The 144,179-nt window shown below is 34.7% G+C and overlaps 1 protein-coding gene across 11 annotated transcripts; it reads left to right on the top strand.

The window, feature by feature from the left end:
- Positions 1–46,679: 46,679 nt before the first annotated feature.
- CD36 (CD36 molecule (CD36 blood group)) lies at positions 46,680–123,424 on the top strand. Of its 11 annotated transcripts, none has more exons than XM_054564379.1 (16): positions 46,680–46,904; positions 85,819–85,899; positions 93,342–93,435; positions 93,922–94,115; positions 103,780–103,940; positions 107,771–107,918; positions 108,310–108,489; positions 109,753–109,844; positions 111,990–112,036; positions 114,696–114,765; positions 115,888–116,075; positions 117,093–117,211; positions 118,289–118,362; positions 118,912–118,966; positions 120,025–120,189; positions 122,564–123,424. In XM_054564379.1, exons 4-15 carry the CDS (start codon positions 93,996–93,998, stop codon positions 120,187–120,189), a joined length of 1,419 nt encoding a protein of 472 aa, XP_054420354.1. In that variant the 5' UTR covers positions 46,680–46,904; positions 85,819–85,899; positions 93,342–93,435; positions 93,922–93,995; the 3' UTR covers positions 122,564–123,424. The 11 variants fall into 11 exon arrangements, with proteins under 11 accessions (XP_054420354.1, XP_054420355.1, XP_054420360.1 ...); XM_054564378.1 differs by lacking the exon at positions 46,680–46,904 and adding an exon at positions 88,668–88,704 and having other exon boundaries at positions 85,758–85,899; XM_054564380.1 differs by lacking the exon at positions 85,819–85,899.
- Positions 123,425–144,179: the final 20,755 nt, after the last annotated feature.

Here is a 144,179-nt window from a genome sequence, read left to right as displayed (position 1 = left end):
GACATTTTGAGCTAAAGATGCTAATATCAGAATTGTTTAATTATTATAATAAATAAACATTACTACCAATATATGCATGAATATATTAAAAGACAGAAAACTTTCAATGAAATACAAATGTTTCTAGAATCAGTAATGAGTTTTATATGGTATATCTTCTTTGGTTATCAAATGACCGTGTTTGATTTCCAAGAAAACTGTGGAAACTTTAGGAACATATATGTCCCTCCAGTATGAGCTGTTAAGCATCTATCCCGTTCTTATGGGGCTTTCGCTTGTTCCAAGTTATTTCTCTGTATAATTAATAAATATATAATGTATGATTAATAACTGAAGAATATCTCTCTACGTAGTCTGGATGTTGGGGAGAATTTTGGTATTGGAGAGGAAGAATAAAGAGCAAAAGCAAAAAAAGAAATGGGTTATTAAGGAAGATACCTCAGTAGCAGGAATTATGGATTAGATCTACTTCTGTTATTTTGAGAGATGCAGTTAAAGATGTGCCTTGCTTTTAGTTATTTTGATTACCAGAGTGTGTTACTTTGAATGTGGCACTGAACACTTGGTGTACCAGATAGCAGCTGGCATTTTATTTAGGTTGCATGGCTGTTGTAACCTGGAAAAGTATCTAAAAAGGGGTGGGTTCTAACAATATGTAAAAAGATAAAAGAGATATTGAGGCTGTGGATTCTTTGGCTCAGATATCTGAAATAGTGTAAAACAGTTATGCAAGGTCACGTACACTGTTGGTGTAGTATGTAGGTGCAGGAACTCTGAAGTTAAGCGGAATATAATGATTAAATTATTGGTAACTAATCTCAAACTGCTGCATCTATATTTTTTATGTATTTCTAATATTCTTTGGGAGAGGAAAATAAAAGTATTTATGTTAAAAGTTGAAAATATGATGATGCAATAGATATAGGTATCATTCTTCCTTGCTTGGAAGTAGTATGTAGGCTCCTCTGGGTGGAAATCAGGTGCTATTTATTCTTAATTTTAGGACAAAATTTAGCATATAGAATACACTCTGCAACTATTTATTAAATGAATAAAAATGAAAATGGTAAATTTAAATGATAATCCCACATTATGCTAAAAGAATATCTCCTTTTCAGCTATTGATTCTGAGTAAGCGTTCATAGATCTGTGTATATGTGTATGTATATAATATTAAAATATAAAATCATATATAAACTATGTCTTGTGTGTATATATACATGCAAGATAATGATAAATATAATAGTTACCATAACTGTAGCTAACATAAACATTTCTTATGTTCTACAATAGTGCTAGTCACTGAAATTTTCTGTTTAACAGTGACATAATTACATAAATTATAAAATTTCTGTACACATTGTACCATTAGGAAAATGAATATGAATGAAATATCACATAATTAGTAGTAGTGCAAAATTTGGACCCAAGTATATTTGACTTCAGATACTACACTTAACCTGTGTATATATTTATAAGGATGTCTAAAGATCAAACTAACAACAATTATGTTTTTATTTCCTTTTAATAAACTAAGAATAATTCACTTTTAACAAAATGTTTAAATTTTTTTCACTTCTTTCTTTATGCAGCCACATACATGCAGAGAATAAAGAAAATATTGTGTCTTTTATCACTATTCCATTTATACCATTTCCTTGTTTTTAGTATATTGGTGTAAAGTTCTTTGGTTTTTAGTATGTTGGTATAGAGTACACTAATAAAGCTGGCTAACTATGACTGTGTTCAAGGTAAATTATACTCTTACTTGCTCTTTTTTTACTAAAGCAGGGAATCTGATTAGCACAAAACAGACTTTTATATAGAACCCAAACATATCATTATATAAAATATAAAATAAAAATTATTTTTTCTCTTCTTCTTGTATTGGTTTGGAAGCGTAGATTTGATCTCTGGATAAATCTTAATTCTGTGAAACTATTTGCAGGTTTCTCAGCTCTTAGTCTGAATATCCTCAAGAGTTCTTCCTTGTTCTGAACTCTACCCCAGACTGACAGGCAGCCTTCTAAGTCACCTGATAAACTAGTTGGAGCAGTATTCTCAAATATCATATATACTGCTTACAAAATTCAAATAGGCTAACCAAATTGTTTATCTCTTTCTCAGAGCTAGCAAGTGCAAGGTATAACCTACCCTTTACCTTAAAGGGAATATTCTAAAAATCAACATACTACTGAACTCTTAAGACCTTCTCTGATGATCTGGCTCATGAATCTTTGTAGGTCCATCTTACAGAGAGTTTGGATTCAACACTGATTTTTAAGTTATGGCTTTCCTTTCTGTGCACACTTTAATTTTATTTTATTTTACATTTTTATTTTTTAAATTTATAAATCATGTTTATGCTATTACTGTTGTCTCAGTTTTTACCCCTTTACCCCCCTCCACCCATCCTACCCCACCCCCTGCTCCCACAGTCAATTCCCACTCTGTTGTCCATATCCATGGGTCATTCATAATGTTCTTTGTCTAGTCCCCTCCCCTTCTTTCCACCATTGTCCTCTTGCCCCATCCCCTCTGGTCACTTTCAGTCTGCTCCGTGTTTCCATGACTGTGGTTTATTTTGTTCATTAGTTGATTTCACACTTTTAAAAATTACAGTGGGTAGTCATAGAACTATTTGAAGTTTGGAAATATAAGTACCTGTATATTTGAAGGACCATTGATGGTTTACTTAATTTTTTTATCTTTATTATTTTAGTGTGGAAACTAAAAAGAGAATACTCTGTGTGCTCTGGGTTAGGCCAATCTGATTATATTCCTATTACAGGCCTAACTCTTTTGATTGTGCTTTATTGCTCTACACAAGTGTTGCAAATTTTGCAAATGAAAGGCAAGACCCTCTGCCAGTAAAAAGATCATGACTTGCTTTATGGCAATACTTGCTTTACTGCAATACTTGCTTTACTGCACTGGTCTGAAACCAAAACTTGCAGTATCTGCAAGGTACTTAATATCATTAGATGAGTTTAGCCCCATTGTTATTTTTTTTAATTTTGTTAAATTTTAAGTAGTAATTACAAATGTTTTAAAAAATTAGAAAATATAGAATAATCTGTGTCCCAATTCTTCCTACCTTCAGTCCCATTTATCTGAAATGAACTCTTAACTTTCTAGTTTTCTTTCTTTCTTTTTTTTTTCCATTTTCACCAGTAACTTTATTGCTTTGGGTATTTTGAGTATGTCAGCTATTGCCTGCTATTGGCTTCTAGCGGGTTGAGGCCAGGGGTGCTGCTAAACACCTTCCAATGCATAAGACAGCCCCATAGCAAAAAATTATTTGGTCAAATGTCAATACTACCAAGAAACTTTGCAAACCACTTTTGACATGTTCACTCAGTCACAACACCTTCTTCATACTCTGCACAAATCCTTTTTTGAGTTGCACTTTTACCTTTTTTTTTAAGTATTTTTATTGATTATATTACAGTTGTCCCAATTTTTTCCCCCTTTGCACCCCTCTGCTCGGTTACCCCCTTCCCTCCAGCAATTTGCCCCTCCCCCTTATTTCATTTCCATGGGTTGTGCAAGTAAGTTCTTTGGTTTCTCCACAGTAGTTATATCCACAATTGTTTGTACAGTTAGCATAATGTGGTAGTTAAACTGTGGAGTTGGGAACTCGACTTTTGGATTCAAATCTTGGCTTCCCCACTTATTAACAGGATAACCTTGGGCTTAACCTTCTCTCTCCATTTTTTAAAAAATCTATAAAGTACAGATGAAAATATCAACTTTATAAGTTGTAACATATTAAAGTATTTTAGAACAGTGTTTGGCATATAGAATTTTAGCTATTCTTAATTCCTCCAAATGTCTAAATGCTACAGTTATATAACTATTTTTGAATCATCATTTTTAAGTATTTTGTGTTTTTGGGAGAAAGATTTAACTCACATAATCTGGGTCATCTAGCTGCTCCACTGCAGCCATTTCTGTGTGTACTTTAGGCCATGACTTCCTTGTTTTTATGTTATCTTTCAGTAATATTCTATCCTTTCTCCATAATTGTGTTGGATTCTCCTGTACACTGTACTTCTCCGCCCATTCATTTCATTAGGTTTGTATATATATTATGTTTTTATTATTATTTTGGTTAAGTTTTGGAGGAAAGAAGGAAAATAACAGGAGCTTAGTTTGTCATATTAAAAAATTAGCTTTTTTGTATTTTTTATTGAATTCATTGGGGTGGCATTGGTTAACAAAATGATATAGGTTAGACAACTTTTTGAGTTTAAAATATGTATGTATTTTCTTAGGAAATCAAGAGTAAGATTGAAAGCTAAATGATATGTATTTTTTGTGAATATGCAAGATAATTTCTGTAAAATTACTTTGGGATACCTAATATTTCTGATCTCTAATTTCCTGTTTGTAAAATGAAGTGGTTGAACAAGATGACTTCTAAATTCCACCCAAGCTGGACATTTTATAATTATATTAGTTTTATTTGCCTGAAAAATCTCTCCTTTTCACAAAACTTTGCTGGCCTAAGGAATTTCAATAAAACATCATCTGCACATACTGTCTTTTTCCTTAGTATCTTCACTATGTTCATGGCTGCACATAAAATCTGAAAGATAACACAGAAACATTCTGCCATGCTTGATTAATAAGCAATCTCTCAAAATTAGTAATTAAAAGGAAAGAATCTATAAGCTTTTATCTTAATTGCTATTGAAGACTTAACTCAGAAATGGCCATTTAAGTTATTGTATTTGGAGAACATTTAGTTATGTATTTGGGGAGCATATGCATTAGAAACTTAGACATATTTTGATCTGATAAAGCTGGAAGAATATTACTCTATTCAGGAAAGCTGGCTTGTCTCCAAGGCTAAGTAAGTTGGACCTTCAAAGGCAAACATTCAGGATTCATCATGATTTTTCCTGTTTCTTCACATCCAATATCCAATCAATTCATCAACTATACTTTATATATATTTATTTATTATTCAGCCTTCACTTTCACTATACATATTTATTTTTATTTTATTTTTAAAAATTATTTTATTGTATTCTTTCTATTACCATTTATATCCCCTATAATCTCTTCCCCCTCCACCTTCCACTCTCCCCCAGCAACCACCACACTGTTGCCTGTGTCTATGAGTTCTTTCTTTTTTTTCTTTTTTGTTTGACCCCTCCATCCCCCTACCTTCCCAGAGCTGTCAGCCTGCTCACTATCTATGAGTCTGTCTTTATTTTGCTTGTTAGTTCAGTTCATTGGGTTCCAAGTATGAGTAAAATCGTATGGTAATTGTCTTTCTCTGACTGGCTTATTTCACTTGGCATATTTATTATTTAGCTTTTTCTTAATGTCATCAATACCACTCTCTACCAGGTTACCCTAATACCTCACTAGCCTCCTACACTAGTTTCTTAACTGATCCTCTTGCTTTCAGTCTTTCCCCTATATTGTCCTGTTTAGAAATGGCTTTGTAGAACACACAGATTAAAATCAAAATTTCTACCATGGCCTGAAAAACTTCCCTAATCTGATGTGGCCTCTTCTCCATCTGATCTATCAATTTGTTTCTCTTTTAGTCCACTCCCACAATACTGGCCTTGGTGTTTCTCTAGTATGCCAGACCAGTTCTGTGATTTGGGCCTCAGCACTTGAGGTATCGTCTGCCTTAAAATGGTCTCCCAGATCTTTCTGTGGATAATCTACTTCACGTTCAGTTCATTGCTCCAATGTATCACCTTAAAGAGGCCTTCCAAAGGGGGCATGCTATTCTTTGCCTTCAGGCACTCTGTTCCATTTATGCTAATTTTTTTCCATACATTTATTTTGTGGTATCTCATAAAGTATTTATAAATATATATTTATATTTTCTTTCTCTTTATCTTTTTGACTCTCCCTGTCTCTCTGTTTTTTATTTCTGTCGTCCCCATAGAAGTATAGGGCAGAGATTTTGCCCCCTCCTTTACTGCTCTACTGCTGTTTCTTAGCACCTAGTATAGTACCTAAAAAAATGATAAACACTTAAAATATTTTTACATTGAATTCTAACTGCCAGTTTATTACTTCAAATCCTCAGTCCTTGATAAGCAATGACAGAGCGAGAACCATGTCCGTCTTACCATTTTCTCCCCAATACTGACCAAAGTGCTTGGTAAAAATAACTCTGTGTTTAAAAAAGAGAGATGAAAGGAATAAAATTTTCTAATTCAATAAGGATTCTTACTTGGAAACTACTCTCTATGACATTTTTATGAAAGGTTCTAAAAATTAAAATATTGGCTTCATGGAGTTTTTAAGCATGTAGGCACATTAATAATTTAAAAATTAGTCAATTTTTAAAATTCAAAATATATTTAAGTGTTATTTATAATGGTAACTTTGTATTGTTGTTTTCTATCTACTACAGATAAGCTTCTTGAGTCTATCAATGTCCTATGTAAACATTGGACACAGTGTATTAGAAACAAGGACACCTGCAAATCCTACTATATAACCTCATGAATTTAGATAAGTGATTGAATCCTAGAGTATCTATTTGCTTCGTTTGTAAGCTGAAAAGAATGGTGTACATGATTTGCAAAATGCTGTTGTTCTTGTCATACTGTATATTTGATGCCATAATAATAATATTGGCTTTCCATAAAAGAGTAGATGAGTCATTACTAACCCTGCAGTCATATTTTAGTATTACTTGGAGATGGGTTTAGTTCTGAATTACTGTTTCAGAAACATTGTTTTGACATGTGGGAATAATTATCTTGCAGATTGTCCAGATCTCATGACCAGAGTTCACTAGCACTTGCATTGCCTGAGATTTGGAAGCAGCCCAAATATCCATCAGTAAATGAGTGGATAAAAAAGCTGTGGTATATTTAACCAGTGGAATAATACTCAATTATTAAAAAAAAAAAGATGGAAATCTTGCCTTTTGCAACATGGATGGACCTGGAGAAAATTATGCAAAGTGAAATAAGCCAATCAGAGAAAAAAATATATAATGTGATTTCACTCATATGTGGAATCTAATGAACAAAATGAACTAACAAGCAAAACAGATACAGTTTCATAGATGGAAAGCAGGCTGACAGATGTTGGGAGAAGATGAGGGGCTTTGATGAGATATGGAGGAATTGAGCAAAAAAAAAAGGGAAAAAAAGAAAAAAACTTATAGAGAGGGACAGTGTGATTATTTCCAAGGAGGACAGAAGGTGGAGAGAGGTGGAAGAGAGAAAAGAGGGTATAAATGGATAAATGGTGATGGATGGAGACTTGACTTGGGGGGTATGAATACACAGCAGTGTAAAGATGATGTTTTGTGGAATTCTGCACCTGAAACCTATATAATTTTGTTATCCAGTGTCTCCCCAGTAAATTCAGTAAAAATAAAAATATATATAAGCAGAGCCTCCTCAGTTAGACAAGGTTTCTGACCCTTGAGTTTATTTGCTTGTTGAATTCTGTTGACTTATTAAAGGAGATGTTTTTGTTTTAATTAAAAAAAGAAGACACTCATCTAAAAAATTCTAAAAACCATGTCCAGAGCTTTATAGAATTATTTAGCAATGTTTATAGGTAAAACAAATCTATTTGTTATTTAGCTTAACAAACCATATGTCACTGATGGTTACCACTCAAATGTATCCTCTTATGTGTTATATACATATTAGTGTCTTATTCCAACATTTTTTTTTTTTACTTTTCTGAATACCACTATTCTGTTAGTGATTCTTAGTATCTTCTCCTGAACTAATCTAAGCTCTTCAAATTTAATCTAATGTAGAACCCAAACTACAAAGGCAGGAAAACAAGTTTGTTTAATAGAGATCACAGAAGAGTTTCTTTTGTTGTTGTTGTTGTTGTTTTTACAGAGCATTTTTTTTGCTCACTAACATCATATCATTCTAATTTTTTTTATAAATAACAAAACATCAATAATTAAATCAGTTTGAGCTCTACCAGGTACTTAGTAGTAGGCACAAATAGATGTGATAGGTTATACATAATGACTAGGGGCATGCACATTGCTTTAAAACAAATAAAACAAACAAACAAAAAGAAAAAATTAATGAAAATAAAACCTATGCCACTATTATTGTCCCCTCTATGTCTTTAAAGTGTTTTGGTTTTATATAGTCACCTATTAAGTTGAAAACATCCCCATGTCACATTGAGTAATAGGTACCCAAATGTTAGGAAGAGTGCATATTAACTTGTAGTTTTAAAGTTTGTTGTTATTATTTTAATTTATTTTTTAATTGAGGTAAGATTGGTTAATAATCATGTGTAGAACATTATAATTTGAGTTCCTAGTGAGAAAGACTCTAAGGAATCTGGTTTTCTTCTGTAAACCACATAGTCTATACATGTGCCCAGGACCTCGCGTCAATGGCAGACCCAGGGCCATATCTTTGGGTTTCAAATCAGGGCCCCCACACACACCTTGACCTCCTGCTCTTAGGGAACCTGAAGTAGGGTGTTCCCTTCTGACTTTACAGAAGTCTTCAGTGGCATTCAGAGATTTGAAATTAGGCAAGCAATTGGACCTGAGGATGTGATCATAAACTCAATCCCACCTGCGTCTAGTCCCACTACACATCAATGTGCACAACCACTACCTGCCCCTGTGTTGTCTTTCATCTTCCATTCTTTAGGCAGTGTGTCTTGCTTTCATAGTGGGAACCCTGGATTCCTGTTATCTTATAGTCTCTACTTCCCCTTCTTAGAATCTGGATGTCTTGCCCTGGATGGTGTGGCTCAGTGTATGGAGTGCCAGCCTGTGAACCAAAGGGTCACTGGTTCAATTCCCAGTCAGGGAACATGCCTGGGTTGCAGGCCAGGTTCCCAGTAAGAGGCACATGAGAGGGAACCACACATTGATGTTTCTCTCCCTCTCTTTCTCCCTCCCTTCCTCTCTCTAAAAAAATAGATAAATAAAACCTTAAAAAAAAAAAAAGAATCTGGATGTCTTCCCCATGATTATCACCCTTAAAATACTCCAACCGTTCCACATTTTCTCTAGAACATTATCCTTATTCTGTCAATGAACACTACCTTTCACAGAAGACAGTGAGAACATTTGGCTTCAAGCAGTTTTTGTTTTAGCCCATAAATAAAAATATTAGCAACAAAGAAATGCAAAGGCTTTAGTATCTATAATACCTGGAAGAAAGATGGGAAGAGATAGAGAACAAATAAAAATTAATATTGCAGCAAAATCTTTTGCCATAAAATTTGAAATGTCAGATGGGCAAGAAAAGGAGATAATATCTTTTTCCTTGATCTGCTGGGAGGTCAGGTCAGGCATGGGCCAAGTTCTCAGCACAGTGCAGAGTTATGAGTTATAGCACCATGTCTGATTCCAAAAGGCAACTATCCAAAAATCAGCCAAGATAATGTATTAGGCCAAGGTATTATTGTGTATCTTAGTCTAAAAATCAAAGCTAGTGCTCTTAAGAATTTAGAGTGGAGGAACCAAGTCAAACCAAGGTCAGAATATGGACAGTGTATAGTGGGGTGGATAAAAAAAATTCCAAAGATACAGGTTATGAGTGAAAAGGGGACACTGTAATAAATCTAAGTGAAAGTAAGTTCACAGGGTGATCTGATCATAAATTCCTAACTGGGTAGGTAAAGGTGGGCAGTCATGCCCCAGGTATATAACTTCTTTAGTATAAGTTTTATCTTTGCCTTGCTCTCTAAGCCTTGTCCATTGTTTTTGTGTATCTAGGTTAACACACCTTCAAAATGCCTCTTGTACAAGCCCCTCAGAAGAGTAACCACCCTCAGGAGCACATACAATCTTGTTAACTATCCTCTAATCCTATTCTTACCTGCTTTCTCCCACTTTCATGTAATCTTTCTAATGTTTCTTCCTTAATTCCAAATGTATCAAAGAAACTATAAAACTATTTTTGGAGTATTTGAGATCTTGCTTCCCAGGGTTGTCATCAATTTGGCTCAGGTAAATGCTTATAAAAATGATCTACATGTTTGGGGTTTCTTAAGTCAAAAAGGTTAATGGTAAAAGCTAGTTTATACATATTTCCCGACTTTCTCCCAGTAAGCCTGATGAAGGCAGAAGTTCTCATTTTTCATTTTTATTACTGAAAAAGCAAAAAGGAATCCCAAGAAGAGCCCACTAGGATGCATATAGGTTTTTGGCAGCAGGGGTAGAATGTGTTTTTCTCAAGGCTAGGCCTCCTGATAGGCCTCATGATAATCTGAGATCCATAACCAGGTTGGGGTGGGTATATCGATGGATTAGGAAATTATAGTAGATATATGATAATGATAAAATTCAGAAGTAAAATAGAGTAAAATCATTTAGATGTCAGTGGAAGAATGAGTTCCTAGATGGGACAGATGTATCAAAGAGTAAGAGAGATCTGACTGGTAGATATCAGTTTGTTGGCTTACTATCACATGTGTAGGTCTGACATAGGCCCCCACCTCCAAATGCCATGAGAAACACTCATTAAAACCTTGAATGGATTTCATTGGATTGAATCAAATATTCTAAATGAGTAAGCCTACATAAACCTGGCACAACTAATCAATATTCTTATATTAGGCACATGAATGTACTAGAGGTATGCACAGCAGCTGCCCAGGGCCCAATTAGAAAGTAAGCTCAGGGACAATAGTTCATCAAGTGTTTTTGTAGTAAAGAATGTAATCCTGGGAAGAATTTATGATGACAAAATTATGGACTCAATGGCTCAAGAACCAGGGTGCCATGGTAAGCAAAAGCAACACCAGCAGCAAGGCCTACTTCAGAGCCAGTGTCCTCCCTGATCTCAAACGTAAGACAGTCCTGGGACCTGGATGCATGAACCCAGTCCTGTCTTAAAAGAGCCTTGGTGAGATAAGTGGCCACACTCACAAATGCTAGAGGAAGATGGGATCTGAGGACCAAGGGGATCAGTCTTGTCACAGTTATTTCAAAGAGGATGGAGAATATTACTTGGAGCCTGAGTATGCTTAGATGCCAATTAAAAAATATATTTGTGTTACACAAAACATATCTGGTTTCCAGAAAGACTGTGATTTTACTTCTAATTGGAAAAATCAAACATGTCAGCAAAAGGAAACACACACACAGATACACAGTGGTAGTTATACTTTTGACAATACATTCCTTAAAAAGTTGTTTTTATCTTAAAAGGAAGTTGATTACATTACTCTTTATTTTTTCTTCTTCTTTATTGTGTTTTTTTCCATGACCACACTGTTATCCATATCCATGAGTCCTTTTCCTTTTTTGCTCCATCCCTCTACCCCCTAACTAACCCCTGTCCATAAAGCATTAGTCTTTAAAAACAGAAATATTTTGCTAGAACACACATTTTCAAAGAATTGACAAGCAAAACATTGCATGTCTTTCTTTCTGTAGGAATCTGGAATATTTAAATAAAAGTTCACATAATCCTGAGGGAAAGATAACATCATTCCTGTCATCATATTCAGGTAAGTTGTTCATTTATAAAATTTGTTATTGTTTTTAACATTATAGTGTTTGTATAACTATTTTTAGAATATAGCTTATATTGAGACTCTAAGAAGTATTTTTTTTTGCTTCTATTGATCTCTCTTACATGAGGAGTTATAGAGAGGAGTGACTCACATTTTAGCATAGTTTCCTATGACATATAAATAACAGTGAAAATTTTGAACAATGACTTCAAAATTAATAAATAGGAAGTTGGAGACTTTTTCCAGAATATAAAAAAAAACTAGTAATCCTGAAGCCTCAAAGAGGTTCATATTTTGACATATGAAAAGTTTAAAAAATAAGGATGTTTACATATGAAAAGTTTAAAAAATAAGGCAATACAAAAGGAATAGCTAAGATGAGATTTATTAAACGAAGAACTTGAAATTCAGAAGGTAAATTTAAGTTGGTTTGAATGTATTTCATTGCATCTTCTATTATGGTCTCAAAATGTCAAATATTCTATAACTCTGTTGACTGTTTTATGTAATTATGACTAACTTTATTTATTGAATTAAGCTCCCAGAATCTCTTTATTTTCTAAGGAGCAACTTATGTATTAACAGTTCAAGTTGGAACACTCAAAACACAGTCCAATACAGTTTATTTCTCATAATGACCACCAATGGATACATGTTGTATGAAGAGACTTGAGTTTAATAATATTCATATTGAAAAACAATGCAAATAATGCTAAATACTTTGCTTTCTCTGCCAATAATGCTTTAACATGTAAAAGAGTTTTGCTTTCCTGGATTTAGTGCTATTCACCCTTTTAGACTCAAGTATTACTTATTAATAGAAGCCCTTCTATGGTCCCAAAAACCGGGATATTCTGATCCACGGTGCTCCCTGTGCACAATCTGTGCCTGTACTTGTCATGCTACCTCATGTTAGTGCTGTTTTGTCTCTTCCTTATTAGACTGTGAACTTTTTTTAATTAATTAATTTATTTTTTCAACTACATTTGTCTCTGCCTTCCCCCCACCACTTTCCCTTGCCCCCTCCCTCCCTCAACTCTACCCCTTTGGTTTTGTCCATGAGTCCTTGCTATGTGTTCCTTGACTTTCCCCCTTCCCTTCCTTTTCCCCAGCCCCCCTCCCTCCTTCCCTCTTGTCTCTGTTGGTTTCTTTTCCTTTCAGTGTTGCTGGTCTTATTTTCCTTCCATCTTTGTATTGTTGGTTAGGTTCCGCTTATAGGTGAGATCATATGGTATTTGTCTTTCGCCCCCTGGCTTATTTTGCTTAGCATAATGCTCTCCAGTTCCATCCATGCTGTCGCGAAGTTTAGTAGTTGTTTTTTTCTTTCTGCTGTGTAGTATTCCATTGTGTAAATGTACCATAGTTTTTTGATCCAATCATCTACTGATAGGCATTTAGGTTGCTTCCAAGACTTGGCTATTGTAAATTATGCTGCCATGAATATTGGGGTGCATAGGTTCTTTTGAATTGGTGTCTGGAGATTCTTAGGGTATAGTCCCAGCAGGGGAATCACTGGATGAAACGGCAGTTCCATTTTCAGCTTTTTGAGGATATTCCACACTGCTTTCTACAATGGCTGCACCAGACTGCATTCTCACCAACAGTGTACTAGGGTTCCCTTTTCTCCACAGCCTCGCCAGCACCTGTTGTTTGTGGATCTGTTTATGATGGCCATTCTGACCAGTGTGAGATGGTACCTCAGGGTGGTTTTGATTTGCATTTCTCTGATGGGTAGTGTTGCTGAGCATCCTTTAAAATGGCTCTGGGCCCTCTGTATCTCCTCCTTGGAAAAGCTTCTGCCCAGGTTCTTTGCCCATTTTTTGATTGGATCGTTTGTCTTCTTGGAGTGGAGTCGAGTGAGTTCTTTATATATCTTGGAGATCAAACCTCTATCTGTTGTACCATTAGCAAATATATTTTCCCATAGAGTTGGCTCCCTTTTCATTTTGCTGATGTTTTCTTTAGCCATGCAGAAGCTTCTTATTTTGATGAGGTCCCACTTGTTTGTTCTTTCCTTTATGTCCCTTGCTTTAGGAGACATATCAGTGAAAAAATTGCTGCGTGGGATATCTGAGAGTTTCCTGTCAATATTCTCCTCTAGGACTTTTATGATGTTGCGACTTATATTTAAGTCTTTTATCCATCTTGAGTTTATTTTTGTGTATGGTGTCAGCTGATGATCCAATTTCAATTTTTTGCATGTAGCTGTCCAGCTCTCCCAACACCATTTGTTGAAGAGGCTTTTATTGCTCCATTTTATGCTTCTGCCCCCTTTGTCAAATATTAGATGCCCATAGAGACCTGGGCTTATTTCTGGGCTTTCTATTCTGTTCCACTGGTCTATGGGTCTGTTCTTGTGCAAGTATCAGACTGTTTTGAGTATAGTGGCTTTGTAGTAGAGTTTGATGTCAGGTATTGTGATCCCTCCTACTTTATTTTTCTTTCTCAAAATTGCTGCGGCTATTCGGGGTCGTTTATGGTTCCATATAAATATTTGAAATGTCTGTTCTATTTCTGTGAAATACGTCATGGGTATCTTAATAGGGATTGCATTGAATCTATAAGTTGCTTTGGGTAGTATGGACATTTTGATGATATTAATTCTTCCCATCCATGAGCACGGTATATGCTTCCATTTATTTGTGTCTTCCTTAATTTCTTTTTTCAATGTTGTATAGTTTTCTGCTTACAGGTCTTTTACCTCTTTGGTTAAATTTATTCCTAGGTACTTTATTTTTCTTGAAGCTATATCGAATGGTATTTTTTTTTCTGATTTCTTCTTCTTCTATTGCATTGCTGGTGTACAAAAACGCCTTTGATTTCTGAATGTTGACTTTGTATCCCGCTGTTTTGCCAAATTCACTTATTAGGTTGAGGAGTGTTTTGGTAGAGTCTACAGGGTTTTCTATATACACTATCATGTCATCTGCAAACAATGATAGCTTTACTTCCTCCTTTCCTATTTGGATGCCTTTTATTTATTTTTCTTGTCTGACCGCTGTGGCTAGGCCTTCCAATATGATGTTGAAAAGAATCGGTGAAAGTGGACATCTCTGTCATGCTCCCGATCTTAGTGGGAAAGCTTTCAGTTTTTGCCCATTGAGATTGATGTTGGCTATAGGTTTTCCTTATATGGCCTTTATTACTTTGAGGAATGCCCCATTTATTCCCATTTTGCTGAGTGTTTTGATCATAAATGGGTGCTGTACCTTATCGAATGCTTTTTCTGCGTCTATTGAGATGAACATGTGGTTTTTGTCTTTTCTTTTATTTATGTGCTGTATCACCTTTACTGATTTGCATATATTGAACCATCCCTGCATCCCTGGGATGAATCCCACTTGATCGTGGTGGATAATCTTTTGAATGTATTGCTGGATGCGGTTTGCCAATATTTTGTTGAGGATTTTAGCATCTCTGTTCATCAGCGAAATTGGCCTGTAGTTTTCTTTCTTTATAGAGTCTTTATCTGGTTTTGGGATTAAGGTGATGCTGGCCTCATAAAAAAGAGTCTGGGAGTCTTCCTTCCTCTTGGATTTTTTGGAACAGTCTGAGAAGGACAGGGGTTAGCTCTTCCTTAAATGTTTTGTTAAATTCTCCTGTGAAACCATCCTGCCCGGGGGTTTTGTGTGCTGGGAGTTTCTTGATTACTGCTTCAATTTCCCCAGCTGCTATCGGTCTGTTCAAGCTTTCTATTTCTTCCTCCTTCAGTGTTGGAAGATTATACTTTTCTAGAAATTTGTCTATTTCATCCAGGTTTTCAAATTTCTTGGCATATAATTGTTCATAGTAGTTTCTGACAATCCTTTGTATTTCTGTGGTATCAGTTGTTATATCTCCTCTTTCATTTCTGATATTATTAATCTGGATCCTCTCCCTTGAATGTGAACCTCTTAAGGGCTGGAAACATATATTATACCTCTTTATCCTCCATGACAAGAGTGTAGAATGGATTAAATAATTATTTCTAGAAAAAAATGAGTAAATGAAGATATTGTCTGTTTTGCTACATGATTATCTATGATTCCACATCTTCATGAAAGAACAAATGTTTTGCTGTAGAACTTAAAACATTGGAGATGGGATCATCACTTCTAAATTTTAGTGTAGTTTCACAGGCTCTAACATTTCTATCAAACAGCTTTTGTAGAAAATAAATTTATTCAAACTGGGGAGATAATTTGTAAGGATATGAAATTCTTACTTTTTTGGAGAATTAGCAGAGGTATTCACTTATCTCAATTAACCACCTTTACTTTTTCACTTTAAAAACTAAAAAGTAAGGTAATAACACAACATGATCTATAGACTTTGAAAGTGCCTCATCAAAAAAATGAAGTTAAAGTTATTTATGATGGATTTAGCCAAGCAAACCTACAGACAAAAATAGAATCGTTTTTCAAGTTCTTCCTAATTAATAACAGGACACTTCTGCCATCTGTGAAGAACACTAAATTTCTTGAAACAATTTGGTTTAATTAAAATAGAAAACATTCCAAAAACTGTGGGCCTTTAGATAGTATGGATTAAATTAATTAAAATATAAGTGATATCTTAAATTCAAATGGTGCCTGGGTCTCTTTGTTAAAAGAAATTAAGAAGAATTAAATTTAAACCACACATAATTAATTTTACTCCCTTCAAATCAAAGATATATAGTTTGGAATATGTCATTGAAAACCGTTGGGCAGACATATATAATTTTTACTTAAAGTAGCCTTCCTACCCTTGTTCTTGCCTTATCTATATTTCCCACTTGCACAAACTTTAAAGAAAGTTGGCTGAATTTTGGCCTGGATTGCCTCAGGTTGCAGATGTTAGGCAACCCAAGAAAACATGACTGCAGAGAGTGTAGAGTGGCATTTTGTCTTCTATGTGCTTATTAATCTCTAGGCTACAAATTCAGCTCTATAGACTCTTTTCTTTGGGAAGCTTATATGCCCATCTCCTCTCCACCCAGCCCTCTCTGACCACTTTTCTTTGCTGTTGATGCCTGTTCTGAGTTCACATTCTATCAGTCCCTCTTACCCTGTGTTGTACTGAGCAGCATAGTCCTAATTTAAAACATAGCTCTAGCTGTGAAACAAAAAGAGCTCATTCTGTAATAAATAACTAAGCCTTAAAATACTCATATCCTTAAGAAATATGTTGAGGTTTTGCCTATCTTAAATATTAAATAAGTGTATGTTTTCAAAAGAGAAGACAAATGAAAATGACACAGGGATTTCTGATCAAGAGAGAAGAGTCCATGTCTAAAATAGGGGGACTTCACAACAATGGAAGGCCAGAGAATCCAAATAAAACTTGCATTTACATCAGATTTTTGTCCAGGAGGAGCTCTGAGAGCTTTTTTTGTGCTCAGGTTCCTTTCTGGGTGTCCCTGACTTTACTAAGCCGCATGGCTTGGTGCCAGGATTTATTGGAGGCATTTGACCATTACACAGTAAAAATCAAGGCTACAAGATAGAAATGCAAATATTTTTTATTTCTGTTCAACAGACGATAAAACTGGGGCCCAGAGGGCTTGCTCATAGGACTTTCCTGAGGTTTCTGGGCATGGTCATGCCAGAAACACATCATGAATTTGAGTCTCCTCATTGTTCTCTTTAGGCCAAAAATTCAATCCAGACTTTAGGTATACAATTTTAATAAAACATGTCAGGTTTTCTTTTGTCCTGCACCTATTTATTTTTCACTTCACATATCAAAGTATTATCCTCCATTTTCCCCTGTCCTTTCCTCTACTTCCCAGACACCTTTTGCACCTTGGCCTTGATATCGTATATGTTGCTTCATTATCTTAAATAAACTCAGTCAGAGATTCCCAGGGTAATCTCTGCAATAAGCATGTTGGCCAAGGTGCCAGGGAGACAAGAGGTGTGCCAACATATTGTGTAAGTGCCTCAGTCATGTAAACAGATACTGTGACACAGGGCAAAGTGAGCAGTGAGCCAAAGGAGTAAGACAGAGTGAAAGGGAAAAGAAGAAAAAACGTATAATTACTACCACAATGCATTAGAAGCAGAACAGGCTGTTAGGCTCTGTAAGCATACTGTTTAGTGTTTATAACCATAGAGTTTACTGATTGAAAAAGGCTTGAATAAAATACAGAATCTAATTATGTGAAAATTTATTAGGCTACTTGATCCACGATCAAAGACAAGAAAAAGGCATTTCCTCTGCAGCTCAGAGCTCGTGCTTTCCCTTGGCGGAGCTGGGGTACTAAAGGCTGTAGTGGAGGCCGAGTTTGTTCACTAACGTTGTACCTCATTTTTCTCTGAAATTTGTCATAGGTTTTTTTCCAAACAATTATAGAAGAATGGGAAAAAGTTTTAAAATGCTCTGTCATGTAATCCTGTTTTAGACTCAATCTTCATTAACTTTTTAAAAGATTTCTTCAATTGTTTTAAAACATTTGAAAGAGAAGCGGTTTTACTTCACATTGCATTTTTTTCATTTTAGGTACCATCATTTTCTGCCCACCTCAAATAATTTCTTCATACTCTTTTTGGCATATTTGGCAAAAAATAGGTATTCAGTACACTCTAGTTTTACATGCAGCAAAGGTTAGATAATGAAAGCAGTAAGGGATACTTGAAGAAGGCACTAATGTCTGTCTTTACCTACCACTTGTAAAAGAGCCTCACGATGTTATTTTTTCAAATCATCTTATTCAACCTCTGCTGTTAGAGTCCTTACTGTCACCAGTTATCTGTACCCAAGATTTTAAAAATAGCTTTTATATCACAAAAATAAATATTCTAGGAGTGGGTGTATAAGGGTCCTCTGGGTGTGGGAGAATTTAGGACATGAGCTCATTCTGTTTATTTATAGCTTGATTTCTCCAGGGAGGAAATGTAATTCCTTTTCATTTATAAGATCCCTCAGGTGGAAGACAGTTGTTCTTAAGTCATTCAGCTCGCTCTTTCAATCAAAATTCCTGGGCTTGAACCAGATTTTCTTCCAAGCTGTATAGTTGGTAGAATGATTTGAAGAAGAAGGTACATGATGGAAAAAAGAAGCACAGGCTATGAAGGCAGTGATTTGACATGCTTTTTCTTGTAATTTTTTAAGGAATCAATTACATGATCAATTTCCCCCAAACTAAATGGATACTAATTTCAAACTGAATTAATACTCATAAAGTAGTTGTAAAAACAATAGAAAGAATATTTTTATGAGGCAATGTTGGTTCTATTTCTAATATAAGTAAATAAATATTTTTATTTTTGTTTTCTTATACTCCTACATAAACTAAGAATATAACTATAACTCTTGCAGGTAGTATAAAGTGATAGTTTCTTGAAAAATTTCAAATCATAGTTTTATATTGTTTTTCTTGTCATCATTTTTTATTTTTAAAAATTAATATTTTGAGTTTTATCTGTATAAAGATGAAGCTGCTTCTTAAATATAATTATATAATTATGTTATAATTATGTAATTAAATATAATTACATCATAATTGTATAATTAAATATAATTAAGGAAATAGTTAAAAATGAAAAACATATATATAACATTTATTCCACTAATTAAATATTACCACTCTAAATGTATTTTCTTTTAATGAAAAGACTATTTCATATTGCTTAAGAGTGACACTTATGGAGATCAACTATTGCATCAAAAGTTAAGATATTCAATGCTTTTACTTAGGATATGAAAGAGATGGTAGAAATAAAACAGTAATACTTAATAAATTCATTATAACAACTTAATCCTCATTCATTTAGTCTTTGCCTCTATTGGATTCATACATATTTTCTTTTTTGGTTGAAGGAATATTTTTCTGATATTTAAATACCTATTATTATAGTTCCTAGATATTATTATTCCTAGATATTATGACAGCAAATATCTAAAATACATAAAAAAGAAAAAACTCTGATTCTGATATTAGATATTTTGTTCATCTTAATTTCAAATTTATATGGTGCTAAGTCCACTGCCAAGTTTAGAATTCATGTAATTCACAAAGGGCCAGGATTCTGACACCTCTTGTTCATAGTTGAGAAAAGCAGATCCTTGATCTTAAAAAAAAAAAAAAATTAATTGAGGCATCTGAGTTATAGGAAATCATCCAGGGAACAATGTTGGGAAAATAAAGATTCATGTATTATCCTCAGTAATGAAATCCATTGGTTAGCCATTGTAGACTGTAGTTGCAAAGGCAAGAACAGCTGGCTCTCATAAGGAAGATATGGGGATAAAACTAAATGTTAACACTTAACGAGTAGCTACTCTAGCAGCAATGGTAACAAATAACACCTAGCTGACAAATATGATATCTTCCTCATTGCATGTATTATCTGCCCTATTGTGTCCTTTACATGACAACCTATTCTGTTCTTTACATGACATTAATGAGGCTTAAATGAGATGGTTAATTTGTTAGTTGTCTGACTACTAAAAAACTGTAAGGCAGGGTATGGTAGCAGGAGTAAGAGTAATTCAAGGGGAGGTATAAACCATGAGCTGGGGAAACACGAGCCCCAACTTACTCAGAGACAAACTCAGTGTAACACAAAGACCAGGGGTTTGAAATGGAGACTCCACTAATAGTTATGTAATCTTGAGGAAGGCATTTAACTTTTCTCATCTGCTGTATATGTGGCTTGAGTTAGCACTATTCATTTGCATTCACTTCAAATAAATTGTTTTATGTATACGTGTTAGCCAATCTGATTTTCACAGTCACAAGTCATCAGAAGAGTTTACTCAGAAGTCAGCTTACTCTATCGAGCACCAACATAAGAAATCACTAAGAATGATTTGACACTGGAAAGGATTCTGAGGTTCAAGATGAAAGGCAGTTTAGCTTGATTTTAAAGCTAAATTTTAAAAGTACTAGATTGTGAAATAGGAAATTCTTGAACATGATTGAGATTCATTATTCATGATTCTGGAGGACATCGAGGATCGGGTTTTAATAAAATTATTGATTGATAGTTGATTATTCCATTAAAGAATTGATAAATCCATGAACTGAAAAAAAACACAATTCTAGACACAGTGACGACTGCAAAGCTACAATCACTTCCCTCCAGGAATTCACCATTTAGTGGATAAGGATGATTAATAACACAAGGCAGCATTTGTTAATTTTCAAGTTAATGTCACTGAGAGTAAATTTCTCCAGGAGTTCATAAGCAAAAACAATCTCTCTGAATACAAAAGTTCATAAAGACTCTGTGCTCCTGACACTAATTTGTCTGCCTTTCATAGGAAACCGAATGCTCAACTAAATGTACATTCTTCTCTAAGGAGAATTAGCTGGTGTTGAATTAACTAGTTTTTACATAGAATTTTTGTCTTGATTATTGCCATAAGCAACTTATTTTTTTTATTTCTGTTTTATAAATGGCTGGGAGCAGCAGCAAACATAAATGGAGACATTATCAGTATTTTCTGAACATATTTCATTGTTGTCTTTTAAAAACAAATATATCATTTAGGCCATGATGCAAAATTACTAGAAGTTTTTATAACATGACTGTAAATGTGAAAAAAAATCTTAAAAAGGAAACTCCTAAGACTTATAAGAAAAATAGAAAAACATCCATCCTACGGATACACTAAGTCAGTGAAGATTTATCCAGGACCTAGGTTCTTGGTAAAGGAAAAAGATGTTGCTTTGATAATATGTCTTGATTCCACCTCTTACATTGCAGTTCTGTAAAAACATTTCAATGTTTATTAAGGCACCAAAATACTTAATTTAACTGCCCCTTCCTGAGTGAAACTGTGATTAAAAAAGCATACGTGGCATGCTGTTTGTCAAGTGGTTATTCCAAGGACTGCAAAAGAAAGGTTGTAAATACATAGAAGTATCAATGGAAAGTCAGATGATCGCAACAATTTTTACTAATTCCCTGAAACTACTCAAGGGCATACACTGAGATACCTCACATAATACAAGAGTATAAAAAACTTTTCCAGTTCTTATGTACACTATCTCAATGCTTCTTCTAGGTTCTAGAGGATATCTAAGTGCTGCTCAGAAATTTAAGATAGATGAGACTATCATTGAGACTGTCCCCAGAATATTTAAGCTTTTTACAGGTTCGAATGCTACACAAATTACTCGTTTTCTGCAGATTCTTCCTGTGAAGATGGGAGTGATTCTCAGCATGGACAAAAGTAGTAAGGGGATCTGGAAATCCCATTTAGTTGTTTAGTCTAAAAAGATCTCCAAAGATGGGGTAGAATTTGGGAAGGGAGGAAAGGATGATGGAGCATCACTGGGCACATACATCTTTTGTTGTTGGGGACTTTTGGAGCTCATAAAATTGTGAAAACTTTTGCTGATGTCATTGGAGAAGCTAGTTTTCTCATAGACACAGAACTGACATGGCTCAAAAATGTGCAGCGGGTGACTTTTGCTCTCAGATTAGTACCAGCCCTCCCTTTAATGACTCTTTGTCCACTGGATCGTTTATTCCAGTGCCCAGAAACAAGTTTCCTCACACAGTTCATTGAAATAATTTGTCCCATTAATTTCCACAGAAAGCATTCAATGTGACAGGCACTGTGCTAAATAAACAAGGATAAACTCATAGAATTGTGACTGGCAAGTAACAGCCAGACCTCCAAAGGAATTTGTATTGAAATGTGACAAAGCTCTTATTTGCCTTTAATGAGTCAAATGAGGATAGAGTTCTCATTTGAAATATCATCAAGAAAAGGAGAAGTGACAAGTTTAGACTCAGTGATTTCTATTATCTCTTTAATCCTGCAGATTTCTTAGCAATGGAACTAGCACATAATAGTAAAATAAATTTAATCAGTTTCTCCTGGCTTGTTATTTGGTATGCATGTAAAGCAAACATAAAATTTTATGACGTTTTTCCCTAATAACTCCCACCCTTGGCCTATTCTATTTTAGTAAAATCTCTGATTTAGCTCCAAACTTCCAATATTTACACATCCATTCATTTTTCAGGTGAGCTCCATGTTTCCCTTCCTAGTCATCAAGGCCTCTTGGACTGACTATCTAAATGTGACTTGCTGTCCAAATGACAAAACGTTAATAAACACTGAAGTTGGCGGATGGTCATATAATGTCATTGTATCTTTGCTTATACTTTTAAAGTCCAAAATACAAAGTCAAAAGTGATATTAAGATATTGTGTCTGTGAACAAGAGGAGTACAAAGTTGACTTTTACTTTTATAGGAAGAGAGAAGTTTATAGAAAGACTTACAGGTTTAACTGCTCCCTCTGTCCATTAAAAAACACAAATATTTTCTGTTTTATAATTTTGTGTGCAATTAAGTCTTCATATAAAAAACTGTCAGGCTCCTAGGGTTTCTAAGTTTCCTGAGAGGGACAATGTCATGTAAATCTAGAACAAGATTTAGGCCTTAACATCACAACTACTAAACTCACCCAGTCCTATGTTGCGGTCATTGTCATTAACTTAATTTTAAAATTCCATAGGTCTGTTTCTTTTTTAACACATCACTAACATTAGCGACCAGGTGTTTCCTTTAGATCAGGATAGAGCCTCTTAGCTGCTTCCCTTTTTTGCTCTTATAATACATATAAACTAAAATCTCCCATACAGTTGTTTGGGGGACATTACAGTGTGGAATCCTTGAACTGGAAGCTTGGAATAGTCTCAGGGTCAAGGCAGGAAGGAAGCTCTAACTGAAAATTGGAAAGTTAAAAAAAAAAAAAGTAAGAAAATACAGCATTATAGATATACCAGATGAGGCTAAGGAAAACAACAGCATTCTCCAATTTGTTTAACTATGTAATGTAGACCAAAAAAAAAAATGTCTTATAGGGAAATGTTCTAATTTGCATTGTTAGTTTACTTTAATATTCACACTTTTCATAACTGTCTTTTAGAATTTGGTTATTTCCATGGTTTAATATTCTCATTGTATCATTAAATATTCTATTATATACTATTTAATGGGAAAAACAAAAGTACTGACAATGTTTTTATTTATTTATTTATTTATTTATTTTTTTTATTTACTTTTTAAATACATTTGTCTCTGCCTCCCCCCCACCTCTTTCCCTTGCCCCCTCCCACCTTTCCTCCCTCAGCTCTTCCCCTTTGGTTTTGTCCATGAGTCCTTGCTATATGTTCCTTGACTTTCCCCTTCCCTTCCCTTTCCCTGCCCCCCCCTTCCCTCTTGTCTCTGTTGATTTCTTTTCCTTTCAGTGTTGCTGGTCATATTTTCCTTGCATCTTTGCATTGTTGGTTAGGTTCCGCTTATAGGTGAGATCATATGGTATTTGTCCTTCGCCCCCTGGCTTATTTCGCTTAGCATGATGCTCTCCAGTTCCAGCCATGCTGTCGCAAAGTTTAGTACTTCTTTTTTCCTTTCTGCTGCGTAGTATTCCATTGTGTATATGTACCATAACTTTTTGATCCAATCATCTAATGATAGGCATTTAGGTTGCTTCCAAGACTTGGCTATTGTAAATTGTGCTGCTATGAACATTGGGGTGCATAGGTTCTTTTGTATTGGCGTTTTGGTGTTCTTAGGGTATATTCCCAGCAGGGGAATCCCTGGATCAAAAGGCAGTTCCATTTTCAGCTTTCTGAGGAAATTCCACACTGTTTTCCACAATGGCTGCACCCGTCTGCATTCCCACCAACAGTGTACTTTGTTCCCTTTTCTCCACAGCCTCGCCAGCACCTGTTGTTTGTGGATCTGTTTATGATGGCCATTCTGACCGATGTGAGGTGGTACCTCATGGTGGTTTTGATCTGCATTTCCCTGATGGCTAGTGATGCTGAGCATCCTTTCAAATGCCTCTGGGCCCTCTGTATCTCCTCCTTAGAAAAGCATCTGCCCAGGTCCTTTGCCCATTTTTTGATTGGATCGTTTGTCTTCTTGGAGTGGAGTCAAGTGAGTTCTTTGTATATCTTGGAGATCAAACTTCTATCTGATGTATCATTAGCAAATATATTTTCCCAAATGGTTGGCTCCCTTTTCATTTTGCTGATGTTTTCTTTAGCCGTGCAGTAGCTTCTTATTTTGATGAGGTCCCACTTGTTTATTCTTTCCTTTATGTCCCTTGCTTTAGGAGACATATCAGTGAAAAAATTGCTGCGTGGGATATCTGAGAGTTTCCTGCCAATGTTCTACTCAAGGACTTTGATGGTGTTGCGACTTATATTTAAGTCTTTTATCCATCTTGAGTTTATTTTTGTGTATGGTGTCAGCTGATGATCCAATTTCAATTTTTTGCATGTAGCCGTCCAGCTCTCCCAACACCATTTGTTGAAGAGGCTTTTATTGCTCCATTTTATGCTTCTGCCCCCTTTGTCAAATATTAGATGTCCATAGAGACCTGGGCTTATTTCTGGGCTTTCTATTCTGTTCCACTGGTCTATGGGTCTGTTCTTGTGCCAGTACCAGATTGTTTTGAGTATGCTGGCTTTGTAGTAGAGTTTGATGTCTGGTAGTGTGATCCCTCCTACTTTGTGTTTCTCAAAATTGCTGCGGCTATTCGAGGTCGTTTATGGTTACATATAAATTTTTGAAATGTCTGTTCTATTTCTGTGAAATACGTCATTGGTATCTTTATAGGGATTGCGTTGAATCTACAAATTGCTTTGGGTAGTATGGACATTTTGAGGATATTAATTCTTCCAATCCATGAGCACGGTATATGCTTCCATTTATTTGTGTCTTCCTTAATTTCTTTTTTCAATGTTGTATAGTTTTCTGCTTACAGGTCTTTTGTGTCTTTGGTTAAATTTATCCCTAGGTACTTTATCTTTTTTCGTGCTATATCAAATGGTATATTTTTTCTGATTTCTTCTTCTATTGCATTGCTGGTGTACAAAAACGCCTTTGATTTCTGAATGTTGACTTTGTATCCTGCTGTTTTGCCAAATTCACTTATTAGGTTGAGGAGTGTTTTGGTAGAGTCTACAGGGTTCTCTATGTACACTATCATGTCATCTGCAAACAATGATAGCTTTACTTCCTCCTTTCCTATTTGGATGTCTTTTATCTCTTTCTCTTGTCTGACAGCTGTGGCTACGACTTCCAATACGATGTTGAAAAGAAGCGGTGAGAGCGGACATCCTTGTCGTGTTCCCGATCTTAGTGGGAAAGCTTTCAGTCTTTGCCCATTGAGTATGATAATAGCTGTAAGTTTTTCATATATGGCCTTTATTACGTTGAGGAATGCCCCATTTATTCCCATTTTGCTGAGTGTTTTGATCATAAATGGGTGCTGTACCTTGTCAAATGCTTTTTCTGCATCTATTGATTTGATCATGTGGTTTTTGTCTTGTCTTTTATTTATGTGATGTATCACGTTTACTGATTTGCGTATATTGAACCATCCCTGCATCCCTGGGATGAATCCCACTTGATCGTGGTGGATAATCTTTTTAATGTATTGCTGGATGCGGTTTGCCAATATTTTGTTGAGGATTTTAGCATCTCTGTTCATCAGCGAAATTGGCCTGTAGTTTTCTTTCTTTGTAGGGTCTTTATCTGGTTTTGGGATCAGGGTGATGCTGGCCTCATAGAAGGAGTCTGGGAGTCTTCCCTCCCCTTGGAATTTTTGGAATAGTCTGAGAAGGACAGGGGTTAGCTCTTCCTTAAATGTTTTGTAAAATTCTCCTGGGAAACCGTCTGGCCCTGGGCTTTTGTATGCCGGGAGTTTCTTGATTACTGCTTCAATTTCTCCAGCTGTTATCGGTCTGTTCAAGCTTTCTGTTTCTTCCTCCTTCAGTGTTGGAAGATTATATTTTTCTAAAAATTTGTCCATTTCATCAAGATTTTCAAATTTCTTGGCATATAATTGTTCATAATAGTTTCTGATGATCATTTGTATTTCTGTGGTATCAGTTGTTATTTCTCCTCTTTCATTTCTGATATTATTAATTTGGGTCCTCTCCCTTTTTGTCTTGATGAGTCTGCTTAATGGCTTGTCAATTTTATTAATCTTTTCTAAGAACCAGCTTCTGGATTGGTTGATCCTCTGAATTGTTCTTTTTGTCTCTATGTCATTCAGTTCTGCTCTAATCTTGACTATTTCCTTCCTTCTACTTGCTCTGGGATTTATTTGTTGTTGTTTCTCCAGTTCTTGAAGGTGTAGTGTTAGGTCTTTTATTTGAAATGATTCTATATTTTTTAGGTAAGCCTGTATTGCTATGAACTTCCCTCTCAGGACCGCCTGTGCTGTGTCCCATAGGTTTTGGACAGTTGTCTGTTCATTTTCATTTGATTCCAGAAATTTTTTTATTTCTTTTCTTATCTCAGTATTGACCGATTCATTGTTTAATAGTGTACTGTTCAGTCTCCATGAGTTTGCAAGTTTTTGAAGTTTCTCTTTGAGGTTGATTTCGAGTTTCAAGGCCTTGTGGTCTGAGAAAAAGTTTGGTATTATTTCAATTTTCCTGAATTTGCTGAGGCTTGCTTTGTGTCCTATCATGTGGTCTATCTTTGAAAAACTGCCATGAGCATTTGAAAAGAATGTGTATTTTTCTTCTTTGGGATGTAAGGTTCTATATATATCAGTTAAGTCTCTTTGATTCAGTGTTTCATTCAGCGCCACGATATGTTTATTAATGTTTTGTTTGGAAGATCTGTCCATTTTGGACAGTGGGGTGTTGAAATCCCCTACTATCAGTGTGTTGCTGTCTATATCTTTTTTGAAGTCATCCAACAATTTCCTTATAAACTGGGGCCTCCTATATTGGGAGCATATAAGTTTACAATGTTGATGTCTTCTTGATTGATTCTTCCTTTAAGTATGATAAAGTGCCCCTCTGGGTCTCTCTTTATGGCCTTTGCTTTGAAATCTACTTTGTCTGATACAAGTATGCAACGCCAGCCTTTTTCTCATGTCCATTTGCTTGGAATATTATTTTCCATCCCTTTACTTTCAATCTGTGTAGGTCTTTTGCTCTGAGGTGGGTCTCTTGTAGGCAGCATATGTGTGGGTCATGTTTTCTTATCCATTCAGCTACCCTGTGTCTTTTGATTGGGGCATTTAGTCCATTCACATTGAGAGATATTACTGATAGAAACTTACTCATCTTTTCTCTTTGTACCTGTGTTCCTCTCTGTCTCATTCTTTTCCTTCATCTGCTTAAACCAGTCCCCTTAGCATATCTTGGAGTGGTGGTTTGGTAGAGATGTATTCTTTTAGCTTTCTTTTGTCTGGGAAACTCCATATTTCTCCTTCTATTTTAATGGAGAACCTCGCTGGGTAGAGCAGCCTTGGCTGTAGGCCCTTGCTTTTCATGGCTTGGAATATTTGTTGCCATTCCCTTCTGGCTTGCAGTGTTTCTGTTGAGAAGTCAGCTCCTAGGCGTATTGGGGCCCCCTTGTATGTTACTTTCTCCTTCTCCCTTGCTGCCTTCAGGATTCTCTCTTTGTCTTTGACATTTGCCATTTTAATGATGATGTGTCTTGGAGTGGACCTCCTTGGGTCCCTCTTGAGTGGGGTCCTCTGTGCCTCCTGGATCCATGAGAGCCTTTCTCTCCTCCAATTAGGGAAATTTTCCATCATTACTTTTTCGAGGAGGTCCTCTATTCCTTGCTCCTCTTCTTCTCCTTCTGGTATCCCTATTATACGGATATTATTGCGTTTCACGTTGTCCTGCATTTCCCTAAATGCTTCTTCATTCTTTTTGAGCCATTTTTCCATTTCTTGTTCTTTCTGGGAGCTTCTTTCTACCTTGTCCTCCATCTCACTGATTCGATCCTCAGCTTCATCCAGCCTGCTTTGGATTCCTTCTACTGTGTTCTTCAATTCAGAAATGGTATTCTTCATAGCCTCTTGTGTCTTCTTGATAGTTTCTATGTCCTTTTCCAGGCTGATATAGTTTGCTGTAAGATCCTGATAGTTTCTCTGCAGTTTCTCATAGTTCTCTTTGAGCTGGCTGAGCTCATTGAGCTTCCTTAGAACCATTGTTTTGAATTCCATATCTGATAGTTCCCTTGCCTCTATTTCATTGAGCTCTCTCTGTGGGGAGTCCCCTTTTCCACTCATTTGGGGGGAACTTCTTTTTCTTCCCATTTTTGTGAGAGTCTGTTAAGTATTTTTGTCCTTTACTTTTCTTTCTGGGCTTGCCTCTGATGATGTCAGTTGTTTACCCTATAGGGCCTTGGGTTGGTTGTTTGAGTCTTTCAGGAGTCTAATGCCTGTGTCTGACTCCTGCTTGGAGCAGCTCTGTGAGCCCTTTGGTCAGGGCTGGGCTATTTTTTGGGATCTCTCTGCGCTCTCACGAGAGCTCCTTGAGCGCGTTCCCAGCGTGGCAGGGTCCCCCACCTGCCTGGGCTCGCATGTGTTTGCCCCAGACCAGGGGGCTTATTCGCGACCTCCCGTGCTCATCTGGTCTCCCTGGCATGCGAGCTTCGCGGCACTGGTCAGTTTAGCGTCTGCTATTGTGTGTTTTCCCCGCTTTTGGCTCTTTGGGTACGTTGCTTGCCCTCGCCAAATGGGGACTACGGAAATGGGAAGAAATCAGCCCTAGGACTCTCTGGTTAATCCTGTTTCTGGTCTCTCCTCCAGGGACTCTGGGCAGCTCTACTTATTTTGTGGGCCGCTCCGCAATCGCGGCGGGTAGGTCAATTTACGCCTGCCCTTGCCCCTCTGTGCAATCCCTCGCAGGCCGTATGGGTGCCAGTCTGTGGGAGGCCTTGCCGGCAGGTGCAAGCGTTCGCCAGCCCGCGTGGGTCACACCCACGCTCGCCAACCCTCGCCGGTCACTCGGTGCAAGTGTGTGCGCCTGCTCTGGGTGTTTTGGGGGTGTCTATGTTTGCTTTTCGGCTTTTGGCTCTTTGGGAGTGTGGCCTCTTCCCGCGCAATGGAGACTACGGCAAGGAGACGGAGTCGGGACTCCCCGGTTCCTCCTCCCGTTCTTTCCCCAATGCCTCCGTTTCTAGTCTCCCCTCAGGGGCCTCTGGGCAGTTCTGTGACCCCTTCGGCCAGGGATCCAACCCCTGTGCGGACTGCGTTTCAATCGCAGGCACTCTGGTTCATGCGCGCCCCGCTTCTGCCTCTTTGGGGTCGCGCCTTTCCAGCCCACAATGGAGACGAACGGGGAGGGCGTCGGGACTCCCCGTTTCCTCCTCCTGTTCTTTCCCCAGCGCCTCTGTCTCCAGTCTCTCAAGGCTCTCCCAGCCAGTCTGCACTCAGCCCTGTAGCTCACACGCGCACAAGCTGTGTGCGGAGCGCACAAAAGGCAGGTTAATGGATTCCCTTATGCCTGAGCGAGATGGTAGCTGCAGAGTGGGAAGTGCGTTATTACCCGGGCTCCACGGGCCGCCGAGTCAGTTCTCTTCACAAAGTTTTCCTCACCAGTCTTTTCCCAGGCACCAGCCCACCCTGCTGCCGCCTGTACCCAGCGATCAAGGAGGGTGGCTGCCGCTGCAACTTTTGCGTTTGCCCTTTAAATGTCTTTTTGCATCCCCAGCCACCTGTCTCTGGCAGAGAGCGCCCCTAAGCTTTTTGGGGTTGCGTTTTGTCTGTATTTTCTCAGCTTTAGCGGCTGTAGTTTAGGGGTTCCTGTTTATGATTCAGACCCCGTTCTTCTCGGGGGAAGCTAACTGGCCGTTTCAATGTCCCTCTGGTGCCAGTGCCCGTGCGTACCCAGCCCACCCTCTCGAGCCTCCACCGCAATTCTCACCCGTTGGGATGTGTGAGAGTCGAATCCGCTGTCCGCGGCACCAAGGCTCCTCTCCCACTATCGCTCCACTGCTTTCCAGGTGATTACTCCACTATTTAGTTGCAATTCCAGTTTGGTTTTGGGAGGAGGTCAGCGTGACTCCCTTTCACTCCTCCGCCATCTTTCTAATCTACTTCCTGACAATGTTATTCACTATGTTTCTTTTGATATAACTTTTGTTCCATATGACCAAATAGAAAATATGTACCGTCAAAAGGCATTCAGGATTGTACTGGGCTATTCTAAAAATCAAGTTAATTAGGTCCTATTAGTTTATCATCTTTCTGCTGCATTTTACAAATGATAAAACTAAAGTTTATAGAGATAAATGACCCATCATAGCACATCTTATAAGCAGAAAAATCAGCACTCTTGCTTCCAAGCACTTTGAGGGCTCCTGATTCAGAATTGTTGAATTGTTAATTATTCCTATTACATGAAAAACATATATTTTATTTGCAAATAAGAGAAAAAAATCATTTAAAGTATATTCTAGGTTTTCTTTCAGCTTTCTAGAAGCCTTCTACATAAGATTTAAATGACAACAAGGTTGTCATTTAATTTTCAAACACTGAATTATTATGTATTTCATCTAAATCTCATTGCAAGTGGTTAGATAATGTTTTTGCCTGAAAAAATATAATATTTCTCACAATCTGATTAGACTTAGAACCAGGGTATTTCCAGAGGGAAAAAATAACAAGGTTCTATTTATACATCGTTTATGGTTTTATGACTACCTTCAGCAATAACAAGAGACATAATGGTAAAGCAGTTTTCCCAACTACTGATAATCAAATATTCAGGGATTAACAATAATAAAGATTGTAAATGTGTGTTTTGATTTCTTTTAAAAAGCTATTCAATATAAAACTGCTTAAAAAAAACAACAGTTTGTGATATTAGTGGTTGTTAACTGAGAGTGCATTCAGTTTATTAAAACTGAGCACTGCCAGCTATAAAAAGAGCTTTTAAAATTCTATTCAATTTAAACTACCATTTTCTTACTGTAAAAACTATTTTATAAATCACTGATTAAATCTATCATATTGAGAAACCAAAGGAGCCCTGGCTGTTGTGGCTCAGTGGATCGAGTGCCAGCCTGTACCCAATCAGGGCACATGCCTGGGTTGCAGGCCAGGTCCCCGGTTAGGGGCATACAAGAGACAACTGATCCATGTTTCTTTCCTATATTGATGTTTCTCTCCCTCTCTCCTCCTCTCTCTAAAAATAAATAAATAAAACAAAAAATATTTAAAAAAATTTTAAAATATTGAAACCAAGGAATTAAAAACCAGAGGTGAAAGTAAAGGCAGAAAAAGTACATATATCTGCAAATTTGTGCCAATATCATTGTTATCAGATTTTAAAATTGCATTTACTTGATTCCCATTCCAATAAAGCAGAAACAATTGTCTCTAGGAATTCAAGATTAATAATCCAAGAGAATATATATTGTCACATATATTGAATTGAATTTAATTTTTTTTGTTAGGTATAAAAACAAGGCACATCAAGATGATAAAGGAGTGTTTTCATAAATTAGCTTGCAACCTTCTTTCTTATTTTGTAATTAAGAAATTAACAGTAGAGATGTAAAAAATGATACAAAAATTCAAAATCAGTTAAAGTTTTTGTCTATATTGAATGACAAAAAGGTAGTGAAATTTCAGCTTACATTTTGCTATATATTTGGCACTGAGACACAGCATATTAAAATTTTAATTTTTGCATTAACAAATAATGCTCTTTATTGTTTAATTATTTAAAAGTAAAATTTTAGCAGCATCTAGTCAAGATAGCAGAATAGGTAAATACTGTGCTTGCATTGTCCCACATCTATGTCAGAATTTCAACTAAACTATGGAAGGACCATCATTGAAAACCACCCAAAGTCTAGATGTACAAAAGTCCTACAAATAAGGATAAAAAGAAAGCACATCAAGACTAGTAGAATGCATGAGGTACAAAACAAGCTGGTCCCACACCTATGTGTGGTGGTTAGAAATCAGGAGGAATATCTTGGCTGCAGAGGTTCCCCTGAGGACCGAGGGTCACAGACCCACAAGTCCCCATAACTTCTGGCTGTGAAAACCAGAGGGGATTATAGTTGAATAAGACAGAGAATTGCCAGAGTCTTAGGTAATCCCCTTAAAGGGTCCATGCATGGACTTATATGCTGACATGCTCACTTGCTCTGAGCTCCAGCACTGAGGCAGCAGCTCAAAAAGCACAAGACACAAACAGAGAAGAACTGAATTGTCTGGCTTCAGAGTAATGGCTGGAGGGACAGCTTTCTCCAAGACAGAGTTCTGTAAAAAGCCATTGTTCCTTTGCCCCCTGAATGTGTAGACAAGTGCCTTATGTGAATTTCCCTCAAGGAAAGCTCACTATTCGTCCCACCCTGAAACCCCTTCCCACCCAACTTGTGAGCCTACTCAAGCCATTTCTAGTGGTATTTCCATACATACGGCCTGTACTGGTTCATGCCACAAACTTTCCTAAAATCTCTCAAAGTTTCACCAACCCCAAACAAGTAGCATGACCTATACCCCTTGCTAAACTGCCCCAAACCTGGCACTAGTGGCAATCAGTCTCAGTTCAGAAGTTTAACATCTCACAGTTATAGCCAAGCCCAGCATAAGCAGTAAACATCTGCAGATCATGCCAGGTTGCCCCAGGAAAAGCAGAAACTGACCTGGATCAGCACTAGAGGCCCCAGAACCAACACACCTGGTAGTTAGCTTCAGACCACACCATAGCACCAACCAACCATCTCCACTAATGACACATCCAAAGGGTGGACTTGGTAGGCACTAGAATCCTATCAAAATGCATCCTGCTCTGTGAGGTCAACCCTGACACAACAGCTCCTCTGTTATAGTCATGACCAATCCTCATAGCCAGTCAACCTGAGGGCCATTCTCTCCCACTGATGTACCACAGGCCCTCAAGGTTCAACTACAAGAGAACACACACAACTCACACAAGGCACACACTTGGAGTACCCAGCTCAGATAAACAGGAAGACTAAGCCACTGGGCCCCACAAGACATCTACTACATAAATCCACTGTACTAAGACTGGGAGCAGCTCGACCTAATACATAGAAATAAACACAGGGAGGAAGCCAAAATAAGGAAACAAATAAACAAAAAATGTCCCAAATAAAAAAGCAGGACAAAGCTCCAAAAAAAAAACTAAACCAAATGGAGATTAGCAATCTACCAGATGCAGAGTTCAAAACACTAGTTATAACGATGTTCTAGGATCTCAGTGAGAACTTCAACAAAGAATAGGAAACATGAAAAAGGACATGAAAATCATAAAATAACCAGTCATAAATAAAGAATACAATAACTGACATGAAGGATACATTAGAGGGAACCAACATTAAAATAGATGAAGTAGAAAATTGAATCAGCAGTTTGAAAAATAAGGTAACAAGAAAATCCAATCAGAATAGTAAAAAAAGAGAAAAAATGAGGATAGTTTAAGTGGTCTCTGGGACAACCCTAAACATAACAACATTTGCATCATAGGGATACTAGGAGGAGAAGAGAGAGAGCAGGGAATTGAAAACCTATTTTAAAAAATAGTGAAGATAAACTACCCTAACCTAGTGAAGAAAATAGACATACAAGTCAAGGAAAGGCAGTGAATCCCAAACAATATAAACCTGAAGAGGCCCACACCAAAATCCACAGCATGATTAAAATGCCGAAATTTAAAGATAAGGAGAGAATCTTAAAAGCAGCAAGAGAAAATTAGTTACCTGCAAGGGGCTCCTATAAGACTGTCAGCTGATTTCTTTAACAGACACTGCATGCCATAAGGGGTTGGCAAGAAATACTCAAAGTGATGAAAAACAAGGTCCTACAACCAAGATCACTTAACACAGCAAGGCTGCCACTTAGAATCAAAGGATAGATAAAGATCTTCCCTGACAAGAAAAAGCTAAAGTTCATCACCAATAAACCAGTATTATAAGAAATGTTAAAGGGACTTCTTTAATAAGAAATAAAATATAAATAATAACATGGCAAAAACTATATACCTATTAATAATTACTTTAAATGTAAATGAATTAAATATTCCAATCAAAAGACTTTGGGTTCCTGAATGGATAAGAAAACAAGACTCATACATATGTGACTTACAGATACCCACTTCTGATTGAAAGACATACCCTGTCTAAAACTAAAGAGAAATGAAAGAAAAAGATACCTTATGCACATGAAAACAAAAAAATAAACTGGGATACCAATACTTAGACAAAATAGATTTAAAGGCTATGTAACAAGAGACAAATAAGGACCTAGTAATTCCACTTCTGGATATTTATGCAAAGAAACCAAGAACACTAATTCAAGAGGACATAAGCATCATTATGCTCATTGCAGAATAATTTACAATAGCCAAGATATGAAAGCAACGTAAGTGTCCATGAATAGACTGATGGATAAAGGCGAGATGGCACATATGTACAAAAGAATAAAATGTTGTTATCTGTAATAAGGAAAAAAGAAATACCATATGATTTCACTTATATGTTGAATCTATAAAACAAAATCAATGATCAAACAAAACAGAAAGAAATTCATAGATACAGAGATTTTGATGATTGCCAGATGGAAAGGAGGTGAGGGTATAGGTGAAAATGGGAAAGGGATTAACATGTGCAAAATGTCAGTTATAAATACAGTCACAGGGATGTAAAGAATAGCATAATATAGTCAATAATATTGTAATAACTATGTATGGTGTTGGAGTACTGGACTTATCAGGGTGATCACTTTGTAAATTACATAAATGTCTAATCATTAGGTTATACACCTGAAACTAACATAATGTTGAAAGGCAACTGTAAATGAAAAATAAAAAAAATTTAAAGTCAAATTTTCCTCTTAGTAGGAAAAATTCAAAATAGTTTTCTATTATATATTAAATAACACAATTTTTAATAGTTTATTGATATAAATAAAATGTAAATATGTCATTTTATTAAACATAAGTACTATTTTTAAACACTAGAAGATTATATATAAGAATAGGCAACAGGTCAGAAAAGTTTTTAGGAATATTAGTTTATTAATAAAAATAATTAAAACTGAATATACTAAATTAATACTTTACATTCTCCTGATTTGAATTCTAATACTGCCAGTTATTTAAAAAGGCATTTATCCACAAAAGGCTGTCTTAGAGCATAAGATAATTACAAAAATATTGAATATAATGCTATTTCTGATATTATTAAATACTATTTAAATATTTCTAATATTTAAAATTATCAAATATTATTTCTAATATATGTAAGAGTAGTCCCTAGGCAAACTTTTTGGCCCCTCACATGTTCTACTTTGAATGTAACTTAAGTCTGCATGTGGTACATGTGGCTTCAACTCACGTTGAAGCGTTGGAGAGAAAGATACAAATCTTGGAAGTTTGTGTTTCTTCCCAGCTTTTCCGTATATAGTCTGTACTTATCCAAATTCAATTGCACATTTCCCCACTGTAGTTTATTTTATGCACTACCATCCTAGATGAGATAGAAAACAAGGGGATAAGATGGAAGCTAATCCTTCAGTCCTGTTGGGAAAGGCCCAGAGAAGAGCAAAAGGATTTTTCAAAGAAACACTGATAAACAAAACTTTTCTGGTTTGTTTTTGTCTAAAAAGTTTGTTTCAACATTTTAATACTACTTTGGTGAAGCTATTAAAACTGGAAAAATTTGGGAAAAAGAAAAAGACGTCACTGCCAGTTGACCTGCAAGCTGGACTGGAGCAATTGGAGGCTCCCACCCCTGCTCTCACCCACTCTCTCGAATCTTAGGAATGTATATTCTTGCTTGCCTTCTCCTCCCCCAACACCTCTTTATAAACCTTTAAGATTGGTGGGTGCGTGCAGAGAACTCCTCTTGCAGTCCCCCAAAACAAGCCTCACAGATGAGTTCCCTCGCTCATTAACACTGTGATCTACCCACCTGGAGTGGTTTGCTTCTTTCTTTGGTGTCTCCTTGTCCTCCACATAGCAGGTCTGGCTTCAGATGATAACCACAGCAAACTCCTCAGGAATTTCCAAAACAGCAGCCTCCCGGCACATCTATCTTTTACAATACATTGCACCAAATTTTTAAAAAGGAAAAATACACCTTTATAAAAGTCAATCTAATGAATAATTAATAAAAACGTAAGAATTATATAATTTTATTAGTGGAGAAAATTCAATATTATTACCTACGTATTTTTCACAAGCTCAGAAAATCTAATGTTCTCATCCCTAAATCCAAAGTAACAGGCACCATTCCAGTTTTGAGCATTATAATCAGATAGAAAGATCTATGGATTGGGCAAGTGATTGTAAAGGTCTCAATTCATCATGTGCTTTCCCACTATTTCCTATAAACATGCCTAAATGCTGTTATGAAAAGAAGAAATGTGCTGGGATTACTGTTAGATATTTATTGAATAATAAAATATATCTATAGTGACAATGGAATTTTAAGATCATAAGTTCCTTTAGAATGAGAACTTATGTCTTAAAATTATGCAGATTTCCTGACAAGGAACAGGGATTTGCATTGCATGATTACTGCTTTAGAAATCCTTGATATAAGAATGTATCTGTTTCAAATATAAAAAGAATAACTCTAAAATAAATTGTTTGTTCAATTAGTAACAGTTAATTTTCAATATCCATGGCTAGCAGTATTTATACTGTTGTTTCTAAATTCAAATCAAATAATCAGTTTAAGATGGAAAAACAAGCACAACAATTTTTAATACATAATAGATATTGGAATTTAAATAACATTAGTCTCCTAGACCAGGAAGCTAAGTAGCTATGCCAGTTCCATAGATGTAAGCAGCCATTCTTCTCTTCTGAATGTTAATAGCAACAACTTTTAAAAATATTTTACTTATTTTTTTTTTAGAGAGAGGAGGGAGAAAGAGAGAGAGAGAAACATCAATGTGTGGTTGCCTCTTGTGCGCCCCACACTGAGGACCTTGTCTGCAATCCAGGCTTATGCCCTGACTGGGAATCCAATCAGCAACCCTTTGGTTCACAGGTCAGCACTCAATCAATTGAGCCACACCAGTCAGGTCTGAATGTGAATGGCAACTTTGATTGGACTTGATTTGGAATAGTAGCATATGAAGAGTGGTGGACAGAATTCCATGATGGTCCACATACCTGCTTGTAGTGTACAATTGTATAATTCTCTGCTCTTAAGTGTAACTGGAACTATAAATCAGATAATTTTCACTCCAGTAATTAGGGTATGTTATATTGCAAAACTGGAGAAAGTCAGTTAGGTGGGAGGCCTTAAAAAGGAGCAGAGATTTCAAGTGTGAAAAATTTATTTGCTGGTTTTCGAGAAGTTGTGCTATGTTGTGAGAGGGACACATATACCTAGGACTTAAGGGTAGCCTGTGGGAGCTCACACAATCCCTGGCCTACAGTAATCAAGGAAGCAGGAAATTTAGATGTACAACCACAAGGGAATTTACTTTGTTCAACAAAAACATGAGCTTAGAAGAAGACTCTGTATTAGAATACAGAGTATAATGAGAGATTATCCTTTTAAATACTGTACATTGGCCCCTAAAGAGAGAACATTTCAGAAAATAAACTCAATAAAGTGAGGGAGCAGAACCAGCACACAAATAAGAAGGCTTGAAATAGAGGGAAGAGCCAGCAGAAGGTTCAGCAGTGGGAGGCAGTTTGGCACATTCCAGGAAGGCCAGTATAGTTTGAAGAGAGTTTATGAAGCAGAACATAATAAGAGTTAAGGATGGAAAAGTGGTCAATGTCCAAACCATATGGAAACTTTAAGATTCTGAGTCTTTGAAGATATTTTCTATTTCTAAAACTTTTGATAAAACTCTTTGAAGACACTCTCCACTTTAATATTTATCTCATAAAAATCTACATAATTTATCTCAGAGTTTGGTGTATGAAGACATTTAAGATTTTCTGAATAACTGCTAAGTTTTCTTTTTTGATAAGAGCTTTGAAAAACATCACAGTTCCCTGTGGTCCTTGCTGCCAGGAGACACCAAGCTTGGGCTTGAGTAAACTAACATTCCTCAGATAAGGTTTTGATGTAATCCATCTCTCCTCCTTCACCATTACTTTCCACTGATTTTATGTTTTTAAATACCTTGTGGAGATAGGTGCCTTTGGAGGCCAGCTGGTTCTTGACCTGGAGAATACATAAGCCAAAGGGAGTCCTGGGAGCATGCAGCACCAGGGCCACCTTGGCAGGTCATCTGAAGCTGGAGATGAAATAGATCTGTCTGTGGGAAGTCCCAGGAGAAAGCTGCACCAGGGCCCAGAGCTAAAGCTGGAGTAGGTGCAAGACATGCAGTGGCACAGGAGTGGACCTTCTGGGAGCCATCTTGATGGGTGACTGGGGCTGTATTTGAAGCTGGCTCAGGCCATGGGGTGTCCCAGGGTCAGTGTCACTGTGGTCACCTTGACAGGCTGGCTGGAACTGGAGTTGGAACAGGCTTGCCCTGCAGGGAGTCCTGGGGACAAGCTGTATTGAGGGCCAGACCTGGGAGTGGGCAAGGGCCATGGGTAATCCTGGAGGCAAGCTGCACCACTGCAGCCACCTTGACAGGCCAGTTGGACTTGAAGTCGAGGTGGGTGTGGTCTGCAGGAAGTCTCAGATATAAGCTGCATGGCGGGCTGGCGTCCTGGAAATGAAGCAGGAGTGGGCCTCAGGGAGTTCTGGGGGTAAGCTGTGCCTGGGCCGAGGCCTATAGTTTTCATGTGCCCCAGGGTGGGCAAGTCAGCTTCCAGGTCCTTCAGTGAATGTTCCCTACTTCAGGGCGGTGCACTGGGGGAAGGGGTCCTATGGCAGTTTTATCTCCATCAGTCCTCCCTGTTTCTATTTGATCTCCTTCTCATTTGTTGTGCAGATGCATTTCAATCAGCCCTCAGTTCTTCTTCAGGGAGGATTGCTGTCTATAGAAGAGGTGAGTTCAGGGTCTTCCTGCGCCAACATCCTGGACAGAAGCCCTGAAAATTATGAATAGAAGAAATATTTGAAGCAGTGGGAAATGCAAGATGAGAATACAGAGACTATTTCATTGAAAAATAGACTCTATGCAGGAGTAGAAATGATAGTTGAGGACCTTCAATAATGGTCTAAGATGCTTACAGTCCACATTCTAGGCAATGGGTGCTATTAATGTTTTATTTTAAATAAATAAATCATGAAATCTACTTTGCATTTTAAGAAGATTAATCTTAAAGCACTGCTCAGGACAAATGAGAGTGGAGTAGTTCTGCATGCAGGGAAATCAATTAGAAGACTCTGGCAATTGTCAAGGTAGATAGTAATCAAAACCTGACTTAGGTAGAGACAGTGAAAATGAAACACAGGAGACGAATGAAAAAGATATGGTGAATGGAGTTGTTAGGAATAGGAAGATAATTGGGTGTATGGGGAACAGTTTTAGGTTGGGCAAAGTATGGTGATGTAATTTTACAGAAATTGAGAACACAGACTTAGAGATAGGGAAGGGGAGATGTGTGTTTAAGGCAGCTGGGTAGAGATGTCCACAGAAGGCTGATAAGCAGTTGTAGCACAATGGAGTCAATCATAACACTGTGTAAGGGCTCAAGACCTAGAGCCATGAAGATCTGGGCCCAAATCTGACTACTTGGAGCAGTGGAACAGTGAGGTAAGTTACTTTACTAAACCTCCACTTAAGCTTGTAAAATTGTAAATATTAGTTTTATCTCCAGAGTTAAAAAAAAATTCAGTGGGGGTGATATAGACAGTAGTATACTTTTACTAGTGTATAAAGAATTCTCAAAAATGCCAACTCAATGCACTACTCAAGTCAATTTACTATTAGTATTAAATTTAGGGAGTAAAAAATTAATTTGGGGATTAACTGTGCAGAAGAGCTGAATTAGGCCAAAAGAAATACACATAGTCATAGAAGAGAAGATATAGGAAGAAAAGAGAAAGAATAAACCTAAACCTTAGTAGATACCTACATATAAAATGCAGTCAGTGCGAGGAGAACTCAAAACTAGGCAGGGAAAGGATAGTCAAGAAGGTCAGTGTCTGATCTTTACATGAAAAAGAAATATGTAGAAACAGAATTATATGTGAAATATAATCTAAGGACTGGAGATCTTAATTTTAGAGCTTCATTAGAATCTTTTAATTTACCCTAGATTTGTCCTACTCAATCTTGCCATTTCTTGAGGAAAACAGCACAGAGGTACAGTGCACTAGATATTGCTTTGTGCAATTGTTCACCAAGAATTGTCTGATTACTCTGTGATAACATTGAAACATCATTTCCTAAGCAGAAAGTGCTGCAGCATGGAAGTAATAATTACAGCAAACCAAGGCTCTGTCTGATTTAAAAACCAGTGGGACATCTGCTTGGCTGTTACCATAATTGGCTACTGGCCTGTTGTTTTGTTGTGCTGGAGAAGGACTTTATGTCCTGTGGATATTATTTGCTCTTGGTCCAGAGGGACCCAAGTTTCCATTAGATTACAAACTCTATCCACATAGCCAGATTTTTGCAAGACATTTCAAATTTTCTTTCATTTAGTATTGGATTTTTTTCAGTTTCCTGCGGTTCTTCCTATATGAGAATTAACTATCTCCCTGGACTTTTCCAGTCTCTAAGGTTATCACTTGGTATATTGTGACTCTCCCTGCCATGGCCTTGTGAAAACTTCCTATGATAACCCAAACAAAAAAGCTGTATTTGTGCTACAATATATCTGCTGACTCCTGTCCATATTGCACGCAATTTCACTCAATCACTCATTTCATTCAAGAAATGTTTTATCACCAGCTATGTGTCAATCAGTGAGCTAGATCAATTTTCACATGTTATCTGAAGAATAAATGTTCATGCTAGGGTGTAGAATGATTTCTATAAGAGTTTCAATTTAAAGACTTTCCTCATATACCATTAACCACCACCATCTGTTGATATTACCCTCTAACTATTTATTAAATCCATGCTCTTTTTCCCCCTTCACCCATTTTAGGCCAAGCTACAATTAAAGTCAGTAATAGTTGCCTTATTGGTTTTCCCACATCCATTCTTATCTCTCTTCAATTTATTAGTCATACTGCTGTCAGAGTGTGTGCTTTTGTAATGTAATTCAGATCCAGTCATATCCTTCTCTTGATTAAAATTCTTCAACATCTTTCCATTGTTCTTAAGATAAATCCCTACAAATCCCTATACCATCTGGCTCCTCCCTATCACTTCTCCCATCATTTCACATTACTCTACCCAGTCCTTTCTTATCCATTCACATTGGTCTTCTCTGTCTGTTTTCAGTTACTTGAATCTACTATGCTTCTTCCCACTTATGGCAGGCTCCTTACAGTTGTTGGTCTCTTAACTTTGAATGCTTTCCTACCTCTTTGCCACTTAAAACCTACTAATTTTTAGAATACACACACACACACACACACACACACACACACACACACGGTCTGTCTGGGAAAAGTCCAACCATTGTTAATATAACCAGGACGGTTTGTGCAACCTTGATGTAGGCAGCCAAGAAGAGTGGACTGGAATGCACTTGCATGAACAATGACCTCTTCACTGTACTAGCCGGCAGGGCAGTAGACAGCGTTGAGCATGTACACTGTGTGCCCATCACATTCAAAATGACTGAGCGAATAGAGCAACAAATCTGCATTACGTTTTGCATTAAGCTTGAATATTCCTCCACAAAGGCTATTCAGATGCTTCAGAAGTCCACAGCTATGGACCACTGGTGATTGGCAGCTTCATCACAACAACACACTGGCTCATGCATTATGTCTCGTGCAAAGATTTTTAGCAAAACATCAAATCACCAGGTGACTCAGCCTTGCTATAGCCCAGCTTTGGCGCCTTGTGCCTTCTGGCTTTTCCCGAAACTAAAATCACCTTTGAAAGGGAAGAAATTTCAGACCATCTATGAGATTAAGGAAAATACAATGGGACAGCTGACGGCAATTGGGAGAACTGTGTGAGGTCCTAAGGAGCCTACTCTGAAGGAGACAAAGGTGTCATTGTCCTGTGTATAATGTTTCTTGTATCTTCTTCAATAAATGTGTACTTTCCATAGTACATGGCTGGATACTTTCTGGACAATCCTTATATATTCATTTATATATATAAAATATCCTAATTGTACATATATACAATCATATATGTAAATAAAAATATACCATATATACACTCATATACATATATTCACACATATATGTCATATATGTACGTATATACAAGAAAACCTGACCATTCAGTTTAGCTTATCACAATGAAACTTTCTTTCATATTCTTCCCAGTTTATGATAATACATTTTAACTTGAAAACAGTAGAGTCTCTCTTCCTTAAACAAAAAGATACTTGAGAGCATAAACTTTGCCTCTTTATTTAGCATTTTTCCTAAAAGAGTAGCACAATGCCATACACACAAATAGAATTTCAATATATTTTGCTGTTGAATTAATAGATGGTTAAATGATTGTCCATCCCCCTTAAAAGGGAAGGATGCTGCTTTGGGAGTTATAATATTTTATGCAAATTCTCAAAAAGGCCTTTACAACTAATGAAGATAAAGGAAGGAAGTAAAAAATAAGGAAATAAAATTTAGCAATAACTTTAGGCTTCAGAGACTTAAGAACATTATTCCATTAGATTATTTTCAGTAGTAAAGATTTTTCCTCATTACCTTTGAATTACAAAAATAGATATATAATAAGTTCTTTCCCCTAAAATCAGTTTTGAGAGTAAAAGACAATAAAAGCTTTACCTTAAGTTGATGTTTAGAATAAAGACAATTCACACATGTATAGATCTGAGTTGAGCAAGTTAAGCAGAGAAAGTAAATAGGCCTTTGACACAGCAATCCAGCAGGGAAATTCTCCTTATGAAGATTTTTTTTGTGGAATTATTTATTCCATGCTAACATGGTACTATAAACAGACCCACAAACAAATAGAAAACCCTGGTAGAAGACTATGCTAATAAATTAGTTATAAACTAGCTCCAACGGTTCTTTCAGATCCTGAATATATCCTTTATGCAAACTGATTCAAGGGTGTTTTCTAAATGTGTTTTTCCTAGAAACAAATGAGCAGGTTAATATGTTTAAGTATCTTGGTGAATATTCTTATTGTTTTCAAATGTGTGTGGAGGCTTATGCCAAATTTTCTCACAAGGCCACAAACTAATTCTTTCCTTGTGATGTTATGCTATAGAGCAAGGAATTCAAGGACAATTTACTGTTAACTCTTACACAATGGGCAGAAATATAAAAGGAAAGGCAAAACCTTGATTTAAAATTCGAATGTCTCTCAAGGGAATATTTTTAAAAAGATTTCATTTACTTTCAGAGAGAGGGTAAAAGAGGGAGAAAGAGAGGGAGAGAAACATCAATGTGTAAAAGATACAGTGATTGGCTGCCTCTTACATGCCTCCAGCTGAGGACCTGACCTGCAACCCAGGCATGCGTCCTGACTGGGAATCAAACCAGTGATCTTTTGGTTTACAGGCTGTTGCTCAAGCCACTGAGCCACACCAGCCAGGGTCACCAAGAGGATGTTTTAAAGCGTCATATTATTAAAGTCCCAAACACATTCATCATGACATACTTAAGGATGAAGTCAATGCTGTTAATACTTGACAAAGTACACTAGATAACTCTGGCTGAATGGAGAAGAAACCTATCTGAAAAAGGAATAAATAGCACCCTGAAAGCATCAGAGAAACTGATTTGGGGAAGGAGAGCAGATATGAGCACTACTGCCACTCTATAAATGATGCTTTGTGTATGTACAGGTAAATTTAATTGCTTGTTATGAGAAAACATTTTCACAAAGTAGTGGGAAATTCCACAATGATATCTTGAGAAGAATATTCTATTAACAGCTGCTACAAGCAGCAGGATTGTTGATCCAGCTTTAATGCCTTAAAGTTATACCATTGGTTGTGCAACGAAAATCAGATGAGGTTTTGATTTTGTATAGTTGAAAATTTTAGGGTTGTAAATACTTGAAAGGCCAATACTTGAGAGAAAATGCTGAGTTTAATTGAAATTCTCTGATGAAATGTTTAATTTTGAAGTTAAATTCAGAAGAAAATTTCTGATTATTCTCTGGATGAAGAAGGTTAGGGTCTCGACCTGGTTATAACTTTACCATCTTAACTATTTTTAAGAGTCTCATACTGAAGTGCACTATTGAACTGATACCCATCCCCTGAAATTTTAATCTTGAGAAAAGTAGTTCCCCATTTCCTCTCCCCACCAGCCTCTTTAATTTGTTACACACACACACACACACACACACACGAATCAAGTGTAAAACGTTGGTGACACCAACTAAAACTTAATCACCTACTCAAATATGATGTTGACCTATTGCTGGCATAATGGAGGCCTTTCTGTTTCTTGTTTTTCTCAATTCAATGCTAAAATGTTCAGTTTAGTTGTTATCTCATGAAGTTTGAAAATATTCTCTTCGAAATACTTTGTATAATTTGCTGCATCTGCAGCATATAAACTAAAGTGGTTTTGAAGTTTTCTAGTTGAATTTATTGGAGTAACATTAGTTAACAGGATCATATAGGGTATATTCAAGAGTGCATTTCTATGATACAAGTTCTGTATATCACACTGTGTGCCCAGCACCCAAAGTCAAACCATCTTCTGTCACCCATATATTAAGTCTCCTTCCATCCCCGCTTCCCTCTGGCAATCCCCACACTTCTGCCATGAGTTTTCCATGAGTTTCAATTTTATATCCCAAATATGAGTAAAATCATATGGTTCTTAGCTTTTTCTGGCTGACTTATTTCACTTAGCATAATATTCTCAATATCTATCCATGTTGTCACAAATGGCAGTATTTCATCTTATGTCTGAGTAGTATTCCATAGTATGTATGTACCACATATTTTTATCCAATCATCTATCGAAGGACTCTGGTTGTTTCCATATCTTGGCCACCATGAATAATGTAGCGATGAAAACAGGGGTGAATATACCTTTCTGAATACATGTTTTTGAGCTTTTTCTGTGGGTGCTGAAGAAAGGGATTGCTGAGTCATATGGCAATTTTATTCTTAATTTTTTGAGGACCCACCGGACTGTTTTCTATCAGCCACAGTCTTTTTGTTTATTTGTTTGTTTTAGCTCAATCCATCCCTATTCTTTCCTTTCTCTCACCACATAATCTTCATAAGTTGATGCCCAGGAGGGAGTGAAGAGTTTAATGACAATGAATATATAATTCATGGAAAGAAAATTCAGGATGTCCTCTTCTTATTTGTAAGACATAATTCACATTTGAAAATGATGGTACTTACAATGCTAGATAAATGCTATGATACTAATTGTGATTCATAGAAAATATATGTGATCCTGTGGTCAATGAATTTTTAGTTTTTCTTCTCACTTCTTTGATAAGACATTTTGTTGAACAGTTCCTAGTTCAAGTAACAAAAAAGCTTTTATAAATACAAATAACATATTTTTTCATAGTGAAAATGGTCCTAATACTCTCCGTGTCCATCCATGCTGTCACAAAAGGTAAGATTTTCTTCTTTTTTACAGCTGGGTAGCACTCCACTATGTAAAAGTACCACAACTGTTTTATCTGCTCATCTACTGATGGGCAATTGGGTTGTTTCCAAAACTTGATTATGATAAATAAAGGCTGCAGTGAACACAGGGGTTCATATATTCTTTTGAATTAGCGTTTTGGGTTTCTTTGAATGTATTCCCAAAAGTAGAATTGCTGGGTTATAACAAAGTTCCATTTTTAGTTGTTTGAGGAACTCCATACTACATTCCACAGTGCTGCACCAGTATGCATTAAGACCATTTTCAATATGAAAAAAGTATTCAGCGGGGAGCAATGAGGGCTGGGTGGAAGTGGGCAAAGGGGGGAAATTTAAGGTCATCTGTAATAGTGTAAACAATAATAATAAAGTTATACAACACTATAATAAACAAACAAAAATGGAATTGGCATGCATGTTGATTTCTCAAATGTAAAAAATAAAAATTTTAATCAAAACACCCTGACAGTATGTAACACTTTCTGCCGCATGAATTGAGGTAAACAAAAAAAGTAACATTACTACTGAAGCCATATAAAAGAGAAAAAAATACTAGAAAGTTAACCAAAAGATATTCACACTTCAAGGGCTTACCCACAAAAATTACTAAATATAATTTGTCAAATAAGTAATAATTAATATTCACTATTATCTTACACATATCTAATCAAGAGAAGAAAATCTGAACCTGTCTTAACACTATCACAGCAAATGGTAAAGGAGAGAAACAAATTGATTATTAATGATTGATTATTTGAATTATGTACTATTTTTCATAAGCACTGCAGCTATCTGTTACAGGGCATAACAGATTTTAGCAGGAAAAGGATTAAGGGTTTTATTTTCCTCAACCGAGACACAAAATGAATGAGATTTTTCAAGTTAACTAATTTCATCTGGCTCAGGTGTCAGGAATCTATATTTATCTTGTGTTAGGCATGCGTCCGAAGTGCTGAAAGTCTCAGGATATCAATCGCTTTCAGAGGTCAGAGTAATCTTAAAGACAGATGAATGGTCAAGACCCCAGGCCCCCTGTCTGAGTTCTCAGCTGCTGTGCTGTAGAAATCATGTGTTTATTTTCTGCGTCTCCTCCTCCAACAGTCTCTCTGAAGCCACTCTTAAAATCCTACATCTGGGCAAGCAAGATCCTCTAGAAACTGGTGAGCAGATTTATTTTTGTACGGTGATGTGGCTAGAAATAATTAATGGGCTATCATCTAGTAAATGATTATTATTTTAACTCTTTATAAAGATAAAGATTCTCTGGTATAATAATTGTCTTTTAACAGATTTGTAGGTTTTTAACTAATTGGATGAAGAAATAAACAAATTTCACATTTCTACTAGTCTCTAAATTCATCCTATGAAATTTCCATTTGCACATTGTCATGCCTTTAATCTAGAAGTATCAGAAAGCTTAAATTTCTATTTCAAAAGTAAAACTTTACTGAAAATTTTTATTTCTTCAGGTTCTCTAAGTTAGTTTAGCATGTGCTAATCTAGATTGATTTTACATATATTTTTAAAATTTGTTTACCTTCTTATAGGCTTTAAAAAATATTACTTTGAAAATACACTCTAAATATCTGACCAATTTGATTTTTCTCTTCCAAATTTTAAAAATACTTTTTCAATGAGACTAGAAGTCGAATGACCTTTGTTCATAAGACTATGACACTATTTTTTGCAGTGTTGTCAGGACTGACAAGTACATTTAACAAATCATTTAAAAGACCCAGTCCTCTTAACAAACTGACTCCTAGATGGAAAGAAGAAAATAATCTTTTCATACATAAACTGATTGATCACTAGCGATCACAGAAGTTGTATTGACTGCAGGAACCTGATATCTTTTTATAGGGGCAGGGGATGTTGTTGCATAGACTTTTTGTAACATGTTTCATAATATGACTGTAAAAGAGGGGGAACACTGCAAAGAATGATAGAGAAGTGACTTATGCAGAAAGGAGACTTAAGTGTGTGTGTGTGTGTGTGTATAAATTTAAGTACAAAAGTTAAATGCTGATACAGAAAAAAAAAGAAAAAAGCTGTTCTCTCTGACTCTTTAGCTATCCACAAAGCCTGGAGATGAATTGGATAGGCTTCTTTACCTCCAAAGATCACTTCCTTTTATTCTTTGGAGAATGGCTGCTTGGAGCTGTGCTGAATTTTGGGGAAATCTTTCTGGGTTGATACTCATGTGCTGACTTCTTGCTTATTCCTGTGAGAAAACTCAGCACTCAGGTGGGTTTTAGATCAGGTGAAGAGAAACAGACAACCTATCCTCAGGCATACCTGACTAAATAATAAAAGTGGGATTTGTTGGACAATATATGAGACTTCTCTAATCCTGACAAGGGCAAAGGAGATATATTTTCAAGTGATTCACAACACAAACAGTAATTACTTGGAATCAGATCCTTTTGTAAAGGATAATGCCAACTTTGCAGTGAACTGTTCTGAACGTTTGAGAAAGCAAGCAAACACCTGAGGATAATCAAACAATTTCCACCTGGGAATAAAAAATAAGTTCCTGAACTCACAAAAGTTATTTTTAGGAGAAAAAAAGAAAAAAAAAACTTTAAAGTATTAAAAATCAGTGACAAAGACCGTATAAGGCTACAGAGAGAGCTAAATAGAAAAATATGTTTTTCTTAGAGTGAAGAAACACATAATAATATATTGCTGTGGATGTGATTATAGCTCATTTTGCTTTAGGCACTAATTGCTAATTAAGATGACTGGAATTTAATGTTCTTGGTATTTATAAACTAAGCTTTACAGTTCAATTATTTGATAAAATTTCACAAAATTATGAAATGAAAAAGAAATGCTTTAAAGTGAGTGGAAGGGGGAAATGTTTTTTATTGGTCACCTGCCTATATGTTTTTTATTGCTTTTTTAGATAAAAATTGTAAAGTGTGTCACCACTTTACTACAACCTAAAAGGAATGACCTGGAATGAGGAGCAGGGAGGTACTAGAAGAGAAGGAGTGACTATATTTCCATATCAGGTTACTGGAATCCTAAAAAAAAAAAAATGCCTCATCCAAAGTGATTCTCTCAACTCACAATGAATTGTTTACCAGGAAAAGGAAATTGTCTAAAACTAGCATAAGTGCATAGAGAATATAAAAAGAAATATAGTAAATAATTAGTTTTATTGTTTTGTTTGTTGTATGTCAAACTACAGAAATTGGCTAAGCCACTGGAAACTTTTTCTTTTACAAAGAGTAATTAGTATGCCATTGCTTCTATTCCATACAATGAGCTCTCTAGCCATTTCTTTATGGAGAAGGCTAAGGTGAATCCTGCTTTGTGTCTTCTGACAAATTTAGTCTTGTGGAGAATAAATAACTCTTTAAAATAGGTGCTTAGTGGTACAATGTTAAACAGTTTAAGATGTTTTGAAATATACCCAGAGACCTTTGTCACACAAACCCTATCATCTGAAGGAGGAAATGACAGAAAATTGGCAGGCAAACGGAGGGGACATAGCAGACAGCTTGGCTACATTCACCAAGGATTCCAGAATGTGCTCAAATAGAAAAGCATTGTTTGCCCTTCAATGCTTGTGAACTTTAAAAGTGGAATAAGGACAGTGTTTTTTAAAATATTAGTTTCAACTCTAAATTAATGTTATTTTTTATCATGTAATCTTCTAAATATAAATCATATTTCTCTCATTTTAATTTTAGGAAATCAGAAAGCCTATTAATAGTCATGTCATGGTTTTGAAAATTAAGAACATAGTCTAATAGAACTTTAACTGGAGGCTCATTGTATTCTGTGCTAGAACTTCATTATTGCTCTATTTGAAATGTAACAGATGCCATAAGGTATCATTTTTGGTTTCATTCTAGGAAGTTTTAGAAATGATAAGAGTTAGTTTATTCAGTCTGGTGGTCCCGTAGCATGGACCCTAAAAAGAGTATCTGTTCACAGCACATACGAATTTTTATTAAGTAAGCAGGACCTTCATGACAAACATTCTTATTTAATCTTCTAAATATAAACCCTAACCTTAAAACAGCCAAACAAAACAAAACAAAACAAAAAAAAACCCCACTATTATTTTTATTGAATACATAATGGAGCCACTCTCATTCAGATTCACTTATTCCTTGACACATTTATTTAAAAATATTTATGAGCACTTACTTACTATGTGTTACACACTCTTCTACTATTAGAAACAAGGCTGTGTTGAATTTTTATAAGAATCCAGGAACTTTTACAGGTGGTTGTTCTAAATTTTCTTTTTACAGAATAAAACCTTTTGAAATTTAAAAATAAAATCTGTCAACTTTGTAAATGACACAGACACAGCATAGGTTGAATTTTGTAGACACATTCGCCACCACTGCATGCACACAGAACCCTTAGTGAACCACCAGTCTGCCGGAGGCCGTAGACCAAGCGAGTGATGGTTACAGGGTTGCTTCCCCCGCCCACTCTTAGCTCCTTGCCATTATGTTTCTCAATCCATAATTTATTCTTAAAATGCTAAGTAACATACAGCGCATGGAAACCCCTCCAGAATAAAATAACTTAAAGTAGTGTACATACGAAGGCTTAGGTTTGATAGTTTCTTCAATTAATGTTGTTGAAGTATCTTGTCTGAAATGGGGAACAAATACTAATCTAAATTTTAGCTTGGTTTCGTAAGGGAAAGACATCTGGTTTCTATGGAAATGTCTAGTTTCTATGAGTCCTATCCTTTTTTAAGAGTTTTTTGGTCAAATGTTACATCAAGCAGACGTAGATGGGCAATTACAATGCAGGAGAACACAAGCTGTGATAAGGGCCCTATGCAGTGATAAGGGCACTGTGTATAGACCTTTGCTATTAAAGTTGGCACATCCCTCTGGCTGATAACTCCAGGAAGCCAGGGATTATTTGCAATTTAGTATCAGCAATGCCCAATGCCTGACACATGACAAAGACTCAGTAGGTAAATTATAGTCATTTATTCAAAAATATTACATGTAGATCTTTTCTAACCTAAAATATTCACCTTCCACTAAGGACTAAAACTAAAATTTTAAATTTTTTTGATCATTTTAACAATTAAAAAGTCTATTTCTCAAATCTATTATTCTTTGCATTCTTACTGAAATATCCAAAATGACGTATCTCTATAGCTAACCCTTGAACAATGTGAAAGTTAAGGGTACCCATCCCTGTTCAGGTGAAAATTTGCATATAATTTTCAACTGCCCCAAAACTTAAGTTGTTCCTTGGTGTCCAAGGGGGATTGGTTCCAACACTGCCACAGATGCCAAAATCCATGGATTCTCAAGTCTCCTATATAACATGATGCAGATTGATGTATACAGGTGGCCCTCTCTATCTGTAGGCTCCCAAATATATACTGGGAAAAAAAAGAAAATAGTACAAATATATATTGAAAATTATTTCCATATAAGTGGACCCACGCAATTAAAACCTGTGTTGTTCAAGGGTCAACTGTACATAGCTGCATAGTGGTGCAGCTTTTTTGTGTGAGAATCCTCAGGCAGGTTTATGGCGTGTTACCATCTTTAGCACCATCTCCCCTTTCCCAATGTGTTTGGCTCGTTTGTATTTTTGTAATATAGGGAAGATGATCTATTAAATATCAATAATGAAACTTAATAGATAAATATTCTGTGATTCAATTGACACTAAGTATTTAAACTTGCAGACACTGATAGTCTCTCAGTGAGTCAGCACAAGAAGCTCATTTATTTCACCTAATTCCACTAAAGTCTTAACCCTTTCCCCAAATCCATGTGCAAAGCTTAAATGTGCTTGCTTCTGTGTTCACTCTTTTAGTTATCTTCATTGAGTATACCACGTTTTGGATAAAGCTAGAGAAAAACTCTTAGCTTGGTCAATTCCACTCTGGGTCTAGTGGTCACCTTCAAACTATATTAACTTTACCTCCAGGTGTAGGTTGTGATTTCTCTACTTATAACTTTACAGGAAACAATAGCAAGTATTACGGTCATTCTTTGGCAGGCTAGTCACACATGCCCCCCAAACTTTCTCTGAGGGTGGGGGTGAGAGCTGACTAGCAGTAGAGGCGCTGTCATCATCTGTTGTCTTTCCCAAGCCCTTAGTCAGAATTCCTTCCTGACCTCACTGAGAGCCTCTTGAAAGTTTCTTTACCTGTAGTCTTCTGGGCTTCTGTGTATGGCATCTTCATACTGCAGTCCTAGGATACTAGTTCACTAAAATTCTATGCTTTACTACATGAAGTCAGGAAAAACAAGATTAGGCAAGAAATAAAGCAAGTCCTGGGAGACAAGGCAAACTGAAGGAAAGCTTACTATAATTTTTAGCACTATCCTCTCTATCCCATTAATATTCCTCCTGAGTGTTAAAGATGCCATTTTGTTTTCTCTCTAAAATCTCCCATAGATTTTTGTTTTCTCCCATAGAATCTCCCATAGATTCTGCACATACTATGTGCAGAACTTCTGTACATAGTAACAGCAAGAGCATGTCTTAAGCTGAAATCCTGTAGATAAATAAAAGTAATTGACATAATCTGAATGGTCTTTTGCTGAAAAAAAAAAAACTACTTAATAATTATTTACCATGGCAAAGCAACAGCTATGAAGTTGGTTTTTTGTTTTGTTGTTGTTGTTTTGTTATTGTTTTCTGAGGTTTAAGTCTGGGACTTTATTTTCAGCTGCTCTGGCAACATTAACATGTATTCATAGCAAAACCTGTAAATACTAGTGGCAATAGTTCGTAGAATACTTGTAAACCAAGATCCATTAACTTTCACAAGTGAATTCTACAAGGAGCATAGAATTTCAGTGAGCTTTTCTTTTTTAAAAAAATATTTTATTTATTTATTTTTAGAGAGAGGGGAAGGCAGGGAGAAAGTGAAGGAGGAAAAAAAATCAATGTACAGTTGCTTCTCGTGTGCCCCCTTACTAGGGACCTGGCCTGCAACCCAGGCATGTACTCTGACTGGGAATCGAACCAGCAACCATTTTATCTTGTCACTCCAGTCTAAAAGCTAGGATACATTCTTGATTTGTATTTCTCACTAACTAGCTAATTACTTACCAAGACTTAGCTATTCACACCATCTTCTAAATTATCTCCCCTATCAGTGGTACATATTTCTGAGATCTTTCCCAGCTTCTTCCCCAACCACTGCCTTAATTCAGACCATATGTTTTCTTGCCTAGATTATTTCAAAAGATTTCCTCTGGCCTTTCCTCCAATATATTCTTCACGTTGCACCAGAGACATCTTCCTAAACCCAATTTTATAATGTTCTCCTTTCATAGAACCCTTGAGTAGCTCTATATTGCTTTCAAGATACATTCTTGAAAAGAATTTCTAAGTATTCAGGCACAAACCTCAGTCTCCCATATATTATGCATTATATTAGGTTTTTCCTATGCCATTTGTACCTGCCTCTCCAGTGCCCTCAGCAAATACTTCTATTTCCCAAGTTGTATGTTTCTTATGGAAGTATAAATGTCTTTATTCCCTTTACCCAGACCTGTATTTTTAAAAAACATTTTTAGAATTTAAATTTACTGGGGTTACATCAGTTCATAATATTATAATTGTTTCAGGTATACATTTCTATGATACATGTTCCGTACATTTCATTATATGCAAAAATTAATACAACTCAGAGCTCGTTCTTTGAAAAGGTTAATAAAATCGACAAACTTCTGGCTAGACTCACTAAGGAAAAAAGAGAAAATGTTCATATAAACAAAATCAGAAATGAAAGAGGAGAGGTTAGCACACATTACAGAAATACAAAGGATCATACTAGGATACTATGAAAAACTGTATGCCACCAAATTCAATAACCTAGAAGAAATGGATAAATTCCTAGAAATATATGAATCATGAAGGATTGGAAAATCTAAACAGAGTGATCAACAGTGAAGAAATTGAAACAAGCATCAAAAACCTCCCCAAAAATCAAAATCCAGGATCAGATGGCTTCACTCTGAATTGTAACAGATATTCAAAGAAGATTTGATACCTTCCTTCCAAACTCTTCCAGAAATTGAAGAAGAGGTAATACTTCCTAACACATTTTATGAGGCCAACATAACCATGACACCAAAACCCGGCAAGGACAACATAAAAAAGAAAACCACCGACTAATATCTCTGATGAATATGGATGCAAAAATTCTAAACAAAATGCAAGCAAATCAAATGAAAACAATACGGTAAAAAATAATACATCATGATCATGTGGGATTCATTCCAGGGGCACGAAGATGGTTCAACATACGTAAATAGATCAATACAATACACCACCTTACAGAACAAAGGATAAAAATCATATGATCTTATCAATAGATGTAGGAAAAGCATTTGATAAGATAAATATCCATTTATATTTAACACACAATAGAATGTTTATAGAAGGAAAGTACCTCAACATAATAAATCATATGATATTATCAATAGATGCAGAAAAAACCTTTAATGAGATAAATAGCTATTTACAATGAAAACATAAAAGAGTATTTACAGAAGGAAAGTACCTCAACATAACACAATTGGGGGATTTTTATGACACTCAGCCAATATCATACTCAATGGTGAAAACCTGAAAGCTTTTCCTCTAAAATGGGGCTGTATTTATAATCCTCAAGTAAGCTCTTACTTCCCCCGCAGCGGCCCTTTCACCACCTTCCCTAACCCAGTGTTCACTCTGCTCAACTTAGTGAAGGTGCCCCAATGTATTACAACCATCCTTTTATGAATCTATCTTCCTAGCTGAGCTGTGAGCTACTTCAAGGGAAGTATCAGGTTCTCATTTTATTGATTCTGTCATTTTGTCCCAATTAATATTTCAGACTAAGAATGCTTAAGGGATTTATTTAGTTTTACTCTTGCAAGGGCTACAGATTAATGAAACATTTGCCAGTGTTAGTGAGGAATAAAAGCATAAATAAAAAACAAAGTTAATGATTCAAACTATGAGTATGAGTTTTAAAAAGTAGCTTCAAAAGTAATCTGAAAAATTCAGGAATGCGGAAGAGTTTGATTGGGGAAATGATCCAGTGTTAGAACCAGTAAAAAGGCTGTAGCAAGAATCTGCCCGTCTTCTGGGTGGTGATCTGGTGGTGAAGGGAGCCAAAGGAGAAGTTGGATCAAGTTGCTGGCGTGACTGCCCAGCTGGTGCTTGCTATGTAGGCAAAGGGTTGAGGGCAAGATAAGATTAGGGAAGGACATGCACTGTGATAGATGAGCCAAACTCAGGGTCGAATCTAGTTTCAAATCCTTCTTTCCTTTGGAAAAGAGAGGCTGGCAAGTGATGCTGGAAACTGGAGAATGGGAAGTTTTATAGCACACAGCTCAGTTTTAACAGCTGTTTAAATTGGACTACATTTAGAACAGTAGTTCTTAAAAAATTGGTGTGCAGGAGAATAACCAAAAATTTGTGGAACCTGTGACTTAGACAATGTTTATAATTTGTCTGTGTTCAAACAGGATGACAGAGCATCTTATTTTTGCCTTGATCCATCATGATCATGTGGCCTTGTGTAGTGCTGATGTTCTGTGAAATTGTTTACGCTCAGCAAGAGGAAACCAAGGCCTGACCTTGGCTGCCAGGCCACTTTCCGAAACAAAACTAGCAGATAGCACCAGGACTAGCCCTGAATGTCAGGTGCTGTCATCTCTTTCTCATGAAAAAAAAAAGTTATTTCAGTAATTAAATCTACTTTCATGAAATCCACTTTCCACTACTTTGATGGTAAGGTTCTAATAGATATCTTTGTAATTTTCTTCGTAAAATCTATGGTATGCTGAACACATTGCATATTTTAACACAAGGTCTCATTCCTCTTACGCTAGCAATTTGATAATCAATAAGAAACACAAGAGATTAATCTTTGTATAATAACTATAAAGTATACAGATTGTTCAGCAATTTAAGGAGAATTTTTGCCCTTATACCATAAAAACTAATTTATTATATAAATAAAAATATATATTATTGGTAGGTATGAAATATATAGAATAAAATTTTAATTTTACTTGGTGAAAGTTACATGTGAATTAAAGACTCTTTCTATTTACCACATAGAGAAAGATCTTAATAATAAGAGACTATTACGACTCTTTTAATTGGGAATTATTGTAAATCAACATATTTCTGGAAATATGTATCTAAGTTTAAGTTATATAAATATAGTTAAAATATATATATGCCAAACTTTTTACTTAGCTATTCTCCATACCTCCTAGATATAGGGGATAAATTGAATAAGCTTACCTTTGGTAATAGACAACCATTATCATAAGCTTCCTTTAAAGAAAAGAAGATCTAGTAAGTGATTCAAGTTCATGATTGAATAATAGTCAATATTTCATTATTGTATGAATTTAAAATGACTAGAAACATTAACAGATGTTGAATATTTACAATATAGATAGGTTTATTATTCATTCTATAGCTTTCTTATAAGTCTATATAGGAAATGAAATAAGACCATAAATTAAGCTTGATTTGGTAAATCATACATAGAAAAAGATCTTTCCGTAATGTAATATTTCAGACACTTTGAATATTGTTAAATATACCACTTTCTTTGATTTATACATAAATGGTTTTTAAACAAGAGCTGAATATAAATCCAAGGTTTAAATTCCAAATGTAAAATTAAGTTTCTCCATTACTGAGTTTCTTTGATTCATTTTGAAATATAATAAAGAGTTATTTGTTAACCACCTCTGCTTTATCATATTATCTTGCTAATAAAGAGAAGATATCTTCACTGAACTTCATACAGTTTGCCCTTCAGTTAATTACTCTTGAAGATATCATTTCAAAAAAGAAGGTGATTTTTTTACTTTCTCCTTAAGGCTTACCCTTTTGTGTGATCATATTTTTTATCTTTCCTATTTTCTAGAAAAACATGTGGTTCTGTTTTATGGGGGCTGAGAACAATAACTTACTGAACAAGAAACTGAAATAGGGAAGTTAAATTTCAGTTAAACATTTTAACTTTTAATTGAATAACAGGGCTTAAATCTTTTTACAATATAGATAGGCATCATGGCTCTAGGTGATGTGGTTTTATTCAAGTCTTTATAGCCAACAGTAGCACCTTTTCTTAAATCTGAATCATTCAAGAGTTAAATTATAGTAGAATTCTGATAACTGACTTAATTACTTGTTAACAGTAATAAAAGCACAATAATGTCAATAATATTAAAATACCTATTAGTTACTTGGGAAATTAACATTCTTGGAGTCCATTCTTCACTTTACTCAGGGTCACATTTGCATAATGTACTTTTGATTCTAATATGTATATTCTTTAATATTACTGTGTGAGAGTTTGCAACAGATAAACATTCATCACTACTTTTTGTGATGGTAAAAAGAGAACTTTGTATGCCCAGTTTAGCAACAGGTACTGATGTATAATAGAAATAAAAGAGGATTGTGGTCAGTTTTCTTATCTGGAATATTTCCTGTACTTGTTGTGTTTCTGAGAAGTCTTTACACATCACGTATATTTTTAAAACAGTTGGTGTATGACTTATGGCAGAATAAAAGAGCATCTTTTTCTTTTTTTTGCTTACATCTCTTTCATGTTTCTTTAGAGCATATAACCTGTAAAGGTAAACAGTGGCCACTTCTCAGTGGTGATTGTTTTTAATTACAAGAACTATCCAGATTATTTCTTGGGGGGTCTCCTTTTTTTTTGCTGAAATTTAAGCTTAGATTCTCTTTCTCTCTTTGTTCTATATCTCTTTAAAATGTCATAATACATTTATGTTTTATACACTCTCTGGCCGAACAAGATAAATTATAAATATGTTCACCAAAAGGCAGGTTCACATAATCATTTTATTCATTGCTTCTTCCTGATGAGGTCATTCTTTAACTGAATCCAGTTACTGACTTTAGACTAAGTACTGGGTTGGCCAAGAAGTCTGTTTAGTTTTTTTCTGTAAAATAAGACACGTTTTTCATTTTCACCAACAACTTTATTGACTTGGATATTTTGAATGTACCCGCTATCTCCCACATGGTATAATGTTGATTGTTCTCAATTAATGTCTCACTTATATTGTTATCAACCTCAGCTGGTCTATCCCACCATGAATCATCATCATCCAGCAAGAAATCTCCAGCACAAAACTTTGCAAATCATTTTTTACATGTTCAATAAGTCATAGCACCTTCTCTATAAACTGCATAAGTCTTTTTCTTTGCATTTCAGTTGTGTTTTTACCTTTCTTGAAATAATAAAGCATAATATGCTAAAAATGTGTATTTTCTTCCATCTTCAGTATTAAGGTGGCTAACAAAAATTCACCAATTTTGATTTTTTTTAATGCCCAATGATATGACAGCTGTTACAATACATGCTAAGAAAATTGTTTCAAATGAAGTTAAAGACAGCTAAGCACTACAAGAGCCATCTTACAGAAAAAGCCAAATGAACTTTTTGGCCAACCCAATAAATCTAATGATCCGTCTTCGCTTATGGGGCCATTGCAGTGGAGCCCTGTCTTTATTCCCTCTCCTTACCCCCTTCATCTTCCCTCCAACTCTGTGACATGGCAGTGCTGCCTTGATCCTGCACTACCTGGGGAGCCCAACCTCAGCCTGGAATGAGAAGTGGGGAAAATGAGAAATTAGAAGATTCGATACTTCTTAATATCAACTGAAGTCTGTGAGTGCCCTTGTTGTCTGCTTTGCTATTTATTTGCTTTATACTGGATTTGTCACTTCAACCAGAGCCAATATAAAAGTAATGCTAAGCATCCCCCATCTTTTCCCTTCGCCTTTAGTGTTTTATCTCTGCCTTTACTGGGACTGATGCTTCAGTTCTTACTCAGTTTTCATTACTTTTCCTTTTTCTACCCCTGCCATTATGTTCCAGAGGGCTATCAAAAAAGTTTAGCAAGAGCATTTCTTCCACTCATTAGAATAACTCTAGGCCTTGCTTCTCAGTTTCATAACCTCTTGGCCATGACTGCTACCATCAACTGGAAGTACTTTCCCACTAATCAAAACTGTCCAGAATGAGCCTACCTTTTCTTCATTAGACAAAAATGCATGTTGTGGATCAAAACCTTATGTCTTTCCAGCATTATTTTATTAGTCTTCTAAAACAACCCTTTGAAAGTGAAAACTCTTATCCCACCACTTCCTCTACTTAAATTACTTAATGATTCTATTGTCTTTACAGAATAAATTTAAACTCCTTAGAATATTATTCAAATGACTTCAAAGTGTGATCTCTAGCCACTTTCCTCACTCTTCGCTACTTATCTAAAAATAATTTTTGTGATTTCCTAAATATACTATTTCCTTCTACCTCTGCATTTATGCATGCTATTTTTTTTTTCTGGTTGTATGAACATCCTTCATCTTGCTTGATTAGGAAGTGTCTATCCACTGAAGCCCTTCCATACTTTACAGCCTATCGTCTCTCAATAAAACCACAACCCATAAAAGACTATATTTTATTCATCTTTTTAGCCTATTGCCAAGCTCAAAGTCTGAATATAGTCAATGTTTAGTTAAGTGTTTCAATGAATAAATGAGTTTCTGAAGATCTTTCCCCCTTTTAGCCGAAAGCTTAGAATTGTCTTTGCTGCTTCTCTTTATAACTTCTCCACCACACAAAAAACTTAGGGAGGAAGCTTCATGAAAACTCTTAGAGTTTTCCATGATAGCAGTTCTGAAATGTAAAAATGATGGGCTACATGGCATTGGAAGAATTTCAATTCAATTGCTTCATATTAGTTTTGTGACCTTGAACAAATTATTAATCTCTCTCTGTCTGTTTCCCCATCTATAAAATGGGTGCAAATTAGCTTACGGTTTTAAAAACTGTTGACAAAAGAATGACCAGCCAAAGAAAACGTCTTGTTAGAGTTGATTTGAACCAAATTGATTAAAATTGCTAGGAAGCAAAATCTCAACATAGTGCTCAAAAGACTCCGTTTGGTGAGGCAAATCTGCACCTTTCCCTTCACCGCCTTTATTCCCCCAGGCATGTTACCTTTACTTCTCTCTTTCTTAAGCTCCAAAGGCCCTGTTTTTTTTCTTTTCCTGTGTAATGTGTTTCCTGGGCCCACACCTAGCTGGTTCACATTCCTACCTCTGTGACTTTCTAAATAAATTTTATCTTGTAAAAAACTGAAGAATGGCAGTTTTGCAGCTTATTTTATATATTAGAATCTTAAAGATGGGCCATAAGGAGAGTTACATAAAATTCATTGATGGTAGTTTATGGAGATGGAAAAATGCAAAATGAGGAAATCTCTGAGGCTGGATAACAAAAACAAAATGGGGGGACACACACTTCTTTCCCATTGGTGGGTACTGGATAGTTGCTAATGGCCGTTTACAGCACATAGAGATGGTATGTGGGCAAGAAGATAACAATGTGGTCTTGTGCTCCAGAAAAGATTACTCTGACATTTCAAAGGTATGTTATCTTAGATGCACAAAGGCAATATACAATTTCAAAGTGAAAGATTAACCTTTGTCAAGGAAGGGACAAGCCTAAGACTTGATGACCCACCACAGCCCACTTTTAGTTGGGAATTTTTATATTCGGACCTCCCTGCATGGTGACTGGTCTCTGGGGCTGTAAGGCGTACCCTGCCGGCCTCCCCTAAACTTGTCAGCTTTAGTATCCAGTATTCCACAAGGCCAAATTGTGTATGAACAATTTGGAACTCTGTTTCCTCATCTCAAAATTATATTACTTAGATTAAATGATTTTTTAGAATCCCTCTCAAGTTTCAGAATAAGAACACATAAACATGGTCCCTCATCTCTTACTACCTGTGACATTAAGAATTTTTAATATAATTTCTGCTTCTCAACTAAAATGGGAAGTCATAGAAGATAATCTATAAATAATATTCCAATCTAAGTTTACTTGATCATCTATTATCTGAATCTATTTCCTTTCTTACGTATATACTGTTACACTAAAGTTTCCCAAGTATGTTTTTAAAAATATTGATGAAGATAATTTTAACAAGGAAATGTGTTCTAGGTTTACAGTGGTAGTAAATGGGAGCTGGTAAGCAATCGACTATAATATCTTGGTCAAGTTACATTTACAGCAAAGATGTAAATGTTTGTGGGTTGATTTTCTGATGCACAGAATTAGATAACAATTGTTTATAAAGACTTCAATAAAATATTTAGACTAAACAGGAATGATGTCAGCAAAATGGCAGTTTTGGCAATTTCTAATACCCATCCTCTCCTGGAAATATCAATCGATTTGAACAACTACCTATACATGAAAATATCTTCATAAGACCTAAGGATTCCAGGTGAGGGATTATAGTGGCTGGGTGAAGCAAGTATTATATTTATGTAGGGATTTTGAGATTATAGAGTGGATGGCCTCAATATTTTCAGAAAAGTAGAAAACAAACTTGTATCCTGAGAAGATAGGGAAATGCTTTAGAAAATGAAGACATTTCAGCAAAATCATAAATAAAGGTGAGTCACAAAAAAGGGGAAAAAGCAAAGGATTGATAAGCAATTATTGAGCACAGCTCAATACAAATAAAATCTTGTTTTAAAATTTATTTAAATATCAAATGAATATTTGTCATTTAAAAAGTCAAATAGTGCCTTAAAGTTTAAAGAAAATTTAAAGACAATTGCTTTATTTTTCCCACCTTCCCCTATTCCCATGATGCTTTCCAGGAGAAAACACTTTTAACTAATTCTAGATACCATGCTTATAGTGCTATTCTTTGATTTTTAAAAACTCTTTTTTTTTTTATACATTAGCCTTTTATTTTCTCTTGTGGGAGAAAGCATCTGGCTTTCATGGTTCCACAGCAATACCACTTTACCCATTTTATCTACCTTTTCCACAAAGCTTTTCTCCTCAATGTAATTTTTTTTTATGTTGTTGACTGTTTACAGTATTATTATAAATTTTCTGAATAGCAAAGCCAATAAGTATATAATAAATGCCTTGTTTCTGGTAAAATTTCTTTTTTTCCTGGTGGTGATAATTGCTCCCTAAAGTCCTCTGTCCTGATCCAATACTAAGTGGTTTGTTTCCTAGGTACATGACATGTTTGCTACCCTGAAACATCCTTTCAACTTCTTCCTGGAATTCTCTTTGTTTTAGTTGTCAGATTAGCTATGTTCTCAATTCTCTCTGTTCGCTGATTTCTTGGTTTACTTCCTTGTTTTACTGGAGTTTGTATTCTGAGAGTTCCTTGGTCTTCCTAAGAAAGGGTAAAATAGAAGTGAAATTTGGGAACTTGCATATATTAAAATGTCTTTATCCTCATTCTTAAAAAATTTTTTGTACCTAGAATAATAGTTGAAACTCAGTTTCCCTCAGATATTGAAAAGATTGCTCATTTGATTTTCTAAATTCCCAGTGTTGCTATCAAAGTCTTTTTTTTTTTCTTTTTCTTTTTGGATGTGCATAGGATATTATTCACAAGCCAATTGGAGACTTTTAAGATTTTCTGTTTATTCTTGATACTCTGCGACTTTCTAAAGACAGGCAGGTAGGCCATGGCCTGTGGCCCTTTTAATTGGTTGTGCTGTAGCTGGGTGGCATCTTGAACTCTGGCAGCTTATATCCTTCAATTCTAGAAAATATTCATGCACTCTATTCTGATTTCCCCATTTTGTTTTGGCTTTCCCTGTGTGTTCTATGCAAATCCCATCATATGGATGTTGGATCTGTTCTTCGAGCCTCGTGTTGCTCTCATGGCTCCCCTGCACTGGGATGCTACTACTCTGACAGCCCGCCTGTTCTGCTGACTGTGGTATTTCTACAACCACTGTTTTAACATTTTAAATATTCACAGTTTTCTGTTTCCCGAGTTTCATGAATGTAGTATCTTCTCTTTGTCAGAAAACATTAATCACAAAAACATTTAGTGTATTTTTATTCCCTTTTCTTATATTCATTCTTATTGTTTGCTTATTTGTTTTTAAATTTTATCTTGCATTTCAGAGGTATTCCTGAAATGTCTTGTGACTGACCGTTTATTTAATAGTGTGGCCAATAAAGAAAATCTCATTCTAGAGCTGCACTGTCCAATATGGTAGCCACTGGTTGCTCTTGAGAACTTGAAATGAAGTAAGTCCATATTGAGATGAGCTTTAAGCATGAAATAAAAAACCAGACTTCTAAGACTTTGTACCAAAAAAAATAAAAAAAGTAAAATATCTTATTAATAATTTCATATTGATTAAAATGATAGTATTTATGATATTGGGCTAAAGAATATGTAATATTAAATTTAATATCAGTCCCGGCTGGTGTGGCTCAGTGGATTGAGTGCCAGCCTGCAAACCAAAGGGTCACCAGTTTGATTCCCAGTCAGGGCACATGCCTGGGGTGGGGGCCAGATCCCCAGTAGGGGATGTGTGAGAGACAACCACACACTGATGTTTCTCCTCCTCTCTTTCTCTCTCCTTTCCCCTCTCTCTAAAAATAAATAAATGCAATCTTAAAACAAATAAATTAGTTAAAAAAATAAATAAATTTAATACGTTATTTATTTATACTTTTAATGTGGCTACTGGACATTTAAATGTATATATATATTATATATGTTATAATATATATAAATAACATGAGGTTTATGTTGCACTTCTATTGGACATTATGGCTCTAGAATAATCAGATAAGGTATTGACCATTTCATTGTCCTCCTTCATCACCCCACTTCCATGAAAAAGTAGTATCAACAAATCTTTTCTCTTGCTCCAGTCAGTTCACCCAGAAAGAAATCCTCTGCTTTCTTGCTTGCTAGAGTTCTAAAAGTAGCAGTGAAAAAGGTACCTATATTTTAAGGTAAACTTATTTCCTCTTGGGTCTACCTCATTCACCCTGCTAAGCCTCCAATACCTCACCTTATAGCAGGTGAAGAAAGAACAGGCAGGCTGTGTATACAGGGAGAAGATCTAAGGTTTGAGTCTTCTAAAGGTATTCAAACAAGTTAGACCCTGATTTCCCCATCTAGTTCATGGCCCCCTGTGCTGCTAGTTCATGGCCCTATCTGGGATTATACACAAGATTTTTTTTGTTTCTCATTGTCTTTCTGCTCTAGGCTTATATGTTTAGAACTGACACTTTATGGTCTGCTGAGCAATTATCATAAGTACATTTGCTTTCTAAATATTGACTTGTTTCTGTCCTCATTGAAATCTCTGGCCTGAGCATTTGTGTTCCAAGTTTTTAGAAACTCTATTACTCTAATTTCAATGAGATTTCAGATACAAAATATATGATATATAGTCAATCTGCCATGTTTAACCAGAGGTCTTGGTCATGGTTTTAACCCTTCAAATAATCTTGCCATTCCCTTCTTCAATGTATTTGGCCAGATTATGCTCAGTCATTTAAGTCTCCTGTAACTGGGTTTAGAGATACTTCCTTGTACCTGTAGATGTAAACTTTCATGTCAAACCAGACTTAGGCTGTTCACATGCCTTTTATTCAACCATATTAATTACACTGATAATCCTTCATGTAAATACCTAATGTTATTTGCTGAGAATCTTATTTTCTTTTACTTATTTATATTCAATTAATCTAAGGAAGATTAAGTATCTAAGAGTTCTGTGAACATATTCTTAGGATTTCAGTCTGTCAGCTAAACTTCTGTCATGTGTTTGTTTCACACAAGTTAGAGTGTTTGTAATATGATAAAAGGAGAATGTGAGGTATTAATCCATGTGGTTTTGTCCCTCCCACCCTTTTCATTCTCTTTTCGCACTGCAAGATATGAAGCCACAAATTGAGGGAGGACTTCATTGGACAAAAGAAACTGACATTATGTTACTAAAGATTTGAAAAAGAGTTATGATCAACCTGAAACAACTGTCCTCAACGTAACCCCAAAATAGATTAAAAGGCCATAAACTTGGATAGAAGTTGGAACACAGGAGCTTAGATGCAAATGAATCCCAGAGAGCTATGTGATCTGGCCTGTAGCAGACTCATTCCTGAAGGGAAGTTTCCTGTTTTTCACCCCACAGGGAAAGTATGAGGATCTCAGAGCAGAGGTATTGCTTAGAGAGAACAAGCCTCAGAAAACATTGCATCATTCATTACAGCCAAGCAATAGAGTACTATGGGCTGCGTGTGGCATGTAGGCAGCTATATGTACAAGCAGATTCATGGAGCCCCTTGGACCCTAAAATTGTGCTTAAGGCCCAAAAGTTTGTGAAAGTAAGTTAAGGAAAAGAGAACCATCATCTGCAAAGTGATCACGGCCAGGACAAGGGAAAGCCATAGTTCGAGTCTTGAGAGGATTTGCTCTGTGTCCTTATCTCCTCTTTGAATGTAACGCCTGTTCAGAAAAAAATATAATTGAGTTTTAATCTGAAATGACTGAGAAGTACAAAAAATGGATTCTCTTAAAATGAGTATATGAAATATGCTGGATCAGAGAGAATGGAGGCTTGGGGTAAAAATGAAATTTAGAAAAATAAAATTTCATTTTTTTCATTCCTGAGTTTGAGGCTGTGAAATTCATTTCCATTTCAGTAATGTTCTGCCATTCCCAAAGTTTCCAACTGTGATCTTTCTTTCCAGATGAGTTGTTCTAGGTTAGTTAATTTTATCTTTCTCATTCCTTTTGTCAGGATGGACAATTATGTTCCCTAGAATGATGGCAACTTGTGCTTGATTTTTATTTTGAACTTTGATTTGATTTTGCAGCCTTAACATGTAACTTTTTTCCCTGTTAAAGAAATATACCCTTCTAGGTGATCGGAGATCTTGTGGCACTTCTATTGTCTTTATTTTGAGTTGATTACATATACATACACATACATATGCAATTTTGAGCAAATAATTGTGTTATCAAGACAGCCCCAAATTTTTAAATGGCTACTTTGGAGAAAAGCTAGCATTTTTGGAGCTGATACTTATTTCTTAATATTTATTATTTTTGGTAAATAGACATGTGTTAGCTAATATAGAATGCTAATTTTATTGGAGAGTTCTGTTACTTGTACACAAACAATTGATTCAACCGTAGCTCAGCACTCTGTTCTTGAATAATTTACTTAACCTCTCAGTCCTTTGGCCTCAGTGATTTGCTACTTTTGCCATTTATAATGTTAGGAAAACAATAATACTCGTCTCCAATGGTTGTTATGAAGATTAATTTAAATAATCCACATAAAGTGCTTAGAATGATGTCTGGCCTGTAGTAAGTGCTCTCAGTGTAAGCCATTAGTATAACATGACACAATTTGGGTTTTTTTTAAAAATTTGCTTTTGATAAGATTATCAGTTCATAAATTAAATACCTAGTAATATTAAAAGGAATAAAAATGATGATGTGACTATTTTCAAAGTCAACATACAACAAGACTATGGCCCCTGCCCCTCAAACAGATTCTGAATATAAACATGATGAATTCTGAAAATACTCCCCAGAAATAGCTCTGGCTGTACTTAGACTAAAGGAGGAAGTATTACAAGATAACCATCTAGGTGGTATTTACAATTATATTAAAAATAATTATTTGCCTGGTTGTCTCTTTGTGGGAGGTCGTCTATATATCTGAACATTTATCTATGGGTTTCAGTGTTGAAGGTCAGTGAAGTTCAGGCAAAGAGGAGTCTCGTCCCTGCCCCAAGGGACTTTGAAAGTTACGTATTTGACAGAGGAGAGCAGGCTCTGGTTCTTATTGCCTGGTTCTTATTGCCTAATACAGTTGAGCAATAGAGAAGTGGGAAAAAACTCCAGGACAGGCTTTCCGACAGAAGCCAGAGCGAGGGTTACACACAGACTCAGCCATCCTCAAGTTGTATCTGCGCCGGCTAAGGTTGGTGGAGCTTGCGAATGAATATGACTACAGATCATTATCCTTAGGTGGCACCTGTGGGGTAGATTTATAACTGGGTGATATGGGATTGTCAAAAGACTTTTAAAGTGAGGGGGATAAAGGAGAATAGAGGAAAATTGGTACTTTTCAAAAGCTGACTTCCATGGCAGTGCTACAATAAAGGCTATCCATAGTTTGACAATGTTTTATGGTGAAAAACAGAACAAAGACACTTTATTTTAAAATATTTTTCCTCTGGGCTTCCAAATGGAAATGTTTCCCCTGCATTTAATTTCTTTAAACATAGAATGCATTACTTAGGTTTCCATATTATTGTGAATTAGTATTTAAACAACGTCAGGTTTCTTGTTTCCTTAGGCCTGAAAATAAATGTTTGCTTTTTTAACCCCTTACATTTAGGGTACAATAATAGGACTATCCATAATAGCAGATTACAAATATCTTAAGATCTTTTTAAAATTTTTATTACTTAATAAACAAAGACATCTGTATCTGTCATGAACATTTACCTTAGGATATATTTAGTTTAGTTTTAGATTTAAAAGTTATGAAAGTACTTCCAAATTATATATACACTCTTTGTCTTCATTATTTTCAAATAAGTTGGTATGGTTTTACAATAATCAGTATATTTTCCCTCATTTTCTCACTTTAAATAAACTTTTCTGTATCTATAGACTACCAAATAACAAAACAAAGATACTTGTACAATTCATTCAGCATGTTTTTCTTCTTTTTTCAGCTTTAAGTAAAATTTTTCTGCTTTAAAGCAGAAGTTTTAGTTGTTACTTGTGTTTCTTTGTACAAGCAAAGTTATAACTTTTGGCAGTTTAATATGAACTGCTATTAAATTGATTATATTTAATTATATATATATTTATAAATTTATATATAAATATACATTAATATATGTAAATATATATTAAATATATAACAGTTACTATGTTCAGGAACTGTTAGGGATATATATATATACATAATTTCCCTAACAGTTCCTGAACATAGCAGGCACTCAACTAATTTGTAATGAATTTTCTCTCATCTTATGTATTTTGACATTGCTACAGGAATTCCTTATGCTTTTTTTCCCTTGAAGTCATTGGATTCTGGTAGAAATTGCCATCTTTCTAAAGACAGAGAACTATCCTCTGCTGTCACCCCTTCTCTGTGTTTGGAAACACGTGGAAATTGATCTCTAGAAGGAGCTGGCATATCAGTTCATTCTTCTGTGAAGTTTGTCATCTCTCCTAAAATCTCCCCCTTCTGTCGCTCTCCTGCTGTGCAATTAACCTTCCATTATACCACATATTTTGCTATTCTATAATAACTTTTCTATACAGCTATCTGATTGTCACTGCTTAAAGTTAGGGTTTTATTTTATTTATTTCCATAATCTCTGGACCTAGAAATACTCAGTACCCAGGAGGAGTGTACTAAATAAGCGTGTGAGTAAATGTGTTGTTTTAATTATATTCTGTATTTAAAAGTAATGAAAATAATTCTAAAACATCAAAGTAGCATAGCAAAATGCATCTGCTGGGAGATTTATTTTGACAAAAGGTAAGGATTTGATATGGGCAAGAAAATGCTTGTACTTAACCATGTATTCTTATGTCATCCAACTAATCTTTGATATTGCTTGTCACCTGGAGACATAAATTTAAGATCACCTACTTCATACTAACTCTGGAAATCCTATCATTTACCTAATTTTCCCTGTGTCATTTATATTCTCTATAAAAATGTGCCTAACAATACCTAATTATAGAATTTTTTTTATCTACTTAAATAATGACATAAGGAAGAATTTTAACACAGCACCTGACCAACAGTATTATGTTAAGAAATATTTGTCCTCTCTCTCATCCTTTCCTAGAACTTTTCAAGTTGTTCCACATGAAGGGGAAGAAACAGAATATATTAAATAGAAATATTTTTATTTTTACATGTAATAATTTAATTTAAATATTTAAAAATAAAACAAAATTTGAAGAGTCAAAAGATCATTATAACTAGAATAGTTTTAAAAAATTAGTAACTGGGTACAGTAAATGGAAATCAAAGACAGGTGTAAATTATTCCAATTACCCAGGAACTTAATATTAAATTGACTAGCATTACTGAAGAAGAACAAAGAAAAATGGCATACACAAAAATTAAAACAATGCTTTAACTGGTATCAGTCCACGACCTGAAAAAAGGTCTGTGAAAAGAGGTATCATTGGAAAAAAATGGAAACATAAGAAGGAAAAGAAAGTAATTTTCTAGAAGATGTACTTGTTTTTCTTTCTTCCTAACAATCAAGGCAATGTAAAGCAAAACTTTCCAGCTATCTAGATCTCTGAAACTTCATCTGATTCCTAAGATTCTTTCAATTTCTGCAATATAAAAGTCATGAACAAGAGAAAAAAAAAGTATCATACCTCAAAATGGGTGAAAGTTATTTGAACTAAGAGTTACCACTATTTATTTCTGAATAAATGTGGATGTCCTATGAGCCCAAGAGACTTTGTGGTTTCTACCTAGAGTCTTTATGTGGAATTGTCTCCCTGTGTGAGCTTCATGTCTAATATGTTAGCTCCTGGAAAATACCTGTTGTTAAAGTATTAGAGCCAATTTGGCCACATGCTATTGTTGGGTTTTCTTAGTAGATATTGGTAGCCTTTAATAAATAACAGGAGAGTTATAGATCTCCTCTCCAAAACAGGCACAGTAAAAGCCCTCTCTGATTGGCTTCTGACCAAAACAGTTGAATAGCAACTGTTTCATATGCTCCTTGAAGTCCCCATTCCCTGTCCTTTTAGGTGTCCCAATAGTTCTTAAATGGAGGATTGATCAGAAGCACACACTTAACATTCTGACTATGGAATTCAGCTAACCATTCAGTCATAGGCAACCAGGGATGCCCTGAAATCAAGGGCTAGACACCGGGCCATTTAGGCACTGAGCACCGGGCTAAGTGGGTTGTTATAGCCTGTGATGTAAGGGAAAGGAGTTAGCCACTAATATTTATGGCCAATTCATAAGTATTTGAAACCATTGATTTCACCAGTGAAAACATCATTGTTACATTTATTATGCAATTTTCTAGATTTCAGGAGATAAAGAAGAACTAACTTACAGATTTCAGTTACACTGTAAGTAGACAGGTCTTGAATGAATATCCACAACTAAGTAGCCACCGACTTTGAGAAGGCTAATTAAATGCATGTAATAATTATACATTGTATTTTATACGGAAGCATTTGAAGTACATTACAGAAAACCTCACAGTAAAGATAATACTTTCGTCCCTTTGTGACAGAGTTCTGGGCACACAGTGACCACATGATAAATCCTCACTGAGTATGTGTGTGTATGAGGATGAATGTCATTAATAGGAATGCCCAAAACAGTATCACCTTAAGTGATATAGGAAAAATTATTTTTGTCTAATTTAGCATGTATTATAATGGCTTGATTTGTTTTTAGAGTGTCCTTATTTTTGTTTTGATGTTTTTTATTCTGATGAGTTACATTATATTAGTATACGCACCAAATATTACTATTTTTAGTTCTTTTTTTATGGCAAAAAGAATGTAGTAATTATTGTAAATCTGAACTTGCTCATTTTGCAAAGCCCCACCTAATGTTGCTCTGATCACCAGCTTTCCACAACTAAAATATTCATGGATACTTTGTTCCTTATTTTAAAGACCCATGTGCATGTTGCTATGTGTTTCCTCCTAGGACTGTAAAGTCCTACAGCTAACACACAGGGTAAAAAAAGTCAGGGGAATTGCTATGAGAAATAAGTAGGGATATCCCTGGAGAGGGAGCTGCTTCTGTGTTCTTTTAAACGTCACAGAGTAATTGTTTCTTTCTTTTTTTAAAAAAAAAAAAAAAATGAACCAGAGAGAAGAGCAGCTCCTTTTCAAGCTGGAGAGCTTAGCAAACACTGCCTGCAGGGTTTACTTTGGTTTAGGAATCCCACTGCCTCACTGGAGTGCCAATCAAAATTCCATAACCATTCTTGGCTACTTGGAGGTGGGGCTGACTTATGTACAGCAGTGATTTGACCCAGCACTTGGGACAAACACAACCAGTCATCAGTGTTTATCCTGTTTCCTTTCAACCAGCCTTCTGAAAATGCGTTAACATTGGTGGCCTTGCACTTTTTCATCGGACTTCTAACTGGTAACTACACCTATGTAATCATTGTGAATTTATCTTACCTAACAATGTAGGACTCAAGACTGGTGCTTGCAATACTAAAATCTGTTACTTTCATCTGATTTTTGCTTTATGCTTGTCCATTTACAGCTGCATTTGCATTTTTTTTCATTCTCTTGGGAAATAGAGTATATAAGATATTATAAACATTCAGGCACTGTGTCCCAAGCTTTGAGATGAGAAGTTGTATCTAAAAGAAAATGGAAGGAATTGATCAGGTATAGTAACTTTACTATGATCTTGTCAGTAGTAACTATAGTAGTAAGCGGTAAGAAGGTATTCAAAATTATTTGAAATTATCCATGCCCTCCAACATACATGTACTTACATACATGCAACAGTACAGGTATATCTTCATAGAAAACTGTACTAAAAGGGCAAATTCATGTGCAGCTATGTTTTATTCTTAAGAACATACTCAGGAAGACTGTTAACTTGTAGATGGTTGCTTTTTACCTGAAGATGCAATTATAATAAATATCATTATGTAACTTTTGGCTTGGACTCTATTATACTAAGATTGCAAGGCAGAGTGGCTTTCTTCCCAATCATGGAGAAAGAAGAGTCTATCCCCTCCCCTCCACCCCTGCACACACTTATTGTCAGTGGTAACCAGGAGAGGACACAGGAAGTTTCTACTGGTGGAATTCCTGGAATAGCTTTAGCCTACAGGTAGCTATTCAGACCTGCTTGAGAGGTGACTTTGCAACTTTATGTCACTGCCAGGTTAGAAAACTCCATCATCATATTGTAAACCTGACTTGAGTTCCTGCATCTTTGATGCAAGAGCTAACCAGATATAGGAAGTAATGTTAAAAAATTAACTATTAAGCAAAGCCAGTTTTCAATTTGCCAGTCATTCTTATGATGTTTTTCTTCATAATAAATAGCTACATAGAATGACGATGGGAGGTATAGAAAATAAGGTACTGGAATTAAGTAAAATTTTACAGGTTCCAGACATAATTATTTTACTGGTCACATATGACCATTTCTAGTATAATATTTTATTTTGACCTGCATCATGATATAATGTTCTGTAGAGACAAACAATATTATATGCCTCAACTTTATCTCATTATGATTATCTTAAATAGTTGGAAATTGAGCCTTGTGAATTGAAAGAGAGCATTGGAGGCAATGGTTCACCTCAGTGTGAAGATAGGAGACTAAAGGAAATGTTTAATATAGACAAGGACAAGAGTATTATTATGAATATTAGTATGAATATTATTATTGAATTAATTAAATGACTACCAATATAGGGGAGACTTTTAGGGAGTACTGATTTACTGAGTAATCAGGAAATCCTCCATTAAGTTTGGTGCTACAAGTTTTCATATTTCTCCCTTAAGGATGATGAAAGATCAGTGGACTACTTAGTATCTGAAATCTGTGGAGTCAGGTTGCTTAGAAACTCAGTGACTATGGGCTTGCTATGGCAACCCAATTTATCAGTGAACGTGAAACTCAGTTAACTGGCATTGTGCCAAATCTTCACACTCTGCTGGCAAAACTATGTAGATCAACTCTTCTATCATATCAGTATTTTTATTATTCACACAAGCTAACTAATATTACAACTTACTCAATTTTAAAAATAGTAACTTATAGGTTATTTTAGATAAATTAAGCTTACATTTACAATGTAATTTTAGTTATTTTAAATTTATTTTCTGCTTGTTATTATTCCATTATCTAAATACACACACACACACACACACACACATAATTTTGATTAAATTAAAAGCATGAGAAATCAAGACTAGTATTGGATATAATCTATATGGTAATAAAAAAATGGTTCTGTGAATTTAACTTCTATTAATAGTTCTAAACAAATAATCTATAAATTTATCCATATTTATATAGCATGTTTTAATGATATTTTCATTTTATATTATTAACTTCTTATTCACATATAAATACAATAAATGTGTTATAATATTTCTCTTTAAAATCTTATGCCTTAAATAATATACCATATAATCCAACACAAAAATACATTAGAAAATTAATTTATTCAAAAAGCTCATTTCTGCAATAATGCAAAGACATTAGGGGACATACACTCATCCTCAGTTTGAGTATTTGCTCCCTGCAGTGCATTTTCAACTGGTTTGCCCTTTCTGATTTTAGGTATAATTTCAGATTTTAATGACACTTTTCTTTTTTCATATTCTTGCTATATATAAACTGTAACTCTTACTATATTGGCATTGTTATTTCTCTTATCTCCCTATCGATTCTAACTCTTATGTTTATCACAGTCAATAGCAGAGGTAGAACAAGCAGCCTCTCCTGAGACAAGACTGCTACGAGGTTCTTGTTACTGTTCTTTTCTCCTGGGTTTTAGCATTTATGTATTTTGTTTTGATATTTAAGAGTTCATCATTTATGAACTATTTCATAATGATGAAAGTTTATCCTGGGAGTAAAAGAATCAGTCTGACTTGTTTTTATGGCACGGGGACATATTTGGTGATTTTTTTCCCATTTTTTCTGTACACCTCACTCATTTCTACAGAATTCTACAATTAACCAATTTTTTAAATCCTCCATTATGTCAATTCAACTGAGCAATGCCCAGGTTAATGATGATATGTCTCATCTCACAGATGGGAACAAGAGTAGAGACAGGCCTCAAACCGGTTTTCCTGAATTGCATGCCATCAAAACATAAAAGCTATTCCCAGAGTCCTTACTTAAGGTTTCACTACCTAGGCTGCACTAGCTCCCTCAACAGAGGTGCATTTTGTAGTCAGATAAAGGCCCACTGTTTGTTAACAAAATAAATGAGCAGTCCAGAACAAATCCACTAAACAACCCCAAGGAATCAAACGATTGACAAGGGATCACACATATTAGTCCATTAGCACAGTGGGCAAGGGAGTCGTCAGCATCTTTCAAGGAAGGATCTCAGGAGACAAGTGGGCAAGTAGGGCAGACAAAGTCCTCCGTCCAGCAGGGCAGAGCCTCTGGAGGCCAATGCTGAGAGAGATCAGCGTGGCATGGGGCAGCTCTCTGGTGTGTGGAGCGCAGCTGTCTCAGCAGTGGCCTGAAGGCTGCCTCAGTTAAACCTTGAGAGTGGTGTACCTCTACCCTTGTGGGTCTCTCTCTCAGTGTACTGGCATTCCTGATGGCAAGTGGGGAATCTATGTATGGGTGGTTCTGCTCTGCAGACACAGCTGCTCAGATCACGTGTGTGGATATCTTAGGTGTGTCTCCTTGCCAGGTGTGTTAGGCTTGACTTAGATAGTTTCCCTCTTGAACCAAAGTGTCATGGCTGACTGGCAGCCATCTTGTTTGACATGGGTAATTCCATTTTGTTTTATGTACTTTGTATCTTGACTGGACCAATGCCATTTTATTGGTCTTGCTCTCCACAGTGGGGAAGAGCTGATAGTAGAAAGATTGATTCCTAACAATGTTGAGTCCTGTGGTAAATGCGTGTTCTTATAACACTCCCTTTTTAGTTAAATAAAGAAAGATATTAAATAGAATGTTGGCATTTTTAGTGGCAATACCATGTTGATGCCACTAAATGTTTCATAAATCAAAATATGAAGGAAGCTTTGGAATCTTTTCTTCTGAACTCAGTATTAAAGGACATCTCTGAAAGCAAAGTCAGCCATTCATAGCTTTTGGAACACAAGCTGCTTCTCTACACACGATGCACTAAGGATCTAAGGATGTTACATTCTTAAAGAAATACTACTATTTTTTTCCCCCTATGGGAAATGGAAACATCTCTTAGCAATTATGATTTAGTCCATTGAATTGGCCAGATTTAGTCGGATTTATTCATTATGTTTCATCTTCAACTAAAATTTGAAGCCAATTCCCCAAAACACATCTTAACACTCATATATTGGAATTTTTCCAAACACAGACGTTGTCTATCCTCAGTTTTAATTTCATTCACCTAGGATTGGGTGAAGACTGTCTGAAAGTGACATATTCAAGGGTAGAATATTTTAATCACAGAAAAAAAACAGGTTTTCCAAATAATTAACTTGTACCAAAAGACTTAAAAAGAAAATCACCAGAGTATTCCCCCCCCAACCTAAATAACAAGGCAGATGAGCCAGAGAAAATTTAGTAAAATTTGTTATTTTTTGAGTTTCATAGCTTGAAGAATTTAAACATTTCCTATTACATAGAGTTGTAAATATGAGGTTAAGAAATAAGTGGCAGAATAAATTCAGTTTTGACTAAGATATTTTTTGGTAATATTTGGAAACCCATGACTGTGTATCGAACTGCCAGTGGAGGCAGGGTGTCTTTCAAAACAGAAATATCTGTAAATATCTGTGGATAATATGAAGAGATCCATAAAAGGATTAAAGAAACAGATTTCTCTTGATTTAGAGATAGACATGCTTTTGTAAGTGCAATTACAATAAGTTAATTTGGATACAATTTCAAACCTACATACCTAAAACTATATATTATTTTGAAAGAATATTAGATACAAATGAGTTGTCAAATAGAAGATAATTACAGCAGGTAAATGTAGGGTAATCGCGAAAGACCAGAAGGAAAACCTAAAACAGAGAAGCTTGTGAAAGAGAAAAGTATATCCTGAAGCTTACAAAAACAATATTTTGGGACTTTTTTTTTTTTATAACAGGCAAAATGTTCAATGGTTTTTAATTTTGAGTTGCATGAAATGGTGGTGTTTCCATGTTTTTGCAGGTTTATTTCACCTTTAAATTTTACTTGCTGTAGGCTTCTTTCCTCTAACCTTCTGTGATTATCCAGTTTTCCCTCAGGAGTTATAGAAAATGAGAGGAAAAACAGGCCTAGCAACAATCTTGGATCATGTCCAGAAAATGTTTTTAATCCTTGGAAGACATGGAGGATGCTGCTCCAAGCCTTGTACATACAGCTTGGAAAAACAATGACATTCTCAGCGTATTTACTCCCAAACAGGAAAGCACTGTGCTATTAACATAGGAAGTTTTAGAGGTGTACTGACATGCTCAGACAATATAAGCATCTCAGTTCACATTTGTATGTTTCCCCATGAACTGGAGGCATTGTGAAGTAGGACTGTTGGCTTACCTAAATACCGCAACTGAGACACCTTGGGTCCCAAAAGCCATGAAAACAGTATGTCCCAGCAGTCTCTCAGGATAGAGGCACTAATTGAACAGTGTCAAACTAGCAGAAATAGCAGAGGTATTTAAGGGTGACATTCCATAACAATTCAGATTCCATTACCTATTTTTTACTTAAACCACAATGCAATGTCAGAACAAAAGGGACAGTGACATTCAGTTATCTGAAAGAGGATGGTGACAATAAACACGTTTTGAGTCCTTTGGTGTTTGTTGGAGAACAATGAGGACGACAGACACTTGCATAAGGACAGGATTGATGCTACCCAAACATACCTAGTAGAGTTAGAAGGATGGAAGGTTTCTTTCTACTCAACCACAAAGTAAATACCTTTATCAAGTCCATTGTCAGTGCTCCATAGTACAAAGCAAACTTTAATATGGATACTAAAGTATCAGGGCTAAAATGAAGTTGAATAAGTCAAACTTTATTACTCAAAATTTAAGTGTGAAGGTTCCAAAGGGAAGGTTTTACTCTGCTTCTGACAAATATTCAATTGCTCTCATTCAAGGAGATAACCAGCTATCACCGACACACATGCAGGACAATTGCAGCGTTTTCAAATTTTAGAATTTTTCTGAATTTAAATGATGTCTGTCTCATCCATTATAGAGTAGTATACTGCCAATATTAATTCTGTCTGGATTCTAATGTTTACAGTTTCTAGAATATAGTCATGAAAATATGTAAAAAGCGATTTAAACAATTTAACATTTCCAGGAAAACATTTGCTTCTTGGAAATCTTAATATGTTTCAAGGTCTTCATTTGAGAAGTAGCACTTTAAAACCAACTACTGGTCTCTCAGAAGATGGAAAACTCAGGCTTTTCCAAGAGCCCACTGAGAGTCAACTTAGAAAATGATGGTTTGATTTATTACAGGGTTTGATAGACTGTTTTATATTCCTTTAAAAGTCCTAGCAGAAGCTGCTGTGTCATTCATATGCAGGGTGTGTGCCAAATGTTTCTTGGAAATGTCAGAGAGAAGGATCAAACTCCAGCATTTCAAAAAAAAAAAAAAAAAAAAAAAATAAACAGGCTAGAGAGAGGCATCCGAAATATATTATTTCCTGTGTGGTGATTTTTTAAATAAATTGTTGTTATATAACACGGTTCTTAGAAACTTTTTTTCTTTAGCTTTAAAAAGAAATCTAATTAGGTATGCTTCCAAGTCCCTAAGAAAGTGTTGTTGTGCATGTCTGTCTGTGTGGATGTATGTACATTTAACTCTTTCAGAAATCTGATGCCCAACTGTTGAGTTTCTTTAAACTTAAGATAACAGAATTGCAGATAGCATAAATGTCAATATAACTGAGTTTTTCCAGGAAGACTTGCTAGTGTGGTTAGTATGTCTATTTATTAAATGGAATAAACCACTTTGTTTCATTGGATAATTTATCTGATTTCTTTATATAAATTTCTCTCTCTTTATACATTCATCATGCTCCTCAACTTTTTAAATGTTATTTATACAGAATAACAGAAACCTAATATTATTTCAGCATTTTAAATCATATCATTTTGATCAAGCCATGAGCCAATGCAAATGTAAACTAATTTCTTAAGTCTTCTTAAAAATATTTTATTTATTTTAAGATCCCACATCAGGGACAGTTTCTAGACTAGATTATATTTCCCACCATTAATACTTGCTGTATCCTCAATTCAATGAACTTTGTATTTTCTTCTTAGTGAATTTCAAATTTATTGATTGAATAACTTTTTTCTCAAACTTTTTATTTGGTCTTCATTAACTAAATACTTGTTTTTGTTATTGATTTTTTTTCCTACTATTTTACCACACTATGTTTGAGGCCTAGTCATTCTTTTATCTGAATATTTCTGTTCCCCCAACAATAATTTCCCATCTACTGTATGAATACAAATTACATTGACAACTATGTTCATCATAACCTTCCCTTTTTTTCTTTGTTGATTTGTTGATTTTTTTACTTTTAGGTATATTTTATTGATGATGTTATTATAGTAGTCCCATTCTTTTTTTCTCCTCTTTATCCCCCTCTATCCTGCATCCCCCTTCCTTCTAGCATTCTGCCCTCTTGTCCTTAGTTCATGTCCCTGGATCGTATATATAAGTTCTTTGGCTTCTCCATTTCCTATACTGTTTTTAACCTCCTCCTGTCTATTTTGTTCCTACCAATTATGCTTCTTATTCCACGTACCTTTTTCCCCATTCTCTCTCCTCCCCCTGACAACTGATACCTCTATATGATCTCTATTTCTGCAACTCTGATTCTGTTCTAGTTGTTTGCTTAGTTTGTTTTTATTTTCCTTTTCTAAGTTCAGTTTTTGGTAGTTGTGAGTCTGTTGTCATTTTACTGTTCATAGTTTTGATCTTTTTTTTTTTTTTCTTAGATAAGTCCTTTTAACATTTCATGTAAAAAGGGCTTGGTAATGATGAGCTCCTTTAACTTGACATTATCTGGGAAGGACTTTATCTGCCCTTCCATTTTAAGTGATAGCTTTGCTGGATGGAGTGATTTTGGACAGTCGTTCTTTCTTTTCATGACTTTGAATACTTCTTTCCAGTCTCTTCTTGCCTGGAAAGTTCTTTTCAAGAAATCAGCTGATGGTATTATGGGAACTCCTTTCTAGATAACTTTCTCTTTTTCTCTTGCTGCTCTTAAGATTCTCTCCTTACCTTTAATCTTGGGTGTTCAATTATGATGTGTCTTGGTGTATTCCTCTTTGGGTCCAACTTGTTTGGGATTCTCTGAGCTTCCTGGACTTGTATGTCTATTTCCTCTGCCAGTTTGGGGAAGTCTTCTTTCATTATTTTTTCAGATAAGTGTTCAATCTCTTGCTCTTCCTCTTCTCTTTCTGGCACCTTTATGATTCAGATGTTGGAACATTTAAAGTTGTCCTACAGGTTCCTAAGCCTGTCCTCATTTTTTAGAGTTCTTTTATCTTCATTCTGTTCTGGTTGAATGTTTACTTCTTCCTTTTGTTCCAAATTGTTGATTTGAGTCCTGATTTCCTTGCCTTCATTGTTGGATCCCTGTATATTTTTCTTTATTTCACGTTGTATAGCCTTCACTTCTTCTTTTATTTTGTTGCTGTACTCAATCATTTCTCTGAGCATCCTGATTACCAGTGTTTTGAACTCTGTATCTGATAGGTTGACTATCTCCTTGTCCCTTAAATCTTTTTCTGGAATTTTGATCTGTTCTTTCATTTGGGCCATATTTGTTTGTCTCTCTCTGTGCTCCTGTTATGTTGTAAGGTGTGGAGCCTTAGGTATTCACCAGGGTGGGGCAACCCACTTCACAGCATTGCGGTGCTGTATGTAGGGGAGGGGTCAGAGAGGGAACACCACCATTTGATCAGCTCTTGCCTTCCTTTCAGTTACTTCCCCCACTACCCACAAGTGGATTACACCCTTCAAAGTACTGCCCTGGTGTTGATTCCCAGGTTAGTGGGCTTGTGTACATTCTAGGACCTTGTGGGCCCCTCCAGCAGACTCTCCTATGAGGCTTGCAGTTTCTCCCACTGCTGCAACTGCTGCAGATTTATATAGCCAGAGGTTTTGAGGCTTTAGTTTGCAGCCGCGAAGCCCTGACTTGCGTGATCTGTCTTGCTCCCCACTTGATCTTCCTAGTTTATCTGCACAAGAATGTGGGACCACCTGGTCGCCAGCCACCGCCTCACCTGTTGGGTCCACAAGCCGCTGCCTTGCCACTCATCCTCTCTACTCGGCTGCCCATCTCCACCCCTCCTACCTGATTGGATGAATGTTTCTTTAACTCCTTGGTTGTCAGACTTTCATACAGTTTGATTTTCTGGCAGTTCTGGTTGTTTTTTGTTTTTAAATTGGTTGTTATCCTTTTGGTTGTGCAAGGAGGCAAAGTATATCTATCTTTGCCTCCATCTTGGCTGGAGCTCTTATTTTTTTAGTATCATTTAAATATTGACTTTTTCTTTCTCCTCTCCTTAAAGAGTTAAGTAGGCTTTGCAAATTTTTCAAGTAAAGATTAGGCCTGCCAACATTTTTAGGCAGCCCATGACATTTACATATTAATATGACGCCATCCACATGAGAAGTACCCACAAAGGTGGCCTCTCTTTTCTCTTTTATACATATCCCCTACCATGGCTTCTTTTAAACACATTATTTTATTTTAATGCAGTATTTTTGCTTTCATCCTGTGTTTCAATTTATTAGACCACGTGGTTTAAATCTAAACTTCAATTACTCAATATTCTGCACTTTCTCTTTATTAATGTCCTTGAAATATTCTTTTAAAGGTGATATTAGAAACCTCCATGTTAGACTGTCAATCTTTCACCCACATTATATTATACCATTATGTCTTGTGCATTTAGCATTCTTTTATTATGTTCATATATATTTATTTATTTTTATTTCTTTGTATAAACCCCTTCCTCACCATACAAAGCAAGTAAAACATCCTGTTGGCTTAATACTTCTATAAATGAACATGACAGCAATTAAAAAAAATAGATGTATGTTCAAATATATACACATACACATATGTAATCATAGGTATATTACATATGTATAAATATGTGTGTATAAATCTCCATGGTTAGTTATCCCCAAGAATTAAAGTACTAAAACAAATTTTACCTTATAATTTTACACTGGTAACTAATATTTTGAGACAGTTTATTGGTTTTTAGAATGGATTTTAATTATCTTATTTAATCTCAAAATAATTCTGTTAATTGCCACTTACAGAATATCATCACTGTATATTCCTTGTTTGCTGTGTTTAGATAGGATTTATCTCAATACAATATCAAATATTACACAATTATTTAAAATTGTTATTCAATTTATCTAAAGGTATTGAAAAGTATATGTAATATTAATTATTAATCAAGGACTTATTTATATTTTTGTTTTCTCTCTCAGAAAAGAATATAAGTTCTCAGTTAGTTTATGTGGGTTTTAATCCTTGTTTTGGCATGCTTAGCAAGGTGACCTCAGATAATTGTCTAAAGAGCCTAATAAGGTGATATTATAGGTCAATGAGGTAACACATGCAAACTCCTTAGTTTAACAACTATCAGATAGCAAACCCCAATATGTGTTAACACTAAATCTTTATAGTTTATGCCTTTGCTTACTTATAAGATCTAGAATTATAATGTATATTATACTAAAATTCTTTTCATTTCCTGAATATAAAAAAATGAAATTAACTATATTTTTAAATATTGTGTTTATTTATTTTTAGGAGAGAGGAAGGGAAGGAGAAAGAGGGAGAGAAACATTTATTGATTGCATTTTGCATGCCCCAACCAGGGACTGGCCTGCAACCCAGTCATGTGCCCTGACCAGGAATTGAACCAACAACATTTTGCTTGGCAGGATGATGCTAAATGAATTAGCCATGGTAGTCAGGGCAAAAAATTAATTATTTAAAAATCTTCACTATATAGAAACTGCATGCAGCTTTATATCTTTCAGTTTAAGTCTACCATCTGATTTAATCTTCAACTTGAGTATAGATAAACTCTGTACTTATATTTTCTTTGAAAAGAGAGGAAGTCAAGAATATGATTACTATGTATTGCCCAATTCACAGTTCTATTATTGTTAATAAAGCTGGGATCAACACGTGGGCCATGTGATCCCTCTTCTAGAACTCTTATAATACATCCATCATCTGTTTCTTAGATATGTTGTCATATTTATCTTACTCAACTTACTTTACTCTTCCTCTTTTACTTCACAAGTGTTAAATTCCATGAATCAGCTTATCTAAAAGTACTGTTTTAAAGGATTTTTAAGGACCATACAAGTGTTAGAACAAGTTTTGTTTATTATTTTATATTCTTGAAGTGGAAAAAGCCTTTCAAAGCATGGTGCAATACTTAAAAGAAAATTACTATGAAAGTTAATGGCATAACAATTCAAAATTTTGGTAATTTAAAAATACAATAAAAATAAAGTTAAAAATAGATTTAAAATGTTTTAAATTGTCAAATGTCAGAAGACTATTTCCTTACTAGTTAATAATAGACAAAAAACATACAAAAAAAGATAAACAAGGACATTATCAGAAATATTTTAAAATATATATGCCTAATATACTTAAGAAATAGGTTAAACTTCACTCAGATATTTACCAATTAAAAAAAGGACTTGCTAATAAAATTCTGTATAAGCCAGTATGAGTGAGGTATAGAGATAGACATTCTCACACATTGTGTACACGCATGAACAGAAATTTGGTGAAACTCTTCTTACCAAAAAAAAAAAAAAAAAGTACACACTTTTAACCTAGAAATTATACTTTCTGCTGTTTCCTGGTGTCTTAACATCAGTAAACAAAACCTTATGTACATGAATTTTAGCATGGCTTTTGTAAGATCAAGATTGAGTAACAAAAAAGGAGACTGGTCATTTAAAAGACAATACATTATTTATGATGGAATTTATTTTTTTCGTTTTGGAGAAAGACAAAGTTTATCCATGATGTGAAGGTATCTCCAAGGCATATAATATGAAAAGAGGCAAGTTGCAGAAAGTATAATTCAGTATATGTAATATCCCATGTACATATGTATATAAGTTTAAAATTCATGTAATTACTAGGATGGAGAGAACATACCTAAAATTGGTTACTTCAGAGGAATAAAATTGGAGGTTTAAAGAGATTTCTTAATTTATAAATTTCTATCATTTTTAATATTTCTTAGTTGTCCATATAACTTTAATAAATCTCTAAAATAAAAATTGACTTAATAGCCAATGATCTCCATAGTAATTATCTATTGAACAAATACTAAGGGGCAGGCTCTGCACAAAGTCCTTCATATTACCACTCTCAATATTTACAAAAATTCCAAACTGGAGATATTTCATTGTGACTAAGAGAGGCAAAGTAGTTAGGAAGTGATGAATGCCAAATTCAAACTCAGGTTCATTCACTTTCACATCAAATGCTCTGTCCCAGTCAAACCACTGATTATTTATGATATGAACAAGATGCATAGTAACTCTGGGTTTCTAGTTATTCTCACCCCCTTTGAAATATTATTATAGTTATGATATTCATTGAGTGAGTTCATTCATTCAACCAGCTTGAGCCTGGGATTCAGCAGTGAATTAAACAATGTGTTCCCCTCCTCACCTGCTTCACAAAGCCAACATTCTAATGGATGCAGAACCTGGACTAGAAAATAAGTCAAGTGCATGTCCATAGTACTATGTTATGCCATCTGCAGAAAATAAAACAGAGAAGGGAGAAAAAGAACAGGAGCCCAGTGGGAAGGGAAGCACATTTGAGTGCCTAGTAAACAGGCCCCCATCAAGCATTGTACACAACTCACCTCATTTAGCTCTTATTATTACATTCTTATTGAGTTTTCTCTATTTTTTTGATTAAGAAAATAAGAGTAAACCCTGGCTGGTGTGGCTCAGTGGATTGAGCACCAGCCTGTGAATCAAAGGGTTGCTGGTTCAATTCTTAGTCAGGACACATGCCTGGGTTTCAGGCCAGGTCTCCGGTGGGGGGCCGCTCAAGAGGCAACTGCACATTGATGCTTCTCTCTCTTTCTCCTTCCCTTCCCCTCTCAAAGTAAAAAAATAAAAACGTTAAAAGAAGAAAATAAGAGCAAGTAGTTATTTAACTCCTAATCCCCAGTCATTGTAGCAAATGCCTGGTAACATCAAGATTCACTCATGTCTGACACCAAACACTACGTGGCCCTCTCACAAAAAAAAAAAAAAAGAGAGAGAGAGTTCCCAAAGAACTGTGCCTAGGTTGACTTTATTATTTTGAAAATTTTATATTTCATTCTATTAAATTTATCCAGGGTGATAGTGGATTTACATAAGGCAAGAGAATACTGTCGTATGATAAAATACATCCCTTCAAAATAGTGTGGCTATGTAATCTTGTAAAAATGAAAACCTCAACATTCTTTCCTCTAAAATGGATGCAGCATTTTTCTGCCTCATTGTTCAAGGTGTATGTTTTGCTTAAAATCTAAATATGTGGTTGTAGATTTTACTTAGCTGTGCATTTTCCAGATCTTGTATGCTAAGCTATGCAGGAACTGTTGTCTATGGGACTGAACACTTAACAGCTGCTTCTAAGAATGTGAATTTGATTCTTTGCACTGTGCTCATGGAGTATGTGACACTTTCCACTCCAGAGACAGTCAGAGGATTTGGGTGGATAGCATTAGGCTTCTGATTAAATAGTTATCCAAGTAAGTTCAATGTCAAATTAGGCATCTGTTGATATTTTGCATGTATTTATTCTGAAATGTCTTTCTCTAATATTTTTCATATTTTCATTTTGATTTAACTATTCTTTCAATATGTTTAAAATATGCTCTTTTAAAAAGGTCCTATCTGAACTCCTGTGTTGGTAGCTATTTCTGATTTGTCATATGTTTGTGTGTGCTTGCACACACATGTAAGAATTAGGTTGAGAAGAAAATATATCAAAGCAGTTTAAATAAGTAAAATTACTACGCTTAATCAAAGTGTTTAATTAGCTATTATACTACCTTTTTACTAACACAACAAAGATAGAAGGTCACCATTATAAGAAAATTATCTTTTTAAGGTAAATTAAATTTCTGTAAGTTATCCTTTTAAAATGAAAAGCATAAACTATAATGGCATTGTGCAAGCCTATTTCTGCTTTATCCTAATTAAGTGGTCTGAAATTTGGGAAAAAAACAAAGTATTTTATAACATGTTATTAATTTTTAAATAAATATGTCAATAAAAATACATTGGAAAAGAAAGCAATGCTGGGGGGTGTGGGGGAAAGAGCACTTCAGTTGTATTGCTCTGCTAACATATGATAGGATCCCCCACATGCCCGGAAGGAATAGCAGGAGCAAGCCAATGGTAAGGACTGGTTTGAATAAGATGTAATGAGCTAAATATATTTCTCCCTATTTCATTAAGTTACTTTATTTCAAGGTTGACTTGGAAGCATTTATTTAGAGGCCAATCTGATAGGTGAGAATTTAACCTGAAGATATTGATTTTGCCTGCAGGATTCTAAAACTTTCTTTGTAAAAATGGACTCTTAATATTGAGGGTGTCCCCCACCAAACCGCAAGGACTTCTATTTTGATTAGATTTAAAATTAATGACTTTATTTTAAAGTAATTCATGTATATACTTTTTAATATATATTAAAAGGTCATTCGAAAGAGTAATTCTATTTAAAAGTTATGTAATAGTTGTATTTTGGCTGAAAAAATTAAGAGAGATTTTACATTTTGATTTTTGTAGTGGGAGTTTGCTACACCCATGAAACTTTTATAAAACTAACAGGAAAAAAAAATGATAAACAGTTAAGATTTCCAGTTAGAACAATAGACTATTTCCTTTTTAAAAGTCCATTTGTCATCCTTGTTGATTGACAGAGTTTCCAACTATTTTCAAAGTCACTATTCTCAATGCACTTCAGATTATTGCTGCATAGAAAAGTGTGTTTTCTTTAAACTTCATGAGTTTGGCAAACTGATCATGACAGGGAAGTGAAACTGCTTAGTTTTTGTAATTTACAGTTTTCACACTTGAATCCCTAATTCGTCATGTGTAGTAATGACTGTGTAGTGAATCAGAGGCAGCTTTAGTTCCTTTTTCCTCCTTGACTTCTGACTTACTTGGATGGGAAAATGGCCAAAAATAAAAAAAAATAAAATGCTGTAGATTATCTCAGATATAGGTAATAGGTCTTCTCCAGACCATAAAAATAGATGCTTAAGAGCCAGTCCAGTAATGTGATATGTGTGGGTTTCTTTCTTCATTTTTTTTTTTTTAATTCCTCTGGCAACCAACCATTTACTCGGGGTTGACGTTGTGCTTTTTTTTTTTTTAAAGCATATTTAAACTCACACACTTTCTGAAATGAGGGTTTCAGTGTAGGGTTTTTTTCTGCAGAATACCATTTGGTCCTACTAAGAACTGTCTGTTCAAATGTTGGAGCATTTGATTGAAAAATTCTTCTTAGATTTTTTAAAGGTAAGTTGTATGATTTTTTTAATAAAAAAAGATTTCTATCTCTCAAGTAATAGATGACACTACTATATAAACACTCTTAAGAAGTTATGTAACAAGAACAAGGAACTGTAGCTGTTTTCTTCAAGTCACTAGGCTTTATTTAAAAATTAGGTTTGTGTTGTCCAAGTTATCAATCTTCTACATTTTGTGTTTAAAAAATATTAAAATCTTGTTTAACAGTAAAGGGTATTTCACTTCTTTATGTTTAAAATGTTTTTCTATAAACATTTATTTGTTAATATTTTAAGTGATTTATGATCCAATTAGATTATTGTGAAGCTTTCATTGTATACTTAGGCTATTTATACATTATTTTTAATTTAAATTATGAATAAAAATCATCATAAATGAAAATCAATATAGTAGGATTAGTTTTTATAAGTTACCTTCCACTCTTATGTCAACTTGCTCTCTAGTATGCAATTGTTAACTACTTACTACTTTATAGAGACATTAGCTTATTTAATTCTCTATCTGAATTTCACAATTTTTTGTGAACTTGACTTTGTCTATATGGTTATATACAATGTGTATTTGGATATGTTCTTATTAAATACTTTTTAAGTGAACAAACATTATAATTGCTCTGGGAATGGTAAATTATATTAACTTCAAATAATGATTCTAGATTTTATCACTGGCCCAAGTGTAAATTATAAAAAATTTGGTAGCAGAATAAAAATAATCCAAAATTGATGGTTTGGGTTATGTAGGAAGCTTATTTCAAATATCAGAAAAGTATTTTATTGAATGATGATATCAAGTATAAATAAAAATCATTCTGAAGAAATTAAACATTTCTAATTACAGTAAGTGAATCTATTTATAACTGTAAATGGCCTAAATTTTCTAGAGTAAATTTCAAATAGTTATTGGGATTATCAAGTAGCATATAGAAATATATTTTTTAATTGTTTGCATGTATTTTTCTGCTCATTCCTATGTAATTTTAAATTAGTAATATCTTTTGAATCTAAAAGAAACATTGCTTTTAGTATTGGTTCACAAAACAACCAAAGTGAAATTTTAAAAATGTTTTGTCATATAGAGGCTCCAGTGGTCCACTGAAATTTATGAAAGAAGAAATATGATGACATTTTTTCATTTATCAGAATCATTATTAAACCAGAACAGTATATCAGATACACAGTCATCACATAATAAGTTAGGTTGGGAAGAAAATCACAACTATAACTGGAGAGGGACTTGGAAAGACTATACTGAGAATTTTATACTATACTGAGAGTTTACTTCAGAAGTTATAGTTGCCATACTTATTTATTATGAAAATATTTGGCCATGTTTACTCAAATACATTTGAATCTTATGGATTTTTTTGTTCCTGGAGGAACTAATTTTGTAATTGTTTTCTTATTTAATCACAATGTGTTTTAGTTCACTAGCTAAATCATGGCTAAAAGTTTCAAGCAGCATTTTCTAACCTATTAGCTTTTATCCATGTGCATGGTATTCAAGTTTCTATATATAAAAAGAATAAATCATCTCATCAGATTACATTGTAACCTAAGTGTTTTGCAAATAATAATTATGTTTTGCATAAACTGCATACATTTATCAGTTTATAATAATACTTTGGTAAATATGAAATAATATTATGCTATGGTTGTTTAATATAATATTTTATAATATTTCAAAATAATAACATTTGCTATGATAGGAAATGTTATACATAACTCATTTAATTTTGTTTGACATTTGCAATCTTATATAATATATAATATACCCATTATAGAGAAAGTTGTGTCACATGGAAACTAAAATATTAAGACTCAGAATTAAACCAAATTACTTGACTTCAAAGTCCAAAATCTTAATGACTATAAATCTTATAATATCTCACTATTATAGTAGAATCTGGAGTAGAAAATAGATAGCAGCATTTCTGTCTAGGGTTCAAAGCTTAAGAATGGCTCTAAACCTAAGCAGATTATGACTGTAATCATTTCAGACCTATAGTATTCTCTGTAATCAAGTACTCCGAAAAGTATTCCAAAAGATAGGTTTGCTTCTAGGCAGACCTTTTACTATATGAAGTCCAATATACTTAATGGTTTTAATTTTTTTAAAGATTTTATTTATTTTCACACAGAGGGGAAGGGAGGGAGAAAAAGAGGGAGAGAAACCTCAATGTGTGTGGTTGCTCTTATGTGCCCCCTTCCGGGGACCTGGTCCACAGCCCAGGCATGTGCCCTGACTGGGAATCAAACTGGTGACCCTTTGGCTCACAGTCTGGCACTCAAGCCACTGAACCACACCAGCCAGGCCTAATGGTTTTAATTTTTAAAGACTACCATCAAAACAAGTTTTATATTTTAATATTTGAAAAGTACAATTTAATGAAGTGTACTATTGTTTTATATTACACATCTTTTTGTATTATATATTTTTATATCCACATATTCTGATAGGATGGAAATGTACATATAAATTAAAAAGATTGTGTGGTAACTTCAATAAGAAAAGATGTTTGAGATTTATTAATCTAGTTATTTAAAAATGTTGTGCAGAGCACTTGGGTTCTCTAAGAATGACTAGTGGGATATGGCTGGGACAGGAAAGGGTCACAATTTCGGCCCCTTTTTAACAGACTGGCTTTTTTTAAAATTATCTTTATATATTGGGATTACATGTAAAATTTATTTTTTAATATTTTATATTTTTTTCTATTACCACTTACCCCCTCATACCCTCTTTCACCTCCACCCCAGGTCCCCTTCCACAACCACCACACCCTCGTCCACGTCTGTGAGTCCTTTTTATCTTTTTTTTCTTGTAAAATTTAATTTGAAGGAAGAATTCTATTTTTAAACAGAAGTTTCTGAAGTACTTATCTAAACACCTTATCTATCCTCATGATAAAACATAACCAGATTTAAATGATTGATTTAAACCCATTTCAACTCACTTGGATTTGAATCTGAATCTTAATCAAGTTTGAGAAATCATGGCTTTGTAAATGCACCTAATGTGGTGTAGGACAAAAGTGTGAAAAAGGATTTAATTAGTTTCGAAAACTAACTTTCATCATTTATATCCAACCTGTTGAACTAATCTACCTCCCCCATATAAAAGTTCAAAATGGGTTTTGTGAGCAGATACTGTATTTATTAGGGGAGGAAGCTGTGTGTCAAAAGAATAACTGTGTGTGTGTAGAGGAAAACAGGTGGGTGGTTTTCTATATTAAGGAAATTGAAAGGAAGGCTTACAGGTAGAATAGGAAATTTGAGGTACTACTTACTCATGAGTAAGATAATGTCATTCAGGTTCTGGTATTCATTTATGATTCAAGAACTCTTGTAATCTAAAACTTTTCAAATTTTGTAGTTCACATCCCAAGAAATTTTGCGTCTAGGCCGTACTTTTTCTGGGTGGAGTTTCTTAGGGAACACAGATTTACCTACACATGGGAATAATTACAAAGTCCCTGGGAACTGGAATCTTCTGATTTTCTGAAGTATGTATTGGAGAGGCTTCTTGTGGCTCAGCCTCTCAGTTTCTACTACTAGGTTTTCAACATAGTGGAAAGGCATAATGATCATACATTCATTCTAGAGATGCTCCAGGGATTTGACAGTAAAAAAAGAAAAATTCTATTCTTTATTCTTTCAAAGATATCCCAAGGGAATAAGATACCCTCACCAATTCTGCAAAAGGAATTGGAATTATGATCTATAAACTGAGAAGATACAGCTTATTTTCCTATTTTCTTTGATCCTGACAGAAGTCTCAATACAAGTTTGGTTAAATATTCACAATCTTACCTATACAATTGCAGTTTAGAGTCTTGTATTTATTTTTTTAAAGATTTTATTTATTTATTTTTAGAGAAGGGGGAATGGAAGGAGAAAGAGAGGGAGAGAAACATCAATGTGTGGTTGCCTCTTGTGCACCTCGTATCGGGGACCTGGCACACAGCCCAAGCATGTGCCCTGACTGGGGACCTAACCAGTGACCTCTAGGTTTGCAGGCCAGCGCTCAGTCCACTGAGCCACACCAGCCAGGGCTCAATTATAAGTGTTATTTTATGTACCTGTGGTTAATTTTTGCTTTCTAAATGTAGGTACTTTAAGCAGAAGCAAATTATTACAGATACAAATGTCTATTTTATATGAAGGAAAAATAATAATAAAGAACAAGAATTAATCCAAAACTAGAAAGTGAGGTAAATGACCTATTTTAATATGTAAAGAGCTGTGTTAGTAAGAAGACTAAGTGCATAAGACACAAATTTTGCATGTCCTCAATCAATATTTAACTTTTAAAGGAAAGAAAATTAGAAACAAACTACACTTTTTTTCCCTGAGGGTAAACATGAATGGAAAAGTTGTTGAATAGAATGTACTGCTAGCCTGAACTTTTCCCTTATGTTCTCGGTAGATGTATTACATAATATGTTTGGTCCTCCTTTGCCTCTGGTTAATAAAAGTGATTGTAATTTTGTAGTATGAAGCATAAGGTTAAAGTGTAATTATAGTAGCAATACGTAGTTACTCATGATGATATCAATACTGAAGGATAATAAATGAACCCAAGTGTGTCCAGTATCTTGCTTAGGCTTGGGAAAACAATGTAGGAAACTTACATAATGTTAACAAAAGTGACTCAATCAGAAAATTTGAAAGAGATAATCTCTCTCTCTCTCTCTCTCCCCCCTTCGCTCCCTCTCTCTTTCAAAACTATCAGTATTGAAGCAATGTCAGATTAATATTTGTATCTTTGTTTATATATCATCCAGACTGGTGTTGGACTAAAGACTTTTTAACCATGTTATTCTAAAGAATAAATTTCCTGACACTAATGTTTTCTGATGAACCTGATTCAGCAGCAGTGGTTGTGTACATATTTTACTTCAGCTTTAAGTTCACGTGAGGCAGAGTTTAGACATTACCCCTGTATCCGCATTAACTGACACCTCTGGGCCCAGCGTCCTTAGAGGTCATAATGGTGAGATTTCTGGTTTAGAGAGGGAAGCATTGGACAGTATGTGCTGTGCCTGGGTTCTCAAGTGGACACTCTTGGGACTGTTTGCTCCTTGCAGAAATTCTTCCTTGTACTACACGGGGCTACTTTAATAAAAGAGAAAGATTCTGGATAAATCAGATAGATTCACGACTACATTATGGCATAGAATCTGGAAAGGAGCCAATATGTGCACATATATCTATTTTAGCAACAATAGAATTGCAAATTTTAAATCATTTTATATTCCATCTGTCAGATTTGCAAATGACATTCATATTGAATAATTTGTAGTGAAGTTTATATAGAACATAAAATAATATTCCAAAAAAGATGATTTAATCGTTGACTTGTATTTTTTTTTTTAAAGATTCATGATGTTCTAGAAATGAAACCAGAACTTGACAGTGTGGATTTCCTGTTTCAATTTTTAAATGGGCTTGCAAAGCCACAGATCTCAATAGAGATTGTCCTAGGATGTCCTAAAGGTGGAAACGAGAGTGTCAGAAAAACCAGGTTCTCTGGGTTCCCTCCACTGCTGTGGTCATAATAATTCTATTGGTCTTCCATGTGACAGTTTGAGTGAAGACTAATTAAGCTGCTTAAATTAAAAACTAATCAGATTTTAAGCTTTTTATTTTTTTAAACATGAGGAAAATGAGGTATAGGGACAATAAAAGGTTTACCCATGGTCACCTGTCAAGAGAGTGGCAAATCAGTGTTTGGTTTAATCTCTAGTCTACTAATCTCAATGACACCAGGATAGATCCCCCATATTTGATTGCAACGTTATGTTACAACTTGCAAATTTGTTGTAACATAATAACAAATTTTGGGGGAGTTGGGGAATGGTCTATGAAATAGGCTTTCAGTAAATATTATTTAATAAGCTATCTTGAATATGGTTGTTTATTTATAATATACAGAACAGCAGGATGATATTCTGTACTTAGTGATTGCTATGGTTGTATAAAACATGTTTCAAGAAAAATTTAAGGTGCTGTACAATTTTACTTTGCAAGGTAATTCTACTTGATAAGATCCAGTCCTTTTATCAACTTTAAATAATTTGGTCTGTTGTATTATGACAAACCTGGCCAAAGCCATAAGAGGTAGCATGCTGCATGAGTTAGAGGGAAGGGAAAGCTATTCTTCATACTTGACCTTGAGGCAATTAATAAAAACACAACCCCACTTGCTCAGTGAGATAAAATTCCACAGGAAAAATAAGTCACATGTTTAGGCTTTTGTTTTTTTCTTTTACATCTGAAGAAACTTGTGACACCCATGACTTGTACAAGCTTCTTAGGCACCAGGACCTCAGTGTGAATAAGTTTGTTGCATCTTGACTGAGAGTGGAAGCATCCTAGGTATAAGGCATAGCTAGAGGGATATCACAATGGATAAAGGAAAGTAAAAATAAATGCATAAAATTGCCATGGAAAAATTTTGTGACATTTATCTTCCTCCATTTTGGGGAAAAAAGTCTATTTTTTTCTTTTTTTTTCTTACCATTATTTTCTTAGCTATGCATATAGTATTCTTGAAAAATTAAATGATTCCTTAAGTGGAAATAAATACTAATAGAATCATAAGACCGGTAAAAAAAAAAAAACTGATGCAACAAAACTGTGGAGAGAAATCTGAGACCATAACAAAATATAATTTTTTATTATTACATTTACAGTGTTGACAAAAATGTGCTGTGTATGACTCCTTTTTTTTTTGTAGCCTGCATTCTGTTGGCATTTATATCTTCCTTAGTTATAGGCATTTTGAAGTAGGGAAGATTTGTGTATAAACTACAAAGCACATTTTGACTATTTATCAATGTCAAGTCAACTCCATTTTTAAAAATGCTGTTACAATGATAAAACTCAGGTGAATGTGATTTTAAGTATTAGTCAGAAGTAATAAACTCTTATTAACTTTGTTACAAGAGGATCCACTCATTTCACCAATTGTTTTCTTCCAATCTTTATGAAATAATCACATAGTAAAAAGATAAAAATATTAAGTGAAATACATACTGACACAAAGTAGTTTATTTTAATATATTGGCATGAATCAGTTGCTATGACAATGTAAATACTATTGCAAATGAATATGTAAAAATTCTTTGAGACTAGTAACAAAGCAATGGGTAGCATTAAAAGTAAGCATCCTCTACATATATATTTTCTTCAAATTCTTTGTACCTTTAGTCTATACAGAAGTCAATTATTAACAATAAAATTGAAAGTAAAGAACATTTCTTCAAAATATTTCAGTGTTTTCAACAATTCAAGAAACAAGTTAGGCATGAGGCCAGTAGTCATGAAAATGGGATTTTCTTTTCATAGTAATGATAATTTGATAATAGTATTCTAAATTTTCTAATATTGTATTTTCCCAATTTACCCATGCTTTTTTTGTTTTAACAGATAGCTGACAAATGATTAAAAGAATTGATTCTTTCTGAGATTCATCAGATCACTTTCTGTAAAGTCCATATCTTTCTGTTCATTTGTGAATAAGGTATAGTAAAGAAAAAGTCTTACCACACTTACTTAGCACTTAGATAGAAAAGACATCAGTCCCCTCATATTTAGTTTGAAGTAGATATCAAGACAGGGTATGGATGGCTATTTGAGTGGAGAAGCCAGATAGAGGGTGAGGGAGCAACTAAGTGTCACAAGCTGAGGGAAGATAGTTGAGGGTGAGAGTACAGTAAGCATGTTCCCCTTAGATAAGACTTCGATGTACCCATAAGGAGAAAATTAGAGAGGAGAATTTCTGAAGAGATGCTGTATATGACAGTGTTTTACTTTCTACCACTGGTAGAGAGTAAAGAGCAAGAAAGGGGAAGATCTAATAAGGAAAATCAGTTTCCTAAAACAAAAAGAAGAATGTGTGTATTGACAACTGGGAAAATAATCTGTTTCTGTAACGTGTTTTCTTTGAACTTTGATCTGTTGGAATTGATATTTAAGCTTCTGCTTTATGATCTCTTTCTAATCATAGAACCAGAGTCCTTGGAAACCTGGAAGTTTAAAAGAAGCAGGTACTAAACCTTAGTTTTCCCCTCAAGAAGAAGAATGGGCTGTGACCGAAACTGCGGGCTCATCGCTGGTGCTGTCATTGGTGCAGTTCTGGCTGTGCTTGGAGGTATTCTAATGCCAGTTGGAGACATGCTTATTGAGAAGACAATTAAAAAGGTACGAGTAGTCTAAAGGATTTTTTTTTGTCATCCTGATTCATTTTTTCTTCTGTCACTTATTTGCTCTGTGTACCTGTTTCATATTTCATGCTGACAACTTTGTCTTCAATACAAAAGTGATTATGAACCACCATAACTGTACATGATAGAGAAATATAAAAATTATAACACATATTTACCAAGAATGAATTGCTGTCTTAAGTATAAATATTCAAATTCTGAAAGTATAAATATTCAAATTCTGATAAAAGCTATCAGTAGGTAGACAGGTTAGTTGAAATAAGTTTATGTCTAAAGAGTATAATGGTATGCTTTTGAATAAAAAATAGGTAAGTGTGTTTTGTGAGGGTACATGTATAAAAAGTAGATGTACTTTGTTTAATATTGAGAAGAGTATATGTATATTTATAATATATAACAAAACATATAAATATATAAATATATATTATACAGTCATTTAAACATAATTTTGTTTAATAATGAATCAGGAATTTTTGGTAAAACTGGTAAACTATTTTTTATTTGATAAACTGCTACTTTTTATATGTAATAAATATATGCTTATCTTACAAATATTTCCTATTTATAAAGCTTCATGTTTGACTCTTAGAAAATACTTTCAGAAATGTTATATAGGACATATGCCAGTGTCTATGCAGCAGGCAGACTATAGTTTTAACTAAATTAGAGGGATTCAATAGACAGGTTTGCACAACAAACTAGAATTCATTTCCCATCCTAGCTTCTTCTAAGCAGCTTCACACTCACCAACTTTAATTGATTGAGAAAGGAAGACTAGGATAAGGATATACAGATCTGCTGAAGTCCTAAACCAGGGATGGCAAGTTTGAAAGGCTTCAGAAGTTTGGAGACAGAGTTTAAAAAAAAAAAAAGTGAAGCTACAAAGAACAAGATAAAATGAAGAACAGGAAGTATTGTGAACTTGAGAATGTATGCCCTGACTGAAGGCATGTATGTTTCTTTTTTTCAAAACATAATTCTGGCCAAATAAAAGATATCTGAGTACTGGCGTCAGCTCTCAGCCTGGTTAGATGTCAGTGGTCTAGACCGAGTGTTATTAAGTACAGTGAACAATGGAGAACAACAAGAGTTAAACCATAAAATGGGCTATACCTATCAATTCATACTGAAATTTCTGTTACAGCCAAGATCTTTCTCTCTTTATCCATTCACCTCCATTTGACATCTTGCTCTTACTAGGAATCTAAATGAATACCATTATATTTCACTGAAACATTGACTTACCTAACTAATACAAAGAATTAATTTTAAATCTAATCATTCATAATGAAAAGTTACTATTTTCTGATATGTCTTTCTTTAGCTAAAATTATGAAGGTTTTAAAGTTCAAAGAAATAATCTCACTGCACCACTATAGCTGCTCTTTTATTATAAAATTAAAAATATAGGAGATTTTTTTAGGCTATAGTTCTCATGCTTGCATGATATATTTGCTCCATAATAATATAGTAATTTCTGACCTCCCTGTTGCTAACAAATTGTAAATCTTCAGCCCTATGAATTTAACTGAAGAAAAAAATATGGCAAATTGAACGTCATCTCCTTCTTTGGAATTCCCAATTTTCTTGATATTACTTTTGATGTAGTTTGTGAGAGAGGTGATAGTGACATAAAGTTTATGTAACAGTGTTAGATGGCATTGCGTTTGTTCACTTCTCTGTAAACTGAGCTTCCCTTCTGGATCTTTCATAGAGAGAGAACAGAATCAGTGTGTGTGCTAACACACAGACTACAAATTATATTCTGAAAAGGTCCCCAGAATAGAAATATAATAATCTCCCACTGCACCTCATTTTAGACTAAGACTTTTTTTCGGATACATAATCGATGACCAGCAGCTAATTATCGATCATAATTTTTTTCCTCATTCAATGATATTAGTACATATAAGCTCTCTGTCAGATGACATACACACTTCTAGCATCTATTTTAATTGTTTACTATTTATTTCTATGTTCATAATAACTAACCCTGAGAATATAAGAGTTTTGAGGCATTAAAAATTTGCTTTTGTATAGGGACTGAGAGAATAAAATAAATTTTTCTCAACAAATTTAATATTAAACTGGGGGAAAGAATATTGTAAAAAATTATAGAGACCTGTGAGACTCCTAGAACTGAATTCTATAATGTACAGTATGGAAACATAAATGCTATTTAGAAAGAAAACTCTCTTAGTGTATCCAGTAGCTTCAGGAAGAAGGTGAAATTTGAATTGGATTTTGAAGAACTATAGAATTTTGGAAGTTCAAAGAAGGCTGCAATTAAAGGCATGAAAGGATTGATTAACACTATGGAAAAAGTTGTGAAAGTTCAATTAAATATTGTGAAGAGGAAAGGAAGAATATAGAGGATGCACCAAAAATATGGGATTACAAGAGATGATTAGGGAGACAACATCATGGGGTAAGATTTAAAAAGCTTTGAACATCAAGCAGAGGAATATTCAACCAATTATGTATAGTCAATAATTGTTGGTGTATGTTTTCTGGTAGATGTGTAAGAGATAACAAAGCCTGCAGTTAGAGATCAATATCATCAAATGGCTAGTGTTTATTTAGTGCTAAGAGCTTCATATGCATAATTTACTTAATGTTCACAAATACCTATAAGAAAGTACTATTATTTTACCCATTTTACAGTCACAAGACCTTAGAATAGCTTGCCAGCTCACCTAGCCAAAAGGATGAAGGATCAGTTTCAAAACCTAGGTGATCTCAGGTCAGAAACTAGATGATACCCAGTCTCATGCTCTATCTACAATAGAAAGTGTTGGAAATTAGTAAGAAGACCCAAAACAGCAAAACAAGGAAAAGCTATGTAGGACATGACCACTTTCAAAGAGAACATATAACTCTTCTTTAGAAAAATCATTGCATGTTCTGTAACAAAGGCACTCTGTTCTAGTATAATAAAGTACATAGAATGAACTGATGGGTAATGACATGCAGTGGCAGTTTGAATGGAGGGACTAGATTAGGAGAGAGAGGAGGACAAACTACAACATATTCAGTCAAATTACTGAGAGAAATGTACACCTTAAAAGACTACAACACAGATGTTTTATCAATGGTTTCATATGAACATCAGTGAGTATTTCAAAGGTCAGGGTTCAGAGGGATTTTATCATTACTATATGGACTACAGATAAAACTATACAGTACATTTGCTTGCCAGAGAGTTTGAATGTAGAGACAAAGGAGCAGAGAGATAACTATGTGATTTGTGCATAATTCGGTGGTTGAAGACGAAGCAGAAAAGGGAAAGAAATGATTTGCTATGAAGAAATAAAGACTAGAGTGCAATATTTTGGCAGCTGATAAGAAGCCGGAACTCAATGAAAGAGAATAAAATGTACTCAGGCAGAAGAAAATTAAGGAAATATGGTTAAAACATGGTCACTAAGATTTTGAAAGTGTAATTTCAGTAGGATAGGGTAAAAAAAAAGGGGATAAAATAAGGAATGGAGTGTTTCCTTTCTTGTTTTGAAATGAGGGTTTTCTGTGCAACCTTTTACAAGACCAAAGGGAATAGTATGAATCTAGACTCTGGAAGAAGAAGGAGATACAGAACTGAAATTTGAGAGAAGAAAAAGTTAGAAAAACCTATTAAATAGTAGTTTACACTGTACCCCAGCTACATGACCTTCAAATAAGACATCAGAATCCCTTCAATGATCAGGGTCTGTGGTCCATTTACAACTGAGCCTGATTTTCTTCTCACATTTCTACATAACCATGTTTGATCTTGACAGTTTCAGTCACAGAAAGATACTGGGACTGTTTTCTTTGCTTACATAAGATTGTTTCTTTTTTTTTCTTTAGTATTACAGAACTATTTTATTTAAATAAGACTGACACATGCATCCATTTGGCATATAGTAAAAGTCAAATGTCTGAATCATGTACAAACTCAGAGAGCCAAGTGTCTTACCCCAGCCTCAGGAGCACTTAGGTTAATGCAGTTATTGTATTAATATCTAATACAAGTTTTCGTAGTGGTCATTTTTTTGTTTATCATTTAAACTCATTGAAGATTATTTTCTTCATTCAATTGACTAACACCATATGGGGAAAGTTATTACCTGTACACAAACACCATTAAAAAAAGAACAAGTATTTAATTGCAAAATGTCAGAAAATCATCTTATATTGTTGTTATTTATAAACTATCAAGTCATAATTTTATGATACCTTCCAGTTCTAAAAGATGGCACCCTGACACTAACATTTGAAATGGTCTAAAATAGCTCATTGTCCTTCCTTTGTGTGTGTGGGTATATTTTTTAATTTTTAGCCAAGGATATGTTTATCAATTTGAGAGAGAGAAACATTGATGTGAAAGAGAAATAGCCATCATTTGCTTCCCATATGTGCCTTGACCACAGATCAAACCCACAACCTAGGTACATGACCAGACTGGATATCAAACCCACAACCTTTGGGTACACAGAATGATGCTCAAACCAACTGAGCCGTCCAGCCAGGGCTATACATATATTTTTTACTCTTTATTTCCAAGGAATGTTTTTTAGGGACTTTATGCTTTTTTTATGGATTACAGTGGAAAACATTCTTTCTCTCCTGTAGTTCTTAATAGATTTGTATTGAGCCAGCAGATTTATACAATCTTACCAGGGAGACTAAGAGTCAATGGCTTAAGCTGTGACAAGTGTGGAAACTACCAAAGGACTTTGAAAAATGTCAGAGTTCTGCCACCACTTACAAAAGATAATTCATCACTCAACTTTGTTAATGCCACTTGATAAAAGTTTAGTGAATGTTGTGTAACATAAATAATTTCAAATAAATTTTAATTTAATTTCCCTATTATATTAACTGTAGACCACCAAGAAGGGAATAAAAGTTTTCTTTTGAAGACTTTTCTATTGAAAGATTAATGTTCAATTATATCATCATTTAATTATACCATCTTTTCTTCCTCTAATTCTTGAAAAGAATAATTTTTAATAGCTTGTAATAAATGCTTTCAGATAAAATAAATTAAAATAATAATTTACGTTCATTAAAATGACCAGACTCTCAAATCAATAGGCCCTATTTCAATAATATAAATTAATTTATATTTATATTCATTTCATAATATATGCTTATAGTATTTCTAGGTATAATAAAAATCATTTGTATATTTTATGGTATTTAAAAAGTTCAAAAAGAGATGCCTGACGTGATAGTTGTTAAAGAAGGTAGACTTTTTAAAAATTTAATGACAATACATGAGTACATGAAATATATCGCCAATTAATGTAGCAGTAAAAAATGGATTAAACACTAGAAATATTTTCATTTTAACAGGAATAATAAAATCACTTAAAAACAATGTTTCAAGAAATAGTTGGTAAGAATATATAATTCTCTTCCTCCAACCAGTGTAATAACATTGTTTACTTCTTATGCTACGCATAAAAATCTCCCACTTTAGGTTCTCACATAAATTCTTGAAGGTTAATTTTCTGGGTTTAGAAATACTAAATTCAATCTGATTCAGTAAATTTTTTTTTTTTAATTAATTTATTTACTTTTTAAATACATTTTCTTCTTCCCCCCTCTTCTTCCCCTCTTCTCCTAGTGTATTCGTAAATATTCTTGGTTTTGATTGATAACTTGATAACCTGAAACTAAAACCCTTTTTCGATTCAACACCACTAATACTCTAATTTATTCTTTTTCTCTTGGTGCACTCACACACATGCATGTGGAAATGAGAGATATTTTTTTTAACGTGGGAACACTGCTTCTAACTGGTCCTGACAGAACAAATTGTGGTAGTGAGTGGGGAGAAAAAGATTACTTTTCATACATTTCCATTTTTTAAGCAACTTTTGATTTCATTGCACTATAAATGTTGAAATGATTAAGTAGCAGAGAAACAAGTTTCACAGGATTATTACACAAGTTATTGCCACATGCCTTGTTCAGCTAGTAAGTAATAGAAATGAAGCAGTTAGAACAGTCTGGAAGTAAATGATATTAGCATTTTCCCTCTTAAAGAATAGATAGGCTTTGTATAGTAGTAATAGTTAACGTGTTTATTGAATGCTTGCTATGTGCTAACAGTGTCAGCACTGTTCTAAGTGTTCACATTTATTAATACTTGTAACAAACGATGAGGGTAAATATTTAATTAAACTATATTCAACTAATTCTGACTTTCAGAGGTTCTAATTTCATATGGTTTGATATTATTATTCCCATTTGATGGGTGGGAAAACTGAGGTACAAAGTAATTTAATAACCTGCCTGAGTTTAAATGGTTATAACAGAACCAAACTGAGGATCAAATTCATAGCATCTTAGATTCATTCTTTATCACTTCACTATGCTTTGAGGGAAGAAGCCAGTGTGCTTGGTCAGGATGAGGGTAGGATAAGGGAATCTAACTCATAGAGTAAAATCTGCTATACAAGATTCTGCCTCTTAGTGTTTTATAATATCCTTGAGAAATGGGACAATATATTTTCTACAAATGTACTGTCATACTCTGCACATGGGAAAATATCAAGGGCATTTTAAGAATTACATATACCAAAATTGTCAGTTGTGTAGTACTGTTTTCTTGCAACAGCAATAATCAAGTGAGCATGTGACTAGATAGAAAATATTACTGTCACAAACATCTCCCTTCAATATAATGAAAGGTCAATGACTTTCAAACCCAGCTGGAGACTACGCCACATGAGTCATCAGGTTGGACTCCAGCCATTCCTAAGGCTAGGTAGTCTGTATACTTAAAGTTAGGGACAGATACTGATGCACACATCAACCAAGTGAGATGATCTTAAACTATATTACTTTCTCTGTGCACATAATGATCAGCTTTATACTTCAAATTTAGTGAAAGATTTGCAGAATAGACCAGATAATCCAAATCCAATTTAAAATTAAGGACTTTTAAATTCATAAAGGATGTAAAATCTTTTGCTCCTTTTAGAAAGAACATATGACATATTTAGTCTTGGTAGTCAAGTGGCTATTATTGAGTAGTGTTTAGGACCAAAAAAAAACTGAATTCATATTTTGACTGCTTCAATATTTTCCTTTGTCATTAAACACATCATGATGTTATGGAAACTATACAAAATTGTACTAAAAAGAACTTGATTCTATATTATCTGCTACTAAATTGTCACATGTCATTGAATAAAATATCTGTTTTCTCTAGGATCCATTTCTACCTCTGAAAAAATGGACAGGGTTAGGTGACGCTAACTTTCGCACTTGACAATTCAATGCATTCCCTTTAAATATTTGTGTTTCAATGCTCCCATTTTTGAAAAATATCTTCAGATAAACAATTAAGGCAAAGTGACTTATGGCTCTTAGAGAAAAGGCATATTACACTTACCATGTCCTCTGACATTAAATGCATGTGCATTAGAGTTGGGGATGGATTCTGTGCTGCCAAGAACATTCTATCACAGTCTCTTTTCAATTCTGTAAGCATTTATTGATTTTATTTCATTAAGAACTAAAATAAAATATGTGCCTTGAGAGGTACATGATAAATTGATATTACATTAGTCCTTAAGATTCTTAGAGTGCGAGAGTAACGTACATATATAGGTTCATGTGTGTTTTTTCCCTCATAAGTCTCTTGAAATGGGTAGATTAATACATCTCTCAGCTTCTATATAGATTTCACCTTCAACATCTTCATTAAACATCTTTACATTTAGAAGAATAGCTGTAGTACATTATCTATAGGTAATTTCATCTTAATATTGGGCTTGTTAGTATAGAAATCAAACTTTCTGGGAACAAATGTAAAGTTTTTCAAGGACAATTGATCGTAAAAGTAATAGAATCTACCATCACTTTAGCAGCTCCAATATACCCAGTGTAAATGCTTGCAACAGAAAGGATTTTGTAATGGTGTTTTAGTTGGGTGCCCTGTTCTTCTCTAAGGAATTCCCTTATTCTCTGCTTTAAGCAATAAGTTAAGTTCCCTGAAGATATGAAAGTCTATTTGACTTTTACCAACCAAGTACAGAGGGGACAGAAAAAAAAAAAAGTAATAGAGTGGTATAAAAGAGGACTAGTCTAAAGGTCAGAGACTGGGATTTTCCTTGTGATTCTCCTGTGATGTGCCTAGGTTTTTTTTTAGGTCAGCCACCTGGTTTCTCACAGCTTCAACATGTGCCACTAGGAAATGTGATAGTAATGTCCAATGTCCTTTCCTGATTCATCGTTCTATGAATTGATGCTTCCAGGTGAAGGAAACAAATAGATCAGATTTTTCCTATATTCATGGGCTACTTTAGGTTCATTTTCTATGAAATAGTTTTCTTCCTCTTCCTCCAGCACACTAAGATAAGTTGGAGCTTTCCATCTGGGCATTTTTTCCAAGGTTCTTAATTGGAAATATTGCTGGCTACAAAATCACCTTTGTTGGCACTAGTTACTATAGCCTTATAGATTTCTGGCTCAAAAGCCATGGAAGGCAACTGGGTCAGTAAATGAAACTCCCTTATTTTATAGAAAATGAAATTAACCCTGAGGGGTTTGGTGACTTTCCACTCAGTCCCACAGATCTTAAAAGAAAGAACATATTTCTAATATACTTTCAGATTCTGTCATTGGTATTGTTTTTCTACTATGAAAGGGAGTCAATAATTTTTAATGGATTTCATGAAAGACTGTTAGGACAACCTTCTTATTTAATACTTTTATTTAAAACATAGTAATCTAATAATAATGAATTAGCACTGGCAGTGTGGGCCAGTTGATGGGAGCATCATCCCATACACCAAAAGTTGAGGGTTTGATTCCTTGTCAGGGCACATACTTAGGTTGCTAGTTTGATCTCTGGTTGGGGTGTGAATGAGAGGCAAACAATTGATGTTTCTCTCTCACATTGACATCTCTGTCTCTCTCTCCCGCTCTCTCTCTCTCTTTCTTCCTCTCTCTCTGAAATCAATAAATATATCCTCAGGTGAGGATTTGAAAACTTAATTATTGTTATAATTTATGAAAACATACTATTGGGTTGCTGCTAATACATTGAGAGTTTGGGAAGCCATATTGAGCAGGATTTTGAAGTGGGGGAGTCATATTTGTGTTTTTTTATTCAGAAGTATCTGTTTTATTAATTTAATAAATGTCAAGTGATTATCTCCTGAAGTGTCCAACTTTTAAAGAAAAGGAAAAAGCTTCCATTACCACTAGATTTTTCTCTGTTTTTCTGTTTTGCCACATCAGTCCAACTCAATGAGGGCAGAAGAAAAATTAGTGTTCTACCTGATAAGAACTTTCTGGAACAACTTTAATAAAATTGGTTAATAAATTATGTTACTAACTGTTGCAATATTGCCATAGAGTCACTCTCTAAGGTTTGCCAATAATTGGCCTTAAGATCATCAGACATGTCTGCAGTATTACACACAGATTCTTTGTGTCAAAGATTAGATAAAGAAGTTGAAGATGCTATAATATTATAATTTGTTGGAACATTTCTATTGCAAGTGTATGGTAAAATCACAAAGGTTCTCATGTACATGGTACTTAAGGTCTTTTCATTGGGTAACTAAAGGTTAAAATGCTCAGAAGTGCCCTTCCTTACTACAAAGAAATAACCCAAACTTGTTTTTATCTTTTAATAGGAAGTTGTCCTTGAAGAAGGTACAACTGCTTATAAAAACTGGATTAAAACAGGCACCGATATTTACAGACAGTTTTGGATCTTTGATGTGCAAAATCCAGAAGAAGTGACACTTAACAGCAGCAATATTAAGGTTAAGGAAATGGGGCCTTATACATATAGGTGAGTAAGTCCCCACAAGTAAGTGGCACTCTTTCATTGATTATATATATTTGTGAAAAAGACTTCTGCTTAATAAATGCCACTGACTTGAAATGTATTTATATTATCTTACCAATGATATACATTGAATATTTTGTTTCTGCCTATATAAAATCCTAACCTAAGAATTTAATCCTTATAAGAGATACAGATTTTAGTATAAATTGACCAGCATCAAATAACTGCCCTACATTTAAGAAGTTATAGGTGTTTTAAAGTTGTGGAATATATTTTCAACCACTGTGAAATATGCATGCTCAATAGGAAAAAATCTATCAGAATTTTTAAAACTGGAGTATTTTTAAATTTTTAAATTGAATGTATAGATTACATCAATGGTTCTCAAAGTGTGGTCCCAGGGCTAGCAGCATCAGCATCACCTGGGAACTTAGTAGAAATGCAAATTCTCAAACTCTGCCCCATACCAAATGAATCAGAGCCTCTTGGGTTGGAAACCAGCATAGGTTTTACAGACCCTGCTGGGTGACTCCAGTACACACTCAAATTTGAGAACCAAACATTATACTGATTTTATATAGCTATAGTACTTGCTAAGGATTTCTGTTCAATCTAATTCCCAGGTCAAACTGAGACTTCTATTTGATTAGCAGTTTCCTTATTATATATATTTGTTCAGTACCGAGGCTGCATATGCTATATCTTTATCCTACATTCCTTACAGTTTAACACACTTTTGAACAGCATCTTGGGCTGTTAGAACTAAGGGGAAATAATTAGCCAGAACTTTTCATTTTGTAATTAAACAAAACTGACACCAGGGGATGTGATGTGATTTGTTCATGTTCACACAGACCTGGGAACTGGGAACTCCTAGATTTTTGTATATATTTTCTCCTGATTAAGTTATAGAGTATCTTTTTTCCCCCCACTATCAAAGTAAAAAGTGGGAAAGAATGAGGTACCAAAAACTACCCTTAACCAAGGATCAGGCGTATGTTTGTAGATCCACATGGGAACACAATTAGGTTCTGCTAAATTACTTGGTCTGCAAATCAATGATTTTTTTCCTCAAGGATTACCACTAGTTATATACCATGATCAATTCTTACCATAAAATATATATTTCAATCATTTCTTATAATTTATAATTTTAGTACATCTTTTGTTTTAGATCATCTATAATTGTATAATGGTTTTCTCTCTATGTATTATGTTTCTCAATTAACAACTCACACTCAAAATATAATGAAGTAACGAGAGTTGTGAGGGAAGAGCCTATGGTGGCAGCAGAGGACGTATAGAAGGCCCGGGTGTCCACTGTGTCCTCGCAATTATCCCAGATCCCCTGTCTCTGTGCACATGTCTGTAACTAGGTACAACTCTGTCAAATAAAACTGAGCTTTTATTGTTAGAAAACAAAAGCTTACCTTAGAAAGTATTTTTATTTCTTCATGGCCTTATAGTTTTACGTTATTATCAAAAGCCTATATAAATATCTTGTTCCAAAAAAATATGTTGTAGCTATGATGAGTACCCATGAAAATCTAGAATTCACATGTGCCATCATGAATATATAAGCATATTGTTTAAAAATTATAACCTGATGAATTGAATACATGTAAGGAAAGAGAGTGGTTGTTAGAATTTGAAAACTTACATGTTCTGTTTAAATTTTTACATGTTTCTGGGGAGGTTGTTTTTTTCCTTTACAGATTTTACTTGTAATATGGGGAAACAATCATAATATTGAATCTAGTCCTAGTCCTGCTCTGATAGGTGACAAGTAATACATATTTTATTCCTAGAGGCTTTAACCTCTATCTCTAAGGGACAAAACGGGGAAGGTGGGGTTAGATGAACGCAATTTATTTGGAGAGGCAATGATGGGATGGTTGAAGAAGGGAAGTTGGATTTGCAGTTACTGTTTATAAACGATAATCTTCTAATTATATAACAATGCTTAAGGTATTTCTGATCATGTTGCAGTCATCTTGTCCCAATATCACCAAAATTGAGTCATTAGTGTCTGTTAGGATACCTTAAACAATGGGAAAACCACCTTTTAGGAAAAGTTAATAGCTTGAGAATGTTCTGCCTGTTGAGCTGACCCTACTTCCCCATAAGTTATGTTCAGAATCCAGTTGAAATTAGAAGCATAGGAGGGTATTCTTTCTGAAACAGAACTGCAGACTTATTTGGCTGATGGCTACTTACGTGACTTTGATGAAACTTTGATTGACAAGGTATGATGTAGGTCAGAGCATAAAATTTCCTGGATTGAGATCTTAATTACATATATCCCAACCTACACCATTTCTATAATCTCTATGAATATGTAGTAATTCTTTCACAATATTCACAGATCAAACTTTTTTTTTTTGTTTTTTGTTTTGGTTACTTTGTTTTGGCAGGAATACAAAGAAAGCAGTCTCAGGCAAAATATAAGGCGAATTTCTTCCTTTGACTTTCTTAACCAACACTTCCCAAAACCTGTATACATTCTAATTTTTAAACAAACAAACAAAATGCATGATTATGTTCCCTTTTTAAAAACACATTCTATTAACAGGCCTGTTTAAAGGCTTTTTCTCAGTGAATGCCACCTTCTGGTTCAATGTTGTAAGTACAATTTAAGTAAGCTCTAGCATTTAGGTCACAATTTTTTAGCTAATATATACACATGTATATTCCTGAAGATTGAAGTATTTCAATGTTAAATATTAATAATATGTAATATAATTTTAAAATACAGTTATATAAGAGAAAAATCGTAATTGCCTACTAATAAACTGTCCTGGGTGCTGTTTTAGATTTTAATACTGGTTGTCTTCAGTACTCCAATAAGAATAAATAATAAAGCTTTGATGAAATTATATTAAAAATAAAATGTTCCTAGATGATTGGCAGTTCTTTTTTGAAAGAATGTGATCCATTAATTAATTTATTCATTCAAAAAATATTTATCAAGAACTCATCATGCACCCAGCACTGTGCTGAGGTTACAATACACACATGATTCATACCCTACATAAATTTACACTTTTATTAAACCTCAGCAAAGAGTATTGTTTTTTACATTTCAGTACCTTTTCTTTCAGTATTTACCTTCGTTATCTACTCATCTTACATCATACATATTCAAATACATGATAATACAGTGAATGATGTATACATTATTTCATCTTAGTGATTATCTTGTAAGTTAAAAATATTTTTCTCCATAATAATCACCCTTCAACACACTTATAAAATGTAGTTGGTACTTTGAAGCCTAGAGATGTTAGGGCCAAGAGCTTAGCACTAATCAGCATTTAATGTATGGGAAAGGGAGGGAAATTGGTCTCAGAAAGGAAATTATCCTTACTCTCTCACTTCATAATTCAATCAAATTCAACCATATATATTTCTAAAAATACATTATGTTCTTCTTCCTTTATATGTTCCACTTCCTAACCTATTTCACCTAAATGAACTTCTCTTTGCAGTTCCAACCACTTACATGGAATTGCTACAAAATGTGTCTTGACCCTTATCACCACCATGACCATCCCAAGCCTGTTTTGTATCTGTCCTATGTTTTACCATGGACTCTGTATAAACTCGTGTGATAACTCATATCACTCCTCCCCTGCCAGGCAAATTTAAGACCAGCTTTTCTGATTTGCTAGAGACCCAGCATTGACATCTTTACCATTCGAACCCAATTGTTTAGCATTATTTCTGACATATTCTATGTACTAAAAAAAAGCTTGTTGTACTAATGAATAGCATTTGAGAACTATGTTCACTTGACACAATAATTTTGAATTTTATTTGCTTCTGTATTTCAGAGTTCGTTATCTAGCCAAGGAAAATGTAACCCATGACTCTCAGAAGAACACAGTCTCTTTTGTACAGCCCAATGGTGCCATCTTTGAACCTTCGCTGTCAATTGGATCAGAGAATGACACTTACACAGTTCTCAATTTGGCTATAGCTGTGAGTAGACAAACAAAATTATTTGTTTTGAATTACTCTAAAATCTCCTTATTGGAACTATCAATAGATAGTTTTTATTTTGTCTCTATGTCGTTAGATGAATGAAGTTTTGGTCATTAGAAAAGATGAGAAAAAATCAACTGAATCAACCACTTAAAGTGTAACATTAAAAAAATAAGACTTTGAATATCTTCTTGTGGCTGACACTGTGCTCAAGTGTCTTTATCTAGGGATTAGACAAATTAGACTTTTAGTTCTGGCAAGATTTGGCAGTAATTTTAGAGATATAGTTTTTAAAATTGTATTAAACCTAATTGTAGTATTTAATCTATTTATTTGTTAAATATTTAATACTGCAAATGGTGTCTTAAATAGTGTTATTTTTTTGTAGGCTGTACCCCATCTCTATCCAAATGCATTTGTTCAAACGATACTCAATTCACTTATCAAAAGGTCAAAGTCAACTCTGTTTCAAAGGAGAAGTGTGAAAGAAATATTGTGGGGCTACACAGATCCATTCCTGAGTTTGGTGCCAAACCCTATTAGTACAACAGTTGGTGTGTTTTATCCTGTGAGTACCAAATATGAATGTTGATATTGTTATACTTTAATTGGATAAATATAATGGCATTGGAAATTCATAATTTTATAATTTAGTGTGTTAACCCTATTTGTTATCTTGGAATATATATTCTAATCCTTAGAAAGTCTTTATCTCACATGGCTTCAGGATTCTAAGTTCAGAAAATGTACTTATCTATTAAATTTAACAATTAAATTTAAAATTAAGAAGCTGATATTTAATCAAGTTTTCATTCTTCAATAAATACACAATTTGTCTAAAATTAAATTATAAGCTGGTAAGGCTTTGAGCACTTTTTTCCGTTTTAATTTACCTTCTCAAAAATATCGTTTAATACCGTATTTTTTATTTTGTTAAATGTATTCATTCTATCATTCCTTCTTTTCTAAACCTCTTATAAATTGTTTTGATATAAATTTAAAAGCCTAAATTTGTACACACTAGATTGATAAATGCCCTATTTCATGGAGTTTGTTAATAAGAACTTCTAGTGGTCTATAATATCATGAAATAACAGTTTGTAGATTAAGGAAAACATGAATTTAGTAATAGACTTAGCTACAGCTTAATATTTTGAATTATAAATAGGACAAACTGACCCTTGAATTGGAATTTTGACTATGATTTGGCACTCTATTTGATATTAGTTATATTCTCCAGTTCATTTTTATTTTACTGTAAGCTAGTGTTTATGATTGCAACATTATCTATCAATTAAAATTAAGTATCATTGTAGAGAGTCTTAAGGGATCAGAGATTCAGTTATTATTTTTTAACTCAAATATTCATAACCATTTCCTTGGATAATTCTGTTTTTAATTTTGTATACCTAATTTTTGGTAACCACTTATTCAGGATCATAATATTTAGAATACCTCTAGAAATCTATCATTGCTCTCAAAGGTTTTGTTCAAATCACCTCACTTCAATATATTAGTAGTAATTGAAATTGTCTCACTGGCTTAATTATGACAAAGAGTACTAGAGTCTGAATTATATACACTTCTGATGTGTTTTCTTTCTTTATCTCAGCATCTAGCACTTATTTCTAGGCATCTTTTATATTCTATCTTTTTAACATGTTAAAGACCAATAATTTTAAAATTTCATTGCGTATATGTTTTAAAACATATAAAATAATTATGAATAACCAGTCTTTGAGAAATGCGAAAGTGAGTTAATTACATATTTTATAACTTGGAGAGTATGGGTTGTTTTAAAGGTATTTTTTTCTTGTACATGTCTTTTTAGTACAACAACACTGTAGATGGAGTTTATACTGTTTTCAATGGAAAAGATAACGTAAACAAAGTTGCTGTAATTGACACTTACAAAGGTAAAAAGTAAGTATCCAGGTAAAGTGTGTGTGCCTGCATTACGAGGGTACTTTAAAGCAGGAGTGGTGTTCATTTAACTGGGAAAGCACAGCATAGACACCCACCTATGAAACAGATCTGTCTGTATCTCAGCCCTGAAAACTCCTCTTCTACCGGGCATTAACGCTTTAGTTATGACAGCTAGTCACACACTAGTGCCTAGCTGCTAAAAGTCAGCCCGATTTTAGGGTTTGGTTTACCTGTATGTACAGATTCCCTTACATTAAGAAATCCAAAGGGACTGTTTCCATTTCTGCTGCATAACCAGCCTAATGGAGCACCCAACCAATTAGATAACCACAAAATGAAATGGGAGAAAATCAGTGTATCAACTGACCATCTAGTAGGTATAAAAATATTTTTACTGGGTTTTTTAACTTTTTTTATTCAGCATATCAAGTAAAAATTGTTCATTACATTGGCATGCCCTAATGTGTCTATAAAGATAAAAGCTTAATGAATCCATGCAAACTTTTCCCTTCAAGAATTTCTCAAAATTATTTCTTGTTTGATAACTCAGCTTTTTAAAATTCTTATCCATTCAAATATAAAATTAGTGTTTCAAGTAGTTTTAAAATTTACATATTAAACTTGAAAATAAAGAGCTTAAGTAACCACTTCTTTACATCTGACTATAATAAATGAAAATTGACTCCAACAGTTACGTACTCACTAGTGTAGTTCTTTTTCTTATACAGAGTCCATAGTCACATACTTTTATAGAAAAGTCTAGTGGAGGAAAACAAATACTTCTACATGTTCATTTCAGGGAAAACCACAGTACTGTTTATATATTGAGGAAAGTGAACATTTCCTCCATTTCAATATTACCGCAAGATTTTGAGGAGAGTTGCTAAGTGCTCCTAACTGCAGTAAGAATTTCCCATCAGTTAAAGATTATAATAAAGTTAGTTTAACTGAGTGTGGCAACACTGAGCATGATTAACAGCTTATTCTATTTTTAAAAAGAACCATCAACTTGCACTGACATCTCACTGGATGATATGTTAGGAATAAGGAAAAAAAAACATTTTTCCATCACCAAAAGTGGCTGAAAATACAGAGAAACTATTAATACTATGTTTGTTATTGCTTTCATATGTATATGAAAGCAACTGATTACTATTCACATCTTTTGTAAATACTGTATAGGAAATAATTTAAAATTGAAAAAATAAAAATATCAAAGTAATTACAAAAGGTAAATCATACTTCCACGTGAGGTCTCAAGTTGAGGTAGAATCAATGAAGTTGCAAGACAGGGCCATCCATTTTGAATAAGGTGGACAGAATGAGAGAGAAAAGAACAACAAAAAACAAGGTTAGATGTCTCTTGGTCGTGAAAAATGTATGAAAAGATGGACATTCTGAATTAGAATTGAGAAAAGGCAGCACCATGAACTTAGAGTGTGGTTAGATCTAGCTGACTGTAGTCCTTGAAGAAAAGCAAAGTATACATATGCCTATTAATTTAAGAATTAAGATTTTAAAGAGCAAAATACATATATTGCTTTTAATCTTATCTAGACAGCTCGGTGTACATGAATAAACTCTGTCCTCCTTTAATGCCAGCTCATGCCAGAGTTAAAAGGAAGGGAAGGTATAAATTGACTATCTACATGTTTCCAGTCTCATTGATCAACCATCTGTTTTTCTTTCCTCTTCCCCACTCTCCTCTTCTCCCTCATACAGAGCTTACATCGTTACCCACTGAATATTTTTCTTCTACTCAGTTTGACCTCTCAATGTACTGTCAAATAATTTATTCCTACCATTGGGGAAAAAATCCCTTAAGTAGAGATCTGAATTTCTGGTCAATATTTCTCAATTTTCTTTTTTTCAGAACTGTGTCTATTCCAAATTGTTTCTATTTAAGCAGTTTTTCTATTTTATAATCTGGCTACTTAATGGTACCAGGCATTTAATTTATTTCAACAAGATAAATCTTCAAAGAAAATATGGAAGGAAGGATATAGAACATTTCTTAAACTTAGCATTTATCATGACTAAAATTTATTTTAGCAGAAGTATTGCATCATAGTAAATGGAGTACCATGAGAAAAGTGCTCTTGAAATGAGAATGTTTTTGTTTATTTTCTTCTTATTCATAAGGACTCTCGATTATTGGACAGATTATTGTGACATGGTTAATGGTACAGGTAAGAGCATTTTTCTTTGTAATAATCATAATGAACCTACCTCCCTCTCACCCACAAATTCACTATCAATACCTACAGGCTTCTGAAGATTAGAGTATGTGTTTACCTGTCTTTATACCCCCAGAACATAATTCAGACTCTCTATTCTTATATCTGTTTAGTAAATATCTGTTTAATGTGATAAAATGTCTAAAGATTAACCATCAAGGATTAGCCTTTATTGAATTACTAGGGAAATATTTGATTTGTAAAAACTTTACATAATGAGCTTTTTTCTGGTAATGGAAGTAAGAGGTTTAAAAAAAAAAACTTAGGCAACTGGTTACTATTCACATCTTTTGTAAATACTGTATAGGTAATAATTTAAAATTGAAAAAATAAAAATATCAGAGTAATTACAAAAGGTAAATCATACTTCCACGTGAGGTCTCAAGCTGAGGTAGAATCAATGAATTTGCAAGACAGGGCCATCCATTTTTAATAAGGTGGACAGAATGAGAGAAAAGAACAACAAAAAACAAGGTTAGATGTCTCTTGGTCATGAAAAACATATGAAAAAATGGACATTCTGAATTAGAATTGGGAAAAAGACAGCACCATGAACTCAGAGTGTGGTTAGACCTAGCTGATTTACTCCTTGAAGAAAAGCAAAGTATACATATGCCTGTCAATATAAGAATTAAGATTTTAAAGAGGAATGGGAATCAAATACCATGAGTAACTAAAATCATAGGTAAGCTTTTAAAAACTAAGAAGTAGAGGCAGAAGAATTATATTTATAAAGCTGGTGAGGCAATACCATGTAGGAAAACAATATAATAAAGATGAAGACATCAAATACAAAGTTATGGAAAAAGTAGGGACTGAAAAGTAAACACAAAGAATACCAAAGTATTACTGACTTTGGCAGTTTTACTTAATTTTGTTATCATTCCCTTATGGAAAAACAGAAAAAAACAAACAAACACTTGAGTTTGCTTTGTAAAGCTTTGAGCCATGGGGATGAATGAAAGAAAAAAAAGGAAGAAATTTCTAAATAAAACATTTCTGCAAATAAATTGTAAAGTGTTCCAATACTACTAGCTCTTGTAATTGCATAAGTAAGACACTTCGATCTTTAACTGCAGAGTGAAATACACTGTGCTGTCCCTAAACACTAAAGGGTCCTTTTAGGCTTTAAGAAAAACAAAAATCATTAAACATTTCTTTCCAAAGCTAAGAAGTAGAGAAGTTTTAAAAGAGAAGCTAGAGAAATCATTAATGTCACTAGTATAAATAAATGCGCAACAGGCATGAAGTTCAAGTGTCTAAGAAGGAAACAGAAGTTAAACAAACCAGGAGTGAAGGTAGATTGGACAATGCAGGGTACTCTGATTGTGACACCTGTGAGGTAGATTCTTGGTAATGGCACTAGGGAAAAGAGACAAATGAAACAGAAGTCCCAATGTGTTTTCATCACAATTTACAAATGCTTCCTCTACCTTCATCAGTAAGTTTGAAGAGACATAAAATAAAAATTTTGATAGACACTTGAATGTGGTTTTTTTTAAGATTTTATTTATTTTTAGACAGAAGGAAAAGGAAGGAGAAAGAGAGGGACAGAAACATCAATGTGTGGTTGCCTCCCACATGCCCCACTGCTGGGGACTTGGCCTGCAACCCAGGCTTATGTCCTGAATCGAACCGGCGACCCTTTGGTTCACAGGCCAGAGCTCAATCTACTGAACCACACCAGCCAGGGCTGAATTTTTTTTTGATACCCTGTTAATATCAGCTATTTTTAGTGGTCATAGCCCATGGTAATTGCTAGTACTATTATGATGTAATTAATATTCAGTGATATTCCAGATAGATTTTTAAAGCTTTTCAATGTATTATTTTTCTTTAGTGGTTAAGGTATTGGGAACACAGTTATAGGCAATACTCATTCAGGGTCCTATCTGGAGAGTTTAAGGTAATCTTTAATATTCAATTTTCTTAATGCCAGGATCAAGTTCACTGTGATCTTATTATATTTTACTTATCACAAGAGTATAAATGAAAGGTAATGAGATTACAAGTTGGGGACTTAGCAGAAAAAGAAACTGAAAATCATAAGTTAAGGACAGAACTTACCATTTTGAGTAAGAACATTCAGGGGTGGCCCATTTGGTGATATGTACCTACAGAGGAAATTGAGGAATTATGTTGCTATTTCTTCATATATCCAGTGTGTGCCATAGATCACAACCATAGCAGAAATTCAATAAACTCAAAAAATGCCCTTTCTAGTTTGGTGGATATATTCTCAAACCATTTGCAAAAAATTCTGCATAATGAGCAAACTTTAAAAGATGATTTTAAAAAATATTAGCCATTAGAGCAGGTGAATTAATTACTATAACAAGTATAATGCAAACCAAAAAGGAGTTCCAAATCAATTTCATGGTAAGAATGGTGCCACTCTACTACATGTTCAAATGACAATATTTGGATATATTGGGTTAATTAAAACATACTTTTTTCTTTCTATTTTTTTAAAAATGTGGCTACTAGAGAGTTTTAAAGTTACAAATAAAATTTGCATTATTTAGTTGACCAAGCTGAGATAGAGATTTCTAGATTTTTCTAGGACACAGATTACATCTAATCCCTTGTCACTGGGTTAATTCTTAAATAGATGCAGCTTCATTTCCTCCTTTTGTTGAGAAGACACGGGTACTGCAATTCTTTTCCTCCGACATTTGCAGGTAAGACAAAAACACTGGTATATTTCTGAGTTGGAACTGTTTATCCCAAGTAATAAAATACAGACCAAGAAGCTCATACTTAGTAATATTATTTGAGAAAAATGAAATACACTTAATGAAACTTTTCTTGATTCATTGAAAATAAGTATAATATGGAAGTCATAATGTGTTTATTAATAGCATAAACAATAAAGTACAATAAAAAATTAAGATATGGAAGGATATTATGCATAATATAAATAATTTCTAACCAGAACTCTTTCTTTTACTAAACTAGGATTATGTTTATACTAGTTTATACTTGGCTAGTATAACAGTCAATTCTAGCATTCCATGCCCAATTTTTTTAAAGATGTCCAAAGAAGATGATGTCACTCACAAAACTATGTTAATTAATGTGCTCTACCTCTACTACAGCATCTTTTCAAATTGATGGGGCCTAGTAGATACCAAACAGCACTAGAGCCCAAAGCAATATGCTTGAATCCTAGCCCTGTTCCCAAAGGCTATGTGGTTGTGAGCAAGTACTTACTACCTCTGAATATTTTCCTTATCTGTAAGATTGAAGAAAGCAGTGTTTCTTTACATAAAGTTATATGGAGATTGGAAGAAATATTTATTGAGCCCCAGCACATTATCTGGGTTATTGTGGACACCTGGCGAGTGACAGAGTATAGGACACATTATATCAAGCACAGACATGCACACCCACTGCAAGCAAGAGGTCTTTCTCTCCATGGCTGTTTTGAAAGACAGACATTTTATTTTTATTTCATTACACACACAAAAAAGGATTTGAAGCAGTTATATAAGTATTTAACCTATAAAGAAAATAAGTTATGAGAAATGTCTGTAGTATCAATATACCATGGGACTTCACAAGCAAAAATTATTCTTAGAAGCCTTTGAAAATAAAGGTAAAAATAGCTATTAATAAGGTATTGGGTTCTGGTATGCCTTAAAATTTCACAAGAACTTTTTTAAAAAATTAAAAAAGAGTATAATGAGTATATTGGATTTTTCTAGGGTAAAGCAAGAATATAAATCTAAAAATAAGAAAAAGTGAATCTCTAGAATGTACTTCAGTTTCCTAGAGTGAAGCTCTTTCTTCTCTGTGTTTAGGTCCATCTATGCTGTGTTCACAGCCGAACATGATCTGAAAGGAATTTCTGTGTACAGATTTGGTCTTCCACCCAAGGCCTTTGCATCTCCAGTTCAAAATCCAGATAACCATTGTTTCTGCCTAAACGCAGAGATCACAAATAATTGTACATACTCTGGTTTGCTAGACATTAGCAAATGCAAACAAGGTGAGTAAATGTTCTCAATATTCTAGTTTGTGACATAATTTACAGTATTCTTTAAAATATTACCTGTACCCAGGATCCCTTTCCACCGAAAATTTAAAGCAAGAATTCATTAGGGCAGAAAGTAAGGGCGATAGTAGGCAATTTCTGTTTTGATTTTGTGTTGTGTTCAAGGTTCCAATTGCATTTCAGCACTGCAAAAGTTAATTATATCATATTAATATTTTCCTGTGCTATTTTAGAAATGTCTATTTAGGCTCTTTTCCATTTTTAATTAAGTTATTTATTTATTTATTTATTCATTCATTCTTTTTCTTTTTGAGTTGTATGGGTTCTTTGTATATCTTGGATTTTTGGATTCTAACTACTTATTAGTTATCTTGTCTGCAAACAATTTCTCTCCTTTCCATTTTTTTTTTTTTTATGGTTTCCTTTGCTATGTAGAATCCTTGTGCTTTTTTTAGACTTGGTAAAAGAAAAATAATTCCAGAATCCTTTGGGCATCCCAGTTTATTCATCTGCCATTTTTCTTTTCGTAAAAATAGTACATAAAAATAAGTATATCTTTTGGTATGCCTCCAAAACAAAAATTGACTTACACATAATTTGGGATCTCTCTTGTTTTACTCACCTTCTTAAGACTGGAGAAGTGTAAGGAAAGAAAGAAAAATCTCTTAAATTAATTAATTCTCAATCCATAGAAATATTACTGCCTAAAACATGAACGTATGTGGTTCAAACTGTTCAGCAGCTAAACCTTACACATTAAAAATTAACACTTAAGGAATAAACAACAGATATCAACTGACTGGTTAATATTATGATGCAGAATTTTGTATTTTACTTTTGTACAATAGTGATCAGATGTTATAATTCTCCGTCACCCTTATCCCCCGAAATTTGTGTTCAACTATGCATTTTTTTAACTTAAAAAGTTTTATTTTCAAGGAAACTTTTCTGAGTGGTATATGAAATGAGAAAAATGATTTATCCGTAATTATTTTTAAAACTTGTTTTCAGGAAAACCCGTGATCATTTCGCTTCCTCATTTCCTACATGGAAGTCCTGAAATTTTAGAAACTGTTGTCGGCTTACATCCAAATGAAGAAGAACACAGCACATACTTAGATGTTGAACCTGTAAGCAAATACACCATTGATCTGACTTTTTTAATATTGTTTTTTTAAATAAAGTAAAAGAAAAAATAAGTTCTCTCTTTCTTAATCACATTTATTGATCACATTTATTGAATCACAATCTTGATTAATTACTTTTATTTCAGTGAAAATTACATTGATTTTTTTCTATTGCTTTATAACATATCAAGTTAATTTACCATATTTTGCCATGTATAATGCACACTTCTTTGCCCATATTTTTGAGGGAAAAATAAAGATATGCATTATACATGGGTAGTACTAAAATGTGGGTGGGCATTATACATGACAAAAAAATTTAGCTTTTAAGAATATGAAAATTTTTAAGCATTTTTAATGGTTCATAGGTCAGGACTACCCATTATGGGAATAATTCTAATTGGCTTAAAACAGGTTAATATAAATTATTAGTTTATGCTTATTTTATAGTTAACTGCAGGTATTGCTTATATGAAGAGACACTGTATATAATGAGAGATCAAAGGAAATTTTATGTGTATATATGTGAATTTAGGGCAAGTTAAAAATCCTGTAAGTATGCAGTTTTAATTTTTAAATTATTTTTGTATTCTCCTTTTCAAAAATTAAATGAAAGGCAGAATTTTAGTAGTAATGTTTTATTTTAAATAATGATAATATTAGCAATCTGATGATACATGAATTCTAACTGAATATATATTTGACCATGCATAGTTTAAGAACTAAATAAACTGAGTAAGTACTTAAGTTTCAGTATTGTTGTTGTTGATTTCCCCAAAGCCATTTCTGGTAAATATCACAAATCTAACTAAAACCTTGAAATTAGGTTGGGCAAGAAATGATATGTGTGTGTGCATGTATGTGCACAAATGCATGCATGTGTATGCATGTGTGCCTGGTATTGTGCATAGTTAGACAGTAAATATTTAATATGCCCAACTAATTATTTAATAAATTTTACAAGTTCATGTAGAACAGTTTCACCTTAAGTGCTATGTAGCAGTAAAAATATATTTTGGATATTATAAAATAATGTTTTAAAATTAAGTTAATAGTAATTGTAGTTTGTTCTTTCTTCAGATAACTGGATTTACTTTGCAATTCGCAAAACGGCTACAGGTCAACTTATTAGTCAAGCCAGCAAAAAAACTTGAGTAAGTCTCTTCACCAAGATTATCAGTATATGATTTTTATTTTCTCATAAGAATATGAGTTAATCTATGAAAGTAAGTGGAAATAATATAAAATTTCAACTTCTCTTTGGCTTGAATGTCATTAAATAATAATTATTAAATGCTTATACCTTTCATTTGTGATTTAGAAGTATATATGGGATTCACTGAAATGGTATTTATTTCATATATTTTGGAATGTTTTAAACTATTGGGTAGTATCTCTCATTTAGCTAGTTTTCCAAATACTTCTATGACAATATTTTCTAGAATACATATTTCACTTTAAACAAATTTTGAGTACATTTTTCTGTGCTTAGAAAAAAATCTGTGCTATAAAGATTTTTAGAAAGAAGGGTGTCTGAGAAACAACCATATTAAAATTTAAATGACTTATTACAGGGAACAAAAATCAAGGAATTTAATCAAGTTGCAAGAACAACTAATTTCTGAATATTTACACTGGTAATTACTAAAATGTATTTTATATGTGTAATAATACATTTTTAAATTTTTTTATGTATATTACAGGCCTTTAAAGCGTCTGACTAGGAACTATATAGTGCCTATTCTTTGGCTTAATGAGGTTAGTATTTTTAATCTATGAGTCATTAAGGGCAGTAAACCTTGTTGTATATAAACCTGCTTTTGACCTTTCAAAATTGAATATACAAGGTGAAGGAAAATAAAGTTGTGAGTACATGAAATAAAGAGTTTATTCTTGTATTATTATGTATTAATTATGGTATTATTTTCCATATACATGAAATACAGTTGTGAGTACATGAAATAGTTTATTCTTGTATTATTATGTATTAATTATGGTATTATTTTCCATACACACAGCTGTAAAGCTACTTTTGCCCCATGCTGTATATGTATAGTATTTCAACTTGTATGTGTTTTCAATGCCTATGTAAATGAGTTTATATATTATTAATTATAGCTATTTGAGAGAACCAAATCACACAGAAGTACCAAACTCGTGTTAGTTTTCAGTGTTTTCCTTTTAGAAAGATAAAGCACTTTTTTATCACTTTAGATCATTTTCAAAATGCATCTAAAAACATTTTTTTATTGTCATGGTACTTGCATTAGGAAGAGTAATTCATTCATCTAACTCCAAATAATTCAAGACTCACTGAATATTACAGTTAATAAAAGCCAACCAAGCTAAAGGAAGGCAGGTTACAGCAGGTTTAGGCCTCTTTCCTGTTGTCTCACAAGATCTTTTTAGTGTAAACAATGAAATTGATTAGGCATAGATTTAGGAAATGGATTGCAAAAATGTTTTTAGAGGGAATGAAATAGTAGACCCTTGCCATTTTCCTCTGTCACTAGGAAACATCCTTTGGAAAATTGTGAAAAATTTTAGTAAGACAGTAAAGATCTGGAGCCTAGTATATTGAAGAGTGCCAGATAACACGTCTAAAAAGAGGAGGGTTATGTTTCACTCTGTATTCTGTCTTGGCACTTATTGCCTTATTTTGCAAGCAAAGGGAATTTCAGTGTCTTGTCTTATAGATACAGTTGACTAACACCTATGTAAGTGTTCAGAGAAAATAATGATACATAAATAGAAGATTGTAAGTATTTTGCTCCACTGATCTATGCAAATAATGCTAATTATTAACTTGATTACAGACTGGTACCATTGGTGATGAGAAGGCAGCAATGTTCAGAGATAAAGTAACTGGAAAAATAAAACTCCTTAGCAAGGTAGAAATCGCCTTACTCAGTGTTGGTATGGTGATGTTTGTTGCTTTCATGATTTCATACTGTGCATGCAGATCAAAGAGGACAAAATAAGTAAGTATATACTAAAATATATATATATATTGCTTCAGTAACACTATTTTATGTATTACTTGTTTTCATTCTATCAAAGAGGGGTTATAAAGTAGGTTGTAACTCTTTCTGGACATATCTAGCCAATTGTCATTTTTAAATGTCTTTGAAGTTTTGAGATGCTTATTGTAAATGAAGATTAAATGAGCAAATAATACCTATGAATACCAAACAGATCACTATATTACATTTTTTTTCTGAGAGGAATGAGATAAAAGGTAAAATTGTCACCTTTGAAAAGTTACTACATACATAGTTTTGTGTAAAATACTGGCTTTGTTTATTGATAATTTCTAGTTAATTATTTTAAAAATTAAAAATAACATATTGCCTAGAAAAGCTTTTGTAAAGTTGGAAATAGTAGATATTGGGGAGATTAAATTTTAAAGGGAAATATAAAAAACAATAAAGCTAGAAATTAATAAGAAATTAAAAATTCAATAATAAATGATAGAGATAAAATATGCCATTGAAAGTAAACACTGAAGTAAAATGAAATTTAAAATGAAGATAACAGTAAATACAGGATTGCTACACATAGACATGCTGGTCATGCACTGTCCAAAATCAAGGTGTTCATGTGGAAGCCAGATGAACAGTTAAAATTCATGAGCTAAAATTTGATTATTACAGTACAAGAGAATAGAAAAAAATAGTTTCAACATAGTAAAACCTAAATTAGATTGTAGAGGAAAAGTCATATAAATGTGGACAATGTTTGAGTTGAGTTTTAGCAAAACTGTACAGGTGGTTCAGGCCTCTGTGTTTTAGATATTAGTGTCTGTGTCACCGTGTACATAAACAGGAATGAATGTCTGATCTTATCTTTCCTAAGTGGAAGCCTTTTAAAAAATAATTATAGGTGCCATTAATGTGGCCTGTGGGGGAGAATGTTTCACTTCAGCCATAGTTTTCATCAGCCTTCCCTTCCCAGGAGCATAAAAAAAAAATTAGATAGAAGCAATATACTTGCTTAAAAATCACAACTCAAAACAAGTCTTCTTACTATACTTTCAATCCGATTGATGCTCCTAAACTGTCTTATATAGAGATTCTGGAGCTGCCACTGATAAATATGGAGCTTTTACTATGTGCCAAGATTATGCCAAATATGTTACATATACTATCACATCTGGCCCCTAATACAATTTCATGAGTTTCCAATAGCCAGGGATTCATTAGTATCCATTCTATCTTCAGCAGACACTCTAGAAAACTGTAAATTTTAACAGTGCAGAATTGTCCATTTTCAAATTGTGTATCAGTCAAATTGATGATTTTTGTAAAGTAGAATTTTTAGACCAGTATTTCTTTATTTTGTTTTTGTGAGATTGAGTGCTTATGTTTAGGAAGGTAACCAAATCTTTTGTTCTGATCATTTCTGCCACTATTTATTCACTGAAAAGAAGACTGAACAATTATGCATATACAGGATGTACTCAAAATGCTAACCTAGTATATTCATATTATAATAAATAAAGGAAGTATTGCATCACCTTTAAGACCATTAGTGCAGTAATAAATGTTATTATTAAACAAAGGTATTCATATAATCATTTATGTAATAGAGAGAAAATAGTCCACTGAAAATTAAACAATTAAAAAAATGTTTTAGTAGGAAAACATGTTTTCAAAAGAGAGTATAGTAGTTACAAATTTTTTTCAGTAGGTATTCTCTAGTAAAACTACATGATAAATTTTACCATTGCTTAATGAACCCTGAATGTCAGATTCCTTGGATTCCCACATGCCTTTTTTTTTTTTTTTTTTACAAGTAGAGTGAAATTTTTTTCTTTGAAAATTACTTGACTTACTACATTTAGAAGACTCACAGGAGATGTGTATTTTCTTAAACAAGCCTCAGTTTTGAATATTATAAAATTTTGCCTTTGGGAAGACTTGTAAACAATTGGAAAAACAGGAGATAAGTGTACAAAATAAAATAAAATATCAGATGGTGGAGCAAATGAGTAGTTTTATTCAACCGATCACAAAGAGAATAAGCAAATAGTTGTTTCAAAAATAGTAGTATATTCACCTCTAAAGGGAAGGCGGTCTTAAGGGAGAACCAAGAATAGAAATGCTTTTCTAGAGCTGATGAATCAGATAGCACTCCTTTTCTGGTTATGTGCAGTTCTTGAGCGCTGAGATGCTCATCTTTCTTGAATGGGAACATGTGTTGTCTTATCTACGAAGTCTACCAGAGAACTTTTCTCTGCAGCTTGACAAATTGGGCTTAATAACAGAGTGTGATATCTTGAATGTATATCATTTGAGACCTGTTTTATTTTCCCACTGCTTTCTGATAAACAGTAACATTTCTTCTACTTTCTAGACAGCAAACGAGCCTTTGCATTTACGTACCAGCAACATCAGGACCGTTTTTAACATTGACCTACAAAATGAAGATTTAACATGCTTTATTTTTACAAAACATACCTAATCTTATAGTTGCAAAAATGAATAGGGCCACCATTTCTTCAATAAGCAGCAATACATTTCTAAAGGATTACTAAAATGTCATTAAAATCTGTAATCTGAGCAAGAAACCAGGACCTTTTAAAATTTCATGCACACAGTCTAATTGATTTCAGTTTCTGCGGACCAAGATTAAGCAAAAACCAATTATTTTTATTTGGTACTGATTCACTAATTGATTTCCTGGTGACAAATTCAGCAGAAGAGTGAACATTCTCAACAAAATCTGGATCCTGAACGCATCTTCTTCATCAAGGGAAAACACCGTCACTGGGCAATGTCCCTGTTCAGTGGCAGCAGGCCTCAGGACCATCAGTCCATTGCATCTCATGAGCGTCAATTATTTTCAAAAGACATTTAACAATGGAAAATAAATGATTAGCCTATGAGTCCTTTATTATACATTAAGTTTCTTTCTCTATGGAATTCTTTGTATAGCAAACAGCAGGCATTATAACTATGTTCTTACTTTGTAACAACATGGGAGTCTATTTTGTCACTGATTATGCAAATAGAAGTCATTTTTAGCAATTTTGGCTCTCCATGTTAAGGACTTTGTCATTTTCCACATTCTGCAGCTCTTCTGGAAATCTGAGTAGCCTTTGATCTTTCTACTCAGTTTCGTATAACTTATACTTCACAACTTTAGGCTGCTGTGTGGTATTAAAAGATGTAAATGAGAATAAAGGAATTATTGCATGAAAGACTACAAGGAAAATATGTATTAATAGTTATTTGTTGTAATATTTTTTGCTTTCATAGTCACCTCAGAGACACTGACTTCAACCATTAAAAGACATTCTTAAACTTCTGCACTCTGCCTAGTTCTGTTGTGTCCCAAAACACTTACCCTGATTTTCTGTCAGAAGTATTTTCTCTGAATCCATACTCCTTCATGAATCCATACTTCCTTCTGAAATACTGTTTCTAATTCAATATTGACACTTTGTCCTAGGCTAATTTTTTTAGTCAATTGGAGGAAAAGCAAAAAAAGACACTTGGTTTCATACTTTAGAGCAGCATGACTTTAGCTCTAGACTGTGAAAATTTTTCTTTTCTGTCAGACGTATTGTTAAGTAATCCTGCTTTCTTTAGTGGGAGTTTACTTATTGCAGAGTACCAGTCTGCCTAAAAAGATCCTTATAGAAAGAAAAGATGGGCCACATTCTGTCTTGAGCTTTACACACAGAGGTTTCTAGAAACTGGTGTGTTTGGGTACTAAAATTAAGAATTACTTGGTCTCCTCATGTTAGCTTACATGGTAAATAATAAAACCCCAACCAAGACACCTCCAATCCAGATGGATGTTTTGAAAACCTGAAGGTACTCAAAGCACATGGACTTACATCTTTCCATTTAATTGGGAGTGGAAAAAATGTATCCCCATAAAACAGTGATGTTTAAGATAAGATTGTAGAAATCCTCTTCTAATAATTAAAAAGAAAAGTTTACTCTCTCTGCATTAGGGTATTTGAGGACATGTTGGTCTAAGAGAAATATAAAGGAAATTTCTTTAATTCTTGAACTAAGAAGGTCTAAAATTATGTAAAGTAGAAACTGTGCTAATTCCTTGGATGAAGAAATACATATAAACCTCAAGTAAAGTCAGTATGTCCAATTAATGAGTCAAACTTTAAATTCTTCATACAGAAATGCACCTCATTATTCCGGGATGATAGTAAAGATATTGACTTATGTATCTTTAAAATTATTGACTAAATATATATCCTAATCTATATCATGCCTCAGTATTTTTTTCTCTAAATTGTATAAAATATGAGGAATGACAATCCATACAATAAGGTAAGTGGGTGAAATTAAATATACCCAGCAGTAAAAACAGTTCCTTAAAGAATGACACACAAGTGTACTGAGGTAGAAGTGGAACACTTCTGGGGCTGTAATAACTGTGTGGCCGGTTATTGTGCCCTAGAGAGATTGTATGGTGGTGTTCAGAGAAGGTAAATGTTTGAATACTTATAACTCTGTATGGATGCGTTTGTATGCTTTATTCAACAGAAAAACTGCACCATTTAGGAGAGAGGCATATTTTTATTTCAAGCTATGTTTAACCACGACAAAACTGCAATTGTTGCATATAACAAGTTTGAAAATCTATATATATAGCATGTGCAAGGGGCTTACCATAAATTAGAGAATCTACAGCACTGCAAATAGATTATACTTATTGTTACTGATAAGTACATGAAGAAAGAGAACAAAGCTTTCAGATTTTAGGGGGGAAAAAGAGGTAAAATGAGTATCATTTCAGGGGAAAAAAGAGTTTTCCCAGAATATTCACACTGAACATCCAGGATAATTGTGTTTAGATTTATATGTGTGATATATTCTGTCAGTCTCTTAACATGTTTGCAGCGTCAGAACCTCACAATTTCTTTCTGGCTGGAGTTTGTCTTAGGTATATTCTGACTGATAATTCAGTGCTTCTGGTTGAAGTTTAATATGTTTGCAACACTGTGGCTGCTCTCCCTTTGCCCCCCTCTTCTGGCTTATCTACCATTCGAAACAGATTTTGAACTCTACTTAAATAATTACTGTTCTTTTTTTTTTTCTGCATAGACCAACAGAATTACCTATGATTGTTTTTTCTGAGTTATTTGAAGTGGCCCAGGCTAATGAACTAAAAATGAGTGTTTTATATTTGAATCCAATACATACAGGAACACTCCACTTTTTTCTTTTGTGGCTCAAAGGTATCTGCATATTTAAGTATTTGTGAAACTACAAGCATACCTCTTTTTGCTGTGCTTCACAGATGTAGCACTTTTAATAAATTGAAGGCAAGACCTCCCCACCAGCAAAAAGATTACAAGTCGCTTTTATTTTAACATTCATTTTATAGCAGTATTCTGGAACTAAGCCCCCAGTATCTCCAAGGCATACCTGTAAATACTTTTCTAATTAGAAAAATAACTTTGCTTTTCATTTTTAATTTTTAAATATATTTCACTTCAATGTTATTTAATATTGCTGCTATAATTTTATAGTAGCTGTTACTGTCTATTCATGGGTTATTTACATATTATTCATATTTTCTTTTGCCAACTGTTCTCAGATGCTAGTAAGCTTATGTCTACACTTTTCAGAAATGCTCCACTGTACACACTTACGAAGGGAAACTGTGACAAAGCTAGGACAAACACAAATGTTTTAAAATATTCTTCCTTTGTGTTAAACCTGAGCCAACAGCCTCAGAACCTTCTGCAGACTTGTTAAAAATGCAGACTCTCAGGTTCTAATGTCACACCTACTGACTCAGAATTTGCAGTGTAACAGAATCCCCAAGTGATTTGCGACTGATCATTTAAAAATAATGGTCCTGCCGGGACAGGTGTGGCTCAGTTGGTTGGGCGGAGAGCGAAGGGTCACCATTTCGATTTTGGTCAGGGCACATGTCTGGATTGTGGGTTCAATCCCCAGATGGGGCACGTGAAAGAGGCAACTGATCGATGTTTCTCTCCCTCTCTTTCTCCCTCCCTTTCCCTCTTTCTAAAAATAAATAAATAAAAATTTAAAAAATAATGGTTACTATAAGTTTTTGAAAATTGCATCTGTATTGCATACTAATTTAGTAAGTTCCCTTTCCCCACTCACACCCCCTTCCCACCCCACCCCTGCCTCCAACATGCAGGACGGAGCATGTGTAGTAGAAGCGCAAGTAGAAGCAGAAAAACAGTGGAGCAACCAACAAATTGGACAGTTGTGGGATCACTTGTATTCTAAAATTTCTCCTGCAAATAATTTCTTGCTGAAATGTGGTCTTTTACTGTATTATCATGTTTGCTTTGTCATTTAGGAATATGCAGCCCTCATTCGGGTGTAAGATGGTGACGCCCTAACCTTACCTTCTACCCCAGACATATCAGATCTATAGCTACGCATGGAACAGTTTCCTCTCAAAAAATAAATAAAAAAACCCAACTAGCTCACCAACTTGTACACATTGGCAAATGAACAAACAAAAAGCACCTTGGAGAGGATAAGAGATGCTAAGACCCCAACTTGCCATAAACCCCACCCTGGCGCGGTGACACACATTCAAGAGGGGCCTGGACATCTGGAGCTTCTCCCCGAGGGATGAAGGGTTCGAACCCTACATCAGAACTCCAACTTTTAAGACCTGTACCTGAGAGATGAACTCCCACAAATATAGCTTTAAAAGCCAGTAGGTCTCTCACCTGTAAGACCTACTAGGCTATAGCCCACCAAGAAACAGCTTTTAAAGGGCTTGCACACTAGGACTCGCCTGACCTAAAGTCCAGTTTAGAAGTAGCCAACCAAGAGGCACCCAGAATTTATGTAAAAGAAGCTCATTTGTAAATCTTAAAGTGTCAGCCTGTGGGACAGACATCTAATTGAGCACACATTAGGGGCTTACTTGGGTACTGTCCAGGGACAGGCTGACAGACACGATCTTTTTTTTTTTTTTTTTTAATCCTTGGACGGGCAGTATCTCAGTAGTCCCCATCTGCTTCACTCCAGCCTGTGGGCACCAATTGAATGTTCTTCCTTTGCTGTGCTACAGAACATTGACAGCTTCTCAGGGGAGCTTTACCACACATCTGGTACCTCAGTTTTTGTCTGGTGCCCTAGTTTTTGAGGCTGCTGCCCGCTGGACATCCCTTGATTGCCTGGCTCTAGAGACCGGAGGGGCTTGTGTTCCTTTGGTACTGGAACGACCCAAGAGCTGTTCTTGGGCGACTACCACCCCCAGGGCATTGCATAGACAGCAGACTGAAACATACCCCCAGGCTTTTTGTCAAAGAGGCCTCCTTGCTTGTCCTACAGCTTTGGCCTAAGGGCAGGCTCAAGTTTGGCACATATCTAGAGGACTATAGATATACTCTCAGGGAATGCAGGCCTGTGAATACCACCTCTGCCTCAGTACAGCTTGCTTGCTGGCATCTCCATGAAAGGAGCTTATGCATTTGTCTGGAGCCCTGACTTTTGACACTGCCACCCAGGGAACACCTCTAGAGCACCTGGCTGTTTGGCCAGTGGGGCCAACACCTGTGATCCCACAGGACAGGGTGCACTTTAAAAGCTGCAGCTTGTGGTATGGCTCTGAATTAGCCTAAATCTAGGTGCTTAAAGAGATCCTCTCCTTTGGGACACTGACATGCCTTGGCACAGCCTCAATTACTGGGCAACATTAAAAATAAAATAAGCAGATGGGACAAAAACAAAGCTATGCAAAGCAAACAAGAGCTAGGGTAACAGTGAACAATAAGTTTCATCTGCTACGCAAAGCCTTCCTTCAGGACTAGGAGAGGTGGTGGCCCTTCCACCTAAGGCATAGAAACCAATCAATACAGAGAGTCCAGAAAAATGAAGAAATAAAGGGTTGTATTCTTAAAAAAAAAAAAAAAAAGCACAAGATAGAACCTCAGGGGAAAAACAAACAAACAAACAATCTTAGCTAAGTGGAGATAAGTAATTTCCTTGATAAAGAGTTCAAAGTAAGGATCATAAAGTTGCTCACCAAACTCACGAGAAGAATAAATGAACACAGTGAGAACTTTAACAAAGATATAGAAAATATAATAAAGTACCAAATAAAAGTCACAAAGCTAAAGAATATAATAATTGAATTACAAAATATACCAAAAGTGTTCAACATCAAGCCCTATAAAGCAGAGGAAAGAATCCATGAACTCTAAGGGTTGGTGGAACTGACCAAATCAGAACAGCAAAAAGGAAAAAGAATAAAATATTGTGAAGATAGCTAAAGGGACTTATGGAACAACACCAGGAAGATTAGCTCTCACATTATGGGAGTCCCAGAGAGAGAAGAGCGTGAGAGAGGGGCAGAAAACTTACTTGCATAAAAAATTACTGAAAGCTTTCCTAACCTGGGGATGATAACAGACACCCAATACAGTCAGCAAAGACAGGTCTAAATAAGATGAAACCCAAATAACCCCACACTAAGACACATTATAATTACAGTGTCAAAATGAAAGACAAGAAAAGGATCTCAAAAGCCACAAAGGAGGAAAAAACCTCTTATATACAAGGCAATCCCCTATAAAATTATCAGCAGATTTTTCAGCAGGAACTTGGCAGGACAGTAGAGGGTGACACAAGATATTCAAACACCTGAAGAAAGAAAAAAAACTTCCAGCCAAGAATAGCCTCCCTGGCAAAGTTATTATTCAGAAATGAAAGAAAGATGAAGTTTTCCAAACAAGCAAAAGCTAAAGAAGTTAATCACCACTAAACCGGCATTATAAGAAATGTTAAAGGGACTTCTTTAAACTGAAAAGAAGGGTGCTAATTAGAAACAAGAACACATATGAAAGTACAACTTTCATAGCAAAAGGTAAATATAATGAGTATAGTGGATTAATGACTTATAAGGGTAGTATGGAGGTTAAAAGACAAAAGTAATAAAAATATCTAACCACAATAATTAGTTAAGGATAAAAAATGTAAACTGTGACATAAGGTGAAAAGTGAGGGAGAGAGTAAAAATGTAGAGCCTTAGATTGCACTCACACTTAAGTAGTTATCAACTTAATTAAACCATTATAAATATGTTGTTCTTTGTAAACGTCATGGTAACCACAAAGCAAAAGCCTATGACACACAAAATATAAAGGAAAAGAGATCTAAACATCCTATTACAGAAAGTCATCAAACACCAAAAGAAGAGACCAAGAGGGAAAAAAGAACAGAGAGGAACCATAAAAACATCCAGAAAACAATTTACAAAAGAGCAATAAGTACATACTTATCAAAAGAATATATTATTTGTAAATGTTTATGCAGCCAACATAGGAGTACTTACATATATAAAGTAAATAATATCAGACCTACAGTGAAAACTAGTCAGAATTAAAATAATACTAGAGGATTTTAATACCTTGCTTATATCAGTGGATTCATCCAGAGAGAAAGTCAGTAAGAAAACACTGGCCATTAACAAGTTGACCTGATGGACTTAACAGATGTGTACAGGACATTCCATCTAAAAGCAGCAAATACATATTCTTATCAAGGGAACATGGAATATTCTTCAATATAAGTCATACATTAGGCTACAAAACAAGTTTTAATAAATTTAAGACTGAGTCTTACAAAGCAACTTTTCTAGTCAGATAGTATATAACCAAAAATTAACTATAAGAAGAAAACTAGAAAATTTACAAATATGTAGAAGTTAAACATCTGACTGAAAAACCAATGGGTCAATGAAGAAGTCAAAGAAGAAATCAAAAAAATACCTTGAGACAAATGAAAATAGAAATACAATTTTCCAAAATCTATGGGGTGCAGAAAAGCAGTTCAATGAGGGATGTCCATGGCTCACAGAGGGATGCCTACATCTAGAAACGAGTGAAATCAAATAAACAATGTGCTTTTACACCTCAAGGAACTAGAAAAAGAAAAACAAACTAAGTCCAAAATTAGTAGAAGGGGGAAAAAATGACAAAGATTAGAGCTAAAGAAAATGGAGAATAAAAAAAAGTAGAAAGATCAATGAAACAAAGTACATGTTCTTTGAAAAGATAAACAAAATTGACAAATTTTTAGTTAAAGTCATTAAAAACAAAGAGGACTCAAATAAATAAAATCAGAAATGAAAGAGGAGACATTGCATATGATACAACAGAAATAGAAAAGATCGTAAGAGACTTCTATGAACAAATAACAAATTTGACAACCTAGAAGACATGCATAAAGTCCTAGAAGCATATGACCTACCAAGATGGAATCATAAAGAAATAGAGACTTGATTCAGTAATCAAAAACTTCTCGCCAAACAAAAGTCCTGAACCTGACAGTTTCATTGGTGAATTCTACCTACCATTCAAAGAATGATTACTACCATCCTTCTCAAACTCTCTCAGAAAATAGAAAAGGAGGGACATTCCAAACTCATATTACAAGGCCAGCATTACATTGATACCAACACCAGACAGGATACTGCAGGGGAGAAAAAAAAATACAAGCCAATAACCTTGATGAACTTGGATGCAAAAATCTTAAAAATTTTAGCAACCTAAATTCAGCACTACATTAAAAGAATTATACACCGTGATCAATGAGATTTATTCCAGGAATGAAAAGATAGTTCAACACATACGAATATATTCATTTAATTTACCACATTAATTAAATGAAGACAAAATCATATGCTCATCATATCAAGAGACATATCAAGAAAAAGCATTTGAGAAAATTCGCATCCATTTATAATAAAAACTCAACAAATTGAATATAGGGGAAGCATACTTCCATGTAATAAAAGCGATATATGACAAGCCCAAGGCTAACAGTATGTCAATGATGAAAAGCTGAAAGATTTTCCTCTAAGATCAGGAAAAAGACAAGGATGGCCACTCTTTCCACTTTTATTAAACATGGAATTGGAAGTCCTAGTTAGTGGTATTAGACAACAAAAAGAAAAAGAAGACATCCAAATTGAAAAGGAAGAGTAAAGCTATCACCATTTACAGATGGCCTATCTAGAAAAGTCTAAAGACTTCACAAAAATTGTTAGAAATAATAAATGAATTACAGTAAACTTTCAGGATATAAAATCATAACAGAAAAATTGGTTGCATTTCTATATACTAATCATGAACTATTAGAAAGAGAAATTTAAATCCCATTGACAATTTCATTGAAAAGAATAAAATACTTATCAATAAATTTAACCAAAGGGGCGAAAAAATTGTACACTGAATACTATAAGATATTAATGAAAGAAATTGAGAAATTCCGTTTATTTGTATAAAATAAAATATTTGTATACAAATAAACGGACAGATACTCCATGCTCATGTATTAGAAGAATTTATATTGATAAAATAGCTGTATTATCTAAAGCCATCTACAGATTCAGTGCAATCCCTATCAAAATTCCAATTGTACTTTTCACATAACCAACAAGGTAACTATGAAATGGACAAGTTGATTTGTGGGTTTAGCCACTAATACTGTTAAATGGAATAAACATTATCACCAGCTAGTTTAATTCATGTTTTAGAAATATTTACAAACAAAAACTTCCAAAGTCCAGTGTATATTAATTGTAGGGCTCACTTCTAAACAATATTTTGACTCAGTTTTATATACGGGGTTTGCAAAAGTAGGTATACAGTTGTGAGTATGCAAAACAGTTTATTCTTGTATTATTATTTCTTCTTGTAATATATATATTTTTCCATACAAACAATTGTAAACCTACTTCTGCCCTCCCCTGTATATGCTGAATTAAGATATTTACCATTGATGAAAATGTGTTTCAAGCTACTGAAACAGTAATCAGCAAACTTTTACTATAAAGGACCAGATAAAAAATATTTTAGGCTTTGCAGATCATATGGGTTCTGTGGCAGCTGACACTACTCAGTTCTGTCATTGCAGTACAAAAGCAGTTAAAAATAATACCTGACAAATGAGTTTGACTGTGTTCCAATAAAACTTCAGATGGAACCTCTCATTTATTATGGGGATGTGTCAAGAATCACCAAAAATGAATGCAGTTCTGCAGTATTTCTCATGGTATGCAGTATTTCTCAAATATATTTTTGCAGAGCAGCTTGCAGAACTAGTATTCAGAGCAGGATCTAGGAAATGGTCATCCAGACAAATTATACTCAGTATTCATGAAGGGGAAAGCGTATTGGTTGAAGAGCAATAGCCTAGCAGAGAGGAGATATAAATTCATTCCAAACTGCCAATAACTTTCTGAGTACACTACGTTTGTCTCATTTATAACTGAAAGACCTGAGCTAAATGCTTTTTATTTTGAAAATTATGTATTTTACAAAAACAACCTTATGGTTATTATAATATACTGCTACAGAAATACACTGAACAAGAAGAGTGGTATTGTTACTCCAGGAAAAAACAAAACAAAACACTGATTATATTTCCAAAATAACCTGATTGAAATTATTCAAATCACTTAAATGTTTTAAATAAACATTTAAGGCGTTTAAATAATTATAACAATTATTTTAAAATTTACCCTCTCACTTGAAATAATATGTTCCATATTTAAGTTTCTGTTCAGATTAAAACTAATTCAAACACCCTTCAAAGACCACAGGCTACCCTAAATACCCTGGAAAGACATCTTGTTCTGATAAATGGTTCATGGGCTGGCCTGGTGTTTTCAAACTTTAATGCACATTGAATCACTTGGGGATCTTGTTAGAACAAAGATTCTGATTCCATAGGACTAGGATGGGGCCTGAGAGTCTACATTTTTCACAAGCTCCCAGGTGATCCTACAGCAGATGCTCTGCAGGGAGTAGCAGAGAACTCAGCTCTAATTTATTTTCTGTAACTGCCTGCCTTTGTGAGATTGAGCAACTAAATATTTCTGTTCCTCTATTTACTCATTGGCAAATGTGATAACAACACCTGCTTCAAAGGCCTCAAAGATCTATTGTGAATATAAAATGAAATTTTATATCATGATTCAATAAAATTTTTAAATATTCTATCTATGTGTTTTATAAATTCAATGGTTTTTTAAATGGGTACTTTTAATCCTCTTTCCCATGATATATGTGATACATTAACCATCTTTTAAAATTTCATTTGGAGGTAAAGGTGACCTGGCTGCGACATCTGTCATCCCATTGATCACCAGGGTTGATTCAGCTGATCTGGTTGTCTAGGCAGGTGTCCCCTTCCTCCCTCACCGATCCATGTGTTTCCCTCCTGAAGCTGCGCGCTGGGTTGAAAAGGACAACCTTCCCAACTAGAAGAGAGGACTGGTCTTTGGTCAAGGATATATGAGCAGCTGTGCTCCCCTGCTAGATGAAATAAATAAATAAACAAACAAACAAACAAATAATAAAACTTCATTTGATTTCTCACATAACACCAGATTTATAATAATCATTAATCCACAGGAATGATTTAAGTAAGATTAAGGAAAATATAAGAATAGAGAAAGAGTATCAATTTTAAAATTGTGCTGATTTCTACTGCTCAGTCAAGATGTTGTACGGTACCATAGAATTTTATGACTGAAAGAGATTTTAACCTCATTTCATCAAATAGTAAATGAAGATTCAGAAAAAAAAGAGGGATAATTTTCCTAGGGCACAAGTTAGTAGTCAAGAACAAGTTTGCACAAACATTCAAGATGAAAGAACAATTACAAATTTTTTAGATTAAAAATAATCTGCGCATATAAGTGTTTAAAAATGTAGGTTAGAGGATTGAAGATGGTGGAGGAGTAAGTGGAATCTACACTAACTTTCTTCCAGGACCAATCTAAATTACAACTAAATTGTAGAGAAATCATGCAGAATAACCAACTGAACACTAGCTGGAGCGAAGTTTTATAACCACAGACAAACAGAAGAAACCACTTCACCACAATAAGACTAGTAGGCAGTGTGCATGAGAGGCAGAGGGTACTGGGGCTCCCAAAGGTGGCAGCTGAAGTTTTCCGGAGGGATATTTCAGTGGCCAGTGGGTTTTGTCTGAGAAGTGTGAAGTCTATACCCCAAACTAGGCTCCCCAGCCTGCAGCACCAGAGCAGGAAAGGAATCCAGATAACATCCTGCTGTGAAAAGCAGCAGGGTTTTTGTCTGCCAGGGAGAGATGGCTGGAGACTCAGAGAACCACTTAAAGGGCCAACACACAAAATGTCATTTGCAGCTTCTTATCCTGGGCTCTGGAAGAGGTAGGGCAGAGTGGAGTAGAGATGCTTGAAGAGAGTCTGAAGTTGGTGGCTCTGGGGAGAGAACTGAAGGAACAGCTACCAGAATCCCTGTGATGAGTCATTCCCCATTCTACAGGAGCCATCTTTCTCAGGCAGAGCACTCCTCTCCAAATGCCATCAACCTTAGGGGAAGCAATAGCCCTGTTCACAGCAATTATTATGCCCCACCCTGTGGTGCTTAAGTCTGGCTGCTTACTACAGTTTGATTAGGCTAACAGCTGATTAGTTTAACAGCTAAGGTGGAAAATACAAAAAGCAGCCAAAATGGGAAGACAAAGAAACATACCTCAGATAAAAGAACAAGAGAATTCTCCAGAAGAACTAGATGAAATGGAGGCAAGCAATTTATCAGTTAGAGAGTTTAGAGTAATGAGTATACGGATGCTCAACAACATGAAAAAAGACATAGAAGCCATAAAAAAGGACCAGCCAGGAATAAAGAATGCAATACCTGAGATAAATAATACACTGGAGGGAATAAATAGTAGGTTAGATGAAACAGAGGATTGAATCAGTGATTTGGAAGACAACGTAGTAAAAAGCATCTATATGGAGCAACAGGAAAAAAAGGATTTTAAAAAATGGAGAGAGCTTAAGAAACATTTTGAACATGAAGCGTAACAACATCTACATCATGGGAATACCAAGGTAAGAGCTTGAGCAAGGGATCAAGAACTTATTTGAAGAAATAATGACTGAGAACTTCCCTAATCTGGTGAAGGTAAAAGACACACAAGTCTAGGAAGCTCAGAGGGTCCCAAATGAGTTGGACCCAAAGAGGCTTACATGAAGACACATCATAATTAAAATGACAAGGCTTAAAGACAAAAAAAAAAAAAAAATCCTAAAGGCCATAAGAGAAAAGCAGGTAGTTTCCTACAAGGGAGCACCAGTTGGACTGGCATGTGACTACTCAACGGAAACGCTTCAGGTCAGAAGGCAGTGACATGAAATATTCAAGGTAATGAAAAGCGAGGATCTACAGTCAAGGCTACTTTACCCAGCAAGGCTATCATTTAAAATTGAAGGAGAAATAAGAAGCTTCCCAGACAAGAAAAAGCTAAAGTAGTTTGTTAACACTACCCAATGCTGCAACAAATGTTAAAGGGTTTGCTTTAAGAAGAAGAGAAGGACAGAGGATGTTAATCTAACAATAAAATGGCACTAAATGCATATCTCTCAATAATCTCCTTAAATGTAAATGGCTTAAATGCTCTGACTGAAAGACATAAAATAGCTGAATGGTAAGAAAACAAGACCCACATACATGCTGCCTCCAAGAGACCCACCTTAGATAAAAAGATACGCACAGACTAAAAGTAAAGGAATGGAAAACTATTTCATGCAAATTGAAAAGAAAAAAACGCTGGCATAGCAGTACTTATATAGGACAAAATAGACTTTAAAACCAAGGCTATGGTAACATACAAAGGAAGACACTACATAATGATAAAGCAACAATCCAACGAGAGGATATAACCATAGTAAACATCTACACAGCCAACACAGGAGCACATGTAAAGCAAATGTTGATGGACATGAAGGGAGAGATCGACAGAAATACAGTCATAGTTGGGGATTTTAACACCCATTGACTTCAATGGATAGATCTTCCAGGCAGAAAATCAACAAGCAGACCATAGCTTTAAACAACACTCTAGATCAACAAATGGATTTAGTTGATATCTCCAGAGCATTTCACCCCAAAGCAGCAGAATGTATATACTTTTCAAGTGCACGTGGAATGTTTTCTAGGATAGACCTCAGGTTGGGACACAAAACAAGTCTCAATAATTTTTTTTTTTTACATTTATCAAATAATTGTTTCTTTAATTTCTCTGTATCTATACAAAACTATACATTTGTTAGGTCCTTAATTAATAAACATAAAAAGTTAACAGGGGCCCTGACCCATATGGTTCAGTTGGCTGGACATCATCCTGCAAAGCAAAAGGCTGCCAGTTCAATTCCTGGTCAGGGCACATGCCTGGGTTGCAATTGAAATCACATCAAGCATCTCTCTGACCACAATATTATGAAACTAGAAAACAACCACAAGAAAAACACTGAAAAACATGCAAAGACATGGAAGCTAAATAACATGTTATTAAACAAATGAACCAACAATGAGATCAAAGAAGAAGTCAAAAGCTACCTTGAAACAAATGAAAATGAGGACAAAACAATCTGCAATCTGTGGGACACTGAGAAAGCAATTGTAAGAGGGAAATTCATAGCACTACAGGCCTATCCCCCTCAAAAAAGAAAAAGCTCAAATACACAACCTGACTTCACACTTAAAGGAACTTCAAAAAGAGAAACAAAGCCCAAAGTGAGTAGAAGAAAGGGAATAATAAAGACCAGAACAGAAATAAATAAATTGGAGTCTAAAAAATATACCAAAAAAAAAAAATGGATCCAGGAGCTGGTTCTTTGAAAAGATAAACAAGATTCAAAACCAGACTTATAAAGACAAAAAGAGAAAAGACCCAAACAAATAAAATCAGAAATGAAAGAAGAGAAATAACAACTGACACCAAAGAAATACAAAGTTTTATAAGAAAATATTATTGACAATTATATACGAACAAACTGGACAACCTGGATGAAATGGATAAATTCCTAGAAACATATCTTCCAAACTAAATCAAGAAGATCCTACAATCTTCCAAAACTAAATCAGGAAGAATCAGAGAATCCTAATAAACAGATTACACCTAGGGAAATTGAAGCAGTAATCAAAAATCTCCAAACAAACAAAAGCCTTGAACTGGATAGCTTCATAGATGAATTTTAGCAAACATTCCAAGAATAACTAATATCTCTCCTTCTCCAACTATTTCATAACATTCAAGAGGAGGGAAGGTTCCCAAATTCATTTTACAAGGTCACCATTATCCTACTTTCAAAACCAGATAAAGACCTACAGTGAAAGAAAATTATAGGCCAATATTCCTGATGAACATAGATGCTATAAATCCTCAACAAAATATTAGCAAACTCAATAGACAAATGTATCAAAAAGATCTTACACCATGATCAAGTGAGATTTCCAGAAAGCAAGGTTGGTACAACATTCTCAAATCAATAAATGTGATTCACTACATCAACAAAATCAAGAATAAAACCATTTGATCATATCAATAGTTGCAGGAAAAGCTTTTAAGAAAATCCAGCATGCATTTATGATTAAAATGATCAGCAAAATGAGAATAGAGGGAACATACCTAAATATAATAAAGGTCATATACGACAAACCCACTGCCAGCATCATACTCAATGGGCAAAAACTACAAGTGTTCCCCTTAAGATTGGGAACAAGACAGAGATACCTGCTTTCACCTCTCTTATTCAACCTAGTACTGGAAATCCTAGCCACAGCAATCAGATGAGAAGAAATAAAAGGCATCCAAATTGGGAATGAAGGAGTAAAACTGTATTTATTAGCAGAAGTCACAATACTGTACATAGAAAATCCCAAAGATTCCACCAAGAAACTACTAGAACTGATAAATGAATTCAGCAAAGTAATAAGATACAAAATTAATATCCAGAAATCAGTTGCATTTTTTATGCCAATAGTGAAGTAACAGAAAGGATAATTAAGAAAACAATCCCATTCATGACTGCTTCAAAAAAGAATAAAACACCTAGGAGAACATATTCACCAATACATCTGATAAGAGGTTAATAATCCACAATTTATAAATTATTTACAAAACTCAACATCAAAAAAAAAACCCCACCTAATTAAAAAATGGGCAAAGGACCCGAATAGACACTTCTTCAAGGAGAATGTACAGATGGCTAAGAGATGATGAGAAGATGCTCAATGCATTAATCATCAGATAAACACAAATTAAAACCACAATGAGATACCATCTCACAACTGTCAGAATGGTTGTCATTAATAAGTCAACAAACAAGTGGTGGCGAGGTTGTGGAGAAAGGGGAACGCTTCTGCACTGTTGATGGGAACGCAGACTGGTGCAGCCACTGTGGAAAGCAGTATGGAGATAACTCAGAAAATTAAAAATAGGCCGCTTTTTGTGACCCAGTGATCCAACTTCTGGGAATATATCCAAAGGAACCTGAAACACTAGTTTGAAAGAACATAAACACCCCTATGTTCATTGCAGCAATATTTACAATGGCCAATATATGAAAGCAGTCCAAGTGTCCATCAATAGATGAGTTGGTAAAACTACTATGAGATATTGACACAATAGAATACTACTCAGCAAAAAAAATAAGAAAATTTTACCCTTTGTGACAGTATGGATGGGCCTGGGGAACATAATGCTAGGTGAAATAAGCTAGTCAGAGAATGACAAATACCATATGATATCACCTATACGTGGAATTCAATGAACAAACTGAATTAACAATCAAAACAGAGACAGACTCATTGGTGGAGAGCACATGACAGCTAGTGGGAGGGGTTAAGAGGTAGAGGGACTGAGCAAAAGGAGTACGAGTTTATGGACGTGGACAACAGTGTGGTGATTGCTGGAGGGAGAGAGGTATAAGGGGCCTAAATGGTAATGGAAAAAAATGCAATACAGATTAAATCAATTTTTAAACAATGTAGGTAAGCCCTGGCTGCTGTTACTGAATTGACTGAGCACCAGTCTGCAAACCAAAAGGTTATTGGTTCGATTCCCAGTCTGCACACATGCCTGGGTTGTGGATCAGGTTCCTTGTTGCGGGTATGGATAAGCAATCAATCAATGTTCCTTTCACACATTGATGTTTCTCTCCCTCCCTTCCCCTCTCTCTAAAAAAGCACAAATGAAATCTTTAAATTAAAAAAAGGTAGGTTAAAGATAAAGACATTAAAATTTAGAAACAATTGGATTGGATAACCCACTCCAAGAAATTCCTTAGGTTTTACTTGCGGTTTGTGGAAATTCCACTAGATGGCAGAAGAAATCCAATCTTAAATACAGTAGAGGCGAGGAAGAAAAAACGGTAGAGCCTATTGAAAGACTGGGCCTCTTATTTTGACATGTTTAGTCAGTTTATTAATATAACTAATATACAAAGATATACTTCATTTAAAACACTTCCTATACATTAATTTGTTTAACATTGAACCAATGGCATAGCTGTATATTTTGGTATAGTGGAAGGAGCATAAAAACAGGCTTGGGTCCTAGTCATAGTTTTGACACTAAATAGAGAAATTATATTGAGTAAGTTATCTAAGAATATGAGATTCACATTTATAAGACAGTTATATTCTTACCCATAAATTGTGGATAGCAAATAATAAAGCACTACCTAACCTGGAGGTTTGGAGGATTGTATAAAAAATTATTTTGCAAACTAAAAAAGACTACACAAGTGTTGATTACTGGTATCATTTTTAAGATTTTCCCCCCTTTTCTGACTGAGATCATGGGGCTGAGGACCTCAGGTCAGAGAGCTCTGACTAACCCACCCGCCGACTCTGGTGATCACCCTCAGCCCTCAAGCTCCAGGAATCAAGCCTTTTCATTGATTCTGGCTCGTGTCCTTATTTGGCTCCCAGGCTCCTTTGGACACTTGCAAGTTTCTCTACTCCAGGTAAAACATTCTATTGGTTCTAATTCTGTATATCACACTACTTTTGCTCCCTCGGAGTTAAATCCCTCACTTGGCTCTCATGAGATAAAAACAGGAAACTTCTACAGAGTCACATTGCTGGAGTCACTTAATTTTCAAATCTATGGGATAGAAGCCAGATAGTGTCATACTTGGCCCCTCACACTTCCTCTGCCCTTCTAGGATTCTTTCTATAGAGGTTTTGATTCCCTCCTTGTACTGTCTAAACTCCACTAATTCAGACTCGGCAATAGCCCCAACTCCCTCTATATTCCCAAGAAGGGCAGAGTGTCACACTTGCAAACCACATCCCAACAATAAAGCTTAGTTTAAGATTCAAATTAATTGCTACAGTTTGAGGTTACATAAAACATGACTCAAAGCTCTAACTACAGTAGCAGTGTGTGAAAATGATTATGCTATTTGATCTGTGAGAGGGGAGTAGAATGTGACTTGTCAGATGTAGCTGAACAGCATAATAGGCTGTAAAATATTTCCCAGCAAACGTTGTGGCCAAGTCTTGTTATTGGACAGTGTGGCCCAAGTGCCTGTATCAGAGGCTGTTCTAGCCATTCCATGCTGATATAACGGAAGGCTTTGAACACTGTGGAAATTCTAAGTAATAAACTCTAAATTCAAAATAACAAAACATTTATCAGCTATTCACAGGCAGGTGTTTTCTATCATGAAAACTTTTTTCTGTCCTTTTTATTAATAATTTTCACACTAAAACTTGAACTTCTCAGTTGTTAATGTTATTAAGATATGCTTGTCCTCATAGTGAAGGTGAACTTGACCCACTGTGATTTCCCTCTGCTAACACACCAGTCCAGTTTCCAGCAGTGCCCCGCATTCAAGCTTTCCTTTTTCCTATCCATCGAATCCTACTTCCCAAACTTGCATTTACAATGAATGGTAAGTACCTTATAAGTTTAGAATAAATTAAATACTCCTTCCAAAGACTTTCATATATCAAAGAAAGCAGAATAGGATAAAGCAGGAGGAATGGATGAGATTTTAACCAGTTTCTAAGGCCCCTAAAAATCACCCCTGTGGTCTCCTAGCATCGTTTAGTGGTGTATATATTCATCAAATTTCTGTCCTTTGTTATTAGATAAACACAAGTGATAGAAAGAGTTGCAACGAAATGAAAGATTATGTTTGGATTGATCTGACTTGAAATGGGCTACTTGGAAATGTAAAATGGACTTTAACTCACCTGAAAAGCACATCTCAAAGATGTAAGTGGGCAGCCTTGAAAGCAGAGGCAAGTGGGGGACAACTAAAGGTCAATGTAACTTCCAACTGAACACAGAATCCCATACAAACTAGGATATTTCATGTAAAGAAAAGACACAGTGCTTTCAATTGAAAATCACCAACTTGTAAGTAGCGAGGACAGATTAACCTAAGTGCCATGCTAATACGAGGTCTGTCAGATAAAGTCCAGCCATTGTTAATATAATGAGAATGGTTTGTATGACATCAATGTAACCTGGCAGCCAAGGAGAGTGGACAATGACTGTACTAGTCAGTAAGGGTGGTACACACCCTTGAGTGAGCATATGTACTGTGTGGTCATTGCATTCAAAATGACTGAGCAAGTAAAGCAATGAATCTGCATCAAATTTCTCACTAAGCTTGAATCTTCCTCCACAGAAACTATTCAGATGATTCAGAAGGCTGCAGCTATGGAAAACTGGTGATTGGCAGCTTCATCACAACAATGCACCCATCTCTGGATGCATCACATCTCTGCAGAGTTCTTTGGCAAAACATCAAATCACCCAGGTGACTCATCCCCGCTGCAGCACAGATTTGGCGCCCTGTGATTTCTGGCTTTTCCCAAAACTAAAATCACCTTTGAAAGAGAATAGAGTTCACACTGTCAATGAAATCCTGGAAAATATGATGGAGCATCTGATGGCGATTGGGAGAACTGTGTGACGTCCTAAGGTGCCTACTTTGAAGTGTACTGAGATGCCATTGTCCTATGTGCAACGTTTCTGTTATCTTGTATCTTCTTCAATAAATGTCTCTGTTTTTCATATTACATGGCTGGATACCTCTGGACAGACCATGGCATGTGTTATTAAAAAGTTTTTCACTTGAGCAACTTCCAGGAGTGGAATTTTTTACACAGACTGAGCAACATGAAGGAGGGAAGGTAGTAAATACATATTAATAACCTTGTCTATTATAATAGTAATATTAAGCTCATGTAAGTAAAAACACTTCTGGCATATCAATGTATATCCATAGCAGAGTTTAAAGCAGTGTGAAATAACTTCTGATAAGTTGTCAACTTGGGCATATTATGATCACATTCCTTAAAGATGTGAGGGGCACATCTCATCCTTTCATGTCTTGCTAGGACAGCCAATGACTTCAGCTGCTAACTCACACAGCAAACAGGCTGCTGTGTCAGAAGTCTCTCAGGTTGCCTTCTACTCACCAAGATGATTATTTTCATTAACTGCCATGTACTTCGTTTCTGTATCAGTGAGACGTAAACTCCCACTTGAGCATATAAGTATGCTAAAATATTCACTATCTTGAAACTGAAACAACCAAAACTCCTTTCACTATTGCAATATTCTAGGCAAATGGTCAAAGCCACCAGTGTCTTTCCTAACTAGAAAGGAAGCTTCCAGCCTTGCCACTTACTCTACCTCCTACCCCCAGTCTATTCTCAACCTCAATATTCAGAGGTTCAAGTTAAAATGCTAATCCATGTCACTCGTTGGCCTAAAACCCTCACTCAGAGTATAAGGCAAAGTTCATCAAATATCCTTCAAGATCCCAGGTGGTCTGTCCACCATACATGTTTAATTCTGATCTAATCTCCTATCACTCTCTCTCTGCATCACTCAGTTGTAGACTCACTGGCCAGCTTGCCCATCTGTGCATATGCCAGGCATTCTCTCATGACATGGTCTTTGTGTTTGCTGCTCTCTTGATCCAGGGGTATATCCACATTCCCAAATATCCACAAGGCTTTTTTCCTCACCCAGTCAACTTTTTTGCTTAAAAATAACCTCATGAGGTCTTCCCTAATCACTTTATTTAAATTTGCATTCACCCCAGTCCTTTCATGCTGGCTCAGGAAATATATGTTGAATGAAAGAAACGGCCATAGTGGTATGGAGTAAGGCTACTGGTAGTTCGGGCGGTAGGGATGGATAAATTTGTTGGTATCAGTGAATGATGGGATATGGTGTAATAGAGGAGAATGAGCTCTCAAAAGAGCAAGAGAAGCAGCAAACAAAACAATCAGGAGAGAGGGGACATAATGAGAAGCAAAGAATTAATTCTTTCTGGGGGGTAGGGAAATAAGAATAATAAAGAAGTTAAGGACTAAAAAACATTCTATTGGATATGGTGGCATGAAGAACTATGTGAGAATGCAGTGGATATAATTCCACAAAAGTTCCATAATCACTCTTCTGCTGTGCTGCTTCTCATCAAACAAGCCTTCTTTTCTGCCTTCTCTTCTGTCCAGCACAGCATATAAATCCATGCATGACCCATGCACACAGACACTTCTTCACCAGGTGAGGTGGCTTTAAAGCATATGCACACATTCTTTGATATTTCTACAGTCAAGAGGTAGTGTCAAATTCTCCTCCGCTTGACTACGGGTTGGGTTTAGGGACTTCCTAAAGGTGATGCAGCCAGACTGCTGAGGAAGAGTCATCAAAGGTGCTTTGCATATGCCAGGAATCCTCTCAGGACATGGTCTTTGTGTTTGCTGCTCCCTTGACCCAGGGGTATATCCACATCCCCAAATATCCAAAAGGGGCTTTGACTCTCTAATGAGCCATGCCCCTTTGGAGCGTTGGGCCACCCTGTAACAAGACTGACCACTGTGAGACCACCGTGCTGGAGGGACCACCAGCACCGAGGCAGAGAAACACCTATGGAGCCCAGTGCTTTCAGTTTCCAGCTGTTCGAGTCGTCTTCATCAACTCTACCGTGGGAGCAAGGAAGCTTTCGAGATAACTCCAGCGTCAAACACTGTTTGATAGAAACCTTTTTAATATTGATATTAATATAACATTAATTTATTAAATGAGAAAACAATTAATGTTCTATTAATATTAATCAGCAGAGGGTACCTGTGGGTAGGCTGAGGTGGTCTGGCTTCCTCACCCAGATGCATGGGTAA

The sequence above is a fragment of the Pteronotus mesoamericanus genome, unplaced genomic scaffold (assembly GCF_021234165.1).
Source record: "Pteronotus mesoamericanus isolate MK-2021 breed Mesoamerican mustached bat unplaced genomic scaffold, CSHL_Meso_final scaffold_85, whole genome shotgun sequence".
NCBI classification, from domain to species: Eukaryota; Metazoa; Chordata; class Mammalia; order Chiroptera; family Mormoopidae; genus Pteronotus; species Pteronotus mesoamericanus.
This window is presented reverse-complemented; position numbering and strand designations above follow the sequence as displayed.

Excerpts from the sequence above, each read along its gene's own strand:
- CD36 (XM_054564385.1), top strand. The coding sequence starts at position 93,996 with ATGGGCTGTGACCGAAACTGCGGGCTCATCGCTGGTGCTGTCATTGGT. Across the intron at positions 107,919-108,309 it reads TTCTCAATTTGGCTATAGCT|GCTGTACCCCATCTCTATCC; the intron begins GTGAGTAGACAA and ends ATTTTTTTGTAG. Across the intron at positions 109,845-111,989 it reads GACACTTACAAAGGTAAAAA|GACTCTCGATTATTGGACAG; the intron begins GTAAGTATCCAG and ends CTTATTCATAAG.